Below are 128263 nucleotides of genomic sequence, written 5' to 3'. Positions count from 1 at the left end.
GGAGGAGGAGGAGGAGGAGGAGGAGGAGGAGGAGGAGGAGGAGGAGGAGGAGGAGGAGGAGGAGGAGGAGAAGAAGAAGAAGAAGGAGGAGGAGGAGGAGGAGGAGGAGGAGGAGGAGGAGGAGGAGGAGGAGGAGGAGGAGAAGAAGAAGAAGAAGAAGAAGAAGAAGAAGAAGAAGAAGAAGAAGAAGAAGAAGAAGAAGAAGAAGAAGAAGAAGAAGAAGAAGAAGAAGAAGAAGAAGAAGAAGAAGAAGAAGAAAAAAAAGAAAAAGAAAAGGACGCCTGGGTGGCTCACTTGGTTAAGCCTCTGCCTTTGGCTCAGGTCATGATCTCAGGGTCCTGGGATCCGGCCCCGCATGGGACTCTTTGCTCAGTGGGGAGTCTCTTCCCCCTCTCTCTCTGCCTGCCCTGCCTCTCTGCCTACTTGTGATGTCTCTGTCAAATAAACAAATAAAATCTTAAAAAAAAAGAAAACAAAAAACCCAGCCATGGAAAGAAGGCTAAAATAAGGACCTTGTCCTTGACAAGGATCAGAAGGTCATGGGTATAATATTTACCGATTGTTTATATTCATCAACTGGTAACCTTTTTGGGGTGGGAGACAAGTCTTAGAATTTGTATTTTCACCACACAGTTCTGAACATTCAGCATATAACTGTTCATGAATTATACAATAAAGAAAATTTTTGAATGCTTGAGAGAGGCTGGTGTAAAGCCGATAGAGAGGTCTGGTTCGGAGCGTTCTCTTTGGAAGGGCTGGGAGGTGCTAATTTAGCAGACCCTCCCCCCGCCCCCCACCAGACTATTTATATCCACCAGCAAATGTGCCAGGTGCCTGGCATTCAGCTCATGGCCCAGGAAGACAGGAAATAAATTTCTTTTCAAGGATCCCAGCTCCAATGTGGAAAAAGAAGTCTGGCTTGTGCTTTCTGTCTCCCCCTCTTGATAAGCACACAAATAAACAGCCTTACACTGAAGCAGAGGCCGTGAGCGCAGAGTCCAAGGACCCGGCTCTGGGTCTGTAAGAAATGTCGTTTCCTCTGCCTCACCTGTCAGACATTTTTCCTTTGCACTGAGTGAAAAGAATAACCATGAGCTCACAGGGACCAGTCGGACAACTGGAAATCCCACCTGGTGCAGGCTCACACCCTGGTGATTTCTCCGCCAGAGAGGAAAGAGCTCCCTGCTAGCCCACCTCACCCTGCCCCTTCTCACCAGGCCCCTCTCCCTTCTGGCAAGTATCCAGTCCATTTCTAGCCTGTATAGACAAGTCCACACAACAGTCTAACCCAACAGCACTTCACAGACCAGCAAAGTCACAGACGAGTTGAGCTAGAAGAGTCCACGCGGCACCACCAAACCCAGCAGAGGGGCAGTGGTTTACTGGCTAAGTGTGTGGGCCACAGGAGCCGGATGCTGACATGCAAATCCCAGCGTTGCCCCCTTTTACCCTTGTGACCTTGAGTAAACCGTGCAGTCTCTCCATTTCAGTTTCTTCTTAGCAACAATAGGGATGATAAAAACACTTTCCTTGTCGAGCTGGCGTGAGGACATCACCATCCCTGGCTACCCCTGTCACGGCGTGCGAAAGCTCATCATAAACTGTACGATGCAATGTAAATGTGCAGCGTGATGTGATGACCTTTATTGCTCTTACCGGCACCTCCGTGTTTAGTCAACACTTACTTGTGTGGATTTTAGGAGGCACAACCATTAGACTGTTCAGCTCTGTGCGGGTCAGCTCTGCACTGTGCTGACTCAGAGGGTCAGACAGAGGTGTTCGTGCCCTGGAACAGCCGGGAGGAGGCTCACCTGCCCAGGAGCGAGGAGCTTGAAACCCCCAATCACGGTGCTGCTGGAGGGAGGCTGCTCCAGAAGCAGCCGGCATCAGAGAAGGGCTCTGGTTGGAGTTCCAGGGAGTCAGAAACAGCGCGGGGATGGAGACGGGCTCTCTGAGGAAGCCATCGCCACCCCACACAGCAGGAGAGAAGCAATTGCCACCTCCATCTTCCAGCCCCATGTACAGCGGGTGATCAATGACTCATCGCAAAGGAAACGTTTCTTTATGAGGATGCAATACATCTGTCTTAGGCTGATTAAAAATTGTTCCTTGTCAGCCTAGCAAGTGTGATATTAGAGTCTGGAATGCAGATGCACAAAGGACTTTGGCGTCTGATCCACCTGCACCCCAACCCTGGCTCTGCCAATGCCCAGCTCTCTGACCTTGGGAAAATCGCTTAACTTCTCTGGTTCTGTTACCTTGCCTATAAAATGGGGATAATAAATTTAACTCCACCGGGTTACTGCTGAGAGTCAGAAGACTTGGCACTTGTGAAATGCTGTGTGCCTACTGAGCGAGGTTCAGAGGAAGCAAAAAAGGTAACGACTATGTCTCCCTCTTCCTTCCTAAGAGAATCGTCAAGTCTAGGTGTACACAGGTGGACCATTCAACTGCTTATCAACCTGTCTGTCCCACTGCTTCTCAGCTGTGTCCGGAATTCCCAGAATGGAACTGTCGTTGCTCAGAACATAAAACAAAATAAACCAAACTCTGGAGTGTCCTGCTCTATAAAGTTAACAGTCCTGTTGCTTCCTTACCATGGCACCATCACCTCGAATTTACCGACTTAGCTGTGAAAAGGATGTTCATTACTTAAAAAGAAGATACAGGCCTAAGTATGCTGTCACAAGGTAGCGACAGGTACTCTACTTAGAGCTCTTTCAATGATTTCCTAAATTTAGAAATTCGCACAAACTTCTCTTACCAAAGTTATCACATTCTGTATTTGTTTTCATGTCAGTGTTCCCTCCTCAGCTGGGACTGTGGACTGCTGATCTTTGTACAGTCACTGCTTAAATTAGTATTTAGCATATCGGCAGTGCTAAGGAAATCTTTTAAGTGAGATCTGAATTGAGCTGATCTTCCTATAAACTATTTTTTAAGTTTTTTAAAAAAATTTAATTAATTTATTTATTTGACAGAGGGAGAGCACAAGCAGGGGGAACAGCAGAGGGAGAGGGAAAAGCAGGCTCCCCCTCGAGCAGGGAGCCCGATGTGGGACTCGACCCCAGGACAGATCAGGACCTGAGCCGAAGGCAGATGCTTAACTGACTGAGCCACGTAGGTGCCCCTTGAACTATTTTTTTAGGTCAAATCCAATACTACTCTCTACATGATGATTTACTCTGACTCAGGATAAACAGTGTCATGCCTTTTATGCACCAAAAACAAAGTATCCGGTCACATGAACAACTCATTAATAAAAGATGCTCATCAGAGAAGTCAAAAGATCTCAGATTTTTCTGAAGTATATTCCATCCACTTCTCTTACATGTTTCAATATAACCTTTCATGGAATCTCACTGCCCAATAATTAAAAACAGAACTAACGACAAAAAAGCCATTGCCATTTATTGAGGGCTTAGCATGTGCCTGTGTGAAGTGCTTTACATGGATTATGTAAATTCTTGCTTCAGCTTCATTACAGGGTCAAGGAGAGGGCAAACTGGATGCACTGGCCAGTGGGGTAGTCACCCACGGTCATCCAGCTAGCAAGCCAAATTTCAGACCGAGAAGGTCAGACTCCAAATCCAGGACTTTTCGCCACTGCACCTGCATACCTCCCGGCATGGCATTCGGGCTTCGGGCTTCATGGGATCTATTCCACAGTCTTCACTACCTACCTCAGTTTTCCCCTTCTGTGCATGCTCTGCTTCAGCTAGAGGAGCTCCTGCTAGCATACCCGTCCTGCACTTCCCCAGCTCGGCCTCGGCTTAGGAGAGCCTGCCTCCTGGAATGCCTTTCCCATCTTCTCTCTGCACAGCCTAACCCATCACCCTTTAAGACCCAGGCCAACCCCTGTCTCTTCCAGAAAACTTTCCCTATCAGGGGTATCAGCCTCTGCCCACCTTCCAAGCACACCTCCAATAGGAATCTTCTCTCCCTTCTCTGAGCCGCCAGAGCATTTTCTCAGCACTTCCTGTGGATGCCCCGCACCTTATCCCTGGTATATCCTTTTTGTGTGCAGAAGCCCCAACTCTCTCTACTGGACCTTGCTCACCTTGGAGGCAGAATCCACTTTGGATCCAGACATGGATACACATGGCATTCAGTTCAGGAGATTGTGTGTGGAAGCCCTTCTCACTGAGGCCCCATGACTGGGTAGCTTTGTGTGAGGAGCTAAGTCACACAGATTCCCTTCCTCGCACCACCCCCTCCCAACTTAATTGATTTAATGGGACTTTGTGGGATTCATCAATGAAGCATGAAATGGACCCACATGCTGCCAGAGCCACCCAATTAATCAAAGAGCTAGTGAAAAATGAAAATACTGGATAAGATCAAAATAAATAATTGCCAAATTAGTCACCAGCTGTGCCTTGTTGTCAACAAACAGAGCCTCGTCTCCTGTAACTCCCTACCTACTCGGATTGTACAATGAGGTCTCAGCTGACAGGCATGAGTAAGGAACTGAGAATGTTCTGGAGATAGGATGTCAGAAGACTTGGCACATGTGAATCTTGTCCCAAGGACTTACTTGGGTAATTCCATTGACCCAGTTGGTGTTTATTAGGCAACTACTACATATATGACTCTCTCCTGGGTGCTGGAGATTTAATGGTGACAAAGGCTTTTCTGTCTATGAGCTGAACAGGTGAGTAGGCTCATAGACAGATGGGAAAAGCAAAGACTGGCAGCTTCATCTCGGTCATGTGGCCTGGGGAGATCCTGTCACTGCTTTCAGCTTCAGTGTCTTCACCTGTGAGATGGGCTGATGCCAGGCTGGAGAGGGGAAAGTGAGATGACGTTGACATAAAGGCCTGGCTCATGCTATGTGCTCCACAACTGGTCGCTCCCTTCCACCTCTCTCTCAGGAGCTGAGCCAGGGTGTAATCCCTCCCTCAACACAAATGCTATTGGTGAATGGAAGATTACATATATAGTTCAGGGAAACAAGTCCATGATGGAGACCTCATATAACTGCCTTCCAGAAGAAACACTGAGCTAAATGAATTTTATTTTCTTTACATATTCCTGATGAAATGCATCGTTTCCCATGAGCCTCAGGTGGTACCCCCCAAATGAAAACATCCACATCTTAATTTCTCCATCTCTAAAACAGAAGACATAATATCCACCTCCCAGGGTCCTTGTGAGAAAAAATGAGATAACTCCTGTATCTGTTCAATAAATGTTTAGTGAATGCCTGTGACATGCCTGCGCTGTTCTAGCTTCTGGGGTCACAGCATGAATAGAATGGATTAAAAATCCCTATCCCTCTAGTGGACAAGGCAAGGGAACAAACAAATATCAACATAAATTATACAGTATGTCAAATGCTGAGATGCATGCAGAGCATTTGGTACAAAGCATGACTTATAATAAATGCTCAGGTTTATGTTGGTGGAAAGAATGATCGGCACCAAGGGTAAATTACCAAAACAAGTCCGCTTCTTCAAGGTCAGGCTAAAAGAGATGTTGTGGGTGAGCAGTAGAGGAGGACCTTAGTCCCCATGATTACTTAACACTATGTCATCCATTCAAAGAAAACATCCCTGGGCTTATCAGTGCTTGGAAAAGTCAAAAGCGTTTCTCCTGGATACTTGAGAACAACAATAGAAATGATGTCCCTCAGTCACCCCTGTTTCCAATTTACTTCCTTATTTGACTCAGTGGTCCAAAGTATCTCCGAGACTCTCTTGTATAAAAAATGAAATTATATTGGCAAAATGTATATATTCTGTGGCCTTTTCCTTCCTGATACAGAAAGAATTGATTCAACTTAGGTGTGGGTCCTTGTCCTTGGGACGAGATTCAGTGTAAACGTTCAGAAGCAGCTGACTGAAACCAGAACATCTACCCCTGGAGCAGGGTAACTGATTTTAGTTCTCCATCTGAAAAAGCAAAGAGTTGGCATAAAGATTTCCAGTGAAAAAGTTTTGCCAATGGAAATAAGGCTGCTTGACCACAAGCTCCAGTCATCAGATGAAAAGCATGAAGAGGACATGCTTTTCACCTCTACTCCCAATGATGAGCATCCCAGAAACCATGGTGGGGGCACTTTGGGGCAATAATGCAGCAAATCTCTGAGTTCCCAAGGGCTGAGACTGTATCATAATGTTCTTTGGAGTCCTAACACCTTCCAGAGTGTCAGGTGCATTATAGATATGCTGGTGACCATTCATTTGCCTCTCCTGATCAGTCCTACACGCTCCACCTCACTCCATGCCCCTGATAGACTGACCCTCGTGTTCTTTATCAAAATACTCTCTTGCCATCTGACTTCTGGTTGAGTTTGATCAATAGTGATGTTGGGGTGTTTATTCCACAACTCTCTCCTTGTTAGGTGGCTGGGTGTTGATGGTGTCCCAATAGAGGCCATTTCTCCTGTCAGGGCACCTATCCACATCTCTCTCTCTCTCTCTCTCTTTCTGGGTACCAGTAACAGCTTCTTTGCCTTGTACTTCAGGCCTAGGAGCTGTAACAGCTCCCTACGGGTACTCAGCCCAAGCTGTTTGCACTATCCCTCCATCAATTTTCTTAACCACTATCCTAAATTTCAAAATCAACTCATTTATTAAAGTCTCCTTAAAATATCCAGTGGGAACTTGCCATTAGTTCCCTTCCAGGAACCCAGCTGACAGAGAATGTGAATAATAAATTTTTGCAAAATGAATTAATTGATTAATGGACTCCAATAGTACTATCCTGTTCACGTATCCATATAATCCAGACCAAAGAACCAAAACCTGTCTGATGATTAAAATTTTCTGGAGAACTTTTAAAATAAATATTCTCATGCATATCTCAGAGAAATCTAGAGATTAAGTCTTGGAAATGTCTGTGTATAGCTTTAGGGATCTCCAGGGGAATCTGATGATTAGGATGGCATAAGAACCTCTGATCTAGATGGCTTCCTCAGAATCCCTGACCATCCTAAAATCTGACTCTGTTAGAGACAGTCACCACCTACCACTACACTTCTCATAGCTTCTTCCCAGAATAACTGGGTCCAGCAGGAAAAAGACCTTGTCATCATTTATGATCTTCTCTCTTCATTTAGGAAAGGGGGAGGGGGTGGAGAAGAGATAGGGAAGAACTTTCATCATGGGTAATGACTAGTTATCCAATTAAATGTTGAAAGAAAAGGATTACTTCAGCTATTAGTTGAATAATAAAGTGCCCCATTTCAAAGAATAACTAATAATAATTACTAAGGATATGATCTTAGAAATCTGCTCATTTGAGTCCCGACTCTACTGCACAATAACTATTTGTGGGCCAGACACACAGCCTTCTGAGCCCCACTATCCTCATCTATAATACTTACATACCCATTCATTCATCTTCCAACACACCAATCCACCCATCTACTTACTCATCCATGATCCCACCTAACTATCCACCTACCCTCCCATCCATCCATCCATCCATCCATCCATCCATCCATCCATCTACTTACCTTTCCAACAAACCATCCAACCATCTGTCCATTCATCTGTCCATTCAAATTATCCTGCCATGGTCTACAATGTTTAATGGCACCAGTAAGATGGGTTATATTTATGGCCCATTATAGCCTGGGAGTCTGTGATTCCATAAAAATCAATAGGCAAAGGATGATTATATACAAAATGAATCAGAGTCTCAGCAAGTCCTCAAAGAGCTCACATCTAATGGAGAAGATCAAAAGATAAATACATAGACAACTAGAGTAGAAGACAGAAAATGAAAAAGCCTAAGGGTGGTATGAGCAGCAGCATAAAGGGTGGGACTGTTGAAGGTAAAAATGGCCTGATCCACATAGAGAAAGGCAGCCCTATCTATTTCTAAAATATGTTGTAATCAGTACTGTGGATTTGGCAGGGGGCACCAAAAGCCAGAATCTACCTCCTGCAATAGCCAGTGCCATGCTTCAAATTGCTACCCTCTTTTGTACAGGGCATCTGTTTCCAAGTGGCCCCCATTAAAGGCACAAATTGCCAATGATGGAAATACATACATCAGTACCTATCTACAGGACTAGCAATTCTACCTTCTGTGATTCCAGGATCTTATTTCATGAACCTGAAATCAGAGCATGTGACAAGCACACACGGAGACAAATAAAATGTCTATTTGGAATCTGAGCTGCCTTGGAAAATCTGCTTCAAATAGATGTTCCGGCCATAGATTGGATGAGTCTGAGAGATCAGGAATTTGGTTTGGGGGAGCCTGAGGAATCTAGTTTTCACCTCCATCCTGAGGAACTGCTGGGCAAAGAGCATCCAGTAGAAAGCAGGAGGCACCGAAACAGTAGTAAGGAACAAAAAGTCAAATGAGAACAGGAAGAGAGAAGAGGGAACTTGGGGAATAGTAGGCAATCCTGAGAAGTCCCCTTATGTCCACCCACAGTGAACTTGAGTTCCTTTGCAATTATTTTCCTACTTGGCTTTCAGTAGGGGAATGTGCCAGACCAACCTGCACCAGAGGTAGGAATCAGGGGCCCTGGGAGAGGGTTGGGACCCCTCGGTGCTTCCCCTTCCTACACCTCACTCTCCTTCTTCAGAGGGGTGAGCTCCTGTCCTGGGCAATGGACTCCACACTCCTGGGAAGACCTCTGGGAAGTGGTTTCCCATCGGGGTGGATGCGGCCATTGGAGAGCACTTCCTGAGATGCAACTATGCAAGGAGAGAATGTCTCTGCTTCTGTGAGTTTGACTATTTTAGATACTTCTCATTCCTTAAAGCCTATCTCCTGAGTCATTCTTCATTCTCACAAGTCAAATGCTGCCATTCAGCCTTCTAGGTCTTCTACAGTACTTGAGTTTTACCTCTTACTTGGCACTTAGTTAACCTTCCATACGTTATTCTCCTATGTATATGTATCTCTCCCTCCCCCTCCAACTTCACTGCAAACAGGAAAAGTAGGACCTCATTTATATGGTGTAGCTCTCATTGTTAAAACATCAGGCTTTACCTGGGACTGTATTAGATTATCATTAACATGAGGTTAATATAGAAAGCTAGGCTGTTTTAAAGTTCTTTGCGATTCATAGGTCTATCTTATGGGTATAAAACATAAGACGGAATGGATCAGAAATACCTTAGTAAAAGGTCAATTTTGTTATTCTCCTCTTAAAGTCAAACAACTGAAATAAATAAACTAAATCAAAGTAAAAGGGCCTCAGAAGTTGTCCAGTTCAGTGCCCCCATTTTACAGATAAGATTATATCGTTTTGACTTACTCACCCTTCCAGTTACCAAGCTGCAAATATAGTGATAGCTCTGGGCCCTTCTCTCCTAACCCTTACCCCAACAAGTTTCACTCAGCGGAGCCCAGGGCACACTTAGGGCATGACAGCACACCAGGTTCTCATCAAACCTAGGAGATGGTAGCAAATCTTCTTCTCCCCTTGGCCCCTCCAGGGAGAAGATCTTCAACTCTTAAAGTCTTGCATTTTTTCCCCTTCTATGTCCAAATTAGTCATTTTAAGAAAAGGGGAAAGGAAACCACTTGTCATTTCTGGGATTAGTCACACATACCAGTTCAGTGTCAAACCAAATCACAACCCCCCAGCTTAAGACTTCCTTCTTTGCAAGATGGATGCGAAGGGAGAATTAATGAGTGTTCACCCTAGAAGAACTTAGCAGGAAAGTTATCAGGGAGAGAGGAGGGCTACCTGTCCAACATGCCATCTTGAAGCATGGGGTGGTTGTTCTGAAAGGTTAAAACCAATGGCAGACACTCTGGGTGGGGCAGACACAGGGGAGAGAGGGGAGAGCAGGATTAATACTATAGTAAATATGGCCAGAGTTCCATGTGAATGTCCAGTCCAGCCACGGGTGCTGAGATATACTAGCCTCAATTCTGGGAGCAAATATTTTCAATTATGGTGTTGTCACTAAGGGGTGAAAGAGCCACACTTCTATTCTGTTTGTTCATAGACTGAAACCCAAGATGTATAATGAGAAAAGACCTGACTTGCACAGTGTTTGCTCATTCTCCATTGTCTTATTGGGTTCTCATGACTGGGACATTAAGACAGGGATTACGGGGGCGCCTGGGTGGCTCAGTGGGTTAAAGCCTCTGCCTTCAGCTCAGGTCATGATCCCAGGGTCCTGGGATCGAGCCCCGCATCGGGCTCTCTGCTCAGCGGGGAGCCTGCTTCCTTCTCTCTCTCTGCCTGCCTCTCTGCCTGCTTGTGATCTCTGTCTGTCAAATAAAAAAAAATTAAAAAAAAAAAAGACAGGGATTATGATGTCCATTTAAGAGCAAGAACATTAAAGCACAGAAAGGTGTAGTGCCTTTCCCACTTTAGGCACCTAATTAGGGCAGGTTAGGGACTCAGACCCTAAGCCTCCCTGGCTTAGGAATTTTTCTCTACACTGAGAAACAAGATATTACAAAGCCAGAGGGTCCTTCAGAGGACCAGAGGAGCCTCCACCTGACAACACAGTACCCCCCAGCACAGAAACAGAAGCCCTGCAAATACACCCACAAACACACACAATCTCAGCTGAGAAGAGGGATTGTGGGGCTCTCTCCTGGTGGATGTGTCCCCTTAATGCCCCCTTGGGGTCACCTTTCTCCTACTCAGCTTCTTGTGACCAACCTAATATTATCCTCCTTTTCCTTAAAACTCAGGCCCAAGCTGGCCAACAACTTCTTTCCCCAAAGCAGAGCTGAGACCATCAGACATTTCTGTATTGGATGGTTATAAATAGTAACTGGAGAATTGTGACCCACAGTGAAAACAGTATCACAATTGCCACATTTCCAAAGGAGAAGTTTGGGGCACTGGAGAGCTACAGACTCATCCCCAGAAGTCCAAAGGCTCCTCCTAGGTACCTGATTTCCAGAAGCTTGTCTTCAGGTCACTCATCAGTGCCTAGCTGCTGATGTGATCAGTATCTGCACCTGTGAAGTGAGACCACCAACCTTGGCCACTCTCCCTGTGAAAATCAAGGAAAAGCTCCAGATGGGACACAATTGAGACATCTTCAAATCTGGTCAAATCTAGGGCTGTGCATTTTTGTTGGTTTATGTTTGTTTTTCTCCTTAATCATTGCTCTTGGACACAATTCATCATACAAGTCAGGAGAGACATGTCAGAACCTCAGCAGGGATCTTCAAGAAGAGAGAGAGCTTAATGGTTTCCAGGAGAGGCCAGCATGGAGCAGGACTTCCTTCTCCCACACTTGTAGCTCTTCTAACAAGGCAAACCATTTGATGCACTCCAAATCCAAGTTTAGAAAAGAAAAGGCCCACATCCACCTGTTGGGTTTACCTGCCAGCTATAGATGGCAGCCTCAAGCCTCCTTCCCCAACACTTAGAGGCCTAAAGTGAGTGGCAGGGGGTGGTCTGGATGAAGAGGTCTTTCAAAGACCTCCAGAAGGTGTGCCCTTCAATGGTATCTTATCCCCTCTTCAGGTGCATGCCTACTAGAAACATCTCTCCCTCCTTCCTGCCCCTACTGACCTTCATCAACTCCAGATCCAGGTGTGTGAGTCTCTGCAATGGGAACTCACCTTCTGTGAACCCTCCTAGCATGTGGACCTCAAAGGGGACCCAAATTAGAAAGAGTATGAGAGCTCAGTAAACATTTATTTGTTGCCTCTTTGAATATATGAATGTAAGTCAAATCTTGTCAGGTCCAGATTTTACTGCTATGTATTTAACAGGCACTCAGGAGAGTTAACTGGGCAAGGTTTTCATTAAGTCGTGATAGCTACTGATTAAAAATATCTATGTGTACCAAATGCTTTATAGACATTACTTCTGGAGACAACCATGAAAGGTAGATTCTCGAGTTCCCATTTCACAGATGATGAAATTAGAACACGGGAGGTTAAGTATCTCAGCACTCAGTTACTGATTGATGGCGATGCAACTTCACCTCTGGCTTGATCCCGAAGACTAGCCCCCTTCTTTCTTGCCAACTGCCTGTCCACTAATGTGTTTCACAGCCATTCAACTTCTATATACCACCCCACCTGTCATCACCATTCCAGAAAAAGCATTTGAGGCACCTCGATGAGCAAAAGGTCCTACAGATCTTTCTCTATCTAGGATCCTCTGTTTAGCAAGATCATCTGCATGGGGGTGAAAACCAACAAGCAGCAATTCAACTTTACAACGTGCCAGGAACAGGTACTATGGGGAGATATTTATAAGATACCTTGGGCAGTTATTAAACAAAGGGCCTAGTTGAAGAGACAAAAATAACACATTTAAGAACAAACTGATATCACAAAAAGACAGCATTTAATTATTTGCCACATCACAAATTCTGTGGTGCTTTCAATGCCTAGGTCACAGCATTGCACGTCCCCATTGCTGGCAAAACACTCACTGACCATAGATTTGAGTATCAGAAATTGCTAGAAGTTATCCACATCCAAATCGGGGGAGTAAAGACATCAAAGAAATGGAGTAAGTTCATTTTTGATCAAAGAGCAAGGCAGTGATTAAAACAACCTTTGGAGGGTTTTTTATTTCATTATTATAGTTCTGAGGCAGTTCTGAAAGAAGACCTCCCACTGAGTCTCAAGCACTTGACACATCACTAAAACAGAAGTTCCCATTCCCAGATTTATTTGAAGAAGGAAATATTACTTGGATTTCTAAGCTCGGGAGTGCTTGTTTAAAGGAATAAAGTCATGCTATTTTATTACTGAATCAAGGTAATTTTTTAAAAGATTTTTATTTATTTATTTGAGATAAAAAGAGAGAGAGAACACAGGGGCAGAGAGAGGGGGAAAAGCAGACTCCCCACTGAGCAAGGAGCCCGATGTGGGGCTCAATCCTAAGACCCTGAGATCATGACCTGAGCCAAGGCAGAAGCTTAACTGACCGAGCCACCCAAGCACCCCTGAATCAGGGTCATTTTTAACCTTAATACAGAAGAAGTTGTGTAGAAAACAGGCTACATGTGTTCAGAGTATACGCTTTCTGGGGCCCCTGGCTGACTCTTGATCTCAGGGTCATGAGTTCAAGCCCATTGGGCATGGAGTCTACTTGAAATTAAAAAAAAAAAATTAAAAATAGGTAAATAAAAATGTTTTATTTCTGTATCTAGGAGAGAGTAATACTGTTGATATCCAAGAAGACAGACACATGTAAGACACTGGTCGCACTGTGCTCTTCAAAGTTCAGAAATTATTTTTAAATGCAGCAAAGATTTTTCTCTCCCTTCTAGCTTGTAGAAATGCCTGCTTCTGTGTTAGTGGAGCGCTTTGGGGGACTTGATGAGGCGTGTGTGTGTGTGTGTGTGTGTTCATTTGTTTAAAGAAGACTGAAGGGCCTAAAAACCAAAGCCAAATCTGCCCATGCCCAGGCACCTAACTGCCTTCAGAGCCCCACTCAAGTCCACGGCAGAGCCCCCCAACTCGGGCTGCAAGTGGCATCATCTCAAGAGCTTGCAGAGCTCCCAGTGCCCAGCCCACAGCCCAGCGCAATTACATCAGAATCTCTAGGGAGGAACTAGGGAGGCACAGGTGTGTTTTAAGGCTCCCTGGCAACTGCCATGTGCGTCCCAGGCTGAGACCCCTATAGCGTCCGCTGATCCCCGGACACCCAGGTTGTGGCAAGGTGCTGGGTCATCAAGATTCAATAGCGGCCAGCATCACACCATTGCCTGGAGGAGGGGCAGCATCCCAGGCTCTGTGGACAGCCGCCCTGCATGTGAATCCCACCTCCGTTACAGTTCTAGTTATGGAATCAAAGGCAGGAACAAAATGACAGCTATTTCTGTGCCCCCTTTGCCTCCTCTGTAAAATGGGGATTAAACCTTCTTGGGGGTCACTGTGAGGATTAAGGTGATGTGTGTAAGGCACACAGAGTACTGTCTGGTGCAAGGCGAGCACTCAGTATCCTGATTTTTGAAATCTCAGTGTTCCATCCCCAGTTAAGGGGGGAAGAGGCCATGAAATGAACAGAGCCTAACTCCTCTTTTCTCTTCTCTCCAATAGCCTTCATCCCAGTGTTTGGGGGGGGGCAGAGAAAAGCTTATATACCTTGTCCTAGCTGCAAATTGGCCTTTAAAGAATGCCTCAAGGGGCAGAGGGCAGTGTCTCTGGGTGGTGGAAGGAGAACCCACCCCTGGGAGATGTGCCCTGGGTCCCAGGCTTTTTAGGAGCTTCAGTCATTCTCGAGGGTAGCATCTGGGGCATCTGATGCTGGACCCTGAAGGGTGCAAAACAGAGAGGGCCTCTCTGACTTCGTGCCCGTTTATGTGCAGAAAGTCACCATGAGCAGAGTTCAAGAACAGGAAGAACAGATTCTCATGACTCCAGCTTCCTTCTTTCTGAGAACCGTAGATTCTGAATCACAGTAAAAGCTTTATGATTCAGATTTTACACTGAGATAAGAAAGGTCACACTAAAACAGTAATCTCTAAGTTTCAGCAGAAGTCCCTTGTATGTGAACACACTTTAATTCCAGGTACCAGCTAACAGATCATAGGCCACTTTTTACTGGAAGAGGGTTAGTTCACTATGCCCGATGCCTAGTGTGCGTTACTCCATCATGTCAGGCTGAGACTCACGAGAAAGAAAGAACCGGCCAGGGTCACTGTCACTCAGCTGGCGAATGCTGGATTGCAAAGACTGGGGTTTTCCAGGGGCTCCCAAACCTGAGTGCACATCAGGATTGACCAGCAGGCTTCTTGAACAGATTGCTCGGCCCCATCTGCAGATTTTCTGATTCGGGAAGTTTGGGATAGGGCCCAAGAATGTGCATTTGTAACAAGTTCCCAGGAGATGCTGATGCTACTGGTCCCAGGAACCACAGTTTGAGAACATCTGCTTTATGGCAACCATGTCAATTACTTAAACCTCAGCTGTGAAGAAAAGGGAAAAGTCCTTAGAAATAACTCTTTAAAAGGTTATGTTTCCCTGCTCATCCACACACACCCTTGTCAACACCATGGTTTATCAAGCAGATGTGTTCTTCAGAGACAGGTTTCTGCTTGGTCCAAATCTAAACACATCCTCCAGATCAGCTAAGGGTGGAAGACCAAGGCCTCACCCACCACCCCCACCACCCCCAGGGTGGGCAGCTTGGTTCCCTGAGGCCTTTCCTTGGGCCGGGTAAGGGAAAGTCCAGGAAAAGGAGAATAAACCAGCCCACAATGCAACCAGAGCACTCGCAACCTCTGCAAGAGAGCTTGGTAACCACTGAAGCTTGATTGCAATTTGTGGCCATTAACACAAGTTGGGCCCCAGGTGAACTCAGAAAGCCCTTTCGCTGATGTTTGTCTGGTTTCCTAGCAACCCCAATGTCAAGGAACCGACATAAAAAGAAAAGGTTCTAGGAGGTCATCCCCTGCTGGCTGCCCCCACCAGGTATTGGAAGAGATTTCTGCAGAATTAGAAGAGTTTCGTCTGCCAGCATGAATAAGGTCTGTGATCCCAATCCACAGGCTGAACATAAAACCAGAGACTAATTACCACAGTGCCCATCACAATTAAAGCCAGACAAAGCACAGCTCTCCGTGTCGCAGCATAATTGCGAGCTGCTGGCAGGGAGACAGTGTGCAATAACCAGAAATAAAACCAATGTTTGAAAGTTTAAGGCTCTGAGAAAGATACGTCATGGCATTTCTTAGAAGTGATTGCCACCTACCTAATAACAAGCACTAAACTAAATGGCAAGAAATTCCATCTTCCCCAGGGAGATTTCTAGTCCATCAGATGATGTTGGAAGTTGTGATGTTTTGAGAGAAAGTGAGAGTGGGTGGGCCTTGGAGTCGCCCCCGAGTTCAAGTCCCAGACCTGCCATTTATCAGCATAATGACCTTTGGCATGTCCCCTAATTGCCACATGCAAACCATCAGCAAGTCCCTTTGGCTCTACCACCAAAAAAAAATGTCCCAAATCTGTCTGTTTCTCTCATCTCCACATGCAAGCCACACTTACCTCTAGTCTGGATGAGCACAATAACTTGCTAGCCAGCCTCTCTGCTTCCACATTTGCCAACCAATGGTTCATTCTCAACTCAACAACTAAATCTTAAATTTAATTTTTAAACTTAATTCTAATAAAACATAGATATCATAAGATTTTTCCATCTTAACCATTTTTCAGTTGTGTTAAGAATATTGACATTGTTGTGCAACCAATCTCTAGAATTTCTTCATCTTGCAAAACTGTAATCCTGTGTTCATTAACAACTCCCTACTTGTCACTCCCCTAGCCTCTGGCAACCACCATTTTGCTTTCTTTTTCTATGTGTTTGACTACTGTAGATGCCTCATATGAGTGGTATCCTATAGTATTTGTCTTTTTGTAATTGGCTACTTTCACTTAGTATGTAATCAAGTCCATCCATGCATAGCATGTATCAGAATACCCTTCCCTTTTAAGGCTGAATAACATTCTATTGTATGTATACACCACACTTTGTTTATTCATTCATCTTTCAATAGAAATTAGCATTTCTTCCACCTCTTAGCTCTTGTGAATAATGCTGCTATGAACAGGGTGTACAGATATCTCTTTAAGAGCCTGCTCTCAGGACTCCTGGGTGGGTAAGTCTGTTAAGCATCTGCCTTCAGCTTAAGCCATGGTCCCAGGGTCCCAGCATCAAGTCCCATGCATGGGTTTCTTGCTCAGTGGGGAGCCTGCTTCTCCATCTCCCTCTGCCTGATGCTCCCCCTGCTTGTGCTCTCTCTCTCTCTCTCTCTCTCTCTATATATATATATATATAAATAAAATCTTAAAAAAAATAAAAAAGATGCTGCTTTCAATTCTTTTGGGTAGGTACACAAAGGTGGTATTGCTGGATCATGTGGTAACTTTTAAAAGATTTCATTAATTTATTGAGAGAGAGAGAGAGAGAGAGAGAGAGTGCACATTTATGAATGGGAGGGGGGGCATGGAGAGGGAAAGAAAGAATCCCAAGCAGACTTCTTGCAGAGTGTGGAGCCCAATGCGGGGCCAGATCCCATAACCCCAAGACCATGACCTGGGCTAAAATCAAGAGTTGGATGCTAAACTGACTTAGCCACCCAGACACCCTGATCATATGGTAGCTCTATTATTAATTTTTTTAAGGAACTACCATACTGTTTTCCATAGTGGTTGCAGCATTTTATATTCACACCAACAACACAGAATATTTTAAGACCTTAGCACAACTGACGTTTTGGTCTGGATATCTATTTGTTGTGTGTATATGTGAGGAGAGGGCTGCTTTTTGTGATGTAGAATGCTTAGCTGTATCTCTGGACTCTACCTGCTAGATGCCAGTTGCACCTGTTCCCCTAATTGTGACAACCAAAAATGTCCCCAGAATCGCCATATGTTTCCTATGGACAAAATCACACCTGGTTGAGGACCACCAAATTAGATCATGGCTCTCCCTAGGTTATACCCCTCCAAAGTCTTCCCATCACACTTAGGATAAAATTCAAATCGTCCCATGGCCAACAAAGCCCTGCCCACTTCTACAACCTCATCTCCTCCCATTTCCCAGGTGCTCAAAGGACTTCACCATGGTGACTATCCTTGGTCCCTAGTATACAACAGCTTTATTCCTACCTCAGGGCCTTTGCACTTGTTGCCTGTTGTTCCCAAGTCTCTATTGTTTACATCTCAACTCAAATGTCATCTCCTTAAAGTGTTCTTTGACCATCCAGTCCAAGCAGCCTCTCTCTGGAATAACTCAACCATATCACTTTGAGGCTTAAGACTCTGAGAAATATATGACTACAAGTCATGGCAACTACAAGGCAATGCTGTAGTTGCTTTTTTCACTGCCTTTATCACCATCTAAAACCATTTTGTTCATTTTTTGTTTGCATATTATCTGCAGGATAAAAATATAATCAACCAAATCAGGACATTTTGAGAGTGAAAGGGCAAGCTAAAAATAATGAACAGGGGTTATGATCCCAGACAAAGCAAGGAGTTATGGTAGCTCTTATTATCCATCTTCTAGACCAGGACGTGATCTCCATGAGAACGGTTCTGTGAGAACTTTGTTCATTCTGTGCCCAGCACCTACAATGGTACTGACACACTGTAGGTGCTCAGTAAATACTGCCAAGCGAATGTCAAAACTTCTGATTTCAATTGCTTCAACTATGAAAATGGGTGAGATAAATATGATGGCCTCAAGACTGGGTGAGGAGTAAATGATATCACAAATGTGCCATCAGATTCTCAAAAAAAAAGGTTTACTTCCTTCTATGCTATTTTCATAGAAAAGTAAAGCTTTAGAACCAAAGAGAACTTAGTCCCCAGAAGTGGAATTCCAGAACTGGAGGGGACAGTCTTGTCCACTGTTTCTCAATCCTGGCTGAAGGTGAGAATAACCTAGAACACACTTCTGAATGTCGATGCCCAGGCCCCACTTCAAGCCAAATGAAATGAAAGCTCTGGAGGTAAAGCTCAGGCAGGTGGTAGTTTTTAAAATTTCTTGGGAAATTCTGATGCACAGAGAGGGCTGAGGTCCTGGACCAGGTCAACTCCACTAATTTCACAGATGAGGAATCAGGCTCAGAATGGAGACCTGCCCAAGGTTATATACTTTCCGTGGCAGGTCACCTGGCTCTTAGTTGATCCTTTGTCCACCCTGTCAAATGGCTTCCTGCCAATACCTGTAGTTTTCCAGACCTGGAAAGATTCTGAAGACATTCTCTGGGAGGACCTAGGCTTGTTAATGAGCCCCAGTCACCTGCAGGATCAAAGAGCTGAGTTCAAGTTTGGTTAAGGTCCTCATCATGCCTACCTCAAAGCAATCAGCATGGGCGCCATGGTGGCTAGTCTGCATTCGCCTCTCCAGACTCACTCTCTGCCCTCAAAACCTGCCCAGGGTCCAGCGACGCTGACTTCCAAGCACTGAGTCATCCAGGATCCGTGGCTTCTAAGTCAACTCAGCCAATGGATAGCATGTGATCAAATGACCAGAGGAGAACCTGAAAATGAAGCTAACCCCACTGGACTTCATGAAGATGACCCAAGCAGATAAACAGTGCCCCTAGCTGACTACACTATGGTCATATGGTCAGTACATAATAAATATCCTTCCCTTCTGACACACAACAAGGCATGGGTAAAATCTGTCCAGTCCTTAAAGAAATGGAAATGAGCCTATATTTATAGCAAAGAACTGACTCAAAAGATTCATTTAGTTAAACAGAACAGCAAAAAGCAAAAGTAAAAAGTCACTATTGTTCTCCTTTCCCCGTGTTTGTTGTTCTTGTTAATTATACCTTCTAGGTATACTTCGTTTTCAGTTATAGGGCCAACTTCATTTTCATTTTCCTAATCTGATTACTTTATAAACAACACTCAGAACTTTTTACAATCTCTTATGGGCCTTCAAAGGTGTTCCTGTACTTAGAGAAACACTCTTTCCGCTGTTCAGAATGTGATTTTACTAAGGTGAATGAACCGGAGCTGAACTCCAAGGAAGAGCAAGTGATGTGTTCCCAGCTTCCCAGGCTTGACCAGCAGCCTGAGTTAGTCATCCAGAGTGTGGTGGCCTCTTCTCAGAAGTGCCTGGAGCTATCTCAGACAATCCCGTTGGGGTTTTCTGACCTACAGTCTGCCTTGTGGGTCATATCCAAGTCATTTACTTGGATATCCACAGGCTCCCAGTTTGACCTGAGCAGACAGATTTAATGGGGTTGTAGCTGTGAGTGGAGTCGGAAGTAAACAGTCTGGCCTGCTCTGGGGTCGACTCACTACTACTGTGTGTTGCTGAACATGTCACTGAGGCTCCCCATGCCTCTGTTTACTTGCGTACACAACTGGAATAGTAACATGTTTACTGCAAGGACCAGTGGTAGATAGTAAACTCTGATTTGGGTTTCTAGCCCTGTGAGGAAGGGAGAGGATTTGTGGGGGATTGGGAATAATGAATGTCAAGTTCTTGGCACATAGTAGGTGATCGATAAATAATTGTTATTACTTCATTGGGTTTTGTAGGTGTTCAGTGTCATAATGTGTAAAAATAACCAGTTGATGGTAGACACATAGTAGAGGCTCAATAAATGGTACAATACATTTGAACTCAGGTCTAAGAATATCTATAAAGAAAGCTCAAAATAGCTCACTGCCTTGAGCTTGACTGGGATTATTCTAACACCTCTTTTACTCTTGGACAGTGTCCTCTGGGGACACCTTCTCCTCATCAAAAAGATGAGCTGGGCTCCTGACAGATACAGTTAAGAGTGATGGCAATGAGCCCTGTCATGAAAGTTAAATTTTTACTAGCTATAGAAAATGTGAAACTCCAGACACTTTTTAAACCTTACTTTAAATGCCATTAGTTGAAAGTTGGAGTGCAAAGCTGGAAACAAAGTTCTGCAGTCTTGATTTGAGATTGTTCTGGTCTTTATATTTTTTGTTGTAGGAGACGTTACTTTCTGGAGCACTGAACTAAGAGGCAAGAAGCTGGGGGTTTAGAGCACTACCATTAGCCAGTTGTGTGGTGTTGGGGCTCTGGTCTCTCACTTTTGTCAAGCAGGAGGGTTGGGCTATATTGTAAAATTGTGGCTTCCGTTTTCCCAAATGTTGACATGGTTGGATGGAGGGGTGTTATTACTGACAATCACATCCTTGAGAAGTGAGGTGGGATGGATGGAGGTTAAGTCCCCCCACAGAGTGAGGGGTTGGCACGTAGTATATAGGGTATGGGGGAGGGATGGCATTGTGGTGGCTGCAAATGGTTTTGAGGGAGTGATGACCTGGGGCAAATGCTGAAGACAGAGGTCAAATAAGATGAGCACAGACTGGCAATGGATTTAGTGATGTGGAGTCACCGATGACCTTGACAAGAACCTTTCTGGTGAAGCGGTGGGATAAAAGCCTTATTGAAAGGAGACTGGAACAAGAGGAATTAAAGATGGTTAGACACACTTTGGAGGAATTTTGCCGTCAATCTAGAAAGTGATTTCTCGCAGTAGAAGAGAGGAGCTGTATAAATATTTCAAAGACTGCCTGTCATGATGGAACGCTGAACTATGTTAGCCAGGATTATGGTTCTCTGATTTCTCATCTGACCCTCACCATGTAACTGAGAGGTCCAGAGGTCAAGCTTTACCTAACTTTGACATGAGAAAACTGAGGCAGATAAATATGGGGACTTAATTGAAGTCTCACATCTAGTTCCTAGGTTTATCCATTCATGTCGCACATGTCAGTTGGGGGCCTGCTGCATACTGGGAGGATACAGGCTGCTAAAGAGTGGACCTAGGAGCCAGGTGTCCTGGTTAACGGATCCATACTCTTTCCAATACATGAGGGAAAGTTCTTAAAATGTTTAAACTTACTTTTACTACTAAATGTGTGAGTCACAAATCATCAAGGCAATTCAACTCCTTGACCTCTCTAATAACTACCACACGATTTGACAACTCCACCTCTTGGTATTTACCCAAGGAAAATGAAAACATTAACTTGAACAGAAATGCACCTCTATATTAATTGCAGCATTATTTATAATAGCCAAGATACAGAAGCAACTTGTGTACATGGATAGATGGTTGGATAAAGAAGACGTGGTATATAAATTTACTACGGAATATTACTCAGGCATAAAAGTGGATGACATCTTGCCATTTACGACAAAGTAGGTGGACCTAGAGGGTATTTTGCTAAGTGAGATAATTCAGACAGAGGAGGACAAATACTGTATGATTTCACTTAATAAATGGAATCTGAAAGAAAAAAACAAAAGAATAAACAAAACAAAACAAAACAAAACAAAACAGAAACAGACTCATTGATAAAGAAGACAAACTGATGGTTGCCAGAAAAGAGAGATGTAGCGGGGTGGATAAAATAGATAAAATTAAGAGGTACAATCCTCCAGTTATAAAATAAATAAGGCACAGAGATGTAATGTACACCACAGGGAATATAGTATATAGTATTGTAACAACTTTGTATGGTGACAGATGGTAGCTAGATATCTTGGTGATCATTTCATAATGTACATAAATATTGAATTATTATATTGTACACCTGAAACTAATATAATATTGCATGTCAATTATTCTTCAATAAAAAATAATAAAATTTAAAAAACAAGCTAACACAAAGAGACTGACCACCTTTCTCATGGGAAACCACCCATACGCGTGTCCATACTATGATTTTTGGTAACCAGAAACCCATCAAAATTGGCCTCTGGACAGAGACGCCAAAGAAAGAGGTTAATTAGTGGTCATTTTGAGGGTTTGTTTAGATACAAGAAAAGTTATCCTTAGAAACAGGACTAAAATTCTTAGGTCCTCCGCCACCCGTCTCTGTCAAACAGGCAGGGTTTAAATCAATTGCTTAGCATTGGAAAGGTTAAAGATCCGAACGTAATCCATCTCTTTGCACTTTATTACCAATGTTCCTTTCCTCAACCTCTAGGGTAATCTCATTTTTCCAACCAGGGAAACTGAATGTAGAATCAGAGGAGAGACACCAATTACTCCTCCTGCCCACTGCCATTGTCACCATGACACTGTCTGGAAGAAGAGAGAAAGTGTTTCAAATGCAATTCTTGCTTACGGAGTCCGGAAGCCTTACAGCTTTCTTTACCATCCACCCCCACAAAGTCCCTTTTCTGACATGGAAGAGAAGAGTATGGCCTGCCTGGCTGCTGGCAAAACTGAGACTCCAGCCCCCAGACTCTGCCTTCCAGAACTTTCTGCGCTAGCCCATAGCCCAGTGGTTAACTGTGTGGCTATGGAGTGGGTCACGCCACAGACCAAATACCAGAGCTGACATCTACTTTTTTTTTTAAACTTTTTAAAAGATTTTTATTTATTTATTTGACAGAGAGGGATCACAAGGAGGCAGAGAGGCAGGCAGAGAGAGAGGGGAAGCAGGCTCCCTGCTGAGCAGAGAGTCCAATGCAGGGCTCCATCCCAGGACTCTGAGATCATGACCTGCGCCGAAGGCAGACACTCAACCCACTGAACCACCCAGGCTCCCAGAGCTGACATCTACTTTTGGTTTGCCTTTGGATCCTGGGTCTCAACTAAAACCCACCTCAAAGGATTTAAGGTAATATATGATTCAAGGTAATACATGGTGTATAAACCTTTAGCATAGTTCCAGAGTTCAATAATTCATGTAATAATTATTTAGTAGTATTGCTTTTACGCAGACCACAAAAAAGGAGGACTCATCTAACAAACACCGTTTAATCTTCTATCCCTGGTTAAACATGTATCACCTCAGTTTAACTTCCCACACTAGCCATGAAGGGTACTTGTAATCAGATACTGCCTTGTGAGTCCTCTGTGACCACGCTCTCTTGGGTGGGCAGCCCTCTGGGGCCTGTGGCCCTGTGAACTCAATATGAAGTCTTTAATTCAGTGATATAGTCTGTCCCTCTGTCCTTTTCCATTTGTTTGCCTTGGTCTGAAAGTCACAAGGTGCAGATGCCTTGTTACGGTATCTGCGAAGTCCTCGGACTCTGTGCCATCATGTTCCTCCAGATGGGTCTGACTTAGATTCAAGGGCCAAGGCTGGAGGATGAGCTATTATATCTCCTGGGGAGCTGCTGCTGTGTCTCTGGTTAGATTTCTGTCTGGCATATTGCAGTCCACCTTCTGGCAAAGTTCACTCCTCCCTATGATGCTTCAGGTGCTCTATAGGGGAAACCGTGTCTCCGTAAAATGCGTATGTTGAAACCCTGACCCCCAGTACTTCAAAACGTGACTGTATTTGGAGATAGGGCCTTTAAAGAGGTGATTAAGTTAAAATGAAGCTATGAGGGTGGGCCTTAGTCCAGTTCCAACCGGTCTCTGTATAAGAGGAAACGTGGACACAGAAGGACCCCAGGGATGCATGTGCACAGAGGAAAAGCCATGGGGCCATGCGAGAAGGCTGCCTGCGAGCCCAGTAGAGACACTGCAGAAGAAATCAACCCTATAGACCCCTGAGCTCAGACTTCAGCCTCTAGAGCTATGAGAAAATTAATTCATGTTGCTTAAGCCCCCCTCAAGCCCCCAGTCTGTGGTACTTTCTTATGGCCACTGAAGCTGACTACTACAGACCATTTCTATTTCTCAACAGGCAGATGCTGCCACATCAACTCACAAGCTGAAATAAATCATGTGTACTCATTTTTGTGGTGGCTTCGGGAAATCGTCTCCAGCCAATTATATTCAAGTTGTCACTTGACAATGGCAAAGAGGGAAGAGCCACGGTACTTGAAAGCATACTTTTCTTACAGTCTGTCATTCTTCCTGAAGAGACACCGTGGCTCCCAAAGGTGAGGCTGGAGCAGACAGTTCCTTCTTATTCACATTCCAGCTTCTTCCCATGCGAGAATTCTTCTATACATTCGGTTTCAGTCACATCACTGGAATGCATTAAAACATTCACAAAAGGAATTCACAGTTTCCAGTCCCAGTTCCTACACTGAGCAAAATGTTTTACATCTGAGACACTATGGGGAGTTCATCAATGTAGCTGTCACCTTCAAATCCAAACTATATTATAAGCTCCCTAGATATGACAAAGTTCCCCATATGCCACATATTGCATTGAACAACCGGGGGAGAGGGGACAGTTGCATAGACTATAGTGCTAAGAGCACACACTAGGGTTGTGCAGTGCACAACCTACACAGCTGTACAAAGTGGCCCTGGCAGAAACTATGTCTCCTATCATTCATCTGCCTTCCAGACTCATGCTGTGTGATGGAAGTGCCCTTTATAAATATTATCAATTTTCTGACATTTCTAAGTGAATATTCTCTTCCAAAAAGAAGAGTCACCAAGGCAAGAAAAAGGCTCTGGTGAATATTGGATAAATATCACAGCTCCTTGTATCACACTGTGTCTTCTCTGGACAATGGGAATTACCCAGTAGAGATAATATGACCTGATACACAGTTATCCCTGGGAAGAGAAGAGACTTGGTGCTGCCTGAGGTTCTGATGTTCCTCCTTCAGTCCACATGTTTGAGCATCACCCTAAAATCATCTTCACACTTTGTTTATGCTTAGTAACGACTTTGTCCTGGGGTGCCTGGGTGGCTCGGTCTGTTAAACATCTGCCTTTCGCTCAGATCATGATCCCCGGGTCCTGGGATGGAGCCCTGCATCAGGCTCCTTGCTCAGTGGAGACCAGCTTCTCCCTCTCCCTCTCCCTCTGCTGTTTCCCCTGATTGTGCTCTCTCACTCTGTCAAATAAATAAATAAAATCTTTAAAAAATGACTTTGTTTTCTAATTTCTATTTTTATTAGGAACCTCTAAGTACATCCACACTTATTTATTGGTTGAATAATAGCTGTTTTTTTCCTTAGAGCCTGTGCAGATGAACCAGTAAGAATACACTGTAATGTAATTTAATGTAATACATTGTACTTGCCGGGAGCAAGGGAGGTCTCAGAGGTCTCACATGCCTCGGGCTTACTGGGCATGCACCCCTTGAAGATTGAGACACAAGTAAGAATGTCTGCTCATTGGTTTAAGACGGGATGCCCCTGCCAACCAAGCCCAGTCACCCACTTCAGCACCTCTCAACTGCCTTTCCCTATACAGCAAACACCTGGACATCAAGACTGCAATCAGAGGTTTGCTAGGTCAGTGGGGAGCCGAGTTGCATAGACTGATCCATGAGATAATACATTCACCCAGAAATAGGAATGGTGATGCCCATGAGGCAGCAGATACTCTCCACTGGACAGTGTTTGAAAGGCACAGCCACTCCTGGCTCTTTAAGGATTTTCTCTGTTCTATTCTTCCGCCTTACTCTCCCCCTTGGTTCCACAATTCTTCACCAAACCATAAATGACAAGTGAATAGGTATCTGCTAGGTGGGTTCCAAAGACTCCTGCTTGGTCTTCTTAGGATCAGATCACCTGATTACAGTTTCTTATAGTACCAGACTCCCAGGTTTCTCATCAGCGGATACGTGTTTGGTTTACTCCATGATTGGGTTTTCCTGATTTAACTCCCAAACAGAAACTTGTCACCCGTGTTCACAGGGAAACATCAAACTCACTGCCCCCTTTCACTTCTCTTTCCTGCTTTTAAAGGATTGTTGAGAGAGAGAGAGAGAGAGAGAGAATGAGACCACGCCCAGCATTCTGCAACCAGTACTCAGCACAATGAGCATTCAGCAAGCATTAGTTTCCTTTCCCAGGGGGAGTGAAGCATGTATCAGAGCTCTGCACACCCAATCACACCATCATAGAGGAAGGAGGCAGATGTGGATGCCCCCAAGAGAACTTCTGTTGAGTGATTGTGGGGATCCAAGTTCTAACCCAATCTAAACTCCCAAATGGGATCCAAATGTGGGAACACCTCAAGGGAGATGGTGGGAGTGGCAGGCCTGCCATGGATGTGGATCCTCCGGGGCAGGTGGCGGGGGCAGGGGGGAAGTGGCACTATGTGGCCTAACCACTGTCTAACCAGATGGGGACAGTGACTGACTCTCCCAGCTGACAGTGAAACTCTGGCCAGATTCATCTCTACGAAAACTTCTACCTCAGAGTACAGGGATATTTAAGGGCCCAACAGAAATTCACCTTTGACATGAAACATGTCCCAAGATGTGAACATGTCTGGACATCTCTGCCTCTTTACCTCGGGAGAAATGATAAGGCCTGATATTCACTACCCCGAGATTAGGAGAGAATGTGAAAAAGAAATAGAACAGTTGACTTCAACTTTTCAGTGAGAAAGGAGAATTACCAGGTACTCTTCTCAGGGGACATTTCACTCATATGTGTCTGGGGTCCAATGAGGAGGGCACCAGCCCCATCCTGAATCCTCAAAAATGCAATCACTTATCGCAGACAAATGGGCAGCTAGAGAGACTGGTTGATGCCCATGGTTTTACTTTTTCCATCTGCAGCCTGCAAGCTTGAAATGTGGTCTTCATGGAGAAAGCAATGACCCTCGCCTTTAAGAATGAAGATAGAGAGTGGGGGTCCGAGGGCCTTCCCAGTGACAATGTTGGTAAACAGTGTTCTGTGTGGAGCATCTGTTACACAGGTGCAGTGTTGCGTGTGTGTAATCTCATGTCTCCACAACACCAGGAGGCAGGTGGAGATAAGTAGCTGATCTGCTTAAGGACAACAGCTGGTAAGTACCTAGGCCAGGATCTGGACCCAGACTTGATGACCACTTTCTTCTTGGCCAATCTGCCAAGCATCTGTAGGAAAAGACTGTGGCAGCTCAAATTGTTTAAGATTTCCTAAACTTTGTAACCTGTGCTTGTTATTGTGGTCTCTCTGCTATCTGTGTCCCCACTGTGATTAGTTGAGAAAGAAAAAAAAAAAAACCTTCAAACAAGAGAAGCTCATCTGCTTGTCTTTGGAGGCAATGAGAGAGAAATCTCTCATGATCAGTGGGGAAAGGCAGCATCCAAGGGGTGGGATTCTAGAACCTCTGGAAGACAGAATGGGAGAGTCTGGGTATCAGGCCAGAAGAAGCTGCACCCCAGGGGCTCAATGATAGAAAGACTCAGGCTGGCTTACACCATGCTCCCAAAGACAGAGAAATCCCAATGTGGAGAACAGAGGGTTGAAGGTACACTGCTCCTTGAGGGCCCTGTGGCCATTTCTTGGACTTTAGTATGACACACATGCACAGTCATTGTCCTTGTTCAGAAAAAGTGATACTCTTTCAATTTTGACAATATCATTTATTTTTTTAAAGTCCCTTTGGTTGTTTTTATCCTGGAAACACCTGATCTGAGCCTGGGCCGTGGGAAACCAAACTCCGATGAACCCTGGTCCTTTGGGTGCTCATCTATCCTTCTCACCCAGTCACTGTAACTTGTATGAGCCCAGAGGTTTGGGGGCAGGTCTGCCTCCTAATATTATATCGATCCCACAGGATAATTAGCTGTAACTACTCCCTCGGGTTAATCTTAGTGCCCTTGGTGTATGGATGACCTGATGCTATCAATGGGTCTGCTTCAGTGGGATGTGTTCACAGCAGGGAAGAAACCCTCTCCATGCTGCTCCCAAACTGGGCCCATTAGTGAAGGGCACCACTTTCAAGACATAGAGCTTTTCCTGCAAGTGCAGGGAGCCCTCCCTGCCTGCAGCCATCCATGATGGCCCCACATTTCCCCCACTGCCCTCCTCTCTTTCTGTCAGTAGCTAATTGTTAAGCTTGCAAGTGTGTCTGATTGTTCCAGAGGCATCGGCTTGACTTCTGCTGTAAATCCTCTGAGCTTCATGAGGTGGGTGGACGTAGGCGGCTGTCCTGCGAATGGTTCTATCCCCCACAGGCCAACCCCAGGATCCAGCTCACATTCACCAAATCTTAGCCAGCTCTCTGGAATTTCTCTCTGTCCTCAAACGGCTTTCTGAACAGTCCTAGATGCAGGCCTGCTCCTGGGATTTAATATGACTTCCGGTTTTCACTTTATAGTGTATGGACTCATAAAAGTAAAGAGAAAGACAAAGACAAAGGGACAGTAACTAAGTTAGGAGAATTAATCCTGGAATTAAAACCGGTTCCTTGGGAGAACTCCTCTCCTGCACATAATAATCTCATTTTGATTAACATTGCCCCATAAGGGAACAGGTACAGTTTGAGGGCAGTAATGGAGAGATCAAATTGGAATAGCCACTAAGCTGTCAGCACTCTTTGAAATATGTTTCCAACTTTCATTTTTGTCTGAGCCTCCACTGTTCTTCCACTTCCCTCTGTGCTCTGAGTCAAGACTGTGTCTCTCCATAGGAGAGACAGCCTGTGGGATGGGAAGACAATGCACTTAGGGTCTGAAAGGAATGCATCTGAATCCCACCTCCATGTCCTAGGAATTAAAACTTTCCTTGCAGGGCTTCTGGCATGATTAAAGGAGTTAATAAATGTACATGTGCCAGTGTACACAGCAGGTGCTCAACACATGGGAATGGTTTGTTTTGATTCACAGCATTGTGAACCCTGAACATACTTTGTTGTCACAGCTGTTTCTGCCATGGATGAATACCTCTGCTGCTTGACATCCTACCCATCCTTTCAGTCCTAGGTTAAATGATACCTCTTCTAGGAAGCGGTCCCTGATTTCCAAATCAAATAAGAGATCACACATCAAAATATGACCATGTTGTTCCTCTAGCCAAAAGCCACTGGTTGATTCTCCATTGCCTATAGGACAAATCTAACCAACTCTAGCGAGCACAACTAGGCCTCTTGTGATTTAACCTGTGTTCCTAGGCCTTCCCCAAATGCCACCTTTGTTTCACATTCTAATCATGTGCACCTGTTATGGCTTCCTGACTACAGTGAATTCTCTTACTCCCCTGTTGCCGGGGTCTGTACCATCAAACTCGGGTGGCTGAATCAACTTGCACTTGGATTTCTGGGACACAAACAAAATGTGGGGCCCAGTTGTAAAAGGGCTCTGTGAAATGTTCCTTCCTTTGAAGCATATCAATAATCATGGCCAAGTTCCTTGAGGGTCTTCGCATCTGCATCTTGCAAATATAGCTCTCTTGAGTTCATCTGAAGTTACCTTCATGATGACTGTGGAAGATGTGCTTGAGTCTCCACCTCCCAAACCAATCCGTCTAGACTGTCTATCTGCCAACTGTCTCAGGTCAAGGGAAAAGGCATCCCTCTTATGGATGGATCAGAAATCCAGGGTTCTGTCATTGCTAGAGTACCAGGCAAGAGTGCAGCCCTCAGCAGAACCACATCTGGCCCAAGCCTGACTTGTCTGGCCCAAGCCAGCTTTGGAACATTGGCTATGTCTCTGAACTCTCATTTCCTCATCTGGAGGAGAGGAGTGGTCATAATCTTCCAAAATGTTATGGGGAGGAGTGCCTGGTCTATAGCAGATGTTCAGTAAGTGTTTATTATTATTAGAATTTCTGGAAATAGCAGACAATGTTTCCTCTGAAACCTGGACCATAACAAGCATTTTGGGACTGGGTTTTATGCTTTGCCTGAACAGAGTGATCCAACCACTTTGGATATATCTTTCATTCAAACATTAAAAGGTCAAAGCTATGTCCTCCATTCTCATTCTTTCCCTCCAGAAGCCTCCCTGTGGAAATTACAGAGTCTGCTAAGAGAGCCCCTGGAAGGAAGAATCTCTGTGCTCCAAGGAACATACTCAGGAAGTCAACCTCTACAATTTTGATTCTTTACAACTTATTAGATGATGTATAGGTTATGGTGACAGAAGATCCAAGAATCTGTAGACAGAGGACCTGAGTTCTATTCTAGTCCTGGACCAGCGGTTACCAGTTGAGCTGTGTGATTTTGGCTAAGTCACTTAGCCTCTCTGAGCTTCAGAGTCCTCATCTATAATATGAGAGTGTATACTTCACAAATAAGATAATGAGAGGGAACGTGTTCTATAAACTACAAAGTATGTGCAAGTCTAAGGTTCTTAGATTTGTCTCTTTTCCTCCTGGCCTATTTTACTACAGGTCGAAAATGTCTTATCTACAATTCCAAAATGCAAAAAATCTGAAAAATTATACCTTTTGTAACTTGCTTGGCTATAATACTTGACCTCAACTGATGTGATGTTACTTATAGGCCTTATTTATCCTAGTTATAGAGAATATTTGTATGTTTTACTGTGGAAATAATGTATTTGAAAGAGCCATTCCAGTTACCCCTGGTGTAACAAGAATGCATGAGATATTCTGAAACACATCTGGCCCCAAGAATTTTGCTTAAGGAGATATGGATTTATATCCTAGGGATAGATCCTAAGCTGTCATCACTTATGTACCACTTTCATTATTTTTGTCATACTCTTTTACCACCCATATCATTATTTGCTTTATAATATTTTAATTGACTCATATTTTACTTTTTTCAAATGAATCTTTTTAAAAAACACACAGCAAAATAAATATCTAATTATACATTAAAAATATTTTTCTATGTTCTACTCCGATTCACCCTGCACATTACAGGGCACACTTTGGGCAACAATGACCTCCAACCAGGACAACTATTTTAGATCCTAAATAGGACACGAGTGATAAGGGCAACATTGCCAACTTCAGAACTCATCTTTGAGGTTTTCAATTACCATAAATATTCAGCAGTTCAATCCCAAGTATCAGCTGCAGTCCTGCTGTGAGCAGTGATCTCAGTCACATCAGCTGTGAAGGTCTGTTGAGAAAAACCACAAAATAGCCAATAGAGACAGATGACAGGTGAATCTCCTAACAGCTGGGGTGTATAGTTCTTTCACAGATACGCTCATTGATTCTCACCTATACCAACAGCATCATTTAAAATAAAAACCAGGCCCACACAGATTGAGAGCTTCATCTAGGACCTCTGAGCCACAGGCAGAGCTGAGAGTCAATTCAGGGGCCCGCTGCCAACCTAGGGTTTTCTGTGCCACATCGTAGGGTCTCTCGCCCATACTAAGTCAGTCGCAGCTGCTTACGGTGATGCTTATGCCACCGTCTGCCTCTGCTTAACATTCACAAAAACTGCTTGATTTTCATAAAACCAGCCCGCTCTCAGTCTAAAATATTGCCCTCATGGCTTAGCTATTATCCTTTGCCAGTTCGTGAAGAGGCTCTGCAATAGTTGAATGGGTCTAACAAGGCTTTTGGGGTTTGAGAATCTTCAGAATGGACCAAGAATTATGTGTCAGTCTTACTGTTTTCTACAAAACTGGAGGAATAGAAGTTGGTGGAACCAGGGCAGTGCCCAGATAATCTGTTCTAAGGCCACGTATAACAGCATGATTTAACCTTTTGGCAAGTGTTTTCTAGAAACCACAATTTTTAGATGAATCAAGAATTTCCCAAATTAGATAAAAAAGTAAAGGAAAGTCAGAGGTCATTCTCTTTTTTTCATTTCACCAGAATTAATTACTAATAGTCCCACCTTTCTTCTTTTTTCCCATGTGTAAGATCATGAAAAGGAAACTACACTGGGGGTCCGGAAACTAGGGTTTCCAGTTCTGCCTGTGTCCCAGAACAAGTCTACTATCTGTAGACCACAAAGGCAGGTTCTAAGGAGTTAGCCTGCAGCATAATCTGGACATCTAGGAGCTGTAGTCAAGTAGACATATGTGTTCATCCTAGCTCTGCCCCCTTGGTCAAGTTCTTTAAATTTCTCTGAGCTCCTTCTTTCCTCATCTGTAAAACTGACCTCAAAGGTGTTAATGAGGATTAAAAAAAAACAAGTTGGTTGTAAAACACTGAGCACAGCCCTGGCACAAAGTGAAAGGTAAATAAATGGTAGCTGTTGTTGCTCGTGTTGATTTGGATAATTTGGGCCTTCCAACCGAGCTATATGAACAAGTATAATGAAAGGCTTTTGCTTCCAATGATGATGGATTTATTGCTCACAACAGGATGATTGAGGAAGCATCATGCAGTTGATAGATAAGCTCATCACAATTCAGTTTTCAAATGCATGAATTCTTCTAGCTTTGAGCAGCTATTCATGGTACCTTAAAAGAAACAAAAAAATCAATCAGCACAGCTTTAAACATGGCCAGTCATGGACTGTCAGTGGAAAAGAAGTCAGGAGAAATGGGGATAAACATCATCAACAAATAATTATTTTAGTCTGTGCCTTTGACTTTCAGGACAGAACATTGTACCCAGGAGTGTCCACCTGATTTGAGTTTCACCAAATTCCTGCCCCTGGCTCCTCCTTTCTTGGAGAGAAACAGCCCAGAGTTAAGGAGCAGGAGGCCAGAGAAGACATGAGGAATCCATGCTAGTATTTTGTGAATTGGAGTCAGCTGACCAACTGCATCAGGGTGACCTAGGTGTTAAAACGCCAGAGCCCCACCCCCAAATGAATGACACTCTCTGGGGTTGGAGGTAGAAAATATGCACCTTTAACAAGCACTGTTGATGCAACCAAAACTTTGAGAACCACTGGTCTTAGGCCATGTTATAATCATGCAATAAATGCACACATTATTCACGTGCCATCTCAGTAGGATTTCTGTCTCTAGTAGAAACCCATGGCCTAAAAGAAGCAACAACAACAACAACAACAACAACAACAAAAAAGGGCAAACAAGCCATCCCAGGAATTGTCTAGCTAAATAATAGAAGGAAAACAAAGTATAATGGTGTCCAAAGGCATGTGGAGTCAACCTGCTTGGTGACATACAGGGCAGTTGTCAAGAAGGTCTTCTCCAATGGAAGTTCCACCTGCACATTTTTAGACAAAGTGCTTGAAATATAGAGGTTACTGGATAGATGCACAAGCAGAAAGAGTAACGTGGCAAAGCAGAGAGATGTGAGAAAGCCTCTGGCATATGTGAGGAGCCACAGTGACTCTTTCTGTGGCTGCAAGGCAGGAAGTGAGATTTCGAGGGATAGCAGAAACACGTCTTCTCAACTGTGCAAAATTACAGATATGCTTGCCTTCCACAGAGAAGAAAAGCCATTTAAAGTTTCTGGCATTAAAAAGCACAAACAAATCTCTGGGCTCTGCTCTGACTTGACTTTATTTTCCTCTTCTTAATTTTAAAATACAGTGGCATCCTACACCAGATCCCAGGCTGATGCTGTATATAGTCAGCTCCACCATAAGTTGCTTTGCTTGTCTTGTTTAAACTCTCCACTGTAGCTAGCTTGGCCTCATTGTGTGCCGCATTGGGCTGTAAGCTCCTTAAGAGAAAAGATACCACATCTTCCCTGTTTGCAATCCTCCCTGCAACAGCCCTCAATCTTCACTGTCCTTCAGGGCTCTAAATCCCTCTTCTAATTTAGCCCCAACCCACAGGATCACTCTCCTTGTTTGATCCCACATCCTCTCCAAACCTAAATTCTTTCATTTCCTTAGTCTGTAGAAAAAGCGGATCCTTTCTTTCCTGGGCCCAAAATTCACCCACACCCCACTTTAGCTTCAGGTCCAAATATGTGCATTCATTTTGCACATTGGTCAACTCAGGTCACCAGGCATCTAGCATTAGGTGCTTTGTTCAGTCTGTCATTACATCTTGATTGTCCTCGTCATTGCTGGTTTTTCCTGGTTTGGAGAGTCACTGACTTTTAGGACTGGAAGGAATTTTTGAGTTATCCATTCGGGATAAGTTTCTTTGATTCAGTTATTTTTTTAAATTAAGATATTTCTTGAACACATACATTGTTATATCCTTCTTATGGATTCTCTTAATTCTATTACCAACCTTGTGATGTAGGGATTATTATGGCTGGTATTATCCCTTTTCTATTACAGATTAGAAAGTGGAAGCTCAGAGAGATTAAATAATTTGCTCAAAGTGACCTAAGCAATAGAGCCAAGACTCAAACTCAAGTCTGTTGGCTCCAAAATGAATGCTCTTTCCATTCTTCTACACTCAAAGCTTTAGAATATCTGCCTTGTACAGACACTGCAGACCCATCCACTGGATCAATTTACCTATCTTCTCTCTCATTCTGGTGTCTCCAAAATGCCCTCAACTTTCAGTCTTTACAGCTCTAGTCTCTACCATCATTTATCTCTGATATGATTCAATCTAGAAGTTTCCTCTCCTCCCAAAGTTATACTCAACAACATAGCATGAAAAGTACAACGATGATCTTGCTCTGGAAGGTCCTATGTGTGGTCTTTATTAAAATAGCAACAATTTTCAAGATGCCACTCACATTTTATATTATGTACCTATGTCCTCATCCCTAACAAAACTATTTTGAATCACCCATGAATTACTTTTGGAAGATGAGAATTCTTTGCTGGGTGAACCTAGATGTCAATATTTTCCTCCCTTATTTGAGATTACAGTAGGACAGCTTCTGGTCCAGTGAGTGGGATGTGAAACTAAAATTAATTCCTTTGAGTAAAGGTGCTTTCTGAACTGTATCAGACTTGATACCCATCTGGCACCATCATGGTCGTAATTCCGCTTGTTCCCTAACAGTCCCAGAAGTGCTGATAGTGGCCTGACCACCCTGCACACCCAGAATTTCCCCTGGGCCTGAGAAGCAGGAGCTGCCATCTAGATTTATTTCTACTTGCACTCTACCAATGGGCAGAGCCACAATAGTAAGGCATTGTGTGCACACTTCTTTCTTCTTTTTAAAAAATTTTTTTAATTAACATATATTATTTGCCCCAGGGGTACAGGTCTGTGAATCATTGGGCTTATACAATTCATACCACTCACCATAGCACATACCCTCCCCAATGTCCATAACCCAGTCACCCTATCCCTAACCCCCCAACCCCCAGCAACCTTCAGTTTGTTTCATGAGATTAAGTCTCTTATGGTTTGTCTCCCTCCTGATCCCATCTTGTTTCATTTTTTCCTTCCCTACCCCCAACAACCCCCCGCCCTGCCTCTCAAATTTTTCATATCAGAGAGATCGTATGATAAGTGTCTTGATTGACTTATTTCACTCAGTATAATACCCTCTAGTTCCACCCATGTCTTTGCAAATGGCAAGATTTCATTTCTTTGGATGGCTGCATAGTATTCTATTGTATATATATACCACCTCTTCTTTATCCATTCATCTCTTGACAGACATCCAGGTTCTTTCCATAGTTTGGCTATTGTGGACATTGCTGCTATAAACATTTGGGTGCACGTGCCCCTTAAGATCACTACATTTTCATCTTTAGGGAAATACCCAGTAGTGCGATTGCTGGGTCGTAGGGTAGCTCTATTTTCAACTTTTTGAGGAACCTCCATACTGTTTAGCAGAGTGGCTGCACCAGTTTCCATTCCCACCAACAAGGTAGGAGGGTTCCCCTTTCTCTGCATCCTCACCAACATCTGTCATTTCCTGACTTCTCTTTCTTCTAACACCTCCTTCTTTCCTAATGTTTCCCCCTTTCCCTCCTATCATCCAATCTTCCCTTTGGGATCTAAATACAAAATTTCCATTCTTCCAGATCCATCCTAACCTAGTATTCTTTCATTTTTCACTGGAGATACCATTTCTGTGGCATCAGGGTGCTACCAATTTCAATATCAGCTTTGGTGTAATTTTGAGAAATAAAGTGAGCACACAGAGAGATGGGCTATTTTTATTTGAAGCAAAATCCATCAGTGGAACTGCTATCTGAGGTAAAGAAAAAGACTTGGAAAACAAGGCATTCAACTATTCCCATAGCAACAAGGGAATCATGCATTGCTGTGTGGTCCAATAGATGTTTGTGGAAATGGCAACACCTACGAAAGGATTATAAAGTGACTGAGCATAGGAATTACAGGCCAAGATCTGGATAACAGAGAACCACCTCTGTCATTCACTCTGTATGACCTTGAAGTTCTCAGGATTCAAGTTCCTTGCCTATGAAATGGGGTAAGGAATACCTGTATCTTCAATGTTGTTGTCTTAGCCAAATGAGATTATCTGTATGAAATTTGTCAGCTAGAGAGCTCTAGATAAATTATGATCACTCCGTTGGGGAAGATAATGCTAAGGTTTAGAGGTGACAGCAACCAAGGATGGATAATCAAGTAAGGAGCACATATACACACCAGGCTTTCTGGACCATGTTCAGGGTGTGGGAAATTCAGAGATAAAAGCCATAGGAGGTGTGTGAACCTGCTTCCCACTGCATTTGAACAGTATTCAAGTACCTAGGAGGGCCAAACTTCAGGCACTGGAAGAGAAACCTCAGTCTTTAGACTGTGGAGCTTTTAAGTTGCATGGCTAAGAGAATACAAACCCCTCACACGGTGTGATCAACAGCTGGAGTCCAAACCTGTGGTCCCAGCCACCATGTGGCAGAACCTTGGCACTGTCCTTATGTCATTGCCTCAGCATTCATCAGCTGAAGAAATCAAGGTATCCCAGCTACCTTGTCACGTCAGGGTTCTACCACAAGTTGGTTTGCTTGTCTTAAACTTTCAGCTGTAACTGGTTTCTAGGGAGTTTTTCAGAGGCCAGACTCTGAAGGATCAGTCTGGGATAAGTTAGCTCTTTTCAATAGATTAATAAAGAATACTCTTTCTTTTTCCCCATTTGAGTCTAAACTTTCTGAGTTCAGATAAAACTTTTTGAGTTGAAGATAAAATAGCAGACTTATGGGAATAAAGGGTAGGGTGGAAATATGGGTGAGGTATACAGTGGCAACAATGAGCTTGCTAGTTCTTCACCGTGGAATTAGGCAGAGCAGCTATCAAGTCACAGGCATCTTTTATAAAACTGGGCCTTTCTGCACAGGAACAAAATGTTTTCTAATAAAATTACCCAGTGGTCCACTTCTCTGCAGGGAAGCAGATGCCAAAGGAAACCCAATAAGTAACAACAAATTCCCCCCAAACCAACCATTGTAAGCAAAATATGGTAGATATATACAACCCAGGGCAGGGGAGAAGTCAAGCTAGTAATTGAGAAAGGTTAAAACTATTAAAATATATAGCTCCTAAAGAAATAAATACCATGAGATGAAATATCTCCTCTTACCCGATTTTGAAGAATCCAGTGAACTGTAGTCAGTCCTATTTCACATGGGAAAGGAGGGGTGTCTAAAGTTTACCATTAAATGGAAGTCCCATTTCCACCCCCACAGATGTGTGGTATATGTAAGACAACAGCTATCCAAATGACAAAGCCATTTTCCTTGCAAAGTCTCCTTCCATCTTAAAACAAGCCTGTGAGTACTAATAATAGTGTCTAATACTCAATTTGCAGGTGAGCTAAATGACCAGGATCAAATAACTAGTAAACAGAAGACCTGGGACTTAGATTTAAACATTATTTCAATGAAACTACAGGCGTTTCATAGGACCTTATCAGCTTTAAACAACATGCAAGAAAACTATTGGGAGGCCCCAAATCATCATACTTCGGTGCAGTTATTTTAGGGGTTGTGCCGCAAACAAATTCAAAGCCATGTGTTTGATCTTTTGGTTGCTTAACTTCATCAAAGGTGTGTCTGACAGACTGAGATTTCAATACTTAAAGTCACACAATAAAGGTCTAAAGAGAGAGAAAGTGGAACGTTTTCACTTCGCATTCCTCAGCTCAAAAATATTCAAGATTTCTCTTTTAAATATATATATATACATGTGTGTGTGTGTGTGTGTGTGTGTATAAAATCTCCAATAAATTGGAGACCAGAAAGAGTCCTGAAAACTGCTATCTTCACAACAACCATTTACTGAGCACCTTCTATATGCCAAGCATTTCACCAGGCATTATAGAGAGTTTCAATCCTTACAGCCCTAAAGAGAGATATCATTGTCTCAATTTTATAAATGGGGACACTCTGAGACTTCAGAGAGGCTAGTCACCTTGTGTGAGCTCCCACAGCTAGGAAATGATTGGCTTAGAACTGCTGGTTTCTGAGTGACAAATACTAATAGCACAGCTTCAGAAAAGTTAAGGACTTTTCAGCCATGAAAGTAGATCTTCCCATATGACCACTGCCAGGTCTATCAGCAGCAACCACTCCCCTCGGATGTTCAGAAGACTTAAAAAGCACACTGCAAATGGGTGAGTAGTTTAAATCCACCCATGTCTTTTTAATTAGTTTACAACTCCCTTACCAAGCCTTCAGAAGTTCAAAATTGATACAGAGCTAATAAGAACCCAGGTAGAAAGAGGGATAACCCATAATATGGTATCATGATAAATACCAAGGACCCAACAACACATCAGATACAGCCTTTCCCTCAATGTTGAGGCATCACACAACAGATGTGAAACAATGTGCTAATGGTATTCAGAGGGAGCCATGGAATCATGAAAGATTTAACTCACTGATTTAGACTGAATTAATGCCTTGCTCTTTAAGATTGCTATATTTCATTTATATTTTTTCCAAATTGGAAAGATGCAATATTTTTATTTAGGTTACTGACATGAAGTCTTACTGCAGAGTAAAGATGAACCAATATGCTGTGTCAAGCTGACTTAATAACCCTTTGTTGAATTATATAAAAACAAAAAAACTAAAATAAGATGCATTACAAGAACTTAACAGCATCGTTGTGACCCATGTGTGTCACTCACTTAGATTTACAGAATTCTAGAGCTTGCCGAGTACCCAAGGTTGTCCATCTCCCTGACAGCAGAAGATCCTCAAAAGAAGGACTTGGATCTCCTGACTCTCTTGAGCCACTTCCCTCATAATCTGGTTCATTACTGGGCACCAAACACATAATGGTAAAAATGAGTGTGGAAGACAGTTTTTTTCTGAATTGCATTTTGAATTTCTAAATTTTGCAGAGACAAAGAGAAAAGCTGAATCTTAAATTAGTAAGTGAAACTATTTATTAGCCATCTGAGTGGGAAGAATATTGCAGGAAGATATAATTATAAAACCTGAATGTAGCTGGAATCCAGTTTAGAGCATTCAGCCTGTTTATAAAATATGCCAGATATCAGATGGCATGCAAAGGGTAATGTGTTAATAGCAGATAGACAAAACACTAGCTACAATTTCCAGGAAAGACTAAAGAATTTGGACTAAGCTTTTGGCAGAACTGCTCAACAACATACTTTTTCTCTCGAAATCCAACTGCTTAGAAATAGAAAGGACTTGAAGGAAATGAGGAAAGTTTATTTTAAGCACCTTAAGCATTGTTCTTTTTAAATCTTTCATTTGCAACAGAGAAAAACACATACAAAAAGGAGGATACCAAGGATAGAATGTTTACTTAGTAAATTTAAAGCTCCTAAGTTATCCACCCCTCTCTCCAGTTGCCTAGAACAATGCAGTCCTATAAAATTTGAAGAAAAAAGAAGCCTAGAATATGGAATCAGAAGAGTTGTATTTAAATAAAGCTCCAGCTGCTTAAAGAGCTTTGCAACTGTTTTCATCTATAAAATTACGGATTGTATTACCTTTCCTTCTTTGCCAAACAAACAAATAAACACCCACAAAAAAACAATGCTGTGATTATTAAGATATTCTGATGACTCCTCAATGGTTACGTTTGCTTTTGCCTGGAGATTATGATTTTAAATGCTTCGCAATATATCTTTTCTACCCTACTGCTGCAATGATGCATTTTCAACTTAAGCTTTTTTTTTTTTCACTGACTTTTTAGTTCTCCTAGCATCCAGAAAAATTTAAAACTTTTTACACAATGTGCAAAGGTCTGCTATATTTGCAAAGAAAAATACGAAGTAAGATCTGATTCTTACCTTCAAGGAACTTATGATACAACAGAAAGGATACAGGTATGAAAAACATGCCCCAAAGTTACAGATGTAGTGAAAAGAAGGGCCATCTGTACTCCAATGTTTATAGCAGCAATGGCCACGGTTGCCAAACTGTGGAAAGAACCAAGATGCCTTTCAACGGACGAATGGATAAGGAAGATGTGGTCCATATACACTATGGAGTATTATGCCTCCATCAGAAAGGATGAATACCCAACTTTTGTAGCAACATGGACGGGACTGGAAGAGATTATACTGAGTGAAATAAGTCAAGCAGAGAGAGTCAATTATCATATGGTTTCACTGATTTGTGGAGCATAACAAATAGCATGGAGGACATGGGGAGGTAGGAGAAGGCAGTTGGGGGAAATGGGAAGGGGAGGGAAAAAAGGGGAAAGAAAAGCATGGAAAAAAAAGGGGGGGGGTTTGGAGGGGGGGGGGGGGGGGGGGGTGGGGGGAACCAGGTGGTGGGTATTAGTGAGGGCACGGACTGCATGGAGCACTGGGTATGGTACAAAAACAATGAATACTGTTATGCTGAAAATTAAAAAAAAAATGCCTGTGATAATAAGGCATTATTTGGAAGACTAGATCATTACAATAGTGGTCTCTGATGAATAATGCCATCCTGTGTCCATGCCCTTTGCAGTATGACATGGCCATTTCTCACACTAAAGGGATAGAGTCAACTTCTCCATTCCTTGAATTTGGGCTGATTTTGTAACTTGTCTTCACCAAGGGAAGGTGGCAGGAGTTGCCTGGCATAAAGTCTCCATTAGGAGACCTCATGGTTTCTACTTTTACTCTCTAGGGACCCAACTGCCATGTAAGGAAGATTTGGTTAGACCAAGAACTGGTAAGAAACTATGTGGTGAGAGAGATCGTAGTCTTCCACCCATCTATACCCAAATCATCTTAAAACCTCCAGCTTCTGCCAGTTCACCAGCTGACTACAGCCACAGGACTGAATCTAGGCAAGACCAGCAGAGAAATTACCCAGCCAGCACACAGAAATATGAGAAATAGTAACTTGTTTCCAGCCCCCAAGTTTCAGAATAATGGATAACTGAGATCTCTGATAAGTACTATAATGGACTTAAAAGTGATTTGGGAACAAAGAAAAATTAGAAACTATTTCCTGTTCAGAAGATGTGGGGTGACAGTTTAAGACAACTGTATAGCAATAATGACTTTTTCCTTTTTTCTTTTTTGGGGGGGCTACTTTAATACAACTTTATTGCAAATACTTGAAGTATAAAATTTGGTGAGTCTTGGTATGTGTCATCACCAAAATCAAGATAAAAGAATGCACCCATCACCCACAAGTTTACTTTCTAAAGTGGTTGCACCATTTTACCTCCCTACCGGGAATGTTATGTACCAGCTGTCCCACATCCTTGTCAACCCGTGATACAGTATTTTTTTTTTTCAATTTTAGCCATTCTAGCGAGTGTGGTTTTAATTTGTATTTTCATGACTAATGACATTGAGCATCTTTTCATGTGCTAATATGCCATCTGTATATCATGTATGGGTGTTGGTTTTACTAGATTTTTGTCAACTTATTTTTGAATCTATTGAGATGATCATATAGAGAAATTGGGTCCTTAAATATTCATAGTTTTCCTTTTCCTCCCATTCTCTATCTCCTCTCTTTGCATCTACACATTTTTAAAGGCATTTTTTGTGCCCACATGCCTCCAAAGGTTGTTCTGTTACTTTCTTCTTCCTATGCTTCAGTGTGCATTGTTCCCCACCAACCTATCTTGCAGGTCACTAATTGTCTTTTGTGTGCAAATCCACCGTTTTATCCTCCTAATTTGTTGTTGATTCCAGATATTGCATGCAGTTATAGAATGTTCATTTTTGATTAATCTTATAGAATAACTTTCTGATGAAAGCCTCAACCTTTTTTTTCCCCTGTAACTTTTCTCAAACAAAAATAACAGAGTTATCACTAGATTGTACACTTGAAACTAAAATAAACAACACATGTTAACTATACTGAAATTAAAATTTAAAAGAAGAGGGGTCCCTGGGTGGCGCAGTCAGTTAAGCATCCAGCTCTTGGTTTCAGCTCAGGTCATGATCTCAGTATCTTGAGATCAAGCCCCACATCAGGCTATGAGCTCAGCAAGTAGTCTGCTAGAATTTCTCTCTCCCTCTCCCTCTGTCACTCCCTGCGTGCATGCTCTCTCTCTCTTTCCAAAATAAACAAATCTTTTAATTAAAAAAAAAAGGAAAAATAAGTTATTTTAGCATTCATGTCAGCTAACTCCATTATCTGGGTATCTGTGGGTCTGTTTCTTGTATCTCTTTTTTCCTTGGTTTTTGGTCATGTGGTCCTATCTTTTGGAATGTCTCACAATCTTCAATTAATTTCCAGGTGTTAAAAGTTTTATAGGCTTCTGATAGTATCTTCCTCCAGAAAGGTTCATCCTTCCTTTTGCTAGGACAATACAGTATTCACCCTAATCCAGCTAGAAATCATGATAAATCAAGGCAGAGTTGCAAACATTGATATAAGGCTTCTTCTACCTTTGCCCTGGCCTTCAGAATCTTCAAATGATAACCTAGGCTGTTCCCCAGGCCCCCTCTTCCAGCAGGTTCTGAATTTAATCTTTGTTTCATAAGGCTCTCTGCTTAATTTTGTCTCCTGTCCTAAATAGCTCTACAATCTTGCAAATTTTCTGAGAGGGAATTATATATGCTTGAGGCTTCTGATTATATCTCCACCAAAAGCTCTCCTGGTTTCTGTCCCCTAGAAGCAAGACTTAAAATACACAAAACCAAAATTATCAGCCTCCTAACAGAATAAGAATAGACAAAAGCCCCCAAGCTAAAAGCAACTTTAGAAGTCAACTCACTTCTAAAATGTTCACTCCTCTTTGGAGTCCTGCCTAGACAGGTCTCCACTGCCTTCAACTAGATGAGCTGAGATATGGTAGTGGTGGACGTAATAATTTCTAGCAACTAGTGATGGTTGTATTTTTTATTCTTTCCTTTTCTGAATAGAAGTGGTCATTGCATACTTGGTGTTAGAGGCAGATACTTTTTTCATTTATAGGATATCTGATACCAATGAGCCAATTTAAAGCCTTATAGAGAGAACAATATATTCCTGGAGTTGAACACAATCACTGCACAGAAATTATAGCCCACTCCCCTGTGGATGGGTGTTTTTCATATAGAGAAAAGGGCGAGACATGAATATTTGGTAGCCAAAACGACAGACTGTGATACATGGCTAGTTTCTCCCCAAAATGTCCTTTCCTCCTTTGAATTTTTGGCTATATAGTCAGCCATACAGATGGGAAGATTTACAAGCATCTCTTTCAGTTCAGTGTTTATATGACTTAAAAGTTGGTTCAAGCCCTTTTCTTTCTAGTTCCTTCCTTCTGGATAGACTGAAGATGTGATAGCCAGAGCTAAAGCAGCCATTTTAGATCGTGAAGTGACTACTGAGAACAAAAACTAATCACATGATGAAGCAGAAGGATGGAAATCTGAACTTTGTTACTTTGTGGTACACAACCCTTATACAAGCCTTGGACAACATACTACAACAATTTTATCTGAGAGAGAAATAAAGGCCCATCTTGTTTCAGCTACTGTTATTTTGGGGTTTTGTTACTTACAGCTAAATCTAATCTAAACTAATTAGGAAAGTTCAGGATGGCAGTTCTCAAAGGATGAAAGCATGGTCTGCAGATTCCTAGGGAGTCTGTGAGGTCAAAACCAGTTTCATAATATACTAAAACCCTATTTACCTTTTTCACTGTGGTGACATGTTCACTGATAATGCAAAAGCCATGGTAGGTAAAAGCAGCAACATTAGAATGAATAAAGATACTAGTATTCATTGTACTCTTCATTACCATGCATTTATATTTGGGGGAGAGGGAGAAGAAAAGCTTTACTCTGTGTCCTTCAAAAAGCAATCAGAATTATTTATTTTAAATATTGACTGTTGAGTAAATGTCTTTTTAATATTCTGTATGAAGTGGCAAATGTGCAAAGTACTTCTGGGGATACCAAAATATGATGGTTGTCTTAGAGAAAAGCAATTATGAGATTGTTTAATGAGATAAACTTGGTTATTCAGAAGTGCGTATTTGGCAGACATTTTCTTAAACGTGGTTACTTCAAGGAAAATTAATGGTATGTGTTTCCAATGACAAAACTTAAGCTTTCACATGAAAATCAGAATTTTGGGAAACATGTTATCTATCATCTGAATTTGAAAGCTTCCCAATACTTAAGAGGTGCTATTTTTAATGATATCACTGGTCATATTATACATGATTTTTAAATTTTATGTGGGAAATGATTTAACATTGGGAAGATCTGCATAATTGGTGAATCAATAATTTCCAAATGTATGGTGTTACAAAATCATGCATTGGAAAATGTCCAGTCAAAGGGCAAGGTAGACCAATAGGTTTTAATGTAACCCAGTGCAAAATTTCATTGATATGGCTTTGAATTCCACAGTGCAATGAACTGTTTGGAAATTACCCCCTGTACATTGTTAGTAGTGTCCAAGAATAAATCTAGTCATATAAAAAGATTATTAAAATATTCTTCTTTTTTCCAATTATATATCTGTGGGAGGCAAAATTTTCTTCATATATGTCAAACAAATAAATACCAAACAGATTGAATGCAGAAAAAAAATATGGGAATCCAGCTGTCTCCTAGCAAGCCAGACATTAAAGAGATCTACAATGCTACTTCTCTCACTATATTATACTTTCAGAAAATTATCTTCATAAAATGTGTATCATTCATGTTAACATGAAGTTGGTTTACTACTATTTTAAAATAAATTGTAAATATTTTTGTAATTTGTCAGTTTTAATTTCTAATGCAGTAAATATTTTTATAACCTTCATAAGCAAAAGCTCTTTGAGGACCTCAGTATTTTATTTTTTTTTCAGAGCTCAAAGGAGTCTTGAGGTCAAAAAGTTTTAAAATATTTGGTTTGTGATACTGAAAGAATTTGAAATACAATTACAAAGCTGAACTCTGTGAAATAATGAGAAGATCAGGAAGAGTACCAAGCTCAGAGTTGGGTAAATAATGCCCTCCTCAGAAAAAAGAGGAGTGCCTATGGGTTCTAGATATTGTGGACTAATATATTTGATACTAATCCTCAAGGGAAAAATTAGTACAGATTAAAGAGAAAATAAAATTATCACCATTGCCCCCCAACACAAGTTCATTAAGAATAAATCATGCCAAACCAAATATTTGTTTTCTTGATAACCAGCAGAACAGAAGATACATACATAGTGTATTTCCCATCAAGCATTTGGCTATCTGTTTGACCCATTAAACAAATCTACTGTACACCCACCATGTTTCAGGCACTATGTAATGCATTACAGACAGAGAAATGAACAAGTTGGATGAAATCCCATTCTTTGTGGTACTGACATTTGAAGCACAGTCAAATCTTTTCCTTTTTATGAAATGTGAGCATGAATTAGTATGGAAGAAAGAACAGTTAAAACTGTTAACCATAAAATGAACTAAAAATTGTCTTTTTCTCCTCCCAACAGCATGGGACATTATATATATTCTAAAAACTGCATTTCCTTTAGCCCGAGGTTGGGGAAAAGAAGAGAAAATAAGGAAGAAAAATGCACTTGAGACCTACGGTAAAGAGATATAGAATAACCACTGTTGTGCAAGAATGGTGATGGTGGGGTTGACATGCAGGAGAGAAAAATTGTTATTCTAATTAAAGTACCCTCAATTTTTTTTCAACTAACTCTCTTAAACTCCATGTATATCTAGCATCTGCTAACTATTTTATAAATAGTAAAGCACTACACAAATGTATAGCTTTCATATTAGCAAATGCCAAATCTTTACTGAATTTCACAATTCTCACAAAAAATTTCTTCATCAAACAGGTTTTGAAGATTCACCCCAGCTCTCCTCAAAAGTAGTTCCTTTGAGTTTAATTCTTGAGTTGCCACTCTCACATTCTATTCCTGTAAACAAAAAGTTTGACTTGTAGTTGCAGGGAAATCATGCAATCTCTCAGATGCTTATTCTTTTTAACTGGTGTCAGTAAAAGAATTTGCTCAAATTTCTTTCATTCGTAAATCCATCAATGGCATGTTTGATATCATACATTTTATTATAAAAACCAATACACAACACCATGTGCTTCATATTGCTGTCAGCACAAGATCGGTAGACACTAAAAGTCCTGAAGCTTCAAAATTAAAATGTTTTATGTCCTTGCTTTAAGTAGTACTTCATTTCTAAAAGTTAAAGAAGAGAAACCAATTTCAGTGTTACAACTCATATACCAATAGCATTTATTGCCTTGGTAAAAACATGTGATCTGTTAGTAAGATTTCATGATGAGCACATGAGAAACCCTAAATAATTTGCAGATGGGTTATCCGTATACAGTATGAATTCCCAGGCAGCTTCCCCAGGCTTCAGGGCCATTTCCATCTACTGCTGTCAGTAAATATGCAGGGATTATCAATTCTAATATTTAAATATTATTTAGATTTAATCCAGAAAGTCTTAATAGTGCAAAACAAAAAAAATTTTACAATACATTCCCAAGTGAAACATACCTCACATGTCTGAGATTTCCATAACATGTATTGTTAATGTCCTCACTTCTTTCAGGTCTTCCCTGACCACTCTATAAAAATAAACCCTCATATGCACACCAGTACTTTCCATGCCCCTTACCATGTTTCATTTGTCTCTGGAACTTATCACTATCTGCAATAAAAAATATTTAAATGTATATTTGCCCGACTGATGTCTCCCCTTCCCAGAATAAACTTAAGGGGAATGAGAATGTTCTGGTTGTTCACTCAGTTTCTTGAACACTTCTGAGCACGTAGTATGCACAGAATTTCTTAAATGAACACTGAGATTTTAAGTACCTTTGGTTTTTGGTAAGAAAACAACTAACTCCACAAATCTGAAGGTAAAAAGGAACCTAAGCAGAGAAGAGATGTTACAAAGTCCATTCAACTGATGCCCTACTGCATAGTAACACAGGCTTTAAACTTGGATCAAGTTGGATTCCAGTCCACTTATTAGTAGTGACCTCATGGGTCTACTACTAACTTTCCACATAAAATTTACCCAGTAAAAAATAGGGACAATAATAGCACCAACTTAACGTCATTAAAGTGATTAAATGTGATGAAGTGTGTAAAATACTTACATGACAGCAAGAAAGTGCTTAATAAAAGGAAGCTAACATTATTATCATCATTACCACCATCATCATCTCACTGAGGTTCCACAGCCTAATATTTCCCAAAAAATTCCTGGTAAGACTGGCTATCTAGTTGCTAAGTCCATATAGCTGAGAAGTGGCAAGTTAGAGAGAGAAGGCCATTGCCAAAAGCTCAGAGTAAAAGGATGGGAGGAAAATGGAAGTTTTCCTGAGGTACTGCCTTACAGCATAATAATAATGTCCATGGGGATGGTGCTTAGCCACTAAGAAAAAAACGACATTCTATTTAATACATTCTTTTCAGATAGGAAGAAAATAAAATTCTAAAATTAGGAAGATTTACTTCAAAATGGTTTACATAAACTTTTTGTGTGAAAGATAAACTCCCATTACTTTCAAAATTTCCCTCCTACAAAAAAGGAGTAAATGAGGCATTTATTTTACAGAAGGCCTGGATATCTCTGCTGTAAAGACCCATCAGTGTGATTTATGCCAACCTCTCTAGAGTTATTTTTGACATCCTATTAAAGATCAAATTGTCTCAATATAGGACCATTCTTCTCTCATAATCTGTAATGGATCTCCAATATGGATTTCAGGGAGGTAGTAAATAGCTCCATCTTACTGTCTCAGTGACATTGCTACAATCCTGTAAAAAAATCCCCATTTATTTATTCTATTTCCTTTAGTGACAGAATAACCAGAGCCTTCCCATAGAGATTAGGAAGAAATTCAAATTTCAAAATCAAAACCACATTCCAAATTTCTTAAAAGATGTTTTTTTTCAACTCCTTTGTAAAAACATTGGTCACCATTTAACATACAGTGGCAACAAAATGTACTCAATTCACATGCATCAACAAGTCAATAAATCATGATACACAGACAACATGAATTTTAAACGAACAGTACTAAAGTAGCTCATGTTGTATTTAACTATAGTTATGGTGCTTCCAATAAAGAAATAGCTATTATGAGAAATAAGATTCCAGTTTCAATCTGAAATAAGGTTATTTGTGACAAGTACCATGAAACTATGGTTTTATGAAGTCATTCTCTTTAAGGGAACCATTTTTCAGAAATCACTTTGTGCAAAGCACCAATACTCATGTAGAATAAGATCTTGAAAAGATGTGTACCTTAGATAAGGACAAAAGGGCTCCATTTTTTGAGTTAATTATCTGAATGATTCAAATATATATTATGCCCCCAAATTAAAATATCTTTCAACATGAAGGTTATATATGCTATGTTTTGACACCTTAAATAATTCTTCAGACAGTCAGCTAAACTGAAAGCTTCTGTAGGACTGGATTATTTTTAAGAGCAAAAAGTGAAAACCAATAATCAAAGCCCTTTCTAAACTCACAGGCAAGATTTCTGGATATGGGATTTAATTAATAAGAAGAAAATATAAGCACCACAACAAAATAGTATTTAGAAAACAGAAAGGACTGGCAATATATAAGTTAGGAACAAATGCACTTAGACATTAAAAAAAGTTGTTTAAATTAGCACTCTAACCCTATCAGCTAAAATAATTTAAAAAATTCTTTTTGGTGTGTATGTAGTACTATGTGGAAGATAAAGACCAAGATTCTGTTTAAGAAGTCAAGTTCTGTAATTCTAATTTGATCAAACGAGACTATTGTATTATTTGTACACAGTTAAGAATGTTATATATTTATTTTTATATTATAATTTATTTTCTTCTTTTCTCTCAAAAATCTACGATTAAAGGATAGCTCTAAGCTATTTTGAAGTGCACAGAGGGTAATTTATGACAAATTGCCTTGTGGGGGAAAAACAGCCCTTCTCAAAATAAGAGGTCAAAGTAATATGTGCAAATAAATTTTAAACTAAGGTAAGTGTAAATCCATCCACTTAAGTTTTCCTTCTTTTGCAACAAATAGTTACCTTAATTTCAGTTTTTCTCCTCCATGATGAGTTTACTCTTACAAGTAAGAGTAATTTTTTAGCATTTATATAAAAGACCACATGCTAACAAACTTTAAGGGCTCATAAAATTTATGACTCATATATAGTTGTACTATATATGTCGGATATGCAAGGCTGGAAATTAGCAATTTCAACCTAGAATATTATTTAAACATCACCAAAGAAGAAAAAAGACAAAAAAAAAAAAAAAGATTTCTCCTCACATAACTTTTGATTACTATTCATAGCCAAAAAGCAAAATATAAAATATTTAGTCTTCACCTCAAAGTAAATTATCCAGAAATAAAACTTTTATGTGATAAGATAAGACATCAGGATTATGAGTATGGAGTATTCAGATTCATTCAGATGAGAAGACGTTTTGGGGAAAAAGAAATCCATCCCAAACAACAGAATTTGTATCTCGTTAACCTTCCAAACATGACTTCAACTTTACCACTTATACCATAAGCCTTCTCAACAGTTCCCATTTTCTTTTTCTCTAAAAAAGTTTTTTAGCCTCTTAATTTCCAAGTGTCATGTCAAACCCCTTATTTTACCCTAATTCCACAATCCCCATTTATAAAAGACCCTAAAATCATCATTTTCTTGGAGCAGAAGCTACCATGTAATGATTTAAAATTGAGAAATTAAAGATAAAAAAATCAACAGAAAATAATACACTTACTAACATATATGGTTTTATGTAGTAAGGACATCACATAATTACTCATTCTGATTAACCTCTGGCTCTTGAGACATTGAGGTCAGAAAATTAAAGTGAATAATAGATACTTAAAATACTTAAAGTGTGTGTCTACCTTGAAACGACTAAGAGTTTAAAAAATGACTAAAATTATATGATTGTAAATGTTCAATGTAAAACAGTACAAAATTGATGTTGCCCAAATAGAGTAAAAAAAAACCTTTAACTTACATTACACATCTTAAGTAATGTGGCAAAAATCTCAAGGCTGAGTTGTAACTAGAGAACAACAGCAACGACAGAAGATCCTTTCATGCATGCACACACATGAAGTAACAAATATGCAAACCCCAACTTAGTACAGTACATCAATGACTGAAACTTAAATGATATTTTGATATATAAAGAAAAAGGTAAAATGTTGACTGCCATTGATGAAAAAGCATTTCAACAATTTACACAAAATGGATACTAAACATTTTTTAAAAAGATGTCCTAAGAAAACCAAGCCACAATAAGTTAGTGTTTTCCATAATACATGCTGAATTATTTGATCCCGTATCTATACACTGTTATTGTCTTAATTCCTAAATGTTGTGACAGCATATTTAGTAATTGAGGTACATTAGTTTACATCTTTTTATAGGTATTCTAATAGGGTTAATTTTTCTTTTCCAGTTTTTCATCTTCTTCACCTCCTCCAAAGAAAAGCAAAGGAAACATTCCTAGAATGCAGCCAATAGTCACCCCAACAGCTTTGCCCTAAGGAAACAAAAGAAGACATTTTTTGAAAATTATTTTATCCCTGGAAGAAGGATCTTTGCCTAAGTAGCTATGATAAACAATTACTATGTACCATAAAACTCAACTGTAATTGCCTTTCTTTTGATCATAGTAACTTACATGTAAAAATAAGTCATATATGACAAAGGACACAAGCATATGCCATGGAGAAAAGATAGTTTCATAAATGGTGTTAGGAAAACTGGACAGCTACATGCAAAAGAATGAAACTGGACCACTTTCTTACACCATACACAATAATAAACTCAAAATGGATTAAAGATCTAAATGTAAGAGCTGAAATCATAAAAATCCTAAAAGAAAACATAGTCAGTAATCTCTTGGACGTCAGCCTTAGCAAAATTGTTCTGGATCTGTCTCCTCAGGCAAGAAAAAACAAAAGCAAAAAATACACAATTGAAACTACTTGAAACTGAAAGCTTTTTGCAGCACAAAGGAAACCATCAACAAATGACAAAACAATCTACTAAATGGGAGAAAATATCTATAAAAGATATAACCAATAAGGGGTTAATATACAAAATATATAAAGAATTCATACAACTTAACAGCAAGAAACAATCTGATTTAAAAATGGGTAGAGGACCTGAATAGACATTTCTCCAAAGAAGACATACAGATGGCCAACACATGAAAAACTGTTCCATACTACTAATCATCAGGGAGATGTAAATCAAAACTACAATGAGATATCACCTCACTCCTTTCAGAATGACTAAATCAAAAACACAAGAAACAAGAAGTGGAGAAAAAGGAACCCTCATGCACTGTTGGTGGGAATACAAACTGGTGCAGCCACTATGGAAAACAGTACGGAGGTTCCTCAAAAAATTAAAAATAGAACTATCATATGATCCAGTAATCACACTACTGGGTATTCACCCAAAGAATACAAAAACACTAATTCAAAAGGATATATGCCTCACTACGTTTACTGCAGCATTATGTACAACAGCCAAACTATGCAAACAGCCCAAGTGTCCACTGATGGGTGAATGGATAAAAACGTGTACACACACACACACACACAAACACACACACACACACACACACACACACACACACACACACAGGAATAGTATTCAGTCATAAAAAAAGAATGCAACAACATGATGGATCTAGAAGACATCATGCTAACTGAAATAAGTCAGAGAAAGGCAAATACCATATCATTTCAATCATATGTGGAATTTAAGAAAAAACAAAGGGGGAAAAAAAAGAAAAACAAACCGAAAACAGACATTTAACTATGGAGAACAAACAGATGGTCATCAGATGGGAGGTGAGTAGAACAGGTGAAGGGGATTAAGAGTACACTTATCTTGATGAGCACTGAGTAATAAACAGAATTGTTCCATCACTGTATTATACACCTGAAGCTAATTTAACACTGTAGGCTAACGAGACTGAAATTTAAAAAAAAAAAAAAAAGACAAGAAATAACAAATGTTGGTGAGGATATGGAAAAAAAGGGAACCCTTGTGCACTGCTGGTCAGAATGTAAATTGGCGCAGTCAAATCAAAAACAGAATGAAGGTTCCTAAAAAATTAAAAATAAAAATACCATATGACCCACTAATTCCACTTTTGAGTATTTACCCAAAGAAAATAAAAACACTAATTTGAAAAGATATATAAATAACCCTATATTTAGTGTAGCATAATTTACAATGGCCAAGATATGGAAGCAACCTAAGGGTCCATAAATAGATGAATAAAGAAGATGTAGTTTATGTGTGCATGCACACACACATGCATATACATGTGTGCAGGTATAGGTATATGCATGTATACATATTTGTGTGTGTATATGTATGTATACTACATATGTATATGTATGTATACTACATATATACATTTGTATACTTGCATGTGTATATATACGTGTATGTGCACGCGTGCGCGCGCACACACACACACACACACACACACACACAGAGACAATGGAGTATTACTCAGCCATAAAATGGAGTATTACTCAGCCATAAAAGAGAATGAAATCTTGCCATCTGTGACAATGTAGATGGACCTAGAGGGTATTATGCTAAACGAAATAAGTCAGACAGAAAAAGACAAATAACATATGATTTCATTTATATGTGGAATCTAAAAAACAAAACAAACAAAAAATAGATACAGACTCACAGATACAGAAAACAAAGTGGTGGATGCCAAAGAGGAGGAGATGGAGGGGATGGGTGATACAGGTGAAGGCAATAAGAGTACAAATTTCCAATTAGAAAATAAGTAAGTCATGAGAAAGAAAAGTACAGCACAGGAAATATAGTAAAAAATGTTGTACACTAACTTTGTATAGTGAAGGATGGTGACTACACTTATTGTGATATTTTGTAATATATATAATTGTTGAATCACTATGTTGCTCTCCTGAAACTAAATTAATATTGTATGTCAACTACACTTTAAGTGGACATTGGGGAGGATATATCTTATGGTGAGAAAAAAAATGAAAAAAAAATTAAAATTAAATCTACAGTAAAAAAATAAAAACAACTTAAAAATAAGCTACAAGAAGGTTCTAGAACAAGTAATATTTAAAGTTCAATGCAACTAGGAAAAGTTTTTTTTTTTTCAAATTGCCAAGAAATAACTCCAAAGAAATATTCAAGTAGAAATATACCTTTTAGAAATTGTACATATATTTTCACTTCTGAAGATAGGGGAAAAAACCTCACCAAATACTCTTAATATATTTGGATTTGCTCCTTTTTGTATATATTCCTTTTCAATATTTAACCCCATGTATATGTAATTATATGTAGGTCTAATCATTATGTAAACATAGCTTTGTTTTCTGCTTCAATTCACCCCCCACAGCCACACGTTATAATAAGCTCTTTTTTTCAAACTGTTTCATAAACTTAATAGAAAACTTCTAAATTCCACTGAATTGATGGCCTATAGTATGTTTAAAGCTCTCCTTACACCATTGAAAGTCACTGCTTTTTCACCAGTATAAGTGATATTGTAATAAACATTTCTGTGTGTAGTTTTTCCCAATGATTTATTTAAAAATCAAATAATACGAATATCTGTGCATATTCATAGGGTAATGAATGCTATGCTGTCTATTCTAGACCAAAAAGACTGCAAATACATATATACCAATTGAAATACAGTTGACCCTTTATCAACACAGGTTTGAACTGTGTGGGTCCACTTATATGTGGGTTTTTACAGTGCAGTACTATAAATGTATTTTCTTTTCCTCATGATTTTTTAGCAACATTTTCTTTTCTCTAGCTTACTTTATTGTAAGAATACTGTATATAATATGTATAACATAAAATATGTTAATTGACTACATATGTTATTGATAAAGCTTCCAGTTAACAATAAGCTATTAGTAGTTAAGTGTTTGGGAAGTCAAAAATTATATGTGGATTTCAACTCATGAAGGGGATGACGCCCCAACCTCCAGTTGTTCAAGGGTCAACATATATGTATATGTATGTGTATATGTTTATGTACACATATATGATATATACACATATATGATATATACACACCAATTTTTATACAATCTTACCTATGCTATGAATACTTTTAAAATTTTTATTTTTGTAAACAATTTTTTAAATTTGCATTTCTAGGGTGATCATCTAGGTTAAACATTTTCAATTAAGTTTTATTTCTTCATAATAAACATTTATTGAAAATCTACTGTGTGCCAAACTCTGTGCTAAGTACACCGAGACACAGACTAATTAGATGCAGTCTATCTCTCTCTTCTAGGTACTTCCAGTTAGTTACAAAGAGAAAAGCAAATAAACAAAACAAGTTCTATCAAGTACTACTGGTGCTATGATGGCTAGCTACATGATCAATGGTCTTGAATAAAATATATTTCCTATACATTTTCCATTTATCTATCAGATCCTACAGGTTTTCTAATCAATTTCAAGATTAGACATTAGTGTTTCAACAACAGCTTGCATAAAAATTTTCAACTCTGTTATTTTTGGGTTTTGGCTGTGGTGGTAGAGAGGGTGGTGGCAGTATGTCCCTGCTTTATATTAACAGTCAGATTTGTCATCTTCATCATGTCAAACTTTGAAAAGTATCACTCCTACGGAGTTTTAATAAACAGACGTTTTCTTCATTCCAGATGCTGAAAAAGTTTATCCTAGATCCTTATCTTGACCTTTAAGTTTGTATTCATTTATATTTATTTATATATACACACAGAGAGAGACTATCTTATTATGGATTCCTGACTTTCCTACATACACGAAATGTCCGCTGCCGCTTCTACTTCTCACCCATTGTTACTACTGTCCAGGGAAACCAAGGCTTTCTTCTCTACCTCCCTACTTACTTTAGGATTGCCAGTTAATGAGTTTCAACCCAATTATCTCAATGGGTCATAAAGTCAATAGGGAAGAAAGGGAGGAAAGAAGTGGGATACCCTGATTCAGAACCTGAAACATCTTTCCACTGAAAAATCAGTTACTTATATATTATTATCAGGTCTTATGATAGCCTAGGCCTTATAATTAACTACTTTGGGGCTAACCTAAGAACTTAAGTACAGTCATAATATGGTTCTGCAAGAAAATATTTTCTGAGTTTCAAATAGCCAAATTATAAATGAGCTTTTAAAATACAACCTATGTCAATAGGAACCTGCCTGTGTATTTGCATATGTTCCATTATGGGTCAGTTTCAGAGTTAGCTTAAGTCATGAATAGACTGTTGATCACTAACTTAAATTACTTCAGGCTATTTGCTAATTGAATTTTACGTTACAGAGTAGATTTCATCTTAACATAAAAGAAGCAGAGTCAATGACTAAGAAATAAAATCACTTCATATGCTGGTGGAAGATTTATCAAAATACAAATATACACACACACACACACACACACTAGCTTAGTAACTGATGTACTCATATAATAGGAGAGGGGAATGGAACTGCTTATAATACAGAAAGAAAACAGAATTATCAACTATGCGAGAAGAAAGCCTAGGAAAATAATCTTCTCTTGATCCTAATTGTAGTGCTAAAATGTTAAGCCAAATTGCTAGAATGTTAGAATATCCTGATTCCTCAACAACTCTGGCAGATATTAGCTAGCTAATCTCACTTCAATTTATCTACGAATTGCAGTATATGGACACTTTTGTATGATTTTTACAAAGAAATAGTTAAGTCTAATGTGGAGCCCGAGATTTGCATTTCTAACAAGTTTCCAAGTAGTGTTGGCCCTGCTGACATTACACTTTGAGAAGCACCGTACTATAAAATCTCACTTTCTCCCGTGGTTTTAACTATCACCTTTTCAGTGAGGCCTGCAGACCCTCCTATTTAATCCTGCAAGCTGTCTCCATAGCAGCACTCCCAACCTCTTTTACCCTACTCTGTTTTCTTTTTTTCTTTAATTCCTTTAAAATTTGTGAATTTCTAGTACATTAAGCATTTTATTTATCAGATTTTTTTATTATCTTCTCTCCACTGCTAGAATGTCAGACCCACCAGAAAAAAAGATCTTGTTTTGTTAACCAATATATTCAAAACTCCTACATATGTACTATGCATACAGCAGGTAAACAATTAATTTTGTTGAATGATTAATAATACTCATCATCTCTAATTCAGACCTCTCTAACTCTTCACTTTTAATCCAAATGCCTACCAGGTATTACCATTTGAATGTCCTATAAGCATCTCAAATTCAACTTTATCGAATTGAAAACAGAACTCATAACGTTCCCTTAATAACTTGTCCTTCCTCTTTTCCTTCTTGACTTAATTGGTGGCATTGTGATCCACCTAGTTTCCTTCCTATTTAAAAGTCTTCGCTAGAATGCCATCACCTAGGTATGAGGTTCAAGCTCCTTAGTAGAGCTTATACAATGTCTTTCCTGTCTGATCCATTCTTACTTCTCCAGTGCTATTTCCTACTGCTGCTTCACTCTTCAACTACTACATTTTATAGTCCAGCAATACCCTAATTTCTTTTATTTCTCTGAACATACCCCATTTTTATCATGTCTTTCTACCTCCGAGTCAATGTACTCAGATTCTCTTGTTCACCTAGTAAACATCCCATCAATAACACAAAAATCAGCTGAGATCCAATTTTCACCAAGAAATCTTCCCACCAAAAGAAATTTCTCCCCACAACGTATTAATTCTCTTACTTGTGCTATTGCTATATCTAGTGCATAATTCTCTAACTGCATATGTCACACTAAATTATAGTTTGTTTACATGTCCGGTTCTTCACGTAAACAATTCTTAAAAATAACTTTAATTTATATTCATTTTATGTCCTTCAGTCTCTACTATATGACAGATACTCCTTAACATTAACTGAATCATATAAAGAATATTCTAAAAATCAAGTATACCTACAAAAAATAGACAATAAAAAATTATTGTTCTTCTGAAAACTGCCAAAGTTTAGACAATTTTTCTAAAAACTCCACTCAAATCAATTTAGTCTCAAATTTCTCAAAAGGACTGAATTATACAGTATCTTGTTCTGGCTACCTGAATGCATTATCATAAACCATATACAGTACTTACAAAATGTGTACTAACACGTGTTTGCCACATGTCCACTTGCTTTGGTGTAAGATCAGGAATTGATAGGCCTAATCTGGAAGCCAAAGCTTCAACATAGCCTGCAAGTCTTTAAAAAAACACAAGGACAGAATATAAGTTTTTAAAGAGACACACAAAAGTCCTCAGATAATAAACAAATTGCTACAAAAAGAAACAAGATAATTTTACACCTGTAACTGGCACTTTAGAAATGGTATAAATGCTTATTTACAATTTCCATTTTTATTGTGCATAAATATACAGTTTAAAAATATTTTAATATTAATATTTTCATACATAGATAAACTAATTGACTTAGAGCAAATACTCTCTCTTATTTTATTTTGTTTTATTTATTTTTTTGAGAGAGAGCAAGCAAGGAGGTTGGGAAGGTAGGAGAGGGGCCAAGGGAGAGGAAGACAGAATCTCAAGCAGGTTTCACACCCAATGCACAGCCTGACACAAGGCTCAATCTCACGACCCAGATATCATGATCTGAGCTGAAATCAAGGTTCAGATGCTTGGGGCGCCTGGGTGGATCAGTTGGTTAACTGTCTGCCTTAGGCTCAGGTCATGATCCCAGGGTCCTGGGTCTGAGCCCTGCATGGGGCTCCCTGCTCAGCAGAGAGCCTGCTTCTCTCTTTACCTCTGTGGCTCTCCCTGATTGTGAGGGCACTCTCTCTCTGTGTCAGATAAATAAATAAAATCTAAAAAAAAAAAAATCCTTAACTGACTGAGCCACCCAGGCACCCCTCTCTCTTATTTTAAAAGATCATTTCAAGGTATAATAAAAAAAAAACTTGCAATAAAATCATAGTCATGCACTCCAAATTTAAAGCAAAGCACGTTAACATATGCTACTAGATGGGGGTGTCTGGGTGGCTCAGGTTGTTAAGCATCTGCCTTTGGCTTGGGTCATAATCCCAGGGTTCTGGGATCGGGTCCCACTTGGGGCTCCCTGCTCGTTGGGGAGTCTGCTTCTCCCTTTCCCTCGGCCCCTTTACCTGCTCGTGCTCTTTCTTGCCCACTCTCTCTCTCACACATAAATAAATAAAATCTTTTAAAAAACCAACCATGATATTAGATTGATATACTAAGAAAAACAGACTAGAATTTTCAGGGCAATCTCAAGTATTTATTTCCCATCAGTTATTGGATACAAACTCATTTTATCAACTGTAAGAAAAAAAAAATATGGATCCCAATATCAGATATGTTAACTTCTAAAAAAAACTGTATACCTAAGAGTCAAGGAAACGTATTTGTTATTTAATGATATTTTTTAAAGGCAGAGGAGAAATAGTTTTTAAATATAAAGACTCCCAACAAAATCTTATCTCTAATCAAAAATAACTAATTAATGATACAATCTAAAATTAAATGGCCTTAAAATCTATCAGACCACTTAGATCTATTATATATAAAAAGCTATCACAGTAGCTGTGACATTACATTAACATTAATGTTGAAAATGGGGAAATTAGAATATGTAAGGGGTGATATCATTATAGATTTATGTCAGGAATCTGAAAAATATAAAATTTATGCCCTGGTCCAAAAACAAGAAACTCTGTGTTTTAACAGTAGCTTTGGCCCTAAACTCCAGTACAGAAGTCTAATACACAGGGTCAGATCACTTATGAAGCCACCTTTTCCTAGATTATAAGGCTAAGTAAACTTCTGGTAGGCCCAAATCCAAATCTCAAAACTTACCACTCTCATGAACCATGGAAGGAAAAAACAGAGCCAAAGACTGAGCAAAAGAGAGTATGTTTATTACAATAATTAATGCCAACTTGGTCTAACTTGTACTTTCCAGGCTTCCTCAAGATCAGGAGGCAGCCCAGGCCATGTGTTGCTTGGAAGAGAGGATGTAAAATGAGAAAGAGAGAAAGCTGGCCTTTTCTAAGTAGACATTCTCACTTTATTTCATCATTCCAGCCACACAGAATAAAGAGAGCAAAAACTGGCCAAACCCATGTATGCTCTGGCATTATTCCTTCTGAAAAGTTCCTCTCTCCCAAAAACATGCCCAGTCAGTATCCTCATATTTGAGCCATATCTCTTATCTTTGAGCTTAATGGGAGAAGAATGGGGTGAAATAATGATGGGGTTCTTGGTTTTAATTTAAAATTTAATTTAATTTTAATTTTATTTTATTAATTTTAATTTAACTATTTATTTGGTTTTAATTCTTTAATTTTAACTCTTGGTTTTAATTCTGTCTCACTTTGGAAATGTCTATCAAAAATACATATGAGGGGCACCTGGGTGGCTCAGTGGGTTAAGCCTCTGCCTTCAGCTCAGGTCATGATCTCAGGATCCTGGGATCGAGCCCCACATCAGGCTCTCTGCTCAGCAGGGAGCCTGCTTCCTCCTCTCTCTATGCCTGCCTCTCTGCCTACTTGTGATCTCTCTCTCTCTGTCAAACAAATAAATAAAATCTTAAAAAAAAAATACATATGAATACTTCAGTAATGCTTACATTACAGTCGTTTTAGAAAAACTTTTAGCATGTATCAATCTCTTGAGAAGATTTTAAACACAAATTCCGGGTCCCTAAACCCAGAGACACAAGTTCCAAGGCATAACCCAGGCATTTGTATTTGATGCACACCAAAGATTTAGTACTACTGATTTAGAAATGTTAAATTTAAAACTTTAGTTTAAAAACACACACAAAAAATGTCCCATATTTTTTATCTTTCTCAATTAAAAAATGGGGAAGAGAAAGAAGCAAGGTCAGAATACACACGCACAAATGAATAAATGAATGGACCTACCCAAGTCCAGCTAAATCTGACACAAGATTTCCTAAAGCAGCAGCTAAAAAAGTGAGATAAGTGAATTGTTACATGGAAGTCAGAAAAATCATTATAATACATCGCTATATCATCAATGAAGCACTCATCTGGAAAAGTAGTCACAAGTTTCTGAAACTACAACAGCTGTGTAGCCAAAGTTACTCATTGCATAGCTCTGAATTTCAAGATTTCAAAATAGAACACAAGTCTTTTGGGATATAATGTTCTCCTTCCATCAAGCAGTAGGTTTTTTCTGTTGTGGTGGCCATTTGGAAACCATTTTAGTTTCAATACTATGCAGTATTTTCTGTATCCTTCATTATATTTAAGGAAATTTGGATATTTGGAAGTTAAAGTAAATCTTTATGCATAGCCTGAAATTTGAGAAAATCACAGAGAAAAATGAAGTTTCACCATCATGAAAAACAGAGTGGTAACTAGGGGAAAGAAAGTAATAGAGCCAATCTTATATTTCCTTCTTTGATTTTCCTACACAATTTGAAAATAAATTAGTAGAAACAAGAGCACAAAGGTTTTGGGGTAACACTGAATTAAGAGAAAAATTTATTTTAATATAGTCAGTATAGCATTGTTACTCATTAACATTAAGTACCTAAAATTTCTCAGGAAAAAAGTGCTATATATACAACATTAAGAAAGTGAAGAACAGGATTAGGTAGACAAATAGACATTTCAATGAGTAAACTTATTTAAATAAATCATTCTCTTCTAAATCCAACCTGCTAAAATATTTTATAAATATATGGACAATGGAATAATAATATGACTTATTAAATACCTGCCATAGTTGAAATTCCCAAAATAATTCCGATAGACATCTCAATATGGGTTCCCTAAAAAATGATTACAAAGAAATTAATTTAAAAATTAATGCTGAAGTGACTGTAAAAAAGAGCAAAGTCTTAATGAAAACAGATAAACTGCTTAAGCCAACAGGTTACTGCAACAAAATTATATATATAAAATATGCCAAAATATTCATATAATGCAGTAATGCACTTAACCATTAAATATATGCATTCATGCAAAACAACATCAGTATCATCTGATTTATTAAAATCAGGCTTTTATAAAAAATAAAAATAGCAACAAATACTATTATAATAAAAATAGCAATATAAGTCATTGTTAAAAATCTAGAATTTGTATTTTCCAACAACAAAGATAGATTCTTTAAATCTCTTGGAACACAAAGACCAACTCACCTAATTTAAAATCTTAATTTAAGCTGTTATTTACACTATCAAAAGAGTAAAAAAAAAAAAAAGACTAAACTGATTTCTAGGGCCCCAAGAGATCACAGACTTCAAAAATTATCTTGTAACACTGAGTACTTTAACCATTAAGTAGTGAGACTATATGATACATTTATGAGCAACAACAGTAATTTGCACAATAGATAGAGCCTCAGTAAAAAACAAGGTACTGAATTTACTGAGAGAGTTTCAGACTTTCCACACCCATCCCATTCCCCTATAGACAAGAGGCACTCATATTTTTACTTCCATTTTAAAGAGAAGGAACCAGGGGTGCCTGGGTGGCTCAGTGGTTAAAGCCTTTGCCTTTGGCTCAGGTCATGATCCCAGAGTTCTGGGATCGAGCCCCGCATCAGGCTCTCTGCTCAGCAGGGAGCCTGCTTCCCCCCGCCCCGCCCGCCTGCCTCTCTGCCTACTTGTAATCTCTATCAAACAAATAAATAAATAATCTTAAAAAAAATAAAGAGAAGGAATTGAAATGAAGAAGATTAAACTATTCTAATGGGTTACTACACAGAATAAAGAAGAAATCCTATGATCTATTGTGCTAACTGAGCTCTAATGCTTAGCCAATGCTGCCATAAGTAGACTTAATTTTCCTCCTGAATACTGATGCTTGAAAATTTCTAAATAAATTTTAAAATCACAATGATACTTATGGAGAACAAAAAAGGAATGTCCTATGCGGTATATAGAAATATTGCATTACTCAATTATTTATAAAACTGAAGAGAAGCTGAGTTAAGTTTCCTCATTTTCCTCTCATCTAGGTCTTTTGGTTCCATCTCTTTAAAACACAATTCTTGGGGCACCTGGGTGGCTCAGTCAGGCGGCTGCCTTAACTGGAGTCGTGATTCCAGGACCCTGGGATTGAGTCCCACATTGGGCCCTCTGTTCAGTGGGGAGCCTGGTTCTCCCTCTCCCTCTGCCTGCTACTCTACCTGCTTGTGTGTGTGCTCTCTCTCTCTCTCTCAAAACAAATAAATAAAATCTTAAAAAAAATAAAATAAAATTCTTGCTGGATACGGAGAGAATAGCCTGATGCATAAAAGTCTCCCAGGTATTTAAAATCACAAGGAAGGTTGTGAAGGAACCACATCCCCAAGAAAAAAAGAACAAAACATGCGTAAGGAATAAAGATGTGTATCTTTATATATAGATGGGGAAAAAAAGAAACCCCACACAAAACACTCCACAAAAAACTGGAGCACTTATATAGAACGAAGGTACCTAACATGTACAGTATATAAAAAATAAATATACCATCTTTAGCAGCAATGAATCACTATCACTAGGAGTGCCCCAGCATAAATCTGCTTGCAATACATGTGCTTAAAAAGTACTTAGGTGCTTAATCATTTAGTTGAATTTAAGAAACCTGAAGGACCTTCTAATAACATAAAAGCTTCAAATAAAATCAAAGACAGTTTGAGGACAAGGGACTACCAGTCTTTACTTTTTCCCACAGTTACATCAAGTTTTATTTTGTACATTTAATACTAGTTATCTTAAATTTATATCTGGTTCATCACCTGAGTACAATTAAACTACTCTAGAATTCTAATAAATCCTATTCTAACTAAATTTTAAGAAACATAATCCAAAACCCCACTAAAATGTCATAAAAAGCAATCCTAGTAATATAAAAATATAATAAACTATGAAACCAAAGGCTGAGTATGAACAGCAGCCAACAATAAAGGTCAGTCTATTACAGGAAGTTACACAGGAATTTGTTTTGGTGACTACAACTTAGGATAGCAACCAAGAGAGTACAACAGGGAAGAGGAAAACATCAAATGTCAATGACATGATAGAAAAGAAGAATCAAATATTTCCTTAACTTACTATCTTAAAACAGTCATAGCTGTCCCATAATGTTAGGAGGAAATCAGTGTTTTCAAATAATTGAAAGGTGAAAAACATTCTTAAGATAATGACTACTTATTTTCCTATGTATAGATTCTAGAGTTGTATTACTTATGTATTTTAGTTTTAGCAGTCTATTTATTATAAAACCTCTTTGGGAAATTTCACTGTCCCTGAACTGGTTTGCAATTATCACTGAATAACAATTTTGCCACACAACTGCTCTTACTCAGGTATTGAAGCCAGTGGTTTAAAAATTTATTTCAATATTATATAAGTAAAAACTGGTATTATGTCCCTGCAACTGGATTTCAGTGTAAACTTCAAGAACAAGTGTTATTAACTCGGAGTCAACCATCTCAGACCTGAAAAAATAGTTCACTCTTGGTTATACTGTGAGACACAGGCCTGAGTAACAGAAAACAGTAAACCACATTACAATAATTTGACTCTAGAGTGTGTGTGTCTCACTTTGTTCGTAGCTGTATTTAGATGCAGATTATCTGTTACTTTAGATATTTATTTCAAATAAATAATAACACACTGTGAAATGCAGGATCTATGAAGTTACCCAGTTTCCTTATTCTGATCTCTCTTCAAAATCTCTATTCACCCTTCTTTATGCAAAATATATCATCTCAATACTTCCTTGTAGCAAGGATAGTTTTTTTAGTATTTGACTAAGGTCTGCCTTATTGAGATGGAAAAAAACAAATGAAAATGAAGGCAGTAATATGGATACCAGCTGTCAATTAAGACAAACTGAAATACTGAATTGTATAAAACCAAAAGAAGTATTTGTCACAGAGAAACTTCAATTCAGCCAATCTGTTTAAGAACACATCAAGTCTTACCTACAGCTTATAAATTCATCATAATGGGGTTTCCATTATAATTAGATATGCTTTATTATTTAATAACTATTTAAATAATCTAACCAACTCAAATTTTAGTAATTTCATTGAAAGCAGTGTGGTTCTAAGTTGCTTAATATTCACAGATATATTCTCATATTCACAGATACATAAATTGGCCAATTCTTATATATATATTAGGAAAAATGTCATGATCAGTCAAAAAACTGGCATTCTGAAATTATATTTTAGAGGCTCTTGCCAGGCTCCTTTGCTAAAGAACTACACAATGGGTGCTTCCACATTCAAGCTGTGTGCACGCTAGAGTACCTGCTGTGAATATTTAGGCAGCAAGATACCTTCCTACTATATGAACACAAGTGAGCAGCCAGACTTTCTGGATAGCTAAGCATCGTTAATCTGGATATAAGATGAGACTATATAATAGCAAAAAAAAAATTCTTTTCAGATATTCTTTTAAGAATTTTAGATATTCTTTAAGCAAATTTTATAATCTACACAATGTAAATTTTACTTTTAGTGTAATTTTACTGTTTTGAAATCAAATGTTCTATTTACATCCATCTGTAGTACACATGACCTCCAAGACACTAAAGAAAACCAAAAGAAAAAACAAAAAAAAAACCCTTGCTCTCATATGTATTTTTCTCACAATGATCCCCAAATCATTTTTTTTTTTAAAGCAGTCTCCTGCACAACAACTACCATTTACATCATTTTTTTCAAGTTAGAGTCAATGAAGAGAGTGGATAGAGTACTGGGCAGTTTTAGAAGACTTGCATTTTAATCCACAGATTCATCTCTGACTTTCGAAATTGGACCAATATTGGTATTCATTAACAAAATGTATCACTCAATGGTAGGAAAGGTAAAGAAGCCTTCTCAGAGACTAAACACTCTTAAGGAACACACTTACATTAAAATAACCACAGCAAAGGGGAACTTTTTTTTAACACTACAATGGAACAAAGACAAAAATGAGATATACCCAGTATTCTCAACTAAAATTTAAAATACCTTTGGGTCAAATAAACTACATCAAAACACCCTTTAGGACAATTCTCCATGGGAAAACTAAACAAGGAACTAACCAAATAACATATATGTGATGAGAACTGTCAATAAAGTTAAAGAACATCAGAAAATTTCATATACTTTTTCCTTTAATAAGAATGTTTAAACTAAAACAGAATAATATTGACCTAATAACTATGTATTTATTATGGTCAATGGTTTGCCAAAAGTCTTAATGATTAATACATGTAATGCCTTAAAACTGAATGATATTCTAATTAACATGAAATATAGTAAAAAGTAGCCTTGTTCATTATGATGTTAATTAAAATCTTATAGCCAGGATATATAAATTATTAGGAAAATTTCGACTACACTAATTGCTTTATTAACTCAAAATAGAAGGGTAAAAGAAAGAACTTACTGCAACAATCATTATTGCATTATCCAAAAAGCCAAACCCTATGAAAGGTATCGCATTGTGGATGAATACTGAAAAACATCAAACACAGAAAATATATTTTAGGATTTCTATAATTTTAAATGAGAACACAGACCATATGATTAAAGTCTCCTAAACAGATTTGACAACCTTTGAAATTTGCTTTTAATTCCCCATAGCCAAAAGATTCTACTCCTGCTATAAGCTTAATTACTTCCTAGAAGCTACACTAGGGAAACAAAACAAAATTTAAAAACATGTAACATGTAAAAATAACTGTGTTAGATTTCTGGGTTGTTTTCTTACTAGCTACACATACAAAGAACTACAGTTAACAGCAGAACAAATAAGTAAATACACATTACAAGTACCATGTTTTACCTGTTTAATTGCTATTGATATCAATGTTTCTTATACCTAAAAACTGATATCATAAAATTAATATCCATGTTAGAAATAATAAAAAATACCCTGAATCAAATTCTAGGGAAGCTAAATGGTCACTTTTACTCACTAAACAATTTTTGAACAAACGTGAGAAAAATGTGATCATCTCATTTATATTCACCATCTATATGCAGTCTTTTCCCCCCTCACAATATCGGTATCCCTGAAAGCTTTCACAAACTATTTGATTTAAATCAAAATGTAATTTGGCCTCTTCCTAACAAAGGCATACCTTATCTTATCTATCTAATACAGAATCTGAATGACCTGACATAATAAAAGTGTAACTAGGAAGAACTAATATCTATATATTTTTTAAACATTCAGCCTCACTTTTTTCATATTTGCATCTTCAGCACATTGCAGAATGCATAGTGCATTGCAGACACTTAATGAACATTAGTTAATTAAGTTGAGGACCACTAACCTGGAAAGGAAGAGAATTCCATATTAACAGAATTGAAAGTAGACTGTGAAACAGATTAAAAGCTGGGAGAGTTAAAAGACTTTATTCTGATTCATCTATAAAATTGCCAAGATATAGCCAACATCAATTCAACTGATGACTTTTTTAGATAAACATCAAACTTGTGAGTTTTATAACATATCCAGCAAATAGTTCGTTAAGTGAATTGGTTGTGTGTGTTCAGTGACTTTAGAATGTTTTTCTTTTTAATGCAGTTAAGTCCAAGTGTTAATTAAAATATAATCCAGAAGTTATTGAAGTTTGACATTACTCTAGCGAGTCCTGCGCCAACCCAGGAAAGGCTAATAAGCAGTAAAAAAAAACAAAAAAAAAACACTCTACCCAAAACCACTACTGAAGACTAAGATCACAGGAAAAGGGTATATATATCCTAGGTCATTTCAGATTTCTTCTTGTTATCAAATAAGAATGTTCAAGATAAAAAGTACCATCTTTTTAATTATAAAGAAGATCATTTTTAAAAGGTATTATTTTAAAAACTATTAAAGATGGTAAAAATCAAATAGCAGATTAATGAAATGGGATTTTTCAATTAAAGAGTCTAGTCTTGGGGCACCTGGGTGGCCCAATGGGTTAAGCCTCTGCCTTCAGCTCAGGTCTTGGTCTTGGGGTCCTAGGATCGAGCCCCGCATAGGGCTCTCTGCTCAATGGGGAGCCTGCTTCCCCCTCTCTCTCTCTGCCTGTCTCTCTTGTCTACTTGTGATCTCTCTCTCTCTCTCTGTCAAATAAATAAATAAATAAATAAATAAATAAATAAAATCTTAAAAAAAAAAGAGTCTAGTCTGAGTTCTTTGATTTTGCCCAAGTCTAGTTGCTTAACTATTAGACATTCAAACTTTTATAATAAGTAACTTTAAAGAATAAAATATATCATGCGTTTATGCTTAGACCTAAATAAATTTGTCCTCTAAGTAAAAAATTTATTATCAACACAAAGGAAAAAATACAATTTTCAAATTGTTAAACATGTACCGGACATTCCATCGGGCATTAGATATAAAGATATGTAAGACTTGGTTACCAACCCTCAAGAAGTTTGGGTATGATAACATACCATATCAACAGTTAATTTCAATAGAACCAAAAAACTGATAATAGTACTATCCATTGTTATGAACATGAATTTGCATGAACCTAGGCTAGGAGGATCAGGAAAAACTATCAGGAGAAGAAAAGTCTTAAAGAATTCTTAAACGTATTTGGGAAAAGTTATTATTTCTTTTTTTTTTTAATCATTTTTTTAAAAGATTTTATTTATTTATTTGTCAGAGAGAGAGAGAGAGAGAGAGCGAGCACAGGCAGACAGAGTGGCAGGCAGAGGAAGAGGGAGAAGCAGGCTCCCCACAGAACAAGGAGCCCAATGTGGGACTCGATCCCAGGACGCTGGGATCATGACCTGAGCCGAAGGCAGCTGCTCAACCAACTGAGCCACCCAGGTGTCCCAAAGTTATTATTTCTAATATAAATTATACTCTACCTCTTGGAGAAAAAAGAACTGGGTAGTTAATTAAATTTTAAAAAATCTTGTAAATTTGCTCTCCAGTATCTAATGATCTCCTATTAATTTGTGAACTGGGTACTTAATTAAGTTTTAAAAAATCTTGTAAATTTGCTCTCCAGTATCTAATGATCTCCTATTAATTTGTGATTTCTTCAATTTCCTTTGGGAAATACTACTCTCTAACAGCAAATCACATCTAGTATTTAGCTTTCACCTACAACCTAGTTGAATTCACTGTACTGTTAAAATATTCTCTTCTTTTGTTGTCTTTATAATAAGACCCCAAACTGTTTTACATTATGCCCGTGTTAGCCTTGACTATTTATTCCTATCTTAACAGAGTAAAGAAAGTACACCAGCACCACTATAAGCTTCTTCTTCGTGGTGGTTTTAAATGAACTTAACTTTCCTCATCATCACAAACAGCAAGCTGTAAGTATTTTCTCCACCAGAGAACAGTTCTACCTAGCTCAGACTTTCTAGTTATGAAATTACCCTACTTAAATCCAAAAAAAAGTAAATATATTCTTTTTTCTGGGAATTAAGAAAACCTAACCATAAGTATACTTTTAGTTCTAGATGGTGACAACAGTTTAACAATGTTAGATACTATTAACAATATTAGAAATTCCATAATATTGTAATATGTTATAAACCAAGCTTATAAACTTTTTGTGTCAGCATGATAAATAAGATAACCCACTCTATCTGGAAAAATTAAATTTACTCACTCTTCTATATTAATAGAAATGATACCATATTTTTATGTCTAAAAGACAGATGTACAAATATTTAACAATTATAGAACTATTACCGTATCTCAGCTGTCCTGGGGTGGGTGGTGCAGCTTCCAACTTTTCTAAAGGGGAAAGATAGGGTTTAGGTCAAGAATTAGTTACTATAGCATGATTTCTTTTTTATTACAATAAAAAAATACCAGAAGATTTATAATGTATAAGAATATCAAAGTTTATTTATAAATTTTTGTAGGTTAATGGACCAAAGTTATCCACACAGAAAATAATACTTGGTATGGATTAAATTACAAGGTTAGAAAACAAAACTGAACTTTAGTTACAAGTCTACCATGGAACCTATGACCCTGGGTGATCATTAGTTTTTCATTTTTGTGTTAAGTCCTTGCATCTATATAATAAGCCTGTTTACATTAATTACCAAAAAAGTCCTCTGAAATATAGCTATCCTTCTTTGAGACACAGTGATAGATGACTTAGGTGTTATATATACAAACAAACATTGATAGCAGAAAAAAGAATATTCAAATAAATCTAGTATCCTTTAAAAAACAGAAAATAACATTTTCAAAGCAATGTATTACAACAATGACTTCACTGGATTGTGTTCTGTTCCTTAATCTCCCTTGATAATGTACTGAATATTTTGAGTTTTGAAATCTATATACTACTGGATAATGCAGAATATTCTACACAATAAAATGACCCAAAAAAGTAGGGTGCTATTCAAAATCATAAGTAACAATAAACTATTTATAACATATAGCATAATAAACACAAACTTTTCCCAAGTATAAATCAAAGTATCTTTAAGTACCATCACTAAATCTAAAAATTAACATTATAAAGAAGCAATGTATCCAATCTCATAACAATAACCATCTCACCATTTGTATAAGTACAAGAGCAAGCTATGGTAAAATGGCAGAGAACATACTTTCTTTATCCTCATCCAGTCCAAAAGAATTAACTGACAATCTATTGAGAAGAACCCACACCACAGATCACCCTGTTCTAAAGATTTAGTATAACCATACTGTCTAAAGAAATACATTATAAACTGGATATATATTTTCTAAAATATTTATTTATAATCTACAACAACATAAGAACTAAAGAATTTAGTTTTAGAAAAGTAAAAAGCAAGTAAGTCTCCACTGATAAGCTATATAAAAAAAAAGTATTGCCCATATTTATGAATGGTATTTTACTTAAAACACATAGAGTACCATAATGGTTTTGCAATAAGAAGTACACTAAAACCTTGAGTTTAATCAATTATCATATTATTCAGAAAGTTCTAAGAATGCAAGTTTACGTTTTGTTTTCCCTTTATTTAAATGAGTTATGAAAAGAAGATATACTAATCTTTGCAGAATTTCACATCTGATTAAAATATTCTCTATTTATTGACTAACACCATTACCTCAAAATCAATTTCAAAAGCATGCAAATGGTTTTCCAAATGTTAACAAGGAATATAGGATACCATTGTACTCCACAGAGATTTCTGCTGAAGTAAACATGCAAAAGTGGTTACATACCAGAACTATTTGCTAGTTGCATTACTCTCATCATCACTACAGTTCTGACACTGTGAGGAGAAGTCCTTGTCAGTTGACTGGAACATCTTGAAATACCTAAAAATTCAACAAGCAGGACCTTCCCAATAGAATGAGAATATACAGAGTCCTTGCTTTTACTTCTTCAAATTCCCTACATATTCATATTGAGCAAAATATTGAAAATATTTACAAGTCCTAAGAAGAAAGGATAAGAGGTAGGCAAATCTATAAGGTGCAGCAAAGAGATAACAACCAAATAATATAATAAATATTCCTAAACTTCCTTTCCTATTACCCATAAGGGTTAAAAAATTAAAAGTAATGAAAAGATAAATTTTTTAAAGACTGAGAAAGAGAAAAAAATATAAAGGAGATAGAGCAAGGTGGAAAACCATTGGCACAGAGATTAAAGTAAAACCAAAGCAGGGCGCCTGGGTGGCTCAGTTGGTTGAGCGGCTCAGGTCATGATCCCGGACTTCCAGGATCGAGTCCCGCATCGGGCTCCCAGCTCCTTGGGGAGTCTGCTTCTCCCTCTGACCTTCTCCTCTCTCATGCTGTCTCTCACTCATTCTCTCTCAAATAAAATAAATAAAATCTAAAAAAAAAAAAAAAAAACACCAAAGCAGAGGTTCTGCCTCCTGCTTCACAAAGAGCCTATTCAGTAGCAAGAGGAAACATGAAAGAAACATTTCCTAGAAAGTGGAAATCATACTGGAAATTATCCACCAAAAATTTTTAAAATCATAAATTGATGTTTTGAGGACTCTGACACTGTAAGTTACCTTCTTAGCTATGTTAACTGAATCAAAACTATATATGTCAGAAGTGAAAAACTTTGGATGTATAATATACAACAGAACTCCATCTTGGAAATAAGCATCTATAGGTTTTAAAAATCTATACAAAATTTTCTTTTGACATGTGGTAAACTATTTGTCCTTATATTGGAAATATATTCTAATCTAATGTTTCATTAAGAAGACTTTGGAGTTAGAAAAACTAGTTCTTTCAGTTTGTGTGCGTGTGTGTGCGTGTGTGTGTGTGTGTGTGATATACATCATGGTTTCTTCTTTTTCTGAATATCTCAAAAAAAAAAAGAAAACCATTAAGATTGTACTTCACCATACCATATTTTCCAATTATTTTAGCTTAAAAAAATCTAGTTCTACTTCTACTATTGGCTTAGTAACCTCCTACAATACCAATTCTCCTACATAAATAACTACACACAAACATATAATAAATAACTACTTAAATGCACTAGAAAATGACCAAAAACAGATTGATTTGGGAAAGGAATTAACACTTAGAAAAAAGACTAGAACTAAGTGAGTTACCTGCTTATAGTAACTTTTGGCCTGAGGGCAGACCTCAACCCACAATATGTAAGGCAACTAAAACTCAAACAAAAAATCTTCAGTCTTTCAGGCCTGAAGAAGCAGTGGACAAAGTGCAACATAACCAAAACCCCTGGAAACTGAAAGGCGAGTCCTGGAAAGGATAGAGTCAGGAAGGAGCCCTAAATCTGTATATACAATCAATTCCAATATATGGCTGACCTGTGAACTGCACATTTGCAGAGGAAATAAAAAAAGCTAGCTAAGGGTAAAATAACCAAAGATTTGAGCTACAAACAAAAAACAACAACAACAACAAAAACCTGGTATTTTTTAGAAGAATAACACAACCCAGAGTATCTACAACATGGTAATTGCAGAATTATATTAAGATATAATCCAAAATTATTGCACAAACCAAAAAACAGGAAAACATGACCCATTTTCAGGAGAAAATACAATAGACAGAGATCAATTCTGAACTGATTCAAATGTTACAAGTAGCAGACAGGGGCTTTAAAGTAGCAATCAAAATTATATTCAAAGATATAAATGAAAATATAGTCAAATAGAAACTATAAAGAGGAACCAAACTCAAGTCCTAGAATGAAAAATATATTAACTGAAAATTTTAAATTAATTGGATAGTCTTGAAAGCAAAATGGAGATTACAAAACAAAGAATGAACATGATAGATCAATAAAAATAACCCAATCTGAAGAACGGAAAATAAAAGGATTGAGAAATAATAAACCAGTCTCAGAGACTTGTGGCTAAATATCAAAAAGTCAATACACGTATAACTAGAGTTCCAAAAGGGAAAAGGAAGAACAGAACCAAAAAATATTTAAATAAATTATGCATAATAATTTCCCAAATTTGGTGGAAGACAAAATTTCAAAAGATTCAAGAAAGTTCAGGGAACCTCTGGTAGAGCAAGAATGAAGAAAATCAGTGATAAGAAAAAGGAAACTTGAAAGCAGTCACAAAAAAATGACACATTAAATAAAGCAAAACAATGATATATATATACTTCAAGAAGAAAAAAAAAAAGCTGTCAACCCAGTATTCTATATCCAGAAAGATTATATCCTTCAAAAATGAAGGCAAACTGTATCTTAGATAAACTAAAACTATGAGAACATGTTGCCAGCCAACCTACAATATAGAAAAACGTGAAAGCAAGTTCTTTAGACTGAACAGGAATACCAGTTGGGCAGAAGAATCTTCAGGAAAGAATGAAGAATATCAGAAATGGTAAATATTGGGTAAATATAAAAAACTACTTTTCCCTAGTAATTTAAATTAGTTAGACCCATCTAAAAAGAAAAAAAAATTATAACTCTGTCTTATGGAGTTTATAACATATGTAGATGTAATTCATATAACACCAAACCATAAAGGATGAAGGAGGTTACAAATGGACCAATTTGGTAATTTGGTTGTAATATTTCTACAATGTCTATTACATGATACAATATTAGCTCTAAATAGTCTATGAAGAAGTAAGAATGCATATTTGTAATGCCTGGAGTGATCACACATACAGACAAAATGCAATGAGGTTAGTTAAAAAGCTAGTAAATAATTTGAAGAGAATTTTTTAAAAATATTAAGGCAAAACAATGCAAGAAATTTGAACAGAGAGACATACAGCAAATAGTAAAATAGCAAACCTATAACCTACCACAATAATAATTACATTCAATGTTAATGGACTAAACACTCCAAATAAAAGGCAGAGATTGCCAAAACAGATAAAAAAGCAAGACCCAACTGTAAGATATCAACAAGAATTATACTTTGATGGGTTGAAAATAAATGGATGGTAAAAGATACACTATATAAACACTAAGCTTATAAAAGCTGGAGTAGCTGTATTATCATATAAAGTAGACTTAAAGAATATGGCCAGAACCAGGAACATTTCAGAATCATAAAAAGAATTAATTCATCAAAAGGCATAATAACAATTTGATTATGCCAGTAACACAGCTTCAAAATGCATGATGCAAAATCTGACAGAATTAAAGGGCAAAATAAACAATTCTACAATCATACTTAGAGATATAAAAGCCTCTTTCTCAGCAATTGACAGGAAACTAGGCAAAAATACCAGAGAGACAGTTTATTTGAACAATACTACCAATCATCCTGATCTAATTACTACTTCAATGACACCCAACATCCATAGAATAAATATTCTTTTCAAGTGGAGATGGTACATTTAACAAGATAGACCATAAGCTGACCCATAAAACATGTAAACAAATTTTTGATTAAAATAATAAAGAATATGTTCTCTGACCAAAATGGAATCAATAACAATAAGATACCTAGAAAAAATTTTTGAAAATTAAATAACATCTTCTAAATACAGGGGCCAAAGAAGAAATCAAAAGGGAAATTAGAAAATACTTCAAACAGAATATGAGTGAAAATACAACATATCAAAATTTACGGTATGCAGCTAAATGAATGCTTGAAGGGAAGTTTGAATTACTTACATTAAAAAGTAGAAAGATCTAAGATAAATGGCCTATGGTTCTATCTTAAGAAGGTATGAAAAAAAGAGCAAGTTAAATCAAGAGTTAAGTAAATAAAAAGAAGGCAATAACAAAAGAAAAGAGCTGAAATTAACTAATAGAAAAACAATAAAGGAAATAGGCAAAGGCAAAAGGTGGTTCTTTGAAAAGATCAACAAAACTAATAAACCTCTAGGTACATGATCAAGAAAGAGAGTGAAAACTCAAATTACTAATACCAGGAATGAAGGAGGGGACATCACTACAGATCCAATAGGAACCGGAGAGTTATGAATAACTTTATGTCAACAAATTCAACAACTTTGATGAAATGTACATATTTTGAAAAATACAATTTACCAAAACTGATGTGAAATAAAACAAAAAAATCTTAATATCTCTATCCATTAATAAAATTGAATTTGTCATCAAATACTTTTGCATAACATAAACACATAAAAAGCCTCCAGGCCCAGATGGTTTCATTGCTGAAATTTATCAAATTCTTAAAGAAAAAAACCACTAATCTTAACATAAATGCATAAACTCTTTCATAAAAATAGAAGATAAAGAAATACTTCCCAACTTGTTTTATGAGGCCAAATAATCCTAAAAATAAAAATCCAACCATGAAATGACAGGAAAAAGTGAAACACCAATATCCCTCATGAACATAAACAAGAAAATCCTTAATGGAATGGTAACTGTTCTGTCTTCCCAAAGTGTAAGTGTTTATCCACAACAGTGGCAAAAAATAACAACCAGACTTCTTCACATTTTCCCCTTTCTTAAATATTTCTCATTGTTTGAGGGAAAAGTTGCTCTTAGTAGAGTCCTATGTTTAGAAATACACAGGTTAGGGGCACCTGGGTGGCTCAATCAAACATCTTTTTATTTCAACTCAAGTCATGATCTTAGGGTTGTGAGATCAAGCTCTGCCTTTGGGACTTGAGATTGTCTTTCTGCCTTTCCCTCTGCTCCTCCCCTCCCTTAAAAAAAGAAAACAACAACAACAACAAAAAAGAAACACACAGGTTAGGAAAATTACTAGCAAGCATTTCTCAGAGAATATTTACTTATAGTATTTTTTTCCTTTTGATTTCACATTTAAAAGTTTGCCTGAGGGAGGGTAAATAAGAGAAGACAGTTGTTTGCAAATTGCCAATTTATACTGTATCAAATTAAAATGAAAATTATTTGAACTGGAACTATCTCTTCCTCCAATCCATCCTTGAGAATTTAAAATACATTCATTTATGACAATACATAAATAAATCTTTTTCTAACACAAAAAATCCTAGATATTCATTATGAATCTAGAAAACCCTAAGAAAAATACCTTGTATGTTTAAATATAAGATTTTTCAACACTTTCAACATTTTGTTTTGCTTCAGTAACCCAGGAAGATTCCAGAAAACAATTTAAAACATGTAAAGCAATTTTACTTTTTTTAAATTAAATGAAACTGTAACTTTTTAGACTGTACAAAGCATGAGGTATTCAATTACTTTTCTAATTAACTGAAGTAACCAGAGACCTGTTGTAGCTTGTAAAATACTGTTACTACCTAAGCAATACTAAAATTTTTTAAATAGGAATTTTTTTGATGAATTAGAATATTAAAATGCATCACAATCATCACTTTAATGCCAAATTATTATCTATTTAGGAAGTATAAAAATGAGGACACTGTCACATAAAAAAGAAATCACAAGCAAGTCAAAAGAAAACACAAGGATTTTTTTTCCTCCTATTTCAAGAAGTATTTAATCTAGCTGTTTATATTTTGTTACATAAATATAAATATTTAAGTTGTATTCACTGTATTCACTTAAAGAAAGAGGAATGTTAGACTAGGAAGAGAACAGCAAAGGGAGAAATGAGAGATTTCAAATGCAGAGGTATTTTTAAAAGAGAGGGAGGGAGAGAGATTAGTTTAAAGGGAGCCTCAGAGAAGGGAACACAAGGAGACCCTAGATCTGGGCAAATGAATTGCTAGGACATGGGTTTTTTCAGTACCTCTACTGTGATTCTTTGTTGATCAGCCATCTAATGGTCTAAACTTGGTATCTTTAGATCAGACTCCATTGTGCACACTGATACTCCTAATATACAGAACAATGCTAAACTAAGCACTATGGGAAAAACAGATGAATAGAAAGCATCTCAGCTGTGCCAGAGGTTCTCAGGTTTTGCTATAAGACATAGGTCTAAAGGTTTCTGTATCCTGCCTCAGTCATGTTCTCAAAATTTGTTTCAAAATAAATTCCTGACCAATCATCTATCATTGCCTTTTTTTTTTAACCTAAAATGGAATCTAGTAGATAAAATTGGCTTATTGTAGGCTCTAACAAATTCATTTCCAGTTAACTTCTTTTTCTTTTTCCTGTATTGGAAGGTATTCAATAATTTCTTATTGGTTAAGATTCGGAAGAAGCTTTTACTAGGACATATATTTGGAACAGTAATCCTACAATCAAGTCTATATTAGTGCAATCATATGACCTCTAACCATAGAAGAACTACTATTACCGTTTTAAGGCTCACATTTGCTTTACTCGTGGAAAATTCTTACTGGTTTTAACAAAACATCTTAGAATACTTCATAATTAAAAGGTAACTTATGTATTCAAATATTTTTATCAGTGCCACAAGTATACTAAAATTTACCTTTTATATTAATGCTTAGAACAAAGTAGAAAATTCTTTTAAATTGGGCTTTCAGGAATATCAACATGCAAGTTTTAGAATAGAACCTCTGGAAAAAGAACAACTATCTGCAATCTAGCCATATAATACTTTGTGCCTTTGATTGTGCTTTTCAGTCAAAATTGATTACTTTATTCAGAATTTACTGTAAACAACTTACATTAAACAAGCCATATTTATATACACATATAGATACCTTATGTATTTGTATACATAATTTACACACAAACATTTATTTATTCACATTTACATATATTAAAAACATGAGGATATTGAATTTGGTTTTTTTAACGTAAGAATTTTTAAGCAAAATGAGAAAATAACATTTAAAATACTAAATTCCTTTGGCTTATCTAAAGGAAGAAGTTACATTTTTCAACTATGAAGACCATACGTGTTTACTGTGGAAAGCTAAAGAGATTAAGAAGAACAAAAAAAAAGGAAATTAAACGACCCATAACTTATCAGAAATAAACATTTTGATGTATTATCCTTCAATCTGGTTTCTAGAGATGTATACATACAATGGTATTCTGCCATTTTAATACAGCATTATTATCTGGTGAATATTTTCCCTCATCTCAGAATTTTTAATGTAATGATGTTATTGGTGGCAATTTTTTCATCATATGATATATAATAGTTTAACTAATCCCCTATTACTAGATAGATATTCTTTATTCTTTTTCACTTTCACAAAGAATACTAATATAAACTTGTACCTAAATCTTTCTATGTTTCTCTGAAAGTTCCTTAGGATAGATTCCTAAGTGGCAATACTAGGTGGAAAAGAAGGAAAGAAGGAAGGGAGGAAGAGAGGGAATAAGGGAAGAAGGGATTTAAGGATTTTTAAAATTCTGCAAAATTACTCTCAGAAAGAAAATGTCAAATTATTCCCATCTCGCTGCATTTTTATTTTTTCAATGTTATATTCTACTAAAAATATTTTCATGTTTTCATAATATAGGTTAAGGGTCATTAAATCCTTGAAAGAAATTTCTAAGCCCTAGTCAACTGTCAAGTTATTTTAATTGATAAAATATTTCAATAAAACAATTAGGAAGGATAGGTCTGAGAAGCTCACGATATGATTTTACAAGTATATCTCTCCTTAATTATATTTCCCTTTAAAAATAACTCTTATTAAAAAAACCTTCTAATATTAATAAGCATTTCTAGAATACTGTTTAGGATAAAGTATGCCTCGTGTATTTTTGTTGTTGTTATTTATTTTAAAGATCTTTTAATTTATTTTATAAAGAGAGAAAGGGCAAAAAGGAGAGGGAGAGAGAGAATCCTCAAGCAGACTCCCTGCTGAGTGTGGAGCCCAACATGGGGCTCAATCCCAGGACCCTGAGATCATACACTGAGTGGAAACCAAGAGTCGGCCGCCTAATTGACAGAGCCACCCAGGTGCCCCATATTTCTTTTTTAAATAAGTTACTCTACTTAGAGATACATCTTAAACTGAAAATCAAAACATTCTGGTTGAAGAAATGTAAGTAGAACACCCATAGTTTCTACATTTTAGTCTCTATTATAAAATTATAACGTTTGCAATGGTGATGCTGGAAAACAAAACTAGGCCCCTTGACACATAGAAAGAGTTTCATTATATTTAATAGAAACCATAATTTGTCATGCTCATAAACATTCCATCATTAAACTTAACCATATTTTACGAAGTATAAATCCAAACTTGAAAAAAAAAAAAGAAAATCTGAAAAACAAAAAGAGGAGTCTCGTTCTCTATTACACTTTCAAGGCAATGATAATTCTAAATGTGATAACTTATTTTAGTCTGTTACCATGGACATAAACATCAATATAAGATCACAGATCAAGGGAACAATTTAAAATCATTTATAATGTACTTAATAAGAGAAGTACCAAAGCAACTGTACTCTGAAATGACATAAAAGGAACAATTTAGTGCAGATATTATTTTTTAATTAAAAATAATATTTTAAGTGTCCAATTATCCAGTTTCTGATCTTTAGACTACCTACTATTTGCTCTAGGCCTCACCCAGAATTTTCTGCAGGAAGTACAGAAAGTAGACTTGGTAACACAAATCACATTTTGGCCTAATCAGAGATTTATGATAAGAAAAGAGATGAAACTACTGGTTTAAGCAATAATTTGGAGATTACAGGTCTTAACCAATTCATGAACATTATGAATAAGCCTTTAGACTTTTAATAAAATCAAAAGTTCTAAAGGGTAAGGTGAAATTTATAATAAACATATAACACAGTAAAGAATACAAACTTAAAATGCAAACTATGTCATATACAAAATAATTCAAACAAATCACATTAAATTTTTTAAAAAGCACCAAACAGGAAAAAGCTTAAAAAAGGTTGTTTTTAAAAAGCTACAAAGCAATATTTTTTAAAGAAACAAGTTAACATGACTACGTAATATATTTATAAAAACTCAATTTTGAAAAGTGAAAATACTCCTTAGAAATAGAAAGGATCGGGGCGCCTGGGTGGCTCAGTGGGTTAAAGCCTCTGCCTTCGGCTCAGGTCATGATCTCAGGGTCCTGGAATCGAGCCCCGCATCGGGCTCTCTGCTCAGCGGGGAGCCTGCTTCCTCCTCTCTCTCTGCCTGCCTCCCTGCCTGCTTGTGATCTCTGTCTGTCAAATAAATAAATAAAATCTTTAAAAAAAAAAAGAAATAGAAAGGATCTTAAATATTTAACTTGCTTAATTCCAATTAAGTCTTTTAGACTAAAGACTGTAATTGTAAAAGTCATTTTTAATAATTTTTAAAAATAAATGCCTTAAAAAAAATGCATGCCTTAGCTAAGCACCACCACCACCTCCAAATGAAAAAAGAAAGCATTTGAGTCTGATTTTGTACTTTTATTTAGCATTTAAAAGTGTACTGCAACATGCACCTCGTGTAGAAAAGAAACTTCTACCTGGATTTCTACCGGGATTATATAATACTATTACCTCTTAACCTCTGGGGAATGTAACACCGGACCTGGGGCTTCAATGCAACCTAGACTGGTATTTAGTCAACTTCAGGGCAACTAACTCATTCCTGGGTTGAGGTAGGCCAGTCACATAACAGCTAAGGACAGGAGTTGGTGAGCAGTAATGATAAGGACGTTAACAGTACCCAATTAATCATCACATTTCCTAACCTAATTAATGTTGTAACTTGTTAATTGTTTAACTGTGGCTTAAAAAATAATAAATATAGAAGTACAATTATTTCTTTCTCTCTTATCTGTCCTTTCATAGAGGTTTCTTTCATTTTAATTTTTTTTAAGTTGAATTAGCCAGGGTGCCTGGGTGGCTCAGCACCAACCAGTGTAAGAGGGTTCCTCTTTCTCTTCATCCTCGCCAACATCTGGTGTTTCCTGTCTTGTTAACTGTAGTCATTCTAACTGGTGTAAGGTGGTGTGTCTCTTTGTGGTTTTGATTTGTACTTCCCTGATGCTAAGGGATCTAGTATTCTTTCATGTGTCTGTTGGCCATCTGTATATCTTATTTGGAGAAATGTCTGTTCATGTCTTCTGCCCATTTCTTGACTGGACCCTTTGCTTTTGGGTGTTGAGTTTGGTAAGTTCATTATAGATCTTGGATACTAGCCCTTTATCTGATATGTCATTTGCAAATATCTTTTCCCATTCCATATGTTGCCTTTTAGTTTTGTTGACTGTTTCCTTTGCTGTGCAGAAGGTTTTATCTTGGCAAAGTCCCAATAGTTCATTTTTGCTTTTGTTTCCCTTGCCTTGGAGATGTGTCTAGCAAGAAGTCACTGTAGCTGAGGTCGAAGAGGTTGCTGCCTGTATTCTCCTCTAGGATTTTGTTGGATTCCTGCCTCACATTTAGGTCTTTCATTCATTTTGACTTTATTTTAGTGTATGATGTAAGAAAATGGTCCAGTTACATTCTTCTACGTGTGGCTGTCCAATTTTCCCAGCACCATTTATTGAAGAAACTGTATTTTTCCATTGGGTATTCTTTCTTCCCTTGTCGAAGATTAGTTTACCATGGAGTTAAAGGTCCATTTGCAGGTTCTCTATTGTGTTCCATTGATCTGTGTGTCTGTTTTTGTGCCAGTACCATACTGTCTTGATCATTACAGCTTTGTAATATAGCTTGAAGTCTAGCATTGTGATGCCACCAGCTTTGGTTTTCATTTTCAACATTCCCCTGGCTATTTGGAGTCTTTTCTTGTTCCATACAAATGTTAGGATTGCTTGTTTCTGCTTTGTGAAAAAAGTTGCTGGTATTTTGTTAGAGATTGCATTGAATATATAGATTTCTGTGGGTAGCATAGACATTTTAACAATATTTATTCTTCCAATCCATGTACATGGAATGTTTTTCCACTTCTTTGTGTCTTCCTCAATTTCTTTCATAAGTGTTCTGTAGTTTTTAGGGTACAGATCCTTTGCCCCTTTGGTTAGGTTTACTCCTAGGTCTCTTACGGGTTTTGGTCCAATTGTAAATGGGATCAATTCCTTAATTTCTCTTTCTTCTGTCTCACTGTTAGTGTATAGAAATGCAATTTATTTCTGTGCATTGATTTTATATCCTGCCACTTTGTTGAACTGCTGTATGAGTTCTAGCAGTTTTGGAGCAGAGTCTTTTGGGTCTTCGGCATATAGTATCATGTCATCTGTGAAAAGAGAGAGTTTCACTTCTTCTTTGCCAATTTGAATGCCTTTGTTTCTTTCTGTCATCTGATTGTTGAGGCTAGGGCCTATAGCACTATGTTGAACAACAGTGTTGAGAGTGAGCATCTCTGTCGTGTTCCTGACCTTAAGGGAAAAACTCTTAGTTTTTCCCCCACTGAGAATGATATTCACTGTGGCTTTTCATAGATGGCTTTATAGTATTGAGGTATGTTTCCTCTATCCCTACACTGTGGAGAATTATAATCAAGAAAGGATGCTATAGTTTGTCAAATGCTTTTTTTGCATCTACTGAGAGGATCACATGGTTCTTGTCCTTTCTTTTATTAATGTGATGTATCACACTGACTGATTTGCAAATGTTGAGCCATCCTTGCAGCCCAGGAATAAATCCCATTTTGTTGTAGTGGATAATCTTTTTTTTTTTTTTTTAAGATTTTATTTATTTATTTGACAGACAGAGATCACAAGTAGAGAGAGAGGCAGGCAGAGAGAGAAGGGAAAGCAGGCTCCCCGCTGAGCAGAGAGTCCAAAGCAGGGCTCAATCCCAGGACCCTGAGCTCATGACCTGGGCCGAAGGCTGAGGCTTTAACCCACGGAGCCACCCAGGCGTCCCAGTGGATAATCTTTTTAACATATTTTTAGGTCCTTTTTGCTATTATCTTGGTGAGTATTTTGGCATTCATGTTCATCAAGGATATTAATCTGTAATGTCCTTTTTGATGATGTCTTTGTCTGGTTTGGGGATCAAAATAATGCTGGCCTCACTGAATAAGTTTGGAACTTTTCCTTCCATTTCTACTTTTTGAAACAGCTTCAGTAGAATAGGTATTATTTATTCTCTAAATGTTTTGTAGAATTCCCCAGGGAAGCCATTTGGCCCTGAACTCTTGTTTTGGGGAAAGTTTTTGATTACTGCTTCAATTTCCTTGCTGGTTATGGGTTTGTTCAGATTTTCTACTTCTTCCTGTTTCAGGTTTGGTAGTTTATAAATTTTCAGGAATGCATCCATTTCTTCCAGACTGCTTAATTTGTTGGCATATAGTTGTTCATAATATGTTCCTTAAATTGTTCATATTTCCTTGGTGTTGATCATGATCTCTCCTCTTTCATTCATGATTTTATTAATTTGGGTCCTTACTCTTTTCTTTTTGATAAGTCCGGCTAGTGGCTTATCAATCTTATTAATTTTTCCAAAAAACCAGCTTCTGGTTCTTTTGATCTATTCTACTGTTCTTCTGGTTTCTATTTCATTGATTTCTGTTCTGATCTTCATGATTTCTCTTCTCCTGGCTGGTTTAGGTTTAATTTTCTATTCTTTCTCCAGCTCCTCTAAGTGTAAGGTGAGCTTGTGTATTTGAGATTTTTCTAATTTTTTTAAGAGGCTTGTGTTGCAATGTACTTCCCTCTTAGGACCACCTTTGCTGTATTCCAAAGGTTTTGAACAGTTGTGTTTTTATTTTCACTAGTTTCCGTGATTTTTAAAAATCCTTCATTAATTTCCTGGTTGACCTATTCATTCCTTAGTAGGATGCTCTTTAACCTCCAAGTGTTTGAGTTCCTTCCAAATTTCCTCTTGTGACTGAGTTCAAGTTTCAAAGCACTGTGGTCTGAAAATATGCAGGGAATAATCCAATATTTTGGTACCAGGTGAGACCTGAATTGTGACCCAGTATATGATCTATTCTGGAGGAAGTTCCATGTGCACTCAAGAAGAATGTGTACTCTGTAGCTTTAGGATGGAATGCCCTGTACATACCTGTGAAGTCCATCTGGTCTAGTGTGTCATTCAAAGCCCTTGTTTCCTTGTTGATCTTCTGCTTAGATGCTCTGTCCATTGCTGTGAGTGGGGTATTGAAGTCCCCTACTATTATTGTATTATTATCAACATGTTTCTTTAATTTGGTTATTAGTTGGTTGATATATTTGGCTGCTCCCAAATTAGAAGCATAAATATTTATAACTGTAAAATCTTCTTGTTGAGTGAACCCTTTAAGTATGATATAGTGCTCCTCTTCGTCTCTGACTACAGTCTTTGGTTTAAAATAATTTATCTGAGGACTGCTACCCCAACTTTCTTTTGAGGTCCATTAGCATAATAAATGGTTCTCTACCTCCTCACTTTCAGTCTGGAAATGTCTTTTGGTCTAAAATGAGTCACCTGTCATATTGATGGGTCTTGCTTTTTTACCAATCTGATATCCTGTGTCTTTTGATTGGAGCATTTAGCTCATTTACAATCAGAGTAACTACTGAAAGATATGAATTTAATCTCCTTGTATTACCTGTAAAGTCTCTGTTTCTGAAGACTATGTTTCTTTCTGGTCTATATTACTCTTGGGCTCTCTCTTTGCTTACAGCCACCACCCCCCCATACTGGCTTGATGGTCACATATTCTTTCAATTTCTGTCTTTCCTGGAAGCTCTTTATCTCTCTTTCCATTCTGGATGACAGCCTTGCTGGATAAAGTTTTCTTGGTTGTATGTTTTTCTTTTAGTAACCGAAATATATCATGACCTGCCAGGTCTCTGTGGAAAGGTCTGGTGCCAGTCTAATGTTTCTACTCCTGTATGTTAGGAACCTCTTGTCTTGAACTACTTTCAGGATTTTCTCTTTATCTCTGAAATTTGCAAGCTTCACTATTATATGTCAGGGTGTTGATTTATTTTTTATTGATTTTGGGAGGGGTCCTCTCTATCTCTTGGATTTGAATGCCTGGTTCCTTCCTCATATTAGGGAAGTTCTTAGCTATGATTTACTCAAATATACCTTCTGGCCCTCTCCCTCTTACTTCTCCCTTGGGCACCCCAATAATTCTGCTGTTTTTTGTTTCATGGCATCACTGATTTCTCAAAGTCTCCCCTCATCGTCCATTAGTTGTTTTTCTCTTTTCCTCAGCTTCCTTCCTTTCCATCAACTAGTCTTCCATGTCACTTACTCTCTTGTCTGCCTCATTTACCCTAGCTGTTAGAGCATCCAACTTAAACTGCATCTCAGTCAAAGCATTTTTAATTTGGCCTGATTAGATCTCATTCTGCACAAGAGATTCTCTAGTGTCTTTTATGCTTTTTTTCAAGCCCAGCTAGTAACTTTATAATTATTATCCTGAATTCCATCTCTAACATTTTACTTATATCCATATTGATTATATCTGTGGCAAAGAGTATTATCTCTGGTTCTTTGTTGTGAATTCCTCCTTCTAGTCATTTTGCTCAGAGAACAATGATGAACAAGTGAGTACTATCAAAAATATCATCCAAAACCCAAATGAAATACACACTAGAAAAATCAGAAGAGGTCAGAAACCAGAAAAAGAAGAAGAAAAAGAAAACAAAGGAGAAAGGGAAAAAAACATGGAGGGGAGGAGAGAGGAGAGAATATAATCTCACAGGATGGACAAAACAGGGTGCTCCACTTGGTCCTGGTGTATCTTGGTCTGTGTGTTAAAAGAGACTAAATCCCAAAACTGTAAAAAGAGCAAAACTTACATATATACAAAAATAAAATTGAATAGAGTGAGAGGAAGTAAAAAATGAAGAATAAATCTATAAAATGGAAATGCAAAAAATGAACATTAAAAAAGGTGATAAAATAAGAAACTAGTTGAGAAGGGAAAAAAGAAAAAAAAAAGAAATGGAAGATGTTAAACTGAAAAGCAAACAAATCATAAGAAAAAACCTTGAATTCTACATACTATTTTCTCCTAGCGCTGGAGTTTTACAGTTCTGTGTGGTTCGTAAACTTGCTATTCACCTGTTCTTCCAATTGGTCTTCTGGGGGAGAGGCCTGCTGCACTGACTCTCAGGTGTCTTTGCCTGGGCAGAGTTGCATGGCCCCTGGGGGCTGGGCTCAGTATAAGCTGTTTTTGGTTGTTCTGTGTGGCTTTTGTTCCTTGAAGACTTTCCACACCTTTTTAGAGGATCAAAATAAAAATTGCTGCCCCATATCTGCAGCCCCAGGGCCAAAAGATCACAGTCCCCTCTCTTCAGTAAACCCTCAGGGATAAGCAGTCTTCACGGTGTGCACCTACAATGATCCTCCTAGGGGCAGTCAGAAGGTTGCTATATTTCTGTACTTTGCAGGGCCCTGGCATAGAGAACAGTCACCTGTTCAAATACGCATCCACTCCACCCTTCCTGGGGGAAAGCGGAGGGTTGCACATTAGTGTACTTTACAAGGCCATCACCACCACCACCCCCGCAGTACTGAGGGCTGTTGCCCTGTCGTGCACACACAGGCTCAGCCCCTCCTAGAGAAGGCTCCCTCCCCTGGTGATCATCTGATATCTGCCTTAAGATTCACTTTGCACTTCCTACCTTGCAAAAAAGTGGTTGCTTTTCTACTTGTAGAGTTCCAGAAATTCTTTTCTTACACCTCAGGTTGAATTCATGGGTGTTCAGAATAATTTGATAGTTATCTAGCTAAATTCAAGGGACCAGATGAAACAAGGTCTTCTACTCTTCCACCATCTTGCCTCTCCCATTTCATAGAGTATTTTTAAGATAATCAAACATATTATTGATTTGTGGTTGCTTTTACATGTCTAACTTGTACTTAAAAATTATACACACCACTTAACACAGAGACTATATTCTTTCCTTTCCTTCATGCCAAAGACAGAAAAAGGAAATAATTACTATATATAATGATATTCCTTTTTTTAAAAGGTTAAGATAAAAACAACAGTACAGTTTTTTTTTAAAGATTTTATTTATTTGACAGTGATAGAGAGGGCACGAGCACAAGCAGGGGGTGCAGCAGAGGGAAAGGGAGAAGCAAGGAGCCTGAGATGGGATTCGATCCCAGGACCCCGAGATCATGACCCAAACCAAAGGCAGACACTTAACTGACTGAGCCACCCAGGTGCCCCCACAGTATAACTTTTTAAAAATAATCACATCTTCCTACTTTTACTTATTACATAGAGACAATACTACAGAACTTTAAGAGACCTTTGAAAAATCATATAAATAGGTATATTATATTATAGATGGAAAGCTTAAAGAGAGCTAGAAAAATATAATATTTCATCTTGACACAATAAATGGTTCATATATCTGTGGGTATAGTTACATAGATCCCCAGAGGACATTCATTTTAAAATAAAATTGCTTAATACTAGGAAGAAGCAGAGATTTTTCAGTCAATGCATTACCTCTTTCCTTTCCAGTAATTTCTAAGTAAGAATTCTTTCACGGAATGTTAGAGCTGAAAGCATCCTTAGAAACCATCTGCCAGTAGTTTTCAACATAGAGTATACCTTAACCCTTGCTCGGAAATGGAGAGTTGCTTTTGGATGTGATGGTGACTGGGAAATGTTACTGGCATTAGGGAAGCTAAACACCCTGTAATGCACTAGAGAGTCCTTCTTAATAAAGAATTATCCAGTCCAAATGCCAGTAGTATACCTACTGAGAAACACTGACTTAATGTTCCACTTTGAAGATGCAGCCTCTTAGGCCCATAGATGTTAAGTGACTTACTCAAGGCTACACAGCTGGATCTAGAACCCAGGTTCTCATTCTCTTCTTCTACTTCTCTTACAATGAATAAAATGTCAACAGGAAAACACAGAAAACCAAGAATCAATTATATATTAATACATAAAACACTGCCAAAACATTGGTCATACATTAATATCTGAAATTGAAGTAAAACTGCAATTAACTAAAGTATTAATATCATTTTCTAATGCTTTTTTCCCCATCCTAGGAAATAATTTCCTTTCAGATAAATCATTTTTCAAAAATCCATCACAGTTAAAAGAGGAGGAAATCAACTGACTTATGCTTACCAAATTAAACATTTTTTGAATGGGAAAATACATGGCTTCCGATTGTTTCAGAACAACTTAACACCCTATAGTCAACTACTAATCTTCTAACCATGAAGAAATTTATCACAACAAAAAGAACGCTGTACTAAAAACCCAAAGGACTCGACACTAATCGTTACTCTGATATACATGTAACTAGCTGCCACATCTTGAACATGTCACAAACCTCTAGATCTATTCCATGTTACATAAAATGAGTTTAGGTAGTGTAATCCTTTCTAGATCTAAGATTCTTTTTTTTTTACTTTTTTATTTCTTTTCAGCTTAACAGTATTCCTTGTTTTTGCACCACACCCAGTGCTCCATGCAATCCGTGCCCTCTCTAATACCCACCATCTGGTTCCCCCAACCTCCCACCCCACACCCCTTCAAAACCCTCAGGTTGTTTTTCAGAGTCCATAGTCTCTCATGGTTCACCTCCCCTTCCAATTTCCCTCAACTCCCTTTGATCTAAGATTCTTATTCTATATTTCTTCCTTATTGCATAAGAAATAGGGTCTTAAAAAAATATATAGTGCTATCAACTAAATACTCAAAAAAGCACCCTACAGTAAGCAGGGATACAACTAAAGACTGAGTCTCAAAAGGTGATCACTGACAGGTTAAGTTCTACTATTAATATAGTTATTGTTCAGCAGCACTTTACCTCCTGCTGCTATCTGTGATCATCTATAGAATCATTATCATTCCTTTTTCCCTATGTTATCCTAAAAATGAAGGCTAAGTAAACAATCTTCAGAAATTCAAAATTAAAACTTTATTCTTAAAAAGACATTTGCTTTGGGGTGTCTAGAAGGCTCAGTTGGTTAAGCATCCAACTCTTGATTTCAGCTCAGGTCATGATCTCAGGGTCATGAGATCAAGCCCTTTATTGGACTCCACGCTAGGCAAGGAGCCTCCTTAAGATTGGGACGCCTGGGTGGCTCAGTGGGTTGAGCCGCTGCCTTCAGCTCGGGTCATGATCCCAGGGTCCTGGGATCGAGTCCCGCATCGGGCTCGCTGCTCAGCAGGGAGCCTGCTTCCCTTCCTCTCTCTCTGCCTACTTGTGATCTCTCTCTGTCAAATAAATAAATAAAATCTTTAAAAAAAAAAAAAAAAGATTCTCTCTCTCCCTTTCCCTCTGCCCCTCCCACACCCACATTCTCTCAAGCTCTCTAACATCAACAACAAAAAAGACATTAGCATTAAACATTTAACTTCTACATATACACAGACACGAAAACTTTTTAATTTTAAAATTACATCAGAATTGGTCAAATAGAATATACTGCAGGATTTTTTACAGGAAATGTACTAATCTGTTAATGTATGTATGTTTGTATGTATGTATCTATATTTCTTTTAAGTTTTATAGACTGGTCTTTGCTCTTGACAATATACATACATTCTAAGAAAACTGAGTTGCATTTAACCTTTATTTTTACAAAATTTCAATTGTTCCATAAAATATTTTTGGTATCTTTTCATACATGTGTTATACTTCTTAGACAAGATATCTATATTAAATAGTAATCAAAATAAATAAAATAAGGACAGAGAGATAGTTATTTTTATTTCTCCTTCCCTTCCCTTATCTTTCTCTCTCTTATACCCACACACATGCACATGCACACAACATAATTCCTCCAACAAGCACATGCAGCACAAGTTAGATACCAAGCTGTATGGAAACTGAGTCTAAAAAAAATTCATGAATGACTTTAAAATAAAATAAGGCTATGAAATATTCAAAAATATATTTTAAAAATGTATTTCCCGGGGCGCCTGGGTGGCTCAGTGGGTTAAAGCCTCTGCCTTCAGCTTGGGTCATGATCCCAGGGTCCTGGGATTGAGCCCCACATTGGGCTCTCTGCTCAGCGGGGAGCCTGCTTCCTCCTCTCTCTCTCTCTGCCTGCCTCTCTGCCTACTTGTGATCTCTATCTGTCAAATAAATAAATAAATAAAAATCTTAAAAAACAAGCAAACAAACATGTATTTCCTGAAGTTCAGTTACTTAAAAACAGTTTCTCCTTACAATATTCTGAAGATTTTCCTGTTTGTGGTCCTTTTTACCCTACTCATTCATCCTAAAGAAATTCATAATTTTTGTTGCTTCTTATGTCTCACTCTCTTGGTTACTTCAATTTTTTTTTTTTTTTTTTTTTTTTTTTATGAGAGAGAGAGAGAGAGACTGAGCACACAGCAGTGAGGGGGGAGGAGCAGAGGGTGTGGGAGAAAATCTTAAGAAGGCTCCATAACCAGCATGGAGCCCGGCATAGGGCTCAATCTCAGGACTCTGAAATCATGACCTGAAACGAAATTAAGAGTTGGATGTTTAATTGACTGAGCCAACCAGGTGGCCCATTTCAATAATTTTTTAAATATATCATTTATATATAATTACATACAAGTGGTTTTGTGTCTTGTTAAGGTTATAAATTTAATCCTTCAGTTAATTAAACATGCAATTATTATTCCATCCACAAAGCCTAGGATTAGATAATAAAAATAAATACTCTACAGATAGTTTAAAACAGGTGCAAAAAACAAAGATTATTATTATAACCAAAAGATTCTATTTCAGACAAGCAAGAAGTTCTGTCAAATAGGTGCTTTGTTATTTGCAATAACATCTGACAATGAATCAATATTGTTAAGATTGTACTATACCAAAACTATCAGGGGTCTCTGCTGATGATATCTTCTTTGCTTGCTTCACAATGGCAATTTCAGGTTTGGGATATCTGCATGCTAAAAATATTATAAAATCAAAAGGTACTCAAGTGATAAAGTAAATAAAATATGTATAAATAAAAAATATATATGAAATTTTGAAGTAAAGGATGAATACCCAACTTTTGTAGCAACATGGACGGGACTGGAAGAGATTATGCTGAGTGAAATAAGTCAAGCAGAGAGAGTCAATTATCATATGGTTTCACTTATTTGTGGAGCATAACAAATAACATGGAGGACATGGGGAGATGGAGAGGAGAAGGGAGTTGAGGGAAATTGGAAGGGGAGGTGAACCATGAGAGACTATGGACTCTGAAAAACAACCTGAGGGTGGGAGGTTGGGGGAACAAGGTGGTGGGTATTAGGGAGGGCACAGAATGCATAGAGCACTGGGTGTGGTGCAAAAACAATGAATACTGTTATGCTGAAAAGAAATTTTTAAAAAAATGACAATGCAAGATGAAACCATAAAACTTTAATACCAATGGGGAAAATTACAATTGTTCTGTTGCCTTTAAAACTTTTTTCAGAACAATAAAAATTCTCTTGCCAGCAGTTCTGAACATAAAGGGAAATTTAGAATAGTAAAACTAATGCATGATCACTTCTCATTTCCTTGCTGTACTTTCATCTTTTTTGGTCAATTCTCTTTTGATTACCCATTTTTTCAAAACATCTCATGGGTTTATCATTAAGAGACAAGAAGGCAACGCAAATTACACATTTTGTTTTCTATGTGTGAACTGAACAACAGATTAAGTAGTGACCAGTCACAGAGAGACTGAAAGAGTGATATGATTGGTCATGATCATGATGCACATCTGTTGTTACACAGTGCTTATAGATGGCAAAGTTTGCATTTTATACAATTACTCACAGTTAACATACTATAGTAAATAAAATTTGAACTGTGTTGTTCAAAACTGCTGTTATGTAACTAAAACATAGTCACTGAAATTGGTGCATTTGGGGACTATGTAAAGCAAGGAATGCTTATAATAATAAAAAACTGGATTATTTAATGAAATGGGCATAAATCCAGGGGAAAAAAGGGCATTAGAATTTCATATATATTATTTTTTCTATATATGTAAGTTAATGGAAAATAAAAGAGAACAAGATTCTCTTCCTTAGAAAATAAATGTTTTCCACTTTTTTAATTTACTATCATTCAACTATCTGTGAAAGAATAGCTAACTAAAGCAAAGTTCAGTGATTGAATCTTATGTTTAATAGAAGTAAAATAATTTTATCATAAATCAGCTGGCAAGGCTTTTTAAAATGTGCATTCATTGCTTTAAAAAAGTTATTAAAAACTACCAAAAAACAAACAAAAACAACAACAAAAAAAGAAGAAAATAGCCCTAATCTCAAGGATATATAAACATATATGAGATGATTAGAGGGAAAAAAAAAAAAGTAAGTTTTCAAAACGGAAAATTTGTAGCCTTAAGAAATGGGAGACAGCCCCCAGGAAGAAGTTTTGAATCTGGCCTTAAAGTACTGCAAAGATTTAAATAAGAGAGGGGAGGGAGGTTTCCCTTTTCCTTCCCATAAAATTCAGTCTAAAAGCCATAAAGTGGGAATCAATGAGGTAGGCAACTGTGTGGCAGGCAGGACAGGGTCTCAGAGAAAGAAGCTCAAGGGTGAGGGAGGAAGTGTTCACACAGCAGTCAGTCTGGCACAATCTGTCAGAACCCAAATAAGGTGAGAAAGGCTTCCCTATGGTAAAAGAGAGGGGATGTGGCTCAGGGTGTCAGTGCTATAGCTAGGGTGAGAAGAGCATCTATATAGGAGTATGTTGGCAGTGGTGGTGATGGGATATTGGTGACATGTAGGAAGAGTGATATAATTAATAAGTATATTAAAGATAACGGGAGTCAGGTATTTTTTCGACACAGAATAGAGTTAGAAATACAGGAAGAGAGAAAACTAGGATGTACGCTGTGGCGCTAGGTCAGAATTAAAGAAACTGCTATGAACTCTCATTTTATAATATAGAGAAACAGATATGATATTATATATATAAATACATATATTTATATATTCACTAGCCCTGTCCACAGTGGGGGTGGAAATAGCAACACCCCAATAGCTATGAGCACATCTAATGGCGAGATCTTGGTTTGTTTTTTTTTTAAGATTTTTATTTATTTATTTGAAAGATCACAAGTAGGCAGAGAGGCAGGCAGAGAGAGAAGAGGAAACAGGCTCCCTGCTGAGCAGAGAGCCCGACGTGGGGCTCAATCCCAGGACCCTGAGATCATGACCTGAGCTAAAGGTAGAGGCTTTAACCCACTGAGCCACCCAGGCGCCCCAGATCTTGGTTTCTAAATACCATTCTACACTAAAGAAACCAGGGCTCCTTATAACAATGGCTGATTCCAGGGCTAGAGCAGAAAAAGTCCAAGAGGAATCTGGAATATCTTATGGTGCCAGAAAATAAGGAAAAAGAAAATGTTCAGAGAATAATGTGGATATGTCAAAAAGAGAAAGAAGCCAGTTTGAAGGGGTTCCCATTAGTGAAATACGGAATAATTAGAGGATCAAATATGAGAGTAATAAATTATAAACCATTAAATAGAAAAAGAATCCATGACTATATCAATTAATTAATATAAATTAATAATTGAATTGATGAGGAACGGAATATTTCATAGACTCAAAGTAACTTCACAAAATATTTATTAATTACCAAAAGGAAAATAATAACTTTATAGTAGGTAAGTCAGACAGATACTACTTTCGTTAACTATTCGGAGAAAATGGTCAACCTGGAAATGGTTAACATGACCAGGGACAAATTAAAATCACGGGCAACTGATAGGATGAAAAAGAACATACCACCACTTCTATGACATTCCTGCCAAAGATGCAAAACTGGAATCTATTCCTGAGGAAAGAGACAAAGCTAAATTGAAGTACATGCGACAAAATAACTGGTCTGTAATCTCAAAAGTGCCAAGGTCATGAAAACCAAGTCTAAGAGGGAGGAAATGTTTCAGACGGAAGGAAATTAAAGATACGGAGCAACTAAATGCAACATGTGACTCTGCGCTGGATTTTTTTGTTATAAAGGAACATTATTATATATAAAGGAGAACTGATGAAAGTGAACTACTTCAGAATACTTAGATGGTAGTACATATTACATTGTGCTATATAAAGCAATGTTCTCATTTGTAGGAAACACAAGCCAAAGTATTCCAGCTGTAGTGGACACTGCAATACATAGTCAATCCTTAACTGCTTGAAGTCCTCCTGCCGAGAGAGAGCTCTCAGTGGTCAGACATCATAGGAGACGGCCTCAGCCGAAGAATGTTGCCTCACCCAAGGCTCTGTACCCTGTCCATATCCAACAGCTCGTTTTTACAGAGGCAGAGGTCCTGACCGCTCACCCAGCTCAGAACAAAAGTGAAGGGTCATCCCATCTATAGAACTCTCCACAAGGTAAACTGAGGCTTCCACTGAAACTGCATCACTTTACTTGTACCTCTGCCCAAACCTACTTCCTTCCCTTCCCTTTCAAAGGTGAGGATTTCAACAGCATTCCTCAATAAACTTCCTGCATGCTAATCAGTTTCAGAAACTGCTTCCCACAGAACTCAACCTATGACAGAGATGATACGGCATCATGTCAGCAACTTATTCTCAAGTGACTCAGGGGAAAGAAAAAAAAAAAAAGCTTATTGTACCATCCTTGAAACTCTGAGATTTGTTATATAAACATATGGAGAGAGATAAATCTGAGATTTTTTCAAAATGTTATTTTTATTTGTTTTTAAAGATTTATTTCTTTGAGAAAGAGATAGCACACGGGCAGGGGAGGGGCAGAGGGCGAAGGAGAAAAGTGGACTCCCACTGTACATGGAGCCCAACGTGGGGCTTTATCTCATGACCCTAAGTCGTGACCTGAGCAGAAATCAAGAGTCAGATGCTCAAATGACTGAGACACCCAGGCACCGCATGTTTCACAATTTTAAAAGCAATACGAAATTAAGTAGAGAAAACACTGGAAAAACAACAGAATGAAGGAAATCAAAAGAAAAAAAAACACTAGGGGCATGGTACACTGAAAAATGAAACTAACCAATGGACATTATATTCAAAGTATTCTGGAAAATGAAATAAATGAACAAAAAAGAATGCATCATTACAGCATTTATAATCCAAAAGTGATTGTTGTACAACTATAAAATCAGTGTTACTGATTTACATTTTTGTTAATGTCTTTAAGAAGCCCCTTTAAGCAGAACAAAAAAGCTAAAATAATTTTTTTAAACTGTAAGATCTTAGTCACAACAAATACAAAAATTCTGCCAGCTCACAAAATGTGCCGCATCTTACATTATGACTCTCACATGTTTGCCTGTTTTCTTTCATAATTCAAACATCCACATGACGTCAACTCTTTCCAAACTTAAAAACAAAAACACAAACACCTTCTATAACCTTGCACTCAATGGACCTGCAGCATCAAGATCACTGCAAACTTGTTAGAAATGCAGACTTCTAGGTCCCACTTCAAATCTACTGAAACAGAACCTGCATTTCAATAAGAGTTCCAGATGATTTTATACGTACATTAAGCTTTGTGAAGCAGGGCTCTATTTTCCACTGTGGGATATTGAAAGCTACAAAGAGGTTTGCGCTCACCATTAGGGTGAAACAAAGTCACACTAAATTCAAATGCATGACTTATTTTGAACCTATCAGAGCACTCAAGTCTCAGGGCAAATAAGAAGCAGGCACCTACAAGGACAGAGGAGGCATTAGCACTTGCTTAGTTGCGACAGATGCAACCAGATACCATAAGAATACAGCTAGAACAGTAAGGGAACAGGTGATGACAGAGTAAGGGCTGGAAGGACAGTCTGAAGGTACAAGGGTATGCATGAACTGGAAGAATCTGTACATTCTTGCAGGTTTTTTGACCAGAGAGAGCCCTAATAAAGTGTTCATTGTGGTGCAGACCTAGAGGAGGGGAAAAACAGTTGTGTAGGAGAAACAATGAAACTCTAGCTAGATCCTTTTTCAATCTATACTATGAGCCAAAAGCCTTAAGGGCAAAAACACTATTACCCTTGGGGCAGGTAGGGGCGACCAGCTGTCCAGGTCGCCAAAGCAACTGTCCAGTTCTCTTAGCACTGAAATTCCACATCCTGGGAAAAAGTGTTCCTCCAATCTCTTAAGCATTTTAATTTGAAAAATAGTTTTCAATCATCTATTTGATTTCTATGAAAATCTTAATGGAACTGCAGAAAAAATAAAACAAAAGATTGTTGATAACATAAAAATCTGTTAACTTGTAAGAATGGGAATTTCTGAAAAAATGAAATAGCTAAAGCTTTATGTAAATATAATAAAACACAGAATTTTAATTAAGATATATTACAGCTGAAAAATTTTATAATGGTAAAAGCTGGTATCTTGCAGGTACTGGTTCTAAGAAAATACAGATAATATAAAAATTAAATCTATAAAAAAAGTTTCCATTAATAAAGTTTAAACAGTTTTTTTTTAAAGATTTTATTTATTTGACACACAGAGAGAGATCACAAGTAGTCAGAGAGGCAGGCAGAGAGAGAGGAAGGGGGAAGCAGGCGCCCTGCTGAGCAGAGAGCCCGACGTGGGGCTCGATCCCAGGGCCCTAAGATCATGACCTGAGCCAAACGCAGAAGCTTAACCCATGGAGCCACCCAGGTGCCCCCCATTAGTAAAGTTTAAAGGCATAACATACAACACAATTTTAAAACAACTGCTTATTTTTTAAATAACATTTTATTTATTTGAGAGAGGGAGAACACAGAGGGAGAGTGAGGAGCAGCAGACTCCCTGCTGAGCAGAGAGCCCAACGTGGGACTCCATCCCAGGATCCTGGTATCACGACCTGAGCCAAAGGCAGACACTTAACCAACTGAGCCCCCCAGGCACCTCAACTGCTTATTAATTTAATCGTATCTTGATATATGTGAGTCATTTTTTTGGTATCATCTGAAATTGGCTTTTGGAAATTTGAATTCATATAGCATGAGAATAATGTCCCTGATGGACTAGAATTCTATAGGACTGTCTGTAAGAAATGAGTATACTAGTAACAAATATTTAAATTAAGTTCAGACTTCTGACCTATAAGAGATAATCTCAGATAAACTTAAGCTACTACCCAACATGTCCTGCCCTCCATATCCAAAATTCCCTTTGAGAATTAAATCCTTCCTGGGGCACCTGGGTCGCACAGTCAGTTAAAGTGTCCAACTCTCAGTTTCAGCTCAGGTCTGATCTCAGAGTCAGGGGATTAGCCTGCATGGGCCTCTGCACTTAGCACGGAGTCTGCCTGAGTTTCTCTCTCCCTCTCCCTCTGTCTCCTCCCCCCTACCCCCCTTCTCTCAAATAAATAAATCTTAAAAAAAAAAAAATGGAATTGACTCCTTCCTTATTGATTCTCCTTCTTCAACCAACTAAAATCTGGATTGTCCCCACAGAGTTCTTATAAGACTGCTTCTGACAAAGACCTCAGTCTTTTTTATGATTTTAAATCCAACAGACCTCTTCTTTTTCCCAACAGTCTTCCTCTTACTTGACCCATCTAAATTATCAAATTATTCCCTCTTTCTTGAAATATTTTCACTTTTCTTCTGGAATACACTATTTTTTATGTTTCCTGTCTTTGTGAACATTCCTTCTTGGTCTATTCCTAGTTTTGGTTCTTCTTCCTCTTCCCCTCCAATAAATCGTTGGTCATAGTTCTCTCCTGGATCTTCTCTTCACTCTACATAATCTCCCTGGCCTTACTTGCTAACTACATGGGTAGGATTCCCAAATTTGCATCTTATCCTGGAGCTCAAGGGTTCATACAGCCAGTTAAATATTGGGTATCTTTATATATGGTTATCTCACAAATACCCAATACCAAAGAAGCTAAAAATGAATGCATCTTCTACACTCCAAAATCTGCTTGGGGCCCTGCATGGTGCATTCTATTGTAAATAATATCATTATCTTGTCAATGGCTCAAACCAGAAATCTGAGGATCATCTTTGGTTCACCTTTTTATTTCATATCCCTGTCAGCGAACACATATTCTATTGTCCAGTTAAATATTTTAATATTTAACTCCTAAATAAACTCTCTTGAATATGTTTACCTCTTTCTAACCTTATTTCCACTAGCTTAGTTCAGGTCTCTATCACCTTTCTTTGATTTCTGCTCGCCTAATTAATTTCCTTGCTTCTGTCTCTAGTCTAATCCTTCTACTATCCCTGTATTGTGCTATATGCACAGTGATCTTTCCCAAATTGCAAACATGATGGCATTATTCATGATAGTTCACCTCCACAATTCTATGCACACATGCCTAATCCACCTACCTCCTACTGAGTTCTAGGTTTCAACTTGAATGTTACTTTCTATAAGGTAACATCATCCCTCTGCATTTCTCCACTCCTTAGTTATCGCTCCCTAGTTATCCCTCCAATACTTCAATGCATTCTAAACCCTATTACAACACTTAACACACTGCATTATAATTTCAAGCTAAAATAGCTCTACCCCCTCTAAAACATAAACTTCATAATTTTAAGAACCCTATCAAGTGCCTCAATAATGTCAGGTAAGCATACAGTAGGACTTCAAATTGTTAAATAAAAAAAAAATTAATAAAATGTCAAGCACTAAAATGGCAAAAATTGGCATGAATTTCTCTAAAATTTTACCTGGAGGTTTTGTAACTAGTACTAGTTTCCCAATCAAAAATAACATAAATGATTGCAACGTTGTATAATTAGGTTCCACTGGAAGTTAGAAAGCAAGTGGAAGACATCTCTCTAGCATTTAAGGGAGTTATACTCGTTTCATTGGATTTTTTTTTTTTTTTAAAGAGGAGACTTAGTATGTTTTAAAGTGCACTACAGAGCTGGGAGAGATATTAGATAGAGAGCATATCATTAAACCCTTGTTATGGTTATGAGAGAACAAGCCTAAAAAAAAAAAAAAATAAGACTTTTGTAAGTAAGGTGTTTCTTCAATTACAGATAATGGACTAGTAGAATTGAGAGATATACAAAATATAGTGTAGTGAAGCAAAAATTTCCTGTCCCCTTCTAGGTCCTTTTAGCTAGATTAAGAATCAAATTGACATGAGACATATTAATAGAAGAAAATAAAATTTAACTTAATTATGTAGGGGGAATCCACACAGATGTGGTGGTTCAGTTGATTAAGCGTCTGCCTTTGGCTCAGGTCATGATCCCAAGGTCCTGGGACAGAAACCCATGGTGGGGTACCTGCTTAGCAGGGAGTCTACTTCTCCCTCTCCCTCTGCCTGCCACTTCCCCTCCCTTTGCCTGCCACTCCCCCTGCTTATGCTCGCGCTCTTTCTCTCTCTCTCTCTCTCTCTCTCTCTCTCTGTGAAATAAATAAATAAAATCTTTACAATTAAAAAAAATTCCAAAAATTCCAATGATGTATACATGTCATTCTGAACTAAGAAAAAGAGGGTAGGGGTCTTCAAAGGGAAGGAATACAATTTACAAAAGATAACAAAGAGTAAACGTTTGGTAAACAAATATTTGCTGGGCCACTCAGAAACAATGGGACAGAGAAGACAGAGCATACAAGCCTTGCCATGTTCCTCCCTGTCTACCATACCTAGCTTATATCATAGTTCTCAGTGGTGATGGCTTTCTTCCTGGAGCAGGTCCTCTATCTGAAATATTTTAGGCAGTTGTACGGGAAGTAAAGAGACTTCACTGAATCTGCTGGGTTTTATTTGCTTTTAACTCAAAAATAATCTTCATGCCAAAGTGGCCCATCATGGGGCAGACTGCCCTTGGCCCCTATCACGTATATACACATACACACACATACACACACACACACACTCTTCATGTTATTAAAACAATTCCTTTCCTTTATACGACATACTGTAATTAATGTCCAAAATTTTCAATAAATAAGTTACAAATAACTGTAGGGGTCAGTAAGCTAAGGCCTTCAAGCCAAATCCAGCCATTTTTTTTTTAATATAGTCAGTGAGCTAAAAATTATTTTACATTTTAAATAGTTGGAAGAACAGCCCTTAACCACTATTATCAAACACTGAATGGTTATGGAAATTACCTGTGGCCATGATAATATTTAAGAAATAAATATTTAAGAAATATTTAAGAAACACCAAAACAGCACTTAAATATGAAATATTAAACAGTAGTCACTGGAAGACAACTAATATTTGATTCACGAGGAATGTTAAGCTGCTTTATATACTTCCCTTACTGTTAAAAGTTAAGAGGCAAGATCTTTATTTCCACAGAAATATGTAGCAGTTTCATTTTCCTAGCTCAAACCACAATTCCAGCAGCACTCTTCAAACCTCAGTGCAAGATCTGTATTTCAAAATCCATTTAACTGTGCAACTGAGGAGCTTCTACCTACCACAAATTGGAAAGGATTAATCTACAATGTAATATGTGAAAAGACAAATATCAAGAGAAGAATCTGGGGCGCCTAGGTGGCTCAGTGGGTTAAGCCGCTGCCTTCGGCTCAGGTCATGATCTCAGGGTCCTGGGATCGAGTCCCGTATCGGGCTCTCCGCTCAGCAGGGAGCCTGCTTCCTCCTCTCTCTCTCTGCCTGCTTGTGATCTCTCTCTGTCAAATAAATAAATAAAATCTTTAAAAAAAAAAAAGAGAAGAATCTAATAGAATTCCATGTCTTCTAAGCAATCAATACATTCATTTAAAATCATAGGCTTACAGACTGATGCCAATATTTGGAGGTACCTACCCAACAATGTGAAAAAGACATTTTCAAAGATGAAATACGTAAAATCTCATTATAGACTGGCATTAACATGTAATATCTGCAAACAATTTTGACAATAAAGAACACTAATATTGAACCCCAATTAAGCTAAATGTTATCCTCCAAAAATAATTCCATCCTCCTCATTAGAAGACCTATATTTAAAAAACTTGTACTCAAGTTATTTATTATATTTTAAGTTTGCCAATTAAAAACACCTGTGGAAGGATCTGTACTGAAGGAACTATAGAAGTTTTATGAAAGAAATTGAAGAAGACACAAAAAGATGAAAAACCATTCCATGCTCATGGATTGGAAGAATAAACATTGTTAAAAATGTCTATACTGTCTAGAGCAATCTATACTTTCAGTGCTATTCTGATCAAAACTCTACTGGCATTTTTCAATGAGCTGGAAAAAAAATCCTAAAATTTGTATGGAACCAGAAGAGAGCCTGCATTGTTGAGGAAATATTGAAAAAGAAAAACAAAACTGGGGGCATCACGTTGCCTCATTTCAAGCTTTACTACAAAGTTGTGATCACCAAGACAGCCTGATACTGGCACAAAAATAGATATATAGACCAGTGGAACAGAGTAGAGAGCCTAGATATGGACCTTCAACTCTATGGTCAAATAATCTTCGACAAAGCAGGAAAAAATATACAGTGGAAAAAAGACAGTCTCTTCAATAAATAGTGCTGGGAAAATTGGACAGCTACATGTAGAAGAATGAAACTCAACCATCCTCTAACACCGTACACAAAGATAAACTCGAAATGGATAAAAGGCCTCCATGTGAGGCAGGAATCTATCAAAATCCTAGAGGAGAATATAGGCAGTAATCTCTTCGACATCAGCCACAGCAACTTCTTTCAAGATATGTCTCCAAAGGCAAAGGGAACAAAAGTGAAAATGAACTTTTGGGACTTCATCAAGATCAAAAGTTTCTGCACAGCAAAGGAAACAGTCAACAAAACAAAGAGGCAACCCACAAAATGGGAGAAGATATTTCCAACTGACACTACAAAGGGCTGATATTCAAGATCTGTAAAGAACTCCTCAAACTCAACACACACAAAACAGATAATCACGTCAAAAAAATGGGCAGAAGGCATGAACAGACACTTCTCCAAAGAAAACATACAACCGGCTAACAGGCACATGAAAAAATGTTCATCGTCATTAGCCATCAGGGAGATTCAAATCAAAACCACATTGAGATACACCTTACACCAGTTAGAATGGCCAAAATCAACAAGACAGTAAACAACATGTGTTGGAGAGGATGTGGAGAAAGGGGAACCCTCTTACACTGTTGGTGGGAATGCAAGTTGGTGCAGCTACTTTGGAAAACAGTGTGGAGATTCCTTAAGAAATTAAAAATAGAGTTACCCTATGACCCTGCAATTGCACTACTGGGTATTTACCCCTAAGATACTGATGTAGTGAAAAGAAGGGCCATCTGTACCCCAGCGTTTCTAGCAGCAATGGCTACAGTCACCAAACTGTGGAAAGAGCCAAGATGCCCTTCAACGGTCAAATGGATAAAGAAGATATGGTCCATATATACTATGGAGTATTATGTCTCCATCAGAAAGGATGAATACCCAACTTTTGTATCAACATGGACGGGACTGGAAGAGATTATGCTGAGTGAAATAAGTCAAGCAGACAGAGTCAATTATCATATGGTTTCACTTACTTATGGAGCTTAAGGAATAACATGGAGGACTTGGGGAGATGGAGAGGAGAAGTGAGTTGGGGGAAATTGGAGGGGGAGACAAACCATGAGAGACTGTGGACTCTGAGAAACAAACTGAGGGTTTGGGAGAAGAGGGGAGTGGGGGGTTGGGTAAGCCTGGTGGTGAGTACTATGGAGGACATGAACTGCATGGAGCCCTGGGTGTAGTGCATAAACAATAAATGCTGGAACACTGAAAAGAAATAAAATAAAATGGGGAAAAAATAAATAAAATTTTTAAAAAATAAAGAACAACAACAACAACAAATCTGTGGAAATTTGTTTTCTCTCTTACATAAATACTATATTAATATCCTCAATTTTGCCTTTTGGTGTACAGTGCCTAAAATATTTACAACCGGCCCTTTAGAAAAAGTTTGCCAACATTGCTTCTGTAAAGAAAGTTAATATTTTTTAATTTCTAAAAGACTAATACTGAAATTAAGACTAAGCAGTGTTTTTAGTAATTCTCTGTTCAACCTATTCAAATATGTCCCCCTACCAAAGAGGTATTTCCAGGATCACCAGGGTCACACTTCCTTGTAAACAAATTCTATCTTACTAGTCCTCTCAGGACCATACATCATAGCAGATCATTTCCACATTCTTCGCTTCAAAACTCTTTGCTTTTCCTAATTTCACTGGATGCCCTTCTTCACAATCTTCTTTGCTGGCTCCTACTCTTCTGACTTTGAAATTCTGGAGCTTCAGTCTCAATCATGGGCTTTTTCCTCTTCTCTACCTAAAGGTCGGCAAACAGTTTCTGTAAAGGGATTCTAAATATTTTAGGCTTTGGGGGGCCAGTATGGTCTCTATCACGACTACTGGACTCTGCCATTATAGCACAAAAGCAGCCACAGGCAATAAATAAATGAATGAGTGTGTCTCTACTGCAATAAACTTTATTTACAAGCAGAAGTGGCAAGCTAGATTGCCTGTGGCCCGTAGTTTTCCCACCCCTTATCTAGACTCTCACCTTGAGTGCCCTCCTCTCCCCTATGATAAGTAGCATCTACATAAAACTGTTGATACCCACACTTACATTTGCAGCCTCAATTTCCCATATGAATTCCAGATTTAGGTGAACACACACACACACACACACACACACACACACACACCCCTAATCTATTTTTCCCCAGTCTTCTCTCCAGCAGCTAATAGCACCACATTTCACATTTCACTCAATTACTATTGGCAGAAACCTGAGTCATCACTTACTATGTCCTTTCCCTTAATTACCTGTCCCTTTCTAACTTATCAGCAGTCTTATCAATTCACTCTCAAATATACATCTTGAATCCATCCCCTTCTCTTCATCTCCGTGGCAGCGTAGTCTAACTAAGCCCTCAACATTGCTAGCTCAAAATACTGCAACAGTTTTCTAAGCGGTCTCCTAGCTTATGCATTTGCACCATCCAGTTTGTTCTCTAAAAGCAGCCAAGTGCTATTTATTTATTTATTTATTTATTTTTAGATTTTTATTTATTTGACAGACAGAGATCACCAGTAGGCAGAGAGGCAGGCAGAGAGAGAGGAGGAAGCAGGCTCCCAGCTGAGCAGAGAGCCCAATGCGGGCTCGATCCCAGGATACTGGGATCATGACCTGAGCCGAAGGCAGAGGCTTTAACCCACTGAGCCACCAAGGCGCCCCAGCCAAGTGCTTTTTAAATTCCACTACTTCACCCTGTTTCAACTCAGGAATGGCCTTCATACAGTTTACCTAGAAAGGCCCTGACTAATCTTGCTTTCTGCCTACCTGCCTATCTCATCTCATTCCACGCTCTCCTTTGTTCTTTAAATTGCACTCATGTTTGCCTTCTATCAATTTCAACACTGTTCCAAGTCTCTTCCTATCTCAGGGTCTTGGTATTTGCTTTTCCTTCTCCTCAGAATGCTCTTCCTCTTACTGTCTGAATGACTGGTTCCTCATCAATCCTTTCTTTTCAGCTTAAATATCACCTACAAAAAGGCCTTCCCAGATCACCTTATCTAAAGAAAGTGTCATTCTGTTTATTATCTAATAGCACACACTATCAATTATCTTGCTTATTTACTTTATTGTTCATATCTTCCCTTTCTCAAAATGGTAAACTTTATGAAAGTATTTTGCCAAATTAATTCTCTGATATAGCCCCAACAGCTAGCACAACGTCTATTATAGGTAGGTACAGTAACAAATATTCGCCAAATAAATAAATTTTCAAAGCTGGAAAGCTTTCCTATGAATAGTGTGTTACATATTTTTTAAAAATCCAACAACTCCCTTAGAAAATTTAAGGAAATTAAAATTAGAAATTTATTGGGAGGGTGCTGGGGGGCTCAGTTGGTTGGGCATCTGCCTTCAGCTCAGGTAGTGATCCCAGGGTCCTGGAACTGAGCTCCACATTCAACTCCCTACTCAGTGGGAAGCCTGCTTCTCCCTCTCACTTTGCTGCTTCCCCTGCTTGTGCTCTCTCACTCTCTTTCACTCTGTCAAATAAATAAATAAAATCTTTAAAAAAAAAAATAGAAACTTAGGTCAGCAGTCTCAAATACTAGTTTTCAGACTCTTCCAAAACTCTCACATATAAAGTTTTTATATACAAACTTTTTAAGAGGTTTATAAACTTTTTTTGCATACTGATTTTTACTTTGACTTCCCTTATTTTCAAAGTAACAATACCATATTCGCTTTTCTATTGAATGTTGTATATTGTAAAATATACAGAAGATAGACTAAGGAATGTTAACCAGCACATGAGACTTTTATTGAGCATTTGAGGTGCTATTTTTTTCCCCCAATGTGTGTAAAAATCCCAAGTCTGAGTACCCAGAAAGGTGTAATAAAAAACTAAATGAAAAACTACTCTGCCACACAGGTTGTAGGATCTTGGAAACTCTGAGCCTTGGTTTCTTAGTCTATAGAAAAAAAAAAAATTCCTTCTCTCTCTGAGATAAATAAACAAAATAATTACCTGAAAATTCACTTAGCTCAGTATGTCTGGCATATAGCAAATACTCCATAAGTGCTAACTAATGGTAGTAAAGATGACATTAGCAACAGTAATAGTGGCAGTAACAGGATGTCTTCTATAAAATATAAGAACCATTATACAACAGAAGTTGTGTTACAAAATACTAGACTTTTTTTAGACTGTTTTTAAAATTATGAATGTTTCTAATAACACAGTATATTAAATAATCTACTCTAAAACTCAGAAGACAGAAAATGTAAACCAAGTAAGGGCACATTCTAATTTAAATTTCCCTGAAACTTTAAAAACAGTTAATGTCTCAGTTAACTACCTTTTATGTGCTTAAAACAATAATCCTTCGAACAATCATATCCAGATGTCAGCAAAAAAATACAAGATCTTCACTGTAAGATCTGAGAAGTCAAAAGATCAATAACAACATGATAAATGCAACTGGTTAGCAAGAGAGCAGTGGTCTAATGACCTTCAAGTGTCTATCAGGAGTAAATCCTATTAGGAAACATAGGGGGATGAAAAAAAGAAAGAATGAAAGAGAGGGAAAAAAAACAAAAAACACTATGGAAGAGTGACAAAGAGTACACATTAGAAACAGTAACAGAGATATCAAGAAGCAGACCTCCTTTGCATACTAGAAAAGAGTTCAACACAACCACAAGGGATGAATGAAAACAGAATTGTCTGAGGGCACCTGAGAGCGGGAGGAGGGGCTTATAAGCCCCACACATTCACTACCACTATGACAGATTCTAAAAAACATGCCAACTGAAAAGGCACAGTGTTCTGGAGGCATTTGGTGTGATGACTAGTATGCCTACAAATAGAAGTAGCCCCAAAGAAAAATATTAAAATATAGTATATAAAGACACTGGCATCTGGTAGAAGCTAAATTGTGCTCGTTACACTCTTACTAAGGCAGAAAAAAATGCAATATGTTCAAATATGCCACTACCAAAAGCCATCAAAGTAGAGCTTAAGGGAAATGTTGTCTTGTTACCTGTAATGTCCTTTGCCTAGAAGAATCTCTCATTTACCAGATGATTTGGGATAACTAAGTTACTGTATTTTAACATACAACTACTTGTTCTTATGTCGTTGTTAATTAACTTAAAACAGACAAACCTATGAGTCAAAGACAAGGCCAGAGTTCTATAAATCTACATACTAATTAATTCAGCTGAACTGAGCAAGATGCTAATAAAATCTGCATTCAGGGATTTAGTCCCTATTGTTCCAGTTAGCTTTACACAATGACATGCCAAAGAAAACCAGACAAGTGTGTGGTTATACAAACTCACCACTATTATTTTTTAAAAGATTTTATTTATTTACTTGACAGAGAGATCACAAGTAGGCAGAGAAGCAGGCAGGGAGAGAGGGGGAAGCAGGCTCCCTGCCGAGCAGAGAACCCGATGCGGGGCTCGATCCCAGGACCCTGGGATCATGACCTGAGCCGAAGGCAGAGACTTAACCCACTGAGCCACCCAGGCACCCCCAAACTCACCACTATTTTTAGAAAATCCGAAACAGGGATGCCTGAGTGGCTCAGTGGGTTAAGTATCTGCCTTTGGCTCAGGTCATGAGCCTGGGGTCCTGGGACTGAGTCCCTCATCACCCTCCTTGTGTGGCTAGGAGCATGCTTCTCCCTCTGCCTGCCGCTCTCCCTACTTGTGCGTGCACTTGCTCACTCTCTCTCTCTCTCTGATAAAAAATAAATGAATAAAATCTAAAAAAAAAAAAAGGAAACCTGAAACAATCTTCACTAATAACGGTTCAGTATTAGTTATGCCAACGCACAAGATCATCCATTATCTTTAGTTCTACCTAACTTTCTGAATAAGCCTATAAATTGCAGACCTATTATTTTAATTTTCCTATACACAGATTTGTTTATAAAAATCTGCTTCTCATAACTGCTATAAAAAGTAAACAATAAGTGACTAGTGAGGTGGACAACACCAAATTAATTGCTGGTGAATTAAACTGAAACAGTGTTGAACTTTTCCGAAGCCATATTTTCTAATAAGCATCTAATATTTAGAATTTCATCAAGAACTTAGGAGTGAAGAAGTAACACAATCAAGGAAAACAGTTATCATAGCACTCATTTATTTGACAGAGAAGAGAGGAGTCTGATAGGGAGGTAATGAGTTACTTCTCTGTCTTTACCAGAGACAAATAAATGTAAAATAAAGCAATAAGCCTAAAGCACAGAGAATACACAGATGATAGCAAGTATCAATGGATGAGAGAAGAGAAGGACAGATAAGGCGGAGAACGCAATGGCTCTCCACCAGGGCAACTTTGCTATACTCCTCCCTGTACCCCCAACCCAGAGACATAACTGGTTGCACACCGGGGGTGAGGAAGGTGGGAGGACACTACTGGCATTTAGTGGATAGAGGACAGGGATGTTACTAAATATCCCGGGTGGAGGACTGCCCTGGCAACCAAGAATTATCCAGCCGAAGTGTCAATACTGCCACGGTTGAGAAATCTTGATACAGAAAAAGAAGTCCTATACATCTCAAATATAAAAGAAATCACTGTACTAGCACTCAGTACAAGAATGAATGTTCAAAAGTCTTGTATGTTAATGGTATCCATTAATAAAGACAAGAGATTCCAACAGAAATGGTTGATTTTTTTAACATACTGATATAAAGGAACAAACTACAATTGTTAGGTATGGTTATCTACATGGAATGCTCCTAACTTCCCTTCCTTGAATCTATGCTGGTCTTAGTGATTTGCTTAACCAACAACATGCAGCAGAAATGACATTCTGGGACTTCCAAGACTAGGTCGTAACAAGTCTGTGGAGGCTGAAGAATGGCCCCCACATATGTCCACATCCTAATCCTCTAACTTGTGAATACCTTATTTTACATGGCAGAAGAGATTTTGCAGGTGTACTAAACTAAGGATTTTGAAAGATTATCCAGGGTTATCTAGGTGGATCCTAAATGTAATCACGTGAGTCCTATAAGGTGGAAGCAAAAAGGTAAATGAAGGAGAGGATGATGTGACAACAAAGGCGGAAATCAGAATGATGCGGCCAGGAACCAAGGACTGTAGCAAGCTGGAAGAGACAAGGAACAGATTCTCCCCCGGAGCCTCCAGAAGGACTGAGTGCTGCTGACACTTTTATTTGGGCCCCCTTAAGTCTCATTCTGGACTTTATATCTCCAGAACTCTAAGAGAATAACCTTGTGTTGTTTTAAGCCGCCAGATCTGTGGTAACTTGTTATAGCAGCAACAGAAAACTAATATAAAATCTTACAGCTTCTGGGGCGCCTGGGTGGCTCAGTCATTAAGTATCTGCGTTCAGCTCGGATCATGATCCCAGCAACTTGGGATCACGCCCCATATTGGGCTCCCTGCTCTGAGGGAGGCCTGCTTCTCCCCCTCCCACCGCCCACCCGCAGCTTCTGTTCCTTCTCTCCCTGGCTCTGTCAAATAAATAAATAAAATCTTTAAAAAAAAAAAAAAAAACCAAGAAAAAAAACTTACAGCTTCTGTGTAGCCCTCTTGGAACTTTTTCTCTTTGAGTCCTGACCACTCAATTAAGGACTAGAGTCATCTCAAGAATGTTGTGCTAGTGAGGTCATGTGCATTTACTCTGGTCAACCACTCCAGTGGAGCCCAGCTTCTAGCCACGTCCACCAAAGTATCAGATATATGAGTAAAACCATCCTGGACCCTGTGACCAGCACATCTGCCAGCTATAATTTATGAAGTGACCTCCACAGATACCACATGAAACGCGAAGAATCATCCAGCCAAGCCCTGCCTATGTTGCTGATCTCACAAAATCATGAAATGTAATAGAACAGTTGTTTTAAGTCGCACATAACTCTGAATATCAAGGTATATGTCAGTGAAGATTAGAAATTGTCAAGTAGCACATATCCATTTTATAATGGAAGGGAAAAAATCATATTTGTGTTAGCTATTTTCTGCTGGCAGTAATCCCTAGAATTAAAACTACTCCACTATGCCAGTAACTCTAAAATATTCAGAATTTAGTTTGTTGGAATATACTGCTATAATTAGGTTCTTTCCATATTGGTAAAATAACTGATTGTAGCAAAGCTTCATTGAACTTATCTGGGCCCATGATACAGAAGCTCTCAGCTTAAAAAAAAAAAAAAAAAAAAAAAAAAAGTGCTCAGCTTATTAGTGATAGTTCATTCTTTCTGAGTCAATTCATATTTCATATCCTTATCCTGATTCTTCCTCTCTTGCTGGGTCTACGGTGAGTTACACCTTATTCCTCTTTTACTATTTCAACCAAAGCCCTGAAGTATCTTTATTCGTATATCTTAATTTGGAATATGAAATGTTTTTCTTGCTCTCTTTTTATTCTCTTTGAGCAAAAGCCACGATTTTCTCCAATTCGTCCCACAAACCAATAGCTTAACTGAGTTGCTACTTTCTCACATTACCATGGGCTGAGAAAAATGAGGATACTCTTGTTAAAGAGTCCAAGATCCCCAGTGAATCAGAACTCAATGAAAAATCTTGTTTTTAAGTGCTCTAAGTATCTACTTTAACATCAGATTTTAATCTTCCAGCCTTTCATTTTGCCAAAGGCCTCTTGTTGTATATGGCAAGTTCTCAAAATGAAACATTCTACCTTAATAATCACAAAAGGTGAAAATTACAAGATTAAGTTTAGAATTACATGCTGTATCTATATAGATGTAGATAAATGGCTTTTAAAAAGCAAATTTAAAACGTACACAATTACCACTTACACAGAAACATTAAAAAAGCAAGCTGATTAAGATCTAACATAACAGAAAAACTGCTCTATTCACCTCCATACATTTCTTACCTACTATATGTAAAAGAAATTTCATTTTAAAACTACCTGGAGTATATGGACATGGGAGGTGGTGTGTGCTATGGTGAATGCTGTGAAACATGTAAGCCTATTGATACACAGACCTGTACCCCTGGGGCAAATAACACAATATATGTTAACAAAAATAATTTTTAAAAATACCTGGAGTACACATTTAGCAAAAATATTCCCTAAGAACCTCCTTTTTTCAAATCGTATCTTTCACTGTGCCTCCTCCAATGCCAGCTATTATCTCTCTGTGTAATTCTCCAAAAAACATTAATTTTAACACCTTTAAGTAAGTGTGGAAGGCAGCCTCCAAGATGGCCCTCGATGATTTCTACCTCCTGGTATTTGCACCCTCTTGCTATGTACCAGGACAAAAAACATGGACTATCTCTTCTAAGACTGGGTTATAAAAGGTTGTGGCTTCCAGCTTAGGCTCTCCCTCTCTCCTATCACTCATTCTGGGGGAAGGCAGCTACCATGTTGAGAACACTTAAGCCATGTAGAGAGGCCCACATGGCAAGAAATGAGACTTCCCGCCAACAGCCATGTAAGTGAGCCTTTTTGAAAATGGACCCTCCAGCCCCAGGCAAGACTTCAGCTGATACAGCCCCAGCCAACAGTTTGATTCAAACAACTTTGTGGGATACCCTGAGTCAGACGACCTACTGAGCCTATACAAGATTCCTGATCCTCAGAAACTGTGAGATAGAACACATCTGTTTTAAGCTACCATGTTTTAGGGTAATTTGTCATATAGCAATGTATAACTAATATAATGAGCATTGCTTATTCTTCAAAATCCAAACTTGTATGTCTCAAAAGTTAAAAAAAAATTATAAATAGAAATAGTAATTGCAAAAAGCGGGAGAAAATTTTGTTTTTAAAATCTTTCTAAAATTGAAAGACCACTGTAATGTCAGTTTGCCAGTCCTACTTATAAAAAAAATGAACCAACAGAGTACTATCAGGAAACTATGGACTGTTTCTGGAAAAACAAAGATCAGGTTGAGGAGGTACATTCGGAAGGCAGCATCAACTTTTTTAAAAATGGGAAGGAAATCATTTTGTAATTTAAAAATCACAATATCCTATTTAACTTCGATAAGACATCCCACAAAGCTTGCCTTATCTCTTTAGAATCATGTAAAGCTTTATCTTGTCACAGACCATAGCACATGCCTACTGATAAACACATCAGAAAGATAAGGACAAATGTACCAAATCTCAACAACAGATTTCACAGGCATATCAAAGCATTGATGATTTTTTCCTGTAATGTTTCCACACCAAATCCAAAACACTGCTTTCACTCATACAAGCACACTCTCCGAGAACACATAAGATTTCCTATAATACGAAAGTCATTTTAACATAATTTATTTAATCAGAAAATGCATTTAGTACACATACATTTAGTACACGAGTCGAGTCGGGTATTTAAAAACATCTAAAATATAACAAAGAAAAACGTGGGAGTTTTTCATTTGACTGGGGGGGGGAATGATTTCAGTGATCTCCACAGGAACTCTACGTATTGATATTGAACACCATAAGGAACACGAAGACTCTACTAAAATTAAAGCAGCAGCATCAACAAGTATCAGTTGAGTCAACAAGCAATAATTTAGTTATCAATACTGGCAAAAACAGTTTATTTAAACTTCAAAGTTCTTTAGCTTATGAATAGGAGATAAGCATTTAACTACGACATTGGTTTCCTCTATTTTTGCCAGCTTATCTTGAACAAAGAAGACAAATTACTAACTTCACCTCATATAACTTACATACTTAATAAGTTTATTGACGCTAACTGATCTCCACTGACTGAAGTTTATAGGCCTTTAAAACGATGTTAAATTTAAAATTCTCTTCATTGGAAAATGCAGCAATACTACTGCCTGTGCTAAAACAATAAGGTATGAGGTAAAATTTATCCAATTGTATCACAGGATGTGCTTTTCAAGAATTGTCATAAAATTATATCATTAGGGCCCTGCAAACTTGTAATGATGTTAATGCAGAAGAATTCCCAAGAAATTAGTTAGATAAGGCCAAATGTATATTCATATAGTGTTGTCCATGGAGAAAACATTTCTAAAATCAATGTTACAGCATATGTGACTGGTTATATTGTTTTCCCAGGAGCATATTTTCAGAACTCAGTTTTTTAAAACCGCACAATGAGTACAAACATACCTTACAAATATGCTAGTATTCAATTACTGCTTCATATAATGGCATGATTACACCCTTAAAAACTGAACTGATTATGATGTTACATTTTTTCCTTAAAGCATTGTGCTCAGACAATATCTGGAATATCCCGTACTGTAAATTGGTCCACAATTCCCTGAACGTAGAAAAAAAACCAGTTCAAAGGCATAACTAAGAAAAAGTTTCCGAAGAAGCAGTATAGTAGGTAAGTCATGCTTATGTGACCTTCCTTCATTCCTGTACATCCGCCAAAGAAACACTTCCAAGTGCCCCTGACAAATCAAATGCCATGTTCCAATCAATGTTCTCTAAACTTAGGAATGTATGAGATGTTTATGTACCTATCAACTTTGGGGAAGGAGGTAAACTTTTTTTTAAAATGTCAAATACATCAGAATGTAACATACAGTAGCCATGTATTTTGTCTGTATTATGTATTTCGCCTGTACCGCTGTATTTAAACTGCGAAAATATTTTAAGGTGGCTTACTCCTTTCATCCTTTTGATTTTCTGAATTCTTAGCTTTTTCACCTGCACTCAAATTCAGACCTACAGCATTCTGCAATGGCTTTAAAAATATCCTATTTTAACATGTTAGCTTAAAAATAGCCTTGCTTTCTCCCTTCCACATTACTTTAAAGCAGAAGTCTGCTTTTCATTGTTGAGCCTGATTCCCAGAAAAATACCTTCTTATTTACTTCATTCTTTCAGCCTCTGGGGAAACAACAAAAACTGGAGTTTAACTTGTGCAGCGCCGAACCTACAGGGGCTTGCTTGCAAGTTATGTATCTGAAGTTGCTGGTTTGATCCATTCTTTCCATTTCCAGGAAAATGTTTCCTTCGGCTGCTTAGTTTCATACAACTAGCTGTGTGTGCAAACACACAGCTGAGAGCATCTCTGCCTTAGAAGCAATACCCCTTCTTTTGACACGCATACACCTCAGTTTGATAACCTTTCAAGAAAGTTTCTTCCTGCCCTCGCGTTTGCAGCACTTCCCAAGCAGGCATGGCATGCCACCTGCGCGGCTGCACGTTCACAAGAAAGCAGCAAGGGCCTGGGGGACAGGAGGGCTGGGAAGGGGAGGCACACAACAAATCAAAGCACAACCAAAACAGTATCGGTGCACGATCTGGGCTGAAGCTCGTCTTCAGAGACTGGGAAGGAACCAGCCAAGCGTCGGTCGGGGCTGCCAAGGCACGATCCGCGCCTGTCCTACCTGCCCTAAGGGCACACAGGAGGCGGAAAGTCTCCCCCCGCCCCACCAACTCCCGCCCCCAGGCCCGGACATCCCAGGCTCAAGGCCAAATGGGCGATGGGAGCTGGGGGTAGGGGTCCCGGGCCGAGGGGCCGAGGACTCCCAGGGCGCCGACGGGGGGTGGGGACGCCAGGCCCCCAGGCTCGCCCCTCACACGACCCCCTTACCTTGCGCGATGGCAATGGACTCGAAGCGGTGCAACTCCTTGAGCAGGCAGCTCCTCTCCGTGGAGTGCAGGCTGTAGATGAAGTCGCGCGCGCCCTGCGCCGTGTTCAGCGCCTCTATGGGCTCCTTCTTGGGGTGGGTGCCCAGCCCTCGCGAGCCGCCGGGGGCCGCGAGCGCCAGCAGCCCCCGCCCGCAGCAGCACCAGGACGGCGGGCGGGGCGCGGCGGCGGCGGCGGCGGCGGCGGCGGCGGCGGCGGCCGGGCCCGGCCTCAGGCTGCGTGCTGTCCGGCTCCTCAGCAGCGGCAGCAGCCGGGACATGGCGGGCTGAGGAGCGGGGACCCCCGCGGCAGTCCGGGAGGGCGATTTCTGGCGAGGCAGGGGGAAGAAGGAGCTAGGCTCGGCCGGACCCCGCCCCGATGTCCTCCTGACTGGCAGCTGAGGCGCCGGGCACCATGCACTCCCCGGGCCCGCGCGGCGATCGCCTCCTTTTCGGTCCCCCTTCCCTTCCGAAAGGCCCGCGGCGGCGTCGGTCCCTCGGACGAGAAAAACTTTCTGTGAGGCGGCCGGGCCGGGAGAGGGCGGGTAGGCGGTGCGGGCGGGCGTCTCCCGGTTGAGGAGGGGCGGCGCGGGCGGGCGGGTTTGGCTAGGGTTTGTCTCTGTCAGTTTGATCTTCCAGAGGGATGAGTCAGACACGCGCCGCCCTCCTTCGGCGCCGCCCTCCGCTCCTGCCGGCTTTCCCACCCTCCTGCCTGCCCTCGTCCGCGCTCGGTAAGGCTCCCGCGCCCTCAAAGCCGCCGCGCTCCCAGGCCGCAGCCGCCGCCGCTACCCCTAGCGGCCGTACAGGGGCTAACAGGACGGGGCGAAGGGACGGGGCGGGGCCGCGCAAGCGCAGTCCCCGAGGTCCCGGGCAGCCCTCCCACCGGAGTTAGGAGGGTGCATAGGAGTCCCCACCCCTCCGGTGCGTGATGGTGGAGGAACAGATAGCGCGCATCCCCTTTAAGTGCTGGCGCCACCTTTAAGTCCGACGCAGGGAACGGGGAAAAACAGCTCTGGACTTCTTGCTTGGTCGTAGTCCGCTCCGCCCTAGCACTAGGACTAAACCTGGGGCGTGTTCTAAACAGTGTCCCAGCGCGAGGCCACCCCCATCGCCCGGCACGGACCTCGCGGCCGCTCGGAACCCCACTGAGGGCAGCGTCCTGCTCGGACTTTTGGGGACTGAAGCGCCTACGGTGGCCTCGGCCAGGCACTCGGGTCTTTGAGGCAGCCGCTCTGGGAGCTCCAGAGCGAGGGCGAGGCCAGGAGTTTGAGACTGAGGCCTTGAAACCGAAAATACCCTTCCTCGTCCTGATGCCAGCAGCTTGCAGTCCGTTAATGCTGGAGCGGGAGGCAAGAATGTCACCTTCTCCGGGTGTTTGCCGAGGTTTGTTTTCGTTTGTTTTGTTCTTGTTTTTTTCTCTTTGCCAGGGCGAAAAGAATTTTGTGATTCTACGCTTCCCACGCGTCCGGGTCCTAAACCTTTTTCAGGGCCACGCTCGAACGGTCTCCCACTCCATCCTTTCCATTATCTCCTCCTAAGGAAGGAGATCGCCCCTTTATCTGAATCTAATGACCTTAGGCTTCCTGCCTTAGAGAGCAGATCCACTTAGTAAATCTGCTCAAGTGCAATCAAGATCTAAATCTTACCCTTATCTTATCCGCTGCCGCACCAGCCCAAGACCTCGTATGTAGTAAATGTGCTATAATTATGTAAGGGCAATATATAAATGTGAGTCGGGGGAGGAATGTAACCACTAAATCATTCTGTTGCTCTAACTCAGCGGTTCTCAGAGTGTGGTTCGCGGACAGGAGAGCTCGTTAAGCATGCAAATTGGCGTACTCTGCTCTAGACCCCTTGAATCAGAAACTGGGGTTTGGGCCCAGTCATCTGTGGTTTGTTTGTTTTAATTTTTATTTATTTATTTTTAAAGATTTTATTTATTTATTTATTTATTTATTTATTTGACAGAGAGAGAGAGAGAGCACAAGTAGGCAGAGGGAGAGGGAGAAGCAGGCTCTCCACTGAGCAGGGAGCCCAATGTGGGGCTCGATCTCAGGACTCTGGGATCATGACCTGAGCGGAGGGCAGCCGCTTAACCAATTGAGCCACCCAAGTGCCCCCATCTGTGTTTTAACAAGTCCTCCAGTTAATACAGATGCGCACAAAAGTTTGAGAACCACTGTTCTAACTTAAACATAAAAAGCATTTTAAAAAAAAATTTCAAGGGGCTGCCTGGGTGGCTCAGTGGGTTAAGCCTCAGCCTTTGGCTCAGGTCATGATCTCAGGGTCCTGGGATCGAGTCCCACATCGGGCTCTCTGCTAGGCGGGGAGCCTGCTTCCTCCTCTCTCTCTCTCTCTCTCTCTCTCTCTCTCTCTACTTGTGATCTCTCTCTGTCAAATAAATAAAATCTTAAAAAAAAAAACAAAAAACAAAAAAAAATTTCAAGGCAGCCTCTCTAGTGTAATAATGACAGTTAAGAATGTCCTCTGTGAGGGGTGACTGGCTGGCTCAGTTGAGAGGAGCATGTGACTCCTGATCTTGGGGTGGTGAGTTGGGAGTCCCACCTTGGGTGTAGAGATTACGTAAAAAAAAAAAAAAAAAAATGTGCTTGGTGGAAAATGAAGTTGGGTGTAAAGACGTGTGTCTTTCTTGTTTTTGAAACCCTCTGCATTCCCAGTGTGTGTTGGAATCCTCTGTAGAGTTATTTCAGTCTCAAATTCTTGGGATTACTACCAACTTCTCTCCTGTATCTCTTACCCACAAGGGATTCTGACTCACTGGTCTTGGGGCAGGACCTGGGAAGTGAGGTTTGGAAAAGCTACTCAGTAAGAACCCATTCCTGACAGTCTTTAGGACACCAGTTTTGTGGGTGGGCTCCAGAAACAGATGGCTGAAAGTTTGACAACTGACTCAACTATCTTCTAAGTGTATTAGTGGTAGATTATTAGAACAGTGGTCCCAATGAATCACGGCTTATGGTATCCAGTCCTTTGTGTAGACCTGTCCCGTGTTGACTGTGGGCTTGGCCATGTGACCTCCTTTAGCAGGTCAGTGGAACATCACAAACCTAATCTAAGTGCTTGTTCGTTGGGACTTGTTGTAATGTGTTTGCTGGGTGATTTATTATTATTCAAGTCTGCTGTGGAAAATAAGAATGTAAAATGTAGACATAATTTGCTTATGAGACATTACACCTAGGATAAATGGATACGTGTTGATCATAGATAAAAAGGATAGAACAAATGAAATTGCTACTTTAGATAGAAAGAAAGAGATAGACCAGGAACTTTAAATATTAATAAGATAGAGATTATACTGCCTCCAGACTGACAACTTTGTCATCCCTACATTGGCCACCTACCAGTGACACGCATTATAGTCCCATGGTGGCCTCGTGTAATCTGTATAAGAAAAGCAGATAAACCCCTAGCTACTCAGCTAGCGAATGGCCAGTTACAGTTATGCAGACACACTTCTCCTTCATCTCTCTGGCAGAACAGATATATGTTGGTTTCAGGCCCTCCTCTCTTAACTTTCCTCTGTGGTCCTTAAACCCACACCACCTACAGGAAAGACTGGCCCAGCAGGGAGGTTAAGACATACGAACACTGGGTAGAACAAAATTCAGATACTGTGGTCTTCCACCTTGCTATCCTAAGTATCTCTCCATCTCTTTCCCCTCAGTTAAAGGCAGCTCTTTGTGAGAGTCTAAGATGTCGGTCCGATATCAACTAACGGCAACCGCTGGCCGGTTGCCCAGGGTGGCACATTCATGTGGCTGAGGACTGATGCTGGCTATTGGCTGGCCGCGTGCTTAGCTGGGACTGTGCACCAGTGCACCTTCATTCAGCCCCTCCAGCAAGGCAGAACTTCTCCCATGGTAGCTGGCTTCCCTCAAAGTGCATGTCTGAAAAGAACCAGGCATGTGGCCTTTTCTGACGTATCCTAAGAAGTCATGCAGAGGGGCACTTGGGTGGTGTAGTCGGTTAAGCATCCATCTCTTTGTTTCAGCTCAGGTCCGATCTCAGGGTAGTGAGATCAGGCCCTGCAGCAGGCTCCGCACTTGGTGGGGAGTCTGCTTGAGTGTCTCTCTCCCTCTGCCCTGCCCCCTTCATTCACACACTCTCTCTCTCTCTCTCTCTCTCTCTCTCAAATAGATAAATCTTTAAAAAAAAAAAAAAAAAAGTCATGTAGCATTACTTCAACCTTACTAGCTACCAGCAAGCTACTAAGGCCAGCCAATATTCAAGAAAAGTCAGTGGGAGCAATGCCAGAGAATTTGGGAACATGTTCTAAAGCTGCCACATAAACAATGTGATTCAGGTGTGTTCATTTGGTTTATAAGTCCATCTGTCCTGTGATCTATGGGGCAGTCTGTGTGGTGGTGAACTTGGAGCCTGCCATTGTATTAAGGTAATTCTCCACAGGACATTTGCCCTTTGGAATTCAGCTGCCGTACATAGAACTCTGGAGTATCCCTCTGGAAAGACCACATGGAAGAGGAGACAACAGCCAATAACCCCAGCTGACTACCAGGCACATGTAACAGGGCCATCTTGGACCATCCAGTCCCAATCAAGATCCAGACAACAGCCTTGCAAAGAGGTTAAGTCATTAGCTCTGGAGCCAGACATCCTGGGTTTGGGTCCTCACTCCTCCATTTACTAGCTCTGTGACCTTGAGCTAATAACGCAACCTTTCATGGATGCCTCATCTGATGGGATAAAGCCATGTTGTTAAATTGGCTCATCTGTTCAATGGAGATAAGATATCTGCTTTATAGGGCTATATTGAGACTAAATGAGTTAGTACATAAAAGCATTTCAAACAATACCTAGAACATGGTGAGTACCCAATAAATACTAGCTCTCATTATCCATATTCCTGTGAACCTCTCAGACCTCTAGGATTATGTCTTTAGACCCTAATTGGAGGACTATCTACCTAGCTATCTGGCACTTAATACACATTTAATATGTACTTATTGGATCCCCTATCCATTCCCTTTCTCTGAACATTTGAGTATCCTAAATCTGAGTAAATGGTGGAGACAGGGAGAGGGGAGGGTGCGGGATCTGTCTGTGGAGCTATGGAGAAATACAGAGTAAGGCAGGTGCATGTGTGTGGCACGAGGAAGGTCCTGAGGAAATTGTGAGGGTGCCGAAGTGGTAGTGCCAGCAGGTTGGAGAAGGTTACAGAAGAGGAAGAGCAAGAGGGCCTGGACTCAGCCTAGCCAACCCTTCGCTTTTAAAGATGACGGACCTCGTGCCTCAGTTAACAATCACCGTCTCCTCCTCATGAAAAGTTGCTGCTGAATCAACAGTCCATAGTATCTTGCATCATGCAAATACCTTCCAGGGTTGCTGGCATCTCTGTTGCTGGCAGTGCACAAGGCTGTTTGCTGCGTGCGTGTTCTGATACATTATTCACCCACTTATTCTGTCCATTTTTAAGTTCCCGAGTTGTTGCTTTACTTAGTGGGACCTTTAATCATTTATTCTGCCCACAGTTTTATAGTTCCCTGTTGGCACTTCTCATCCCCTGGGTTTCTGCCTTAGGATCCTGACCCCAGCACCATCAGAGTTATAGTACATGGATTGCTGCTTCCCAATGAAAAGCACAAAAGCTGGTTAGGAAAATTAAAGAAGACTTAAATAAATGAAGAGAAATACCAATTAAAGTTTGGAAAACGCAATAGTATACAGTGTCTCCCTGAATTAATCTATAAATTCAGTGCAATGTCAATCAGAATCCCAGCTGGGTTTGTGTCCCTGTATGTGTGTGTATGAAATTGTCAAAATGATAGAGTAAAATTTACATTGAAATGCAAATGGAGGCCATAAAGCATACAGAAATGGCATGGGTCCCCCAAGTTCATATCCTAACTATAATACCTACTAACTATATCAACTGAACAAGTTGTTTATCTTTCTAAGTCTTGGTTTTGAGTTTCTTGTTATTTCTTAAAATCTACTCTAAGAATAATGAGAATGGAAAGAGGTAATATATGTAAAACACAGGGCGTAATACCTAATATATAGTAGGTGCTCAACAAATGATAGGTAGTATTAAAAGGCAGTAAGATGAAAAAACTAGTGTTAGCAATAAATAGTATATCTAGAAATATCAGAGGCCCATATAACTTTAGAGCTAAAAGAAGGAGAATCCAACTAGATCTCTAGTTGGATTTTCTCAACATGCCCACATCAGTGTTTCTTTCCTTGCAATCTAGCTTTCCAGTTTCCAAAGGACAAAGCTGGAGATACAAATGGGGGAATGGTCAGCATCCAGGTGTCATTTAAAGCTGTAGAACTGGCCAGGTTCTCATTGGGGTAAAGATGGAGATGAGGAGAGGGTCTGCGGCTTCCCTGGGATCTTCACCCCTGAGAGACTGGAAGAGGCAGAGGAACCAGCAAGGCAGGAGGAAAACCAGAGGGTGGTGGTGGTCAGATCATTAAAGACCTAGAGTATTGTAAACCTGGTGTGATATTGGTCATTACTATTCTTGGGCTATTGAATTTTTTTTTTTTTTACTCTCTCCTTTGCACTTGTACCTGTTACTTGAATTGTTTATGGTAAGTGTATGTAATTTGTTTTAAAAAACAAAGCTTTTATTTAAAGAAAAGAACTACAAAACACCTGAGAAATGCATATAAACCCTGAAGGGACAATCTCTCTTTTGGATCCTTTGCATTCCTCTACACCAGTCATTTAATACTACCTCTCATCTAAGGATTTCATCTGCATATTGGAAAGTGCCCATCACAGGTCAAGAAATAGTATCTCATGGAAGCAAGATAGAAAATATAAGAGAGCGGCTATCAATTGGAGCCCAAAACTCCTGTAGTCAATTTTGTACTCCATGAAGCTCATATTTATCTGTCCTTAAGCATACTTATGGCCAACAAGACTGACTGTGCCACACTCACCTTGAAAAGTGCACCTGCACACCAAATGCACACACACATGCATGCCACACACACCTAACTGACTTCTTTCAGGGCAATATTTTGTAACATTTTTTCCTTCCCAGTTTCCCCATCATGTTTGAGGTTGGAGAAGAATATTGATCAAAGCAAATATAAACAGTATGGCTATGAAATGCCGTCTTTGCAAACTTTAAACTCGAGTTCTTAGGGAGGCTTCAAATATTTAGATGCTGCAAGTACTATTTTTGAAAATGACTCTGTCTGTGAGCCCAGCAGGAAGGTCAGTGGAAGGATTGTGGATGTTTCTGTTTGTTTTAGAAAGAAAATAAGGCATTGATGAGACTCTTCTCGAATATCTTTTCAAAGAGACCAGATCATCCCCAAACTCTATCTGAATGCCACATATATTGACAACTTCTCTGTAGCAGCCACCAAGTTAGGCAGTAGAAGTATGAAAATAAAAAGGCACTTTGTTTAAAGCCAGATTTTCTATTTACAATTTAATATTTTCAATGCTATAAATAAATTACTGCTGTTCAACAGTATCCGATTCTCAGGGCCAGAGAGGATTATTCTTTCCTGCACCCTTGAAACTAGGGGTAACTGAGTGACTTGCTTTGGCCAGTGATTGGAAACCTGGCATACTTCACCTCCAAATACAGGTACTTCATTGCCTGTGCTCAGCCATTCTCCCCTCTCCTAAGGTGGTGAGATTCACAACATGTGCTGAAATGGAAGTTCTACAAAACTGATGACGCTGGGAGAAGCGAGCCAGTGTAGGAGAATAGCTGCGCAGGAGAGCTGCCCCAATCCATAGCAGATTCTGCATGACACAGATAGAAACTTCTCTGTGTTCAGTCAGTGCGATCGAGGGATTCCTCTTTATTGCAGCAAAAGCTCCAGTATCATGAGTAATCCAGCTCTTCTTTGGCTCTTTCTCTTACCTTTATAAAGTTGAATGCCTTCTTTCACTCCTACTATTTTTCTAAAGGGAGGACCTTTTGGCTCGTGTGTTTGTTTTTTCTGGGTAAGATATAGGGAGACAGGGTCCTCTTTTCTTCTTGTTTCTGAGTTTTATGTGAATCTAGCACCCCAGATAGATTTGGGAGTCGACAGCATTAAGGAAGTGGGTTAAACCCATGTAGGTAGGTAGGTAAAGTTGTCTATAGCAAACGTGTGAATGAAAACATAAGAGGACAGAGACACAGGGAACAACAACCGTTAAGGGATAAGCAGTGGAAGAAGAAATAACCAAGGAAAGTAGGTGAGATGATGTGACAAAAGGAAAAAAATCTGGCCACAGAAACCAAAGGATGATAAAGTTTCTAGAATAAGTGGTCTAGAGTTTCAAATGCAGCAGCAACGTAAAGACAAGGAAGTACTTATTAGAAATGGTGAGTTGAGCACAAAATTATGACCCCTTTATAATAAAAGTGTTCTAAAATGAATATAAATGAGTCTTTTAAAAAAGGCATACCGCTGTAAGCATGCAGTTAATGGGAGAAGAGGAAGAGCTGACAGCATTACAGAAATACAACATGGAGAGCAGATGGAGGAGTATTAATTAACCTGGTGGACCAGAGAAAGGTGTGAACTAAGCCAAAATGGAGCAACCCACCAGGAGGTTAATTTGAGCAACAGTCTCAAGAAAGTGCTGAAATTGGAGTCACCAGGTACCGTGGAAGGTTGAGATTTAACTGAGCTAAAATCAAAATGAATATTTTTAAAGGGGTGCTTATGAAGCCAGCTCCCCTTCTACATCCTGTAAAGCTGGAAAAATGCCGCCTCCTGACTCCAGCAGGAATCCAGAAGTTTACTAGCCAAGAGACCCTGGGCTTAAGGGCACTAGAAACACCTGAGGGCAGGGCGCCTGGGTGGCTCAGTGGGGTAAAGCCTCTGCCTTCAGCTCGGGCCCTGCTCTCAGAGTCCTGGGATCGAGCCCCGCATCAGGCTCTCTGGGAGCCTGCTTCCCCTCTCTCTGCCTGCCTCTCTGCCTACTTGTGCTCTCTGTCAAATAAATAAATAAAATCTTAAAAAAAAAAAAAAAGAAAGAAAGAAACACCTGAGGGCAAGGGAGGTACAACTCAAGAGATTAAGTGAGTATTACATTCTGACTCCTGGGTCTCCTGGGCCCCTTGTCACTCCTCTGCTCTGCTTCAAGGAGAGTATGGTAGCCTTACTACTGGAGGAGTCCTCTTTGAGCACCCAATAAAACAGCTCAGCCAGACCACCCGACAGTGAAACCACCAACTCTGCCAATTACAGTTTCTAAACAGCTTTTCGTTGTCTCTCTCTTAAATACAAAATATTTGCCAAGAATTTAAAATCACAGGTTGGTTGAAGAAAGCCTTCAAGACAGAACAAAACTAGCTATCGTTTAAAAAAAAAAAAAATGTGTCTGGGGCACGGGTGGCTCATTTGGTTAAGTATGTGCTTTCAGTTCCGGTCATTATCCCAGGGTCCTGGGATCAAGCCCCGTGTGGGGCTCCGTGATGAGTGGGAAAACCTGCTTGTCTCTCTTTCTCTTACATAAATAAATAAAATCTGTAAAAAGAAAAAAGAAAGCCATCTGTCTGGCTTAGTCAGTAAAGCATGCAAATCTTGATCTCACAATTCAAGTTCCGCACAGAGTATAGAGATTATTTAAAAAAAAAAAAAAAAAAAGAAAAAGAATAAAAAAAGGATCTCAGAGGACGTAGGGAACAAAACAAAACTTTTGAAAAGTTTTGAAAAGAATAAAAGGAGATACAGCATCTATGGAAACAAGGGGATTCTGTAAAAGGAGGAATAGCCAGAAAACAGTATTTCTTGAAATTTGAAATATGATAGTCAAATGAAAAAAGAAACAAAAAAATTGGAAGATAATATCGAGAAGCATTTCTTTAAAAGCAGACAATAAATAATTATGTAAAATAGAAGATAAATAACAAAATTAAAGCATCAGGTCAGAAGGTGTAAGAAAGTTGAAGACAACACAGGGTGAAAATGTAAAAGAGAAAATTTTCAAATGTCTGAAGGAAAACTCCCCAAAGTGAAGCTCATTTGTTCCCAGATCGAGAGAGTTCACTGAGAGCTCAGAACACTAGATGAAAAAAGACCCACTTTAAAGTATGTCATCACACTTTGTTGTCATCAGATCACTAGGAACCAAAAAAAGATCTTAAAAGTTTCCAGCAGCAAAGTCAGGGGATGTCAAGGGAAGTTCAGTAAAAAGGATCCCATTTCAAATATAGTTTCTACTGTAATAGCTTTGGGTGGTGACAGATGGTGGCTACATTTGTGGTGCACAGGGCATAATGTATAGAATCACTGTTGTACACCTGAAACTAATGTAACATTTTGTGTCTATACTCACAATGATTATATATCTCATTTGCATATACAACTCTACTAAGTTTTGTTTTTGTTTTGTTTTTTTTCTTTAGAAAGGATCCTATTTCAGACATCTCAACACTAATGCTGGAAGCCAAAAGACAAATGGAACATAATAACTTTGAAATTCTGAAGAAAATTATTTCCAATCTAGAATTCTAAATCTAGCAATCCAATGTGAAGTTAGATTATAACCTTTTTAAACATTGAACTCTCTTGGGGCACCTGGGTGGCTCAGTCAGTTAAGCATCTGTCTTCGGCTCAGGTCATGATCCCAGGGTCCTAGGATCGAGCCCCATATGGGCTTCCTGCTCAGCAGGGAGCCTGCTTCTCCCTCTCCAGCTCCCCTGTGCTTGTGTTCCCTCTCTCGCTATCTCTGTGTCATAAATAAATAAAAATCTTTATTAAAAAAATTGAACTCTCAAAATATGTATGTCCCATATATCGTGTCAAGAAATAACTGGAAATGTGCTCCCCCTCTCACTCTTGAGCATGTTTTTCTGTATCTTCACTTAATAAACTTCTATCACTTTACTCAAAGCAAAACACAGCAAAAACTGGAAGACGTTTTGGAATGGAAATGGAAGTACTAAAGTAGGAGATCCAGGAGATGGGAAGTTACAGGACAGCAGGTCTAGAGAACAACAGGTCGACATGGGAGCAAGGCGATGTAAGGCTTTGGGAGGTGTACCTCTAACAGAGATGGAATTTATGGATTTTTCTGACATATTTGAAATATTGAAAGAATTACATTTCCGGGGGACAGTTTGGGAATTGATTAGTGATAGGTGCCTAGAAAATTAAGCAAACAAAAACTAAGGCAATTAACTCTAGTAAATAATTTTTTATTATTTGATTTTATCCCATTATAGTTAACATACAGTTTTATATTAGTTTCAGGTGTACAGCATAGTGATTCAAAAATTACATGTATCACCTGGTGCTCATCTTGACAAATGCCCTCCTTAATCCCCATCACCTATTTCCCCATTGCCCCCACCCACCTCCCCTCTGGTAACCATCAGTTTGTTCTCTATAGTTCAGAGTCTGTTTCTTGGCTTGTCTCTCTTTCTCTCTCTCTCTCTTTTACTTTGTCTTGTTTCTTAAATTCCATGTGAGTACAATCATGTATTTATCTTTCTCAGACTTATTTCACTTAGCCTTATACTTTCTAGCTCCATCCATGTTACTGCAAATGGCAGGATTTCATTCTTTTTATGGCTGATCTAGTAAATAAAAATTATATTAGGGAGAAATTATAGTAAATTTAAAGATCACAGATAAATAGTATTCACAGGATTATAATAATACAGAACCGAAAGTTATATCTAAACAAGGCAGATGTCGGGAGGGGAAATGTCTTAGCTCAGAGTGCCATAACAAAATACCATGGATTTTGGACAAAATACCAATGGATAAAATACCAATACTGCATGGCTTATTCAACAGGAGAGTATTTCTCACAGTTCTGGAGGCTGGAAGCCCAAGATGAAGATGTTAGCAGATAATTTTCATTCTGCAGCCTCTTGTCTTGGCCTATAGGCAGCCGCCATCTCCCTCTGTGCTCATATATCTTCTTTGTGCAAGTGTGGAGAGAGAAGAGAAGAAGCAAACTCTGGTGTCTCTTCTTATAGGGTGCTAATATGATCATGAGGACCCCATCCTCATCACCTCATCTGACTGTATGTAACTCCTTCCCCAAACCCCAACACTGGGAGTTAAAGCTTCAACTATGAAAGACAGTTGGGGGGACACAAACAAGAGTGCCTGTTGAGGGGGTAATATGCATACCATGGTAGGGCAAGAAAGTCGGGAGTAAGAAAGCTAAATCTTAATCTTGCATAGTAAGCATATTAGTCAGGGTCACAACAGTTCATAGATAGCAGAGCATTCTAAATGGGGTAATTCAAGGAAGGTTTATTTACAAAGTTGTCAGGGTTGGCGAGGTGAGGGTGGTGAGTGATAGTGCAACAACCCAGGGCTTGGTAGCAATTGCGATGTCAGCAACCTCAGGCCTAAAGGGCTAAGTGGAATACATGGGACCCTTGAGAGAAGAAGTGACCTCCAGTTGAGGACATAGCCAGCTAGAGTGGCTTGTCATGGAGGGAGCCAAGGAGATAAATATTCTCATCTCACCATCTTTTGTCACTTGCTATCTCTGATCTCCTCTTCAGCTTCTCCCAACTAGAGAAAAACTTCATCTGGAAGCCAGAGGGTCTATTCATAAATCCATTGCTGTGGTCCACACAAGTGTGTTTCACTGAATGGAGAACAAGAAGAGTAGAGTAGATCCAAGGGACAAATGGAAGATATCCAACACAATAAAAAAAAGAATAATAAAATAAACAAATAATAGACATGTGATTCTATTATGTAGAAACCTAAAATAGTTGTCAGTTGGAAACGAAAATTGGAAATAGGGAGACACTGAGTTGGGAATTGCTTTATTTATTTATTTTTTTAGTATACTTTCTAGAACTATTTGACTTTTATAAATAGAACCTTGATAAAAATAATTTTTAAGTGCTCTTTGGATTTGCAATGAGAAAATCACTGATGACCTTTTGCCCTGCAATTTCAGTTAACATGACGAGAACGGAGGTCAGATTATAGTGGTCAGATTATAGAGAAGAGAAGCTGAGATGATTGGGAAATGAATTCTAAAAGCCAGTAAATTAAATTGAGTTAATCAGCCATTTAGGGAATCTCTTTAGCTAGTCTGTTAGTTTAAATAGACGGAAGGTGTGCTGCATGTGATTTGCGTTTTAATGAGCTCTGCATCCAATACTTTGGACCCACGTGTATAAATCATACATCCATTTTTGTTTATGCACAGTTTTAGGATTCAAAACATCCTTCGTGAGCGTTTAATGATTAAAATGGTTTCTGGCTATTATTTCATAACTTCTCCCCAGAATTTCTTGCCTTCAAAACCCATTCCTCCTGCTATATTTCCTTTGTATACCTTCGAAACTGAAACTCAAAGTTTGAACCACCTTTGACCTTCTTTTTCACTTCAAAAATGTCTTTGCTAATTGCCACACATTCTATCCATTAAATGTGGCATTTTAAAATATTTTTATTTATCTATTTTTAAGTAATCTCTATGCCTAATGTGGGGCTCAAACTCAAGACCTTGAGATTAACAGTGACATGCTCTACCAACTAAGTCCTTACCCATTAAGTGTTTTTTAATTTTTATTCCCATTTTTCCCTCTTGGCTGGCTCTGACAGAGTTTAAGCTATCAGTATTTGTTGACTGTCTTTAGGCACGCTCTTTATGCCTCTCAACTGTATCTTCAGTAGCTCCCCTTATTAACTTACGGAGTTTGTGGTCTTCTTATAAACTGCTTTTCTAGCCACATCTCTTACTACTTCCCTTTTCTTGAGCCAAACATGACTCCCTTAGTTGTCTCGAAGATTTCCAGTCTTCATGCTGGTGTTCATGTTGTCACCTATTTATAGCACCTTCACACTCAGCATCTCTACATGTCCAGTCTTTCCCATTCTTCAGGGTCCAGCTCAAATGCCTTCTCATTCCTTGAAGATGCTTTCACAGAAGATATGACCTCTTTTCCTGAACTCGCTCATCCATGTCTCAGAACCTCCTTGTGTTCTAGTGCATGGGAGGGGTGGGGGCTAGTTAGTGGGGTAGGCCTCACTTATAAACAACTTGAAGGTAGCGTCCCTGTCCAATTTATTTTTGTTTTCCCTCAGCAGCCAGCAGAGTATCCTGTATATATACACATTCAGTACATTTGTTGAATTTTTAAACTAAGAGGAAACCAATATTTTTTCCTGCTTTATTGAGGTACAATTGGCATACAAAAAAACTGCATATAATTGATATACATCATTTGGTAAGTTTAGACATATATATATATATATCTGTTATACCATCACCAAAGTCAAGGTAATAAACATATCCATCACTTTCAAAAGTTTCCTGTGTCCCTTTATTTTTTTGTTTGGTTTGGGTTTGTGTGTGTGTGTGTGTGTGTGTGTGTGTGTGAGAGAGAGAGAGAGAGATACATGACATATACCTTTTTAACAAGTTTTAAGCACATAATTCCTTGTTAGCTGCAAGCTCCATGTTATACAGCAGATCTCTGGGATTTATTCATCATGCATAACTTTAACTTTACACACTGAAAAACTCCTCTATTCCTCTCCCCACCACCCCCTAGTAACCACCATTCTGCCAATCAATATTAGATTTTATGATATACTGCCATTTGAATGGAAAAAAGAGCAGTAATCTTAGGGAACTATCATTATAATAAGACTAAGTTACTTTGCCCCAAGTCCCAGCAAAATAAGAAAATGCTGTATGATTGTTAAGGAAAAGATAGAGGGTGCACGGACTGAAAAGTCCTATTAATATTGAGAAGCTGTAACCCATTATTGTATCCTTTGTATAAATAGAGCAGAGGTATTGAAGTCAGATTAACCTGGACTAATATCTTGCCTCAGCCCCTTACCAGCTGCATATCCTTGGATCAAATAACCTCTTTGACCCTCAGTGTTCTTCTTGACAAAATTTAAACAATAATGGTACTTACTTTTCAAAGCTGTGTAATTAAGCAAGATAATCTACATGAAGAGTTTTGCAGAATGCCTGGAATACATCATATACACTCAGTAAATGCTACCTTCTCTTTTATTGTCAGTGGTGAGAGCTGTGTTAATCAGTTGCCAAGAGCACTAGATTTGGAACCAGAGAGGGCTGGAGGTTCTTATTATTAAGAAATGATGAGGGAGAGGAGTCAAGATGGCGGAGAAGTAGCAGGCTGAGACTACTTCAGGTAGCGGGAGATCAGCTAGATAGCTTATCTAAAGATTGCAAACACCTACAAATC

General features: G+C 38.7%; 1 protein-coding gene and 1 pseudogene across 1 annotated transcript; both read right to left on the bottom strand.

The window, feature by feature from the left end:
• Window positions 1-2019, bottom strand: part of LOC111146774 — a 23469-nt pseudogene extending 21450 nt beyond the window's left edge.
• A 47329-nt stretch (window positions 2020-49348) lies between these two features.
• Window positions 49349-113621, bottom strand: LOC111146709 (transmembrane protein 65). The gene is made up of 7 exons (XM_022502377.1): window positions 113068-113621; window positions 68763-68807; window positions 65496-65563; window positions 60836-60890; window positions 60016-60058; window positions 57215-57320; window positions 49349-50619 (listed from the first exon to the last, which is right to left on the bottom strand). Exons 1-7 carry the CDS (start codon window positions 113381-113383, stop codon window positions 50518-50520), a joined length of 735 nt encoding a protein of 244 aa, XP_022358085.1. The 5' UTR covers window positions 113384-113621; the 3' UTR covers window positions 49349-50517.
• Between the last annotated feature and the right edge of the window lie 14642 nt (window positions 113622-128263).

Source organism: Enhydra lutris, unplaced genomic scaffold (assembly GCF_002288905.1).
Source record: "Enhydra lutris kenyoni isolate GAN:26980312 unplaced genomic scaffold, ASM228890v2 scaffoldscaffold14, whole genome shotgun sequence".
Classification (NCBI taxonomy): Eukaryota; Metazoa; Chordata; class Mammalia; order Carnivora; family Mustelidae; genus Enhydra; species Enhydra lutris.
This window is presented reverse-complemented; position numbering and strand designations above follow the sequence as displayed.

What these genes read in the sequence shown, in the direction of transcription:
- LOC111146709 (XM_022502377.1), bottom strand. Translation starts at nt 113,383, where the DNA reads ATGTCCCGGCTGCTGCCGCTGCTGAGGAGCCGGACAGCACGCAGCCTG. An exon ending in CCCAGGACAGCTGAGATACG is followed by an intron (nt 65,564 to 68,762) that starts GTAATAGTTCTA and finishes GATGTTTTTCAG; the next exon opens with TATTCATCCACAATGCGATA. An exon ending in GGGAATTTCAACTATGGCAG is followed by an intron (nt 60,059 to 60,835) that starts GTATTTAATAAG and finishes TCACTTTTTTAG; the next exon opens with CTGCTGCTTTAGGAAATCTT.